This window comes from Oncorhynchus mykiss, chromosome 10, assembly GCF_057628025.1.
Source record: "Oncorhynchus mykiss isolate SJ-2025 chromosome 10, ASM5762802v1, whole genome shotgun sequence".
In the NCBI taxonomy this organism is placed as follows: Eukaryota; Metazoa; Chordata; class Actinopteri; order Salmoniformes; family Salmonidae; genus Oncorhynchus; species Oncorhynchus mykiss.
In genome coordinates this window covers 50106336-50231109 of record NC_143031.1, presented here as the reverse complement: position 1 = coordinate 50231109, position 124774 = coordinate 50106336, and the positions used below count along the sequence as shown (strand labels likewise).

General features: G+C 42.7%; 1 protein-coding gene and 1 long non-coding RNA gene across 5 annotated transcripts; both read right to left on the bottom strand.

Moving 5' to 3' along the window:
* Positions 1–14834: 14834 nt before the first annotated feature.
* On the bottom strand, positions 14835–99878 carry LOC149980047 (uncharacterized). Its single transcript, XR_016483777.1, has 3 exons — positions 99295–99878; positions 96885–96954; positions 14835–14975 (listed from the first exon to the last, which is right to left on the bottom strand). It is a non-coding gene; the product is annotated as an uncharacterized LOC149980047 (long non-coding RNA).
* Positions 99879–100085: 207 nt separating this feature from the next.
* Positions 100086–110108, bottom strand: clk4b (CDC like kinase 4b). 4 transcript variants are annotated; one of them, XM_021618919.3, is made up of 13 exons: positions 109936–110108; positions 108657–108814; positions 107518–107746; positions 106817–106907; positions 106415–106481; positions 106208–106324; positions 104940–105106; positions 104433–104527; positions 103719–103848; positions 103560–103642; positions 101350–101429; positions 101124–101214; positions 100086–100812 (listed from the first exon to the last, which is right to left on the bottom strand). In XM_021618919.3, the coding sequence occupies exons 2-13, from the start codon at positions 108812–108814 to the stop codon at positions 100663–100665; spliced, it is 1458 nt and encodes a 485-aa protein (XP_021474594.1). In that variant the 5' UTR covers positions 109936–110108; the 3' UTR covers positions 100086–100662. The 4 variants fall into 4 exon arrangements, with proteins under 4 accessions (XP_021474594.1, XP_021474593.1, XP_090043136.1 ...); XM_021618918.3 differs by having other exon boundaries at positions 108918–110070; XM_090187010.1 differs by lacking the exon at positions 106817–106907 and having other exon boundaries at positions 108918–110078.
* Between the last annotated feature and the right edge of the window lie 14666 nt (positions 110109–124774).

The window sequence follows — 124774 nt, the reverse complement described above, 5'->3', positions numbered from 1 at the left end:
GACTTTGGAGTGGTCAACAGTAGCCCTGCCAGAGGATCTCAGGCTGCATCCTGGCTCGTAGCGAGATAAAAGATCAGAGATATAGGACGTGGCTAAACCAAGTTTAGCCTTAAACATGATTCATACAATTGTAAAATATATTCTAAATGTGACTGGCAGCCAGCCAGTGTAGAGAAGCTAAAATAGTTGTGATATGGTTACATTTTCTTGCCTGCAGCATTTTCAACTAACTGCACACGATGGCGTGATTTCTGAGACATGTAATCTATAAATAAAAGCATATATAACTTTCTCCAGATCATTGACTGAAATTAAAGACTTGACTTTATCTATATTTCTTAGATGATAATTTCAGGACAGGGCACCCTACTTTACATGCAGCTCAAGGTTTAGGTCAGTGTCAAAGAAGTCACCAAGGTTTCTGGCCATAGGCTTTACATTGGTGGACAAATGATCAAGGTTATTTACAATCTGGTTTCTAGCAAGGTGGGGGCCAAATAAAACAACCTCTGATTTCTTATCATTGAGCCAGAGAAAATAGTCATCGGGGATGTAACTGTGCGTGTCCTTATCCAATTCCGAGGTGCATATTGAAGATATTGGAAGAACTGTCCATCTACTTTTCATCGGCCAACAAGATGAGGAGGACTAACGAACAGCAAAAGCACAAGCCTATGTAAATCTACTACCCCCCATAGTACAAAAGTCGACCGATTCTATTGTGTGCGAGAAATAAATGTTCCAAACATAGTCTGGGACAGTTGTGGGATAGATCACAAATTAAGTCAAGGAACCAATATTACAATTTTTTTTATCCAAATCATCCAAAGTATCTCAGATTGATTGTGAAGCTCAACAAGGTCAATTATAGCAGTTTTTTTAAACGATGCCACAAATGCATTTGGAAACAGTACCAGGGAAACTAAACCAAAACATGCTGCGGGTGATTCCCTGATCCACCTCTACGCAGACGACACCATTCTGTATACATCTGGCCCATCATTGGACACTGTGTTAACAAACCTCCAAACGAGCTTCAATGCCATACAACACTTCTTCCGTGGCCTCCAACTGCTCTTAAACGCTAGTAAAACTAAATGCATGCTTTTCAACGAATCGCTGCCCGCACCCACCCGCCCGACTAGCATCACTACTCTGGACGGTTCTGACTTAGAATATGTGGACAACTACAATACCTAGGTGTCTGGTTAGACTGTAAACTCTCCTTCCAGACTCATATTAAACATCTCCAATCCAAAATTAAATCTAGAATCGGCTTCCTATTTTGCAACATAGCCTCCTTCACTCATGCTGCCAAACATACCCTCGTAAAACTGACTATCCTCCCGATCCTTGACTTCGGCGATATCATTTACAAAATAGCCTCCAACACTCTACTCAGCAAACTGGATGCAGTCTATCACAGTGTCATCCGTTTTGTCACCAAAGCCCCATATACCACCCACCACTGCGACCTGTATGCTCTCATTGGCTGGCCCTCGCTACATATTCGTTGCCAGACCCACTGGCTCCAGGTCATCTATAAGTCTTTGCTAGGTAAAGCTCAGCCTTATCTCAGCTCACTGATCACAATAACAACACCCACCCGCAGCACGCGCTCCAGCAGGTATATATCACTGGTCATCCCCAAAGCCAACACCTCCTTTGGCCGCCTTTCCTTCCAGTTCTCTGCTGCCAATGATAGCCCATCTGTAAATAGCCATCCAATCTACCTACCTGATCCCCATATTGTTTTTGTTTACTTTTTTGCTATTTTGCACACCAATATTTCTACTTGCACATCATCATCTGCACATGTATCACTCCAGTGTTAATTTGCTAAATTGTAATTACTCCGCTACTATGGCCTATTTATTGCCTTATCTACTTACGCCATTTGCAAACACTGTATATACAGTGGGGCAAAAAAGCATTTAGTCAGCCACCAATTGTGCAAGTTCTCCCACAGGTACACTTCAACTATGACAGACAAAATTAGCAAAAGAAATACAGAAAATAATGAATTTATTTGCAAATTATGGTGGAAAATAAGTATTTGGTCACCTACAAACAAGCAAGATTTCTGGCTCTCACAGACCTGTAACTACTTCTTTAAGAGGCTCCTCTGTCCTCCACTCGTTACCTGTATTAATGGCACCTGTTTGAACTTGTTATCAGTATAAAAGACACCTGTCCACAACCTCAAACAGTCACACTCCAAACTCCACTATGGCCAAGACCAAAGAGCTGTCAAAGGACACCAGAAACAAAATTGTAGACCTGCACCAGGCTGGGAAGACTGAATCTGCAATAGGTAAGCAGCTTGGTTTGAAGAAATCAACGGTGGGAGCAATTATTAGGAAATGGAAGACATACAAGACCACTGATAATCACCCTCGATCTGGGGCTCCACGCAAGATCTCACCCCGTGGGGTCAAAATGATCACAAGAACGGTGAGCAAAAATCCCAGAACCACAGGGGGGACATAGTGAATGAACTGCAGAGAGCTGGGACCAAAGTAACAAAGCCTACCATCAGTAACACACTACTCCGCCAGGGACTCAAATCCTGCAGTGCCAGACGTGTCCCCCTGCTTAAGCCAGTACATGTCCAGGCCCATCTGAAGTTTGCTAGAGAGCATTTGGATGATCCAGAAGAAGATTGGGAGAATGTCATATGGTCAGATGAAACCAAAATATAACTTTTTGGTAAAAACTCAACTCGTCGTGTTTGGAGGACAAAAAATGCTGAGTTGCATCCAAAGAACACCATACATACTGTGAAGCATGGGGGTGGAAACATCATGCTTTGAGGCTGTTTTTCTGCAAAGGGACCAGGACGACTGATCCGTGTAAAGAAAAGAATAAATGGGGCCATGTATCATGAGATTTTGAGTGAAAACCTCCTTACATCAGCAAGGGCATTGAAGATGAAACGTGGCTGGGTCTTTCAGCATGACAATGATCCCAAACACACCGCCCGGGCAACGAAGGAGTGGCTTCGTAAGAAGCATTTCAAGGTCCTGGAGTGGCCTAGCCAGTCTCCAGATCTCAACCCCATAGAAAATCTTCGGAGGGAGTTGAAGTCCGTGTTGCCCAGCAACAGCCCCAAAACATCACTGCTCTAGAGGAGATCTGCATGGAGGAATGGGCCAAAATACCAGCAACAGTGTGTGAAAACCTTGTGAAGACTTACAGAAAACATTTGACCTCTGTCATTGCCAACAAAGGGTATATAACAAAGTATTGAGATAAACGTTTGTTATTGACCAAATACTTATTTTCCACCATAATTTGCAAATAAATTCATTAAAATTCCTACAATGTGATTTTCTGGATTTTTTTTCTAATTTTGTCTGTCATAATTGAAATGTACCTATGATGAAAATTACAGGCCTCTCATCTTTTTAAGTGGGAGAACTTGCACAATTGGTGGCTGACTAAATACTTTTTTGCCCCACTGTATTTTTTATATTACATAAAGGGGTCCTAAATTTTAAAAACAAAATTCTAAATGATACATTGTATGACCTTCTTACAACAATTCCATATGTCATCTTAGAATTGGACCTTTAAGAATGGAGACATTTGAGTGTGTTGTTGGTGACATGCTCGCATCCCCTGATCTCTGCAAACAGTTTAAATGATTCTCTACAACCCTATGCCAGCATTTCTGGTCAGGTGGCACTTGAGGCAACTACTCTGAGACTGTCTACTCCCACTAGGCATGCACTTGTTGAATCAATGTTGTTTATATTAAATTACTTTGAACCAACGTGGAATAGATGTTGAATTGACATCTGTGCCCAGTTAGCTTCTTCCTTTTGCTCCTTTGAGCAAATATAATTTGAGTCCCTCCTTACTGTAGCTCACATGAAGACATCCTCCTGCCCCTTGGATGGGATCTCTACTAGACTGCTAAAATAGGTTATGCCTACTGTTGGCCCCAAAATTCTGTCTCTCTGACCTCTGCCTTTTTTTCCAGACTCATTTAAACTGCTCTGGTCCAACCTCTCCTTAAAAAGCTCAATCTAGACCCCTCCCCACTGAGTAATTATAGACTCTTTTTAAACTTCCTTTTTTTATCCAACATGCTTGAAAAAGTGGTTTTCAAGCAAATTTTTCAAGCAATTCGTTCACTACTATTGATCATAACACCCTTGTTGACCGGCTCAACTGGTTCAGGTCATGTATGTTAATCAGTGAGCATGGTTCAGTATTGCCCCCAGGACCTATTCACAATGGTGTCCTCCAGAGGTCAATTCTTAACCCCACCCTTTTTTCTCTGTACATGCTTCCCCTTGCTAACATTAGGGCTGTTACCGCCCCGCCGGCGGTCACGAGTCATGAAGGCAGTCAAATACCACGTGACCGCTTAGTCACGGTAATTAGGCTTCTCCAAGCTCTGATGCTGCTGATGGTCATTAGTAGCCTACCAAACCTGCGAACTGCCTGGGACTCAGCACTCTATTGTCCTTCTAATCACTCTGACATCAATGCAAATGTGATCAAAAACTAATCAAACACTCCATGAGAGCCCATGAGCTCATGTTGCGCAATATTTGCATAGGTTATACAATTGAGCGAGAAAACAGAGTGATGGCCTCTACTAAATAGAGGAGGATCTCGTCAGCTTTCTATAGGCAAGGTCTACTATATTTATTTCTCAACTTTCCTAATATTAAGTACATTGCTTCTCTTTACAACAGGAGTATAGCCTACCTGGATGGCATGAAAATGAACCACGGGAAAAGCGTCCTCCATTCGCTATTTAAGTGAATAGATTACATGTATTTTTTCCCGCTGCCCCTGTTTTGATACAGGTGCATGATAATGGTTCATTCTAAATCAAAACAAATTTCACACATTTATTGCATGCATAATTGCATTTTCCAGTCAATTTTGATGATGGGGTTTTCCGCTAACATTTGCGCTTATAGCCTACTACCACGTGCGCATTGCTGAGCTTATAATGTGAAGAAATAGCCTAATAGTTTATCAACATTTTAAGCTAAACGTTCTGATCTGTTGCGTCAGCCACATTGCGTAAAAATGTTTTTTTTATTTTTTATGCAAGTGGTTGTATTAAATAACATTTGTGCCACAAATACTAAAATGTTAGCAAATGGAAACTGCCAGGGAAATAAAATAAAATGCCTGGATTGCTGTCATACTCTAACGTCTGCTTCCAACTCACACCCTCAAACACGTAGATCCCCTGAACGCAGCTCACTCTCCAGATCCCAATCGCCTGAATTCTAATGACAAGTACACACACCTGCATGTCATTATCACACACTATTTAGTTCAGTTCTTTGCACCCCATCACTGTGAGGTATTGTTTGTTTTGTGACATGTCTTTCAGAGCTCTGGGTTTTCCTGTGAATTATAGTTTTTGCCTGTCTCACTAACGACACCTTTCTGCCTGTACTGTAGCCTATCTACCTATTGCCTGATCACCCGGACGATGTCACTAGCCTTTTCCCTGCCTGTACTGTTGCCTTTTGGACCCCCTGTGTATGACCTTCTGCCTGCCCCTGGACCCAGCTACCTGCCTCCTCCTGTGGTCCTTTGCAATAAACACCTACTGCGTCCTGCGCTTGAAACCAGCTCTCTGTCTCCCCTCGTGTTCATTACACATACCTTGTTCATAGACTGCTTACAGGTTAAGGAAACCAATGTGTAATGTCATTTTGTAATTTGGGTGAACTATACTTTTAAGCTAAACAAAAACTGACGATTTACCTACTGTTACCTCCCATGTGCTACTGTAGGTGTTCAATCACTTACCTTTTCTGAAGCACGGCTCACCAGGTTACTGCAGACCAAACATACTTTATCCTCATACACATCGACTAAAACCCAATGACCGTGGTGAAAATGGTACTTACTGGAGATCCTGAAACAGAAAACAAAAAAGGATAGAAAAATGCAGTTAGTGATGATGACCTCTGAACAGTTTTGTCCTGGTAACTTTCATGTTCTACCTTGGAGATGTGACTAACTCAGTGGGAGGTTGATTGTTTGACCATAATAGCCCCAACCGGTTGATACTGTGTGGTTTACATCTACTCTTCCATTTTAGACAAACCTTTACCAGTCGTTGTCATAACAAAAACTCAGTTCCCATGGTGCCTTGTTTGTTCGGCTGTCATTGCAATCACAAGACATGATGATTGCATAATGAGTTTGATTACAGAAGGATCTGCCCTCCTGACTTTGTTCTTTTCCCCTGTGTGTGTATCTGTCCTGCATCAGACACAAGCTTGCACGCACACTTACACACACCACAATGAGGATATCTAGGCCTGTGTAATAGCAATGTTCCCCTACTGACATGATTAATCACAGATACTGGTTGGGCAACGCAAATCCCTATGTTTTCAGCAGTGTTGTGTGTGTTCCAGCCTGCCAGCAGTCAGGACCACTAGAGCGAGGCTGCTGTTACAGCTATCTTGGGGCCGGAGGGGGGCAACCATAGAGAGAGAGGATTTCTAGATGAATAGCCTGTTTTAACATGGATATTGCCATAATGGCACAGATACACTGAGTGTACAAACCATTATGAACACCTTCTTATTATTGAGTTCCAAGCATGTTTGCCTTCAGAGCAGACTCAATTCATTGGGGCATGGACTTTACAAGGTGTCAATTGTTCCACAGGGATGCTGGCCCAGGTCGATGCCAATGCTTCCCACAGTTGTGTCAAGTTGGCTGATGTCCTTTGGGTGTTGGACCATTCTTGATTCACACGGAAAACTGTTGAGTGTGGAAAAACCCAGTAGTGTTGCAGTTCATTACACACTCAAATCAGTGCGCCTGGCACCTACTAGCATACCCTTTTCAAAGGCACTTAAATATTTTCACTTGCCCGTTCACCCTCTGAATGGCACCATACACAATCCTTGTCTCAATTTTCTCAAGGCTTGAAAATCCTTCTTTAACCGGTCTCCTCCCCTTCATCTACAGTGATTGAAGTGGATTTAACAAGTAACATCAATAAGGGATCATATCTTACGTTTGGATTCACCCGGTTAGTCTATGTCACGTGTCAAACGAAATCTACGGAGGACTGAGTGTGGATTGACGAATTAAGGTCACTAATTAGTAAGGAACTCCCCTCACCTGGTTGTCTTAATTGAAAGGAAAAAAACTAAAAATCCTCAGACACTAGGCCCTCTGTGTAATGAGATTGACACCCCTGGTCTGTCATGGAAAGAGCAGTTTTTTGTACACTCAGTGTACAGTCCTCTATCTCAATGGTGGCAACCCAACCCACCTTCCACAAGTGTGTTTTTTAACTGGTCTTTAATGACTGTGTGTTTAAACATTGGCATACGTTTCTGCTGCATAAGAGACAGAATAACGACATGTCAAACAACAATAACACTAAGCCTACATCAAAACAAGTCAAATGCAAAGCACACATGATATGGAAATAATATTAGCAAGAGCAAAAAAAAAGCATATTTTGCTTGTGGTTAAACTATTGATATGTTATTTTCTTAACATGACATCATCATGGCATGCTTTACCTGTACTTTTTTTGCTGAATAGGACATGAGTACTTTAGTCACAGCTGTAAGTAAGACTAATTGTTCCCATTGGCGTCAGCTAATGGGGATCCTAATGAATCAAATCAAAATCAAATCTGTATAATGATGCTTTTACGAGATTTGGTATCGCTAATGGAATGTGACACTGAGATACAGGCACCTCAAGGAGAGTCCAGCACAGCATTACTCCAACATGTAAACAAATAGTACATCTAAGGAGTGACTGAAGACAGACATCTCAGGGTCTTCTGTTACAGACCCTGTCATAGTTAGGATGCCAGTCCTCTCGCTGTCACGGTGAGAGGGAAATGGATCAAGAGAGAAAGGGTTCAAGAGAGAAAGGGATCCAGAACAGAGGATAAGGATCCCGGCCGGGCCAGGAGGAACCCTGCTGGGTCAAGGACTGAAGTCGAGTGGAGTCAGGTCACTAGACAGAAGGCTGCTTTTTATGGAGACGTGCGTCACTGAGCTGGGGGCGTTGTGGAGCCAGTGGAGTAATCTTATTCAACCCCCCCCCCCCCCCCCCACCGCAGCAGCCAAAGTCATCACACAGAAAACAAAGAGGCACCTATCCTCTCCATCCCCGTAACTGCATGTGTGTTCTACACTATCTAGGGAAGAACTGACAGATTGTGTACGGATGCCAGATACAAGCAGGCCAGAACCTTAGGCCAGGACGTGAGAATGTACTGATGAGATGAGATGGGACACATGGGAGACATGTTATATGCTGCTCCTCTGCAGACCACCTGGGCAGAGGCCCTCCAGAGCTATATGGGCCATGTGATTTACCTCCAACGCCACCCACCACTATACATCATGGATGAGCTTTATCTGTGGTCCACATTTGGGCGCCAGACATGGATTTCAGGCTACTGTCCGGATTACGGATCTCTGTATGTATCGGATGTGGTGTAGTCTAGATTTCTACTATCTTCTCTCTGGGACACATTCATTTCCATATCGTAGCTGAGAAGATGAGTACGCTGTAGGGGAAAGTTCAGCCATTTGCACTAAAACCTTGCTTAGTCATCGAGGGCATTTTGTATCACGGGCAAAGTGTTTTTGATTGTTTGGGAATTTTTGATTATCATAGGATAAAGTTAGTGTGCATCTTTTTCTGATCACATGGTCAAGTAAATAGTTGGAAATGGTGAATTAACCAAAATAAAAAATAGGCAAGCTTTATAAAGGCTCTGTCTTTAACACTGAAGTCACCTTGTCTACGTGCTGACTAACTCCCCCTCCCTTGTCTACATGCTAACTCCCCCTCCCTTGTCTACGTGCTGACTAACTCCCCCTCCCTTGTCTACGTGCTGACTAACTCCCCCTCCATTGTCTACGTGCTGACTAACTCCCCCTCCCTTGTCTACATGCTAACTCCCCCTCCCTTGTCTACGTGCTGACTAACTCCCCCTCCATTGTCTACGTGCTGACTAACTCCCCCTCCCTTGTCTACGTGCTGACCAACTCCCCCTCCCTTGTCTACGTGCTGACCAACTCCCCCTCCCTTGTCTACGTGCTGACTAACTCTCCCTCCCTTGTCTACGTGCTGACTAACTCCCTCTCCCTTGTCTACGTGCTGACTAACGCCCGCTCCCTTGTCTACGTGCTGACTAACGCCCGCTCCCGTGTCTACGTGCTGACTAACTCCCCCTCCCTTGTCTACGTGCTGACTAACTCCCCCTCCCTTGTCTACGTGCTGACTAACTCTCGCTCCCTTGTCTACATGCTGACTAACTCCCGCTCCCTTGTCTACATGCTGACTAACCCCCCTCCCTTGCTCAGGTCTATGGTGGGAAATTCCATGGTAACAGAACGACACTGTGACTTCTAATTTTCACCAGAAAATGTATGCCAAACAAAAACAATTGATTGCAAAGATTTAAAAACCCATGCAGAAGGACTACTTTCAAAAATGTCCAATGAAAATTCCAAGAGCAGTGCAAATGTAAAGTTTTGCAACAGAATGAAGTTTTGTAACAGTTTTCCAAAACCTCATATCTACTCTGAACAAACATTCAAAGATGTCTGCAGAAACAATCGGGTGTGAGCTATATGACACCTTGAGTTTGGAAAAAAAAGTGGGTTATTAAACTACTGTAATGAATACGATGGGAGACAGAGTGCTGGTTTCAAGCGCAGGGCACAGCAGGTGTTTAATTGTAAAGGACCACAGGAGGAAGCAGGTGGCTGGGTCCAGGGGCAGGCAGAAGGTCACACACAGGGACTCCAAAAAGGTAACGGTACAGGCAGGGAAAAGGCTAATAACGTAGTCTGGGAGATCAGACAAGAGGTTGATGACAGGAAATCTGATAAGCAAAAGTACAGGCAGGGAATAGGCAAAAAGGCGTCGTTAGTGAGGATGGCCAAAAACTACGATACACGGAAGGACTTACACGGAACTAAACAGCGGTGCGAATAGAAATGTGTATCAAAACAAACAATACCCCACAATAATGGGGTGCAAAGAACTGAAGTAAACGGTGTGTGTAAATGACATACAGGTGTGTGAACAGGTGATCAGAATTCAGGTGATTGGGATCTGGAGAGTGAGCTGCGTTTAGGGGATCTATGTGTTTCAGAGTGTGAGCTGGAATGTGGGCTGGAAAGTGAGCTGCGTTCAGGGGATCTCTGTGGTTGAGAGTGTGAGTTGGAAGCCGACGTTACAACTACAGCAAGTGAAGTGGATTAACACCTGATAACAGAATGACGGTAACAGAATGATATCATGGGTTCCTGACCTATACTACACAGAAATGCATAATTATGCATATGTGATGTAATCATTGTGTTGTATTCTCAATAGATACACAAAGGTAGAAAAATGCAATTGACCTCCTTTGCATGGTTTGGCATCATTCTAAACATAGGTTATTATTCTAATGAGCTCCCCCGCCTCAAGCGAGACCAGATTTGGTCTGAACCAATCATAGACGTCGATGTTTGACAAGTTTGGACATCCCAGTAGAACACAGTACACTATAGCACAGCACAGAACAGCGCAGTAGAGTTCAGTATAGTACCGTACAATATAGTACATTATACTCTACTCTAGTGTGCGCTACTGTACTGTACTGTACTGTACAAAACTATACTTGGTTCCGTGGTTGCCATGTCGCAGTGAGGTAGCCTAGACAGAGAGCTCTGTAAATATTGTACATATTCTATTGTTTTAAAGTGTTTTTCATTGCATTATTTTTTATAAAAATAAAAAAAAGTCAACTTGTTGTGAGAGAAACTGTAATATCTGGTGGTGACCCACGAAATTGCAGGACTGATTATAGCAAGTCAGTTTATATTTTGCTTCACTAGCTAGCTAAAATTGAATGAGGCAGCATCAACACCCGACCAACAGCATTGGCTTTTTGGCTTCCAGCTCCGGTTCCTAGATGGAAGTGGACTGCGGTGTGAGGTGATGCAGAGGCTCACCTCGTAGGGGGATTTTCAGGTCTACTGCTGAGGAGTGGTGTTCTTACTGCCGCTTTTACAGTCGCTGAAGCATCACCACGTGGGTGCTACATTTCAGTAGTGGACGATCTAGCCTGATCTACGGAGGAGAAGCTGTAAACATCGAAGACGAAAAGGTGCCTGACGAAGAGCTCCGAGGCCTGTCTGTCAGATGTCTCTACCTCCCTGCCTGGCTCTACCATCAATGCTCCCTCTGCTCAAGATAGAAAGGTACTATCTTGGATAATTTTTAATATGATTACATTTCTCAAATATATAAACTATTAGCTTTCATTTGACACCAAATGTGCTCCCATGAACTTCATATGTTGAAGGAATATACAGTATGTACATGGAAATGGCCTGATCTATTATCAACAGAAAGGTGACATCATATTGGAACTCCTTTCCATGCTTTTCTAATATTTGAACTTCCGGTCACATTGCTGGAGCCCAGGGGAGCAATTAGTGAGCCTCCCTTAACAGCCTGATGATACACTGCCGGCTAATAAATTACCTGTGAATTCTGGCCTCGGTCGTTGTGAATAGGATTATGTGGGTCCACCATGTTTCATATCCACAGACTAAACATATCCACATATGGTAAATGTCAAAGAACATTCCAAGAAAATTGAACTACACACTATTAACAAAGGATGTGATAAGAAATAACCCAATTATAGTAGTGGATATCCCTTTTTTAATGGCATACTTCCACAACAGATCTTTGCAGTCCGCCCCCAGCTAGTCCGCCCCCCAGCCAGTCCGCCCCCGCCCCCAGCTAACATAACGTTCTGATAACCATATATTTCTTAGAGCTTGGTGAGAGCTTGGGTGTCCGTCCTGAGGTCCTTTTGCATACAACTTTCCACAACTTTCTGCGGGATAGTTGCTTGACTTTGGGACATTCTCAGCACATTTAAGGAACGTTATTTACTTGGAATTTCATTACTTCAACAGAACGTTGGTTACATTTAATGTACACTTTCATTGAATTTCATACTCAGTTCGTATAGTAACTGTATCCACTGGCTTGAGGTGAGGTGATTGCCATCTAAGAGCCAGCATTGTTTTTGCGGCAGTGCTGCCTGCCAGCAGTAATAGTATGTTCTCAAATCATCTGGAATGTTCTCAAATAGTTCAGAGAACGTTCAGAATCAACGTTCTTCTGTGGGAATTTCAGTACTTTAGCATTATGTTTCCTGCAGGTTTCCTCATGTTTCTATTTAAAGTCATGTTCACAAGTTGTTCCAATAACGTTAAGAAACAATGTTCTTCTGTGGGAATTTCAGGAGTTTAGCATAATGTTACCTAAAGGTTTCCTCATGGTTGTATTTAAAGTCATGTTCTCATACTGTTCTAAGAACATTAAGACCGCTTTCCATGAAAACGTTAGTAACGTACAGTAACGTTCTAAGAATGTTGTTCAAAAACATATATTCCACTCTCAGAACGTGAAGAAAACGTTCCATAAGAACTACAAGAAAACTTTTGTAACGTTTAGAGAATGTTCAAAAAATGTAATTTAAAAACATATAACTCAGCAAGAAAGAAACGTCCTCTCAGTGTCAATTGCGTTTATTTTCAGCAAACTTAACATGTGTACATATGTGTATGAACATAAGATTCAACAACTGAGACATAAACTGAACAGGTTCCACAGACATGTGACTAACAGAAATGGAATAATGTGTCCCTGAACAAAGGGGGGGGGGGGGGGGGGGGGGGGGGGGTCAAAATCAAAAGTAACAGTCAGTATCTGGTGTGGCCACCAGCTACATTAAGTACTGCAGTGCATCTCATCCTCATGGACTGCACCATATTTAACAGTTCTTGCTGTGAGATATTACCCCACCCTTCCACCAAGGCACCTGCAAATTCCCAGACATTTATGGGGGGAATGGCCCTAGCCCTCACCCTCTGATCCAACAGGTGCCAGACGTGCTCAATGGGATTGAGAACCGGGCTCTTCGCTGTCTTGCAGGAAATCACGCACAGAACGAGCAGTATGGCTGGTGGCATTGTCATGCTGGAGGGTCATGTCAGGATGAGCCTGCAGGAAGGGTACCACATGCGGGAGGAGGATGTCTTCCCTGAAACGCACAGAGTTGAGATTGCCTGTAATGACAACAAGCTCAGTCCGATGATGCTGTGACACACCGCCTCAGTCCATGACGGGGCCTCCACCCCCAAATCGATCCCACTCCAGAGTACAGGCCTCGGTGTAATGCTCATTCCTTCGACGATAAACGCGATTCCGACCATCACCCCTGGTGATGAGCATGAACCCTGGACATCTTTCTTTTGTTGTTTTTCAGAGTCAGTAGAAAGGCCTCTTTAGTGTTCTAAGTTTTCAAAACTGTGACCTTAATTGCCTACCGTCTGTAAGCTGTTAGTGTCTTAACGACCGTTCCACGGCTGCATGCTCATTAAATGTTTATGGTTCATTGAACATGCATGGGTAACAGTGTTTAAACCCTTTACAATGAAGATCTGTGACGTTATTTGGATTTTTACGAATTATCTTTGAAAGACAGGGTCCTGAAAAAGAGACGTTTCTTTTTATGCTGAGTTTACATTCGTTCTCAGCATAAACAAAACTCTCTCTATCCTTTATTTTGCTAAGTGTGTTCAGGTGTGTTGGCCGTGCACACTAATTGGCCAATAATGAGTGTTTGTTTCCTTTGAAATGGGATCTGTTTGAATAGACTAAAATAAACAACTTTGTATGCGTAAAAAAAACATGGCATGCTGGCTGCATCCTTTAGGCGCATTGGACTAATTCCAAGAATAAATAAATGAAGATTATAGGTTTGAATCTCACTGATGCTGTCACAAAAAAAAATGCATGATTCATGCAAAAGGAAATTAATTTCATGTGTCCTATCTGTGCTTGTAATTTCTTATTGAAAAATTCAGTGAAAGTTTTAAAGAAGTCAACAAAAAAAACCCCACCTCAAAGCAACTTATAATTTCCATTCTCACAGCATTAATAAAACTTCCTAGGAAAACTTTCAAGGAACCAGAGTAAAATGTTCTCAGAACCTACAAATAAACTTTCTCAGAACAGGAGACATTTTCACTTCTGTTCTCAGAACGTTGAAATAATGTTAAGTTCTACCAGTCAGGAGACGTATGGCTTCATTCCCACAAGCAATGTGAAACCAAAAAACATACATTCCCGTCCGTAGGCATGTCTGAAAGGGTTCTGAGTATACGTAAGTCTGTGTATAATTATTCCTGAGAATGGATGGATTTCCTCAGATGAAACAGAGAGAAGTGAGGCTAGCCAGGCAGGCGATACTGGCAGGGTGAAAAGTCATTCACCCAAGGAGCCTGCAGCTGCACACTGTCAAAACTCCCCTGGCTGGCTGCAACTAGGGACTGTTGGGAGGTACTGTACAGTTCACTCAGATCTGTTGGTCTTTTTTATGCACTCTACCCCAGGGTTTCCCAACTGGCCCGTGGGTGATTTTATTTGGCCCCCCAAGTTTTCTGAGAAAAAAATTAATATAATATTACAGTATATATATATATATATATATATTATTGTTGGACATAAAAGACTAAGTCAGCTTCAAGTGATTTTAATTTCAGAAATCTGCTCCAAAGTATTCCCACACATAATAGAGAGATATATGTGATTGTATATAAATATAAGCAAGGTTTGAAATTTTTATGTTTTAGTCAAATATTAGATCTGTTCGGGGGCTCTTGCGGTCAGTTTGCAGTCTACAAATGATCTGTAATTATGTTCCAGCTCCCTGGCCATCCACTCAAGAAAAAAATTGTCCTGCGGCTGAATCTAATCGATGATCCCTGGTTTACTCCATGGCACACATCAACATACCCATTAACACACACTGCTGAGGAAGATAAGCATTGAAAACATTGAAGGAGCATAGAAAAAATAAAGAATATCACCAGGGTCGCCTTGTCTTCCCAGCCTTCCCCGTTTTCCTGGAGGCCCTAGAAGGATGACAAAGAGAGAGGAGCAGAGATGATTTATTCGTCTGTTTATTAGCTTACTAATTTAACATACAGGTTGCCTATATTTCCCATTCAATAAATTATTTGTCTTTTTCGAGTGCAACAGCTGAATTGCATTAAAATGATTTCACTTTCGTTTGAACACATCCCCTGTCTTTTGTTGTCGCCACAGTTTGGGATTACAGCTTCAATAAACAAACCTATTTCATAGTGTGTAACTTCCAGTACACAGCTTCCAGTGGGGAATGATCTGTTGACTTCTCAGATATCTGAACTAGTCAGGAAGTGACCGTGTTTGTACAAGTCCGATAAGGTTCTTCCATTACAGAGCATCATTTGTGCGTAGAGACAGGAGGAGATGGCGAACATGACCTGACAAAACTGGTGCTATGACAATGGGTCAACAGATCACTTAACTGATGAGGGAGAGAGTCTAGGAGGCTGATAGACTTGGTCAATATCAGAGACTCAGCGTGAGAAAAAATGGCCTTTCTCTTTCCCATTCCTGAAGACAGGCTCGGGAATGAGTGTGGAAGCTTCCCCTGGCGTGTTAACCCTGAAGATAAGGGAGATTAGAAAAGGGCTATTTCTGACAGCAGCGACCGTGGAACACACACACGCACGTGTCCCCTCAGCTTTCCCCTGGCTGCATCTGCAGGAAGGCCCCAGGCCGACCAACAGTGACATCACATGCAAGCGTTAACTGCCACATGGATCAGGGACTGCAGCCATCACACAGTCCACCCAGATCAAACAAGACCAACTGACCCACACTCTCCACAGATATGTTCAACATGCTTTCACCCTGACACACTGGCCCAAGAGTCATAATCAAACACATGCAACGTATGAGGGCTCAAGAACAAACGACAAGTATGGTATTAATAAGAGCATACTGTGCTAAGATCATATTATTTGACCAATTGCGGCAGCTCACATGCAGGGGGAGGATGGCTACTCTCAGATGACGTGAGCGCAGTATAATTTTTACCAATGGGACAATTCCTTGGGCAGAATGCACAACTTAGAACTGAACAAAACAGTTTGAATTAACATTAAAATATGAATGTGAATGTCCTCTTTGTTTTCTTCAACAAATTCAACATGTGCAATTTGCATGCCTATTTGAGCATTAGACAAATATATCAGCGTTCCAGGAAAAAAGGGAACAGTGTTTCCAAACTATTATTGCCAATTTGCGAGAGAACAGGCCTACATCTTTTAAAACGAGAGTCCTATTGCAGATCTATGGTGAGTAAACCCTCTACATCGCCCTCGGTCCGTCTGCTGAAAAATCACAACACCAAATCCCATGTAAACCCTATTAAAGAGAGAATATGCGGTTTGTACACTAAAACTTTGTGTGCGTGATATTGCCCCTCTTCAAAACGAATCACGATCAACATCCAGCAAGAGATCTACATTTTAAAAAATGTCAAAGAAAAGAGCGCACGGCAGGACCCCACGTGATTTAACTCGACCCATTGTCACAAAAAAAACATCATAAAGCACTTTCCCCTGATTCCACAAAATTAGAGAGCTGTATATTTAAGTACACTATAATCAGAAATTAGCTGATTATCTGTTATCACAGAATACCATGCAAATCCTGATAGTCAACAAAAAAAGATAGTGTGATTAATATTTTTTGACCTACAGAAAATAACAGTAGAATGTGTGTGCTGTACATCATTTCACAGGCTAATGAAGATTTTGCATACCTATACGATTCTCTCTCTATTTACAGTAAGATCATGAGACTGGTATGGCTATAATTGTGGTGAACACAAAGAATGTCATTTTTAAAATTAGTTTTGGTAGCTGACTCTCTCATGATCTTTAGTAGGTATGGAAGAGGTCCAGTGGAAAGGAAGGCACAAACACTATCTTAATAGGGAACTTCAATCGCCAGGTACCATAAATTGTGCCAAAGACCCACACCTCTACCAGTGTTGGATTAAAAGCCTTAGCAGTACTGGAATGCTCACATGAATAGAGGGAATTCATAATGAATTCCATGGACATTCATTTAGCAGGTGGTACATGATAACTTCTTTAATTGTTTTACACCACAAAATACCTTATACTGTGCTGAGGGTGTGAAAGGAGGAGGAAGGAGAAATAACTGAGGTCGACACCCCCATTCACTTGGCATCAAATTCATACCAGACGTGGATTATCGGTGCTTATCCACATCTTAAGATACCACAGTGTAGCTGCAGGATGGACCCAAAGTAAACCTATAGCAGAAATGGCCAACACAGGAAGGAGCTTTTTTTTCTGGTCCAAGATTGAGTGTTGTATGGATCTGGGTAAATCCACATGCACATTAACTTTGGCAGAAGAATCAACCTGGCAGAACATGCAAACAAAACAGTATATTTTGAAGCTCAATTCTATATTGCTAGATAGCCCTAGAGGTAAATATATTAAGAACGAGTCTGATACAAAAACAAAAAGCAATTGATAAGAGTACATTTTTAGGGAGCATGTATGATACAAAAATGCTGTCATAGTGCAATATTATCTACAGAGAATACTAGAGTTGTTGTTAGTTATGGTAAGGGATATGTTTTATCTTAGACAATCTCTTGGGTTTGTAGAGACAGTGAGTGAGCATCCGTTTCCAGTTATGTGTCTCTGATCCTAGTCCAACCTATAGAAACTGCACATAAAAACATGTCCTTGTGCTTGTCTCCACCCCCTCCAGGTGTTGCCCATCTTCCCCACTTATCCCCTGGGTATTTATACCTGTGTTTTCTTTCTGTCTGTGCCAGTTTGTCTTGTTTGTTCAAGTCAACCAGCAGTTTGTCTCAGCCCCTGCTTTCCCCCCAGTCTCTCTTTTTCTCATCCTCCTGGTATTTACCCTTGCCTGTCCTGATGCTCAGCCTGCCTGCTGTCCTGTGCCTTTGCACCTACTCTGGATTACTGACCTCTGCCTGACCTGGGCCTGCCTGCCGTCCTGTACCTTGGCACCACTATTCTGGATTATCGACCCCTGCCTGCCTTGACCTGTCATTTGCCCGCCCCTGTCGTTGCAATTAACATAGTTACTTCAACACATTCTGCACTTGGGTCTTACCTGAAACCTGATAGTAAACAGTAAATCACAACTACATCCTCTTCTATTGTGGCTGGGATACAAATCGAAGACGCATTTGTGTCCTCTCCCTGCCTTAAATGAGGATATGCACTCCTCATCGGACAAATGGATGACAGTTGACATTGACAACAGTGATTGGTATTACAGTTAAAGTTGAAAGTGTGTTTAGGAACAAGCGAAAATCTTAGTCACTTGAAGATTGAACTTATTCCTCCAAGACGAGCAACCTGATGTTGTTGCTATATAAACCTACGTCTAATGATTGGTCCTCTGTAGCTCAGTTGGTTCGAGCGACGGCAAGATAGAGGACCTTATTCCTGGGACCACCCGTACATGAAAATGTACGCACGCATAAATGTAAGTTGCTTTGGATAAAAGCGCTTGCTAAATGGCATTATGATTTCTATTATTATTAAGTTTGAAGATGACAGATAGGGGAACATCTAAAACCAGGAAAAGGTTTGATTTAAATGTATTACAACTGGCCCACGTGATAGAGAGGCAGCAGTAGAGTGCTGGCTTAGTTATAGGAGGCATAATAAAACACCATTAAATGGAAGAGAAAATATCCCGTTGTCCAAAATCATCACATTCTCCATTACAGTGAGAGAAACACGAACAACACGTCCAATTTCTGCTTAAAAATAGACTTTAGATCTCGACAGACCATTGTTTTCACGCTGGGCTTGTCCTGAGAAGCGATTCTTGCTCATACTAGTCGTTACTCTTTCAAAAATGTAATATGCATGATACCCATTGACTATTAAGGGATATAACTTTGTGAGCGTAGTTCAACTGTCTTACCCTATCAGATCCGAAAATATAGCTTTTTCTAATCCATTATTTGGAAACAATGTAATTGTAAACAAACACTGTATAACCTCAAAATATGGTTCAAATTATAATTGTGAGTCATAGCTCTATGTCACGCCCTGACCTTAGAGAGCTTTTTATGTCTCTATTTTGGTTTGGTCAGGGTGTGATTTCGGTGGGCATTCTATGTTCCTTTTCATATGTTTTTTGTATTTCTTTGTTTTGGCCGGGTATGGTTCTCAATCAGGGACAGCTGTCTATCATTGTCTCTGATTAGGTACCATAGGAACCATGTGGGTAGCTTTTTCCCACATGGTTTTTGTGGGTAGTTATTTTCTGTTTAGTGTTTTCTGCACCTGACAGGACTGTTTCGGGTTTTGTTTATTCTCTTTGTTATTTTGTTATAGTGTTCAGTTTCAATAAAAAAGCATGAAGACTTACCACACTGCGCTTTGGTACAATTCCTCTTCAGACGACAAAAAACGTTACATTCCAACTATACATTTGAGAGTGGTTACATTTAACCAACCGTATCTCAGAGCAAAAAAACAGTGCAGAGGTTACTGTTTTCTGTTGTTGTTTGAACTGCATATTTTCACTTTCAAGAGTGGAATTGAGACAAAAACCTATAATTTTATGCTCGTTACAATCTTTCTTTTGGGGTGAATGGTGGACAGAAATGATTTACTTCCTCAATGTCACTTTTCTGTCATCCTTAATACAGCAGAAGACAATATTGTTGAGCAGCTCCCTATGGTGTAAAAACTGTTTTAAATTGCAAATCCATCTTGTGATTATGATCTTTAGCTGATGTCACCAGAAAATACATTACACTCCCTGCCAGCCCTAATGCTCAGAAAGTTTCATATGAAGACAGCAGTGTCATACGTTTGGTCATTATTCACTACTGGAAAAAAAGCTCAAATGTTCTATGCAAATTTTATGCATTAGGCTACACATTTTCCTTCTACAACGTGATGGAAGTTGAAGTCTACACACTACAGGCAGTCTCTACCAATAGTAAGACTAATAGCTCACAGTACTTCAAAGCAAAGTTCTCCAGGTAGCTAGCATAAAGTATGGAACCATGGGTGGAATGAACAGATCCTTGCCTAAATGATACTAATCTAGTGATGACACACAGTACCAGTCAAAAGTTTGGACACACCTACTCATTCAAAGGCTTTTCTTTATCATTACTATTTTTCTACATTGTAGAATAATAGTGAAGACATCAAAACTATGAAATAGCACACATGCATTCACGTGGTAACCAAAAAAGTGTTAAACAAATAAAAATATATTTAAGATTTTTGATTCTTCAAAGTAGCCACCCTCTTGGCATTCACTCAAGCTATAAACCTGTTTTTGCTTTGTCATTATGGGTTATTGTGTGTAGATTGATGAGGGAGGAAAAACAATTTAATCAATTTTAGAAGAAGGCTGTAACATAACAAAATGTGGTCAAAGTTAAAGGGGTCTGAATCCTATCTGAATGCACTGTAAGTAATTCAATAAAATGTAATGAAACAAATGAGATGTAGTTTACAATATTACAGTTGAGCAGCATTAAGTAGTCTCACAAAGTAAGGCATATGTTTGTTGTAGTATCTGTCAGTCCGAGCAGGGGGAAGGTTCCGTTTGTGACTGGACCGGGTAGATCTGCCTCTGACATTGTTTCTCGTCTGAGGCAGCCGTTTGTTGTTATCCTGGGATTATGCGAGCTTCTGGGCAAAGGATCTGCAGACGTGGGCACGGAGGGCCTCCAAGGACTGCAAGCCCAGGTCATTGCCTGCAGAGTCATAGGAGGTGTAGATGGGGCCCTTGATGATTTTGGTTGCACATTGTTGGATCTTCTCAAGTTGTTTGTGTTGGTGGGCTGTGAGACCTGAGTGCCATATTAGAGCAGCATACTCGAGCACTGGACAGATAAAGCAGGTGTAGACTGTCAGAAGGTCTTACGGGGGAAGTTTTAAGTGGCAAAAATAGTTCATCATAAAGAGCCTTCGGTTCCCCTCTGGTGGTAATGTCGGAGATGTTTGTGTCCCATTTTATGTTGACTTGAAATGTCACACAGAGTGCTTTGGCCCTGGACAGCACCTCAAATGTGTGGCTGGAGACAGATAATGTCAGAGGTGGGTCAGGATTGTGGCTGAAACAGGAGTACATGACTTTGCACTTTGCTGGGTTGAGCTTAATCTTGTTTTGTTCTGACTAGTTGGCTAGTTGGTTGAGGTCCTGCTGTATGGTGGAAGTGTCGCATATATGTCTTGATCCAATTAGGTTCAGGTCATCCACCAAGGCCCGGGAGTTGGATAGGGTTCCTTCTGATTCACCATTGACGTGAGCCACGAACACAATTGGACCAAGCCGTGTGCCCTGGGGGAGGCCACAGGAGAGTTCTTGGGCATGGGATAGTCTCATGGTATTTTGTCACCTGGGTATGGCCGGAATGAAAGTTGCAAATCCATGGCGTGATCGCTGGTTGGACAGATAACTGAAAAAAATATGTTTCACTGCAATGGTGTCATCCACAAGATCAAAGGCCTTGCTGTAGTCTGTCAGGATCCATGTGTTGGAGGTGCATCGGGTATCTGCTGTTCTGTACAGCTGGTCTGCCATGCTTGCAAGGCAGTTGTAACATTTTCCATCACTTAATGGGTTTCAGAACTTGGCTAAACCTCTGGTCATCTAGGTTTTAAAACCTGCACTGTACTATAAGGCGAATTACCCCCACACCCTCCTCAACCTCCCCTCAAAATGTGTTTTGGATTATTTACCAGGGGAAAGATATTCCTAAATAGATTCCCTTTCATATTTGATCTGTGGCTTTTTAATCAGTAACATTTCCCTGCTAGCTTCACAGGCAAATATTCCTTTTGAGTGTCAATGTAAGTCCATACTGTACTTCTCACACAAATGAAAAAGGACTTAGATTTTTCACCCTTCATCAACAACTTGAAGGTTTAAGGTTTAAAACCGCTCTACCCACCGACAAGAGTGGTCTACATTCACTCAGCTCCTTAGCTCCATGAATGGCAGAGTGATGGCTGGAGTGTATTCTCTGGCATGATCAGACATAAAGGTTTAAAAATGAATCACAAGCATGAGGCAGGAATACAGCAGGGGTCTTCTACCTGGCAAGCACAGACACCAAAAGAGACTACAATTCAGATTTTAAGATAATGATCACATTACATTACTATGTTTTTCAAAGCATACTTTATGAGGTCTGCAAAGAGTGAATTTATTTTTGTTACAGTAAAGAAAAGGACATAAAGGTAATAATAGGATTATAGTATATGTACAGTCTGTTAGATTGGGGGGGTATGTGATGCCTAACACATTAGAAGGACCAAAATACCTATGGTATTATTAGCAGACTACATCTGGATGGTGTACAGATGAGAGGCAACAGTATCCAGAAGCAAAAACTATTCCCACATAGTGAGAGATGACGGTCTTCATCATTCACCACTGCATATTACATTTGACATCAAACCAAAGATGAAGATTTGTGTGTCTGTTGAATAAAACCAGTCAGCAGAATCAAACACTAAACCTTGGCCATAATTGAAGCCATGGGTGATGGCAGTTGTATCCATTCAGCTGATGTATTTGTGTTTTTGACTCGAACCCAACTCAAATGCCTAGGCATAATGAAGCTTTAGAGGTATGTTTATCTTTCTTTACAACATGTTCTGTTGTACTCCCTGAAACATATTTGGGAGAGACTATAAATGTGTGGCATTCTTTTCTCAAAAAGTGGCAACTTTTTCAAGATTGAAGATTCAGAAGTCACACATCAGGACGCGTCTACATGCTGTATCGCCATGAGGCTGAGAGAAAAATGTGCCATTTCATAGCTAACCTCATGCTATTATACACATTTTGCAATGAGGCTGAGCGAATTTTACATCTTTAAAGCTCATTTCCGGCTGTTCTACACACTTTGCCATGAGAGGAAATGTTGCAGTTTTACAGCTAATTTCTTGTAATTCGAAACACCTTTGTCGTGGCTTATGACATGTTCAGATTCTATCTGGGGAGGGGGAAGGGGGCCACCAGAGCCAGTTGCCTGCCCCCCCACCCGCAATGTGTGTGGTACGCCAGTGAGAAAGTCTTAATGAAGACATTGACACATATAACATCATAATCAACATTGACATTTTCAGCACTTTGTGCCGTACTTAAGACAGCACAAACTCATCTTGGGACTTCTACTATGCTAAGGCACAGAAAAATTCCTTTGCTGGTATACTGGATACACTGGATGAGAATTTGGAAATAAAATAGAAATTAGCACAAATCTCTCTTCTAAGGCTATAGGCCTGATGGGTAGAATGTGAAATCATGGTGTGATTATCTGTAGAGGAACATGGTATCCCAGTGTCAAATAGTTTAATGGCGTTCCACAGAGAGACCACTCTGTGCACCAGATGGGCTCTGTAAAGAAACCTGGAATGCATCTTGGCCTCATTCATGTGGACCAGTACAGCAAATGTTTCTTACAAAATTAAGGAGAAGCGAGGGAGAGAGAGTGAGAGAGAGCTAGTTACAGTTGAAGTAGGAAGTTTACAAACACTTAGGCTGGAGTATAACAAAACTGATATTGCAGGCAAAAACCTGAGGAAAATCAAACCAGGAAGTGGCTTCTATTTTGAAAGCTCTATGTTCCATAGCCTGCCGTTGCTCCATTTAAAGGGATATCAACCAGATTCATTTTCCGATCGCTTCCTCAAGGTGTCAACAGACTTTAGACATAGTTTCAGGCTTTTATTTTGAAAAATGAGCGAGAAAGATAACTTTGCTTCAGTGGATAGCTGGGTGTTCGCATGAGTTTTGCTTGCGCAACAGAGTGGGGCAGCCATTGTCTCTCTCTCTCCTATTGAAAAAGCGACAGTCCCGGTTGATATATTATCGATTATATATTTTAAAAACAACCTGAGAATTGATTATAAAAACGTTTGACATGTTTCTGTGGACATTACAGATACTATTTGCAATTTGCAATTTTGGATATAAAAATAATCTTTATGGAACAAAAGGAACATTTATTGTGTAACCGGGAGTCTCGTGAGTGAAAACATCCGAAGATCATCAAAGGTAAGCGATTTAATCTATTGCTTTTCTGACTTTCGTGACCAATCTACTTGGCTGCTAGGTGTTTGTAATATTTTGTCTACTGAAAGAGATGTTCTTACATAAAAGCTTGTTATGCTTTCGCCGAAAAGCTTTATTGAAATCTGACACGCCAGGTGGATTAACAACAAGCTAAACTGTGTTTTGCTATATTGCAATTGTGATATCATGAAAATTGAATATGTTTAGTAATTTAATTTGAATTTGGCGCGCTGCACTTCAGCGGGTGTTGATGAAAATGATCCCGCTACCGGGATGGGTGCGTCAAGAATTAACAAACTATAGTTTTGGCAAGTCGGTTAAGACATCTACTTTGTGCATGACACAAGTAATTTTTCCAACAATTGTTTACAGACAGATTATTTCACTTATAATTCACTGTATCACAACTCTAGTGGGTCAGAAGTTTACATACACTAAGTTGACTGTGACTTTAAACAGCTAGGAAAATTCCAGAAAATTATGTCATGGCTTTAGAAGCTTCTGATAGAATAATTTACATCATTTGAGTCATTTGGAGGTGTACCTGTGGATGTATTTCAAGGCCTACCTTCAAACTCAGTGCCTCTTTGCTTGACATCATTGGAAAATCCAAAGAAATCAGCCAAGACCTCAGAATTTTTTTTTGTAGATCTCCATAAGTCTGGTTCATCATTGAGAGCAATTTACCTATGCCTGAGGGTACCATGTTGATCTGTACAAAAAATAGTGAGCAAGTATAAACACCATGGGACCACGCAGCTGTCATACCGCTCAGGAAGGAGACGCGTTCTGTCTCCTAGAGATTAACGTACTTTGGTGCGAAAAGTGCAAATCAATCCCAGAACAACAGGTACAAAAGTACAAAAGTATCTATATCCACAGTAAAACGAGTCCTATATCGACATAACCTGAAAGGCCGCTCAGCAAGGAAGAAGCCACTACTCCAAAACCGCCATAAAAAAGCCAGACTACGGTTTGCAACTGCACATGTGGACAAAGATCATACTTTTTGGAGAAATGTCCTCCGGTCTGATGAAACAAAAATAGAACTGTTTGGCCAAAATGACCATTGTTATGTTTGGAGGAAGCCGAAGATCACCATCCCAACCGTCAAGCACGAGGGTGGCAGCATCATGTTGTGGGTGTGCTTTGCTGCAGGAGGGCCTGGTGCACTTCACAAAATATATGGAATCATGAGGGAGAAAAATTATGTGGATATATTGAAGCAACATGTCAAGACATCAGTCAGGAAGTTAAAGCTTAGTCGCAAATGGGTCTTCCAAATGGACAATGACCCCAAGCATACTTACAAAGTTGTGGCAAAATGGCTTAAGGACATCAAAGTCAAGGTATTGGAGTGGCCATCACAAAGCCCTGACCTCAATCCCATAGAAAATTTGTGGGTAGAACTGAAAAAGCGTGTGCGAGCAAGGAGGCCTACAAACCTGACTCAGTTACACCAGCTCTATCAGGAGGAATGGACCAAAATTCCCCCAACCTATTGTGGGAAGCTTGTGGAAGGCTACCCGAAAGGCTTGACCCAAGTTAAACAATTTAAAGGCAATGCTACCAAATACTAATTGAGTGTATGTAACCTTCTGACCCACTGGGAATGGGATGAAAGAAATAAAAGCTGAAATAAATCATTCTCTCTACCATTATTCTGACATTTCACATTCTTAAAATGAAGTGGTTATCCTAACTGACCTAAGACAGGGAATTTTTATTTTGATTAAATGTCAGAAATTGTGAAAAACTGAGTTTAAATGTATTTAGCTAAGGTGTATGTAAACTTCTGACTTCAACTGTATATTTTGTATTTTCTTCACTTTCAGTTATTTAGCTAGGGAATGCAGCTAGCTACTACACGCCTACTCAAACACCCGGCTCAAGCAGAGAAGGATGCTATGTTACCTAGCTGGCTATGGTTATCCAACACTGGATCTCCTCATAGTCAAGGCAAGCTTTTGGTTTAAAAACATTTACTACCACCCGGCCCGCCGGTGTAACTGCTAAACTGGTTGATAACTGTACACTACACTGCATGATTGTAGTGTGTTTACTAACATGTTAGTTCTAGTAGCTACAGTATGTTGACTAATATGGTGACAACAATGTAGGCGGTGTGTAGCGTTTAGTGGTTATGATATATTAAGGTTAGTCTTGGAAATATTTTTTCACCTGGGCACAGACAGCCGATGTGTTGTGCACTAAAGTCTACAAGCGAAGGGAAAATATAAGAGGAGTAGAGCACGTCGATGTGAGAAGGAATTATCCAATGATCAAAGGGATCATGCTGTTTGTATGTAGCTGCTATGAAAGTGAAATGTGTTTGCGTGTGATCAGGGGTGTATTCATTCCAGTGATTTTGTTGAAAAACATTTCTTAAACGGAAGTAAACGGAACGAAACGGGGATAAACATACTTGAATGTGTCTAATAGAAACTCTTGTTTGCAACTGCTAGACGAATGATTACCCTAGATCAGATCAGCTAGATGCAGGCAAGATTGTGCAAGGCGGTATTGAATGTGTCAATGTCTGTCACCTTGATTACTCAAACTTTCATTCATTGACTGGGTTGTAGCAACCTCATTATGGGTATATGGAAAATTAGAGTATCATATAGAGCCTCAACCTATCAATAAACCAATTGATGTTACGTTGAGCTGGGTGAATGGAATATGAATGACAGTCATCCAATATGCTGCAATAGAAATAAGGCCCTGCTCATAAAAACATTATCGCCCTCCCTCATCTTAAACGGACCGCCTCTGCCCTCCACTCACGGACAGGCACCTGTGTGTACAAGAAGTGTTGATGTCTGAACACGTACTTAATCTTTCGCATGTGTTTTAATGTATTATACGTAGACAACAGGAACATGGTTGCACGGAAATAGACTTCCACAGAAGACTGTGAAAGCTATGACTGTGTCAGTGTGCCTGCGTATGTGTGCGTGACTTGCATTTGCCCATATTCATTCCTGATCTGTTTTATTTCACAATGTATATACTGAATGAGCTAGAATAAACATTTAAATAGTGATCTAAGATAAAATATTTGTGAACAGGATATAGTTTGCTGATGCCCCTAAATTCCATTCTGCTAGAACAAAATGGATTCTCAGAGGCCTCTCAGATTCAGGCCGTTTTCAGGGTGCCGGTAAAGGCTGTTGCCTTAACCTTCTCAAGACCATTTACTTCAACAGTGTTTAGCTGATTCAGAAACTAGCTCAATACCTAAATGTACATCAATGTCCATTCTTATCAGTGGTCTTGTTACAACATTCAGAAGTGAGGTTAAACCCACAGTGGTCTCCGTGGTACTCCCTCAGACTAGTGACGAATGTACTGAACTCAAGGTGAGATTACTCTGGCAGTGTGATATACAGGTCACATGAATGACTGCTATGGGTCTGATACTGAGAGGAAATATCGGTGTCAGCTCCTAAAGTAGAGGGGCTGACCAGAGGAGGTCTTTCCACCCTGGTTTGAGTTTGTGAGTTGGGTGAACTTGCATAGAGCATATAGTGGACTTCCTTCATGCTAATTGGTAACAGGCATCATACAAATGTTCTTAATAATAGGTCTATTGCCAACAGGTAAAATAAAAGGAGGGTAAATCGCATTTTGAGTTTTGATTGACCAACCCAGTATCACAGAGTATTGTTTAATATACTTCTAACCGCAAGCTAGGGGAAAAACTAACTTTAAACAAAAGTACAGTATATCCTCTTTAACCACTGTTAAACCCAACCGAGGTCAGTGACGACAAGTTCCCTTAGCTTTATGCTTGACCTTGAAAATCATGCTATTAGCAAGCAGTGTTCTGGCTCAAATCAACACACAAAAGTAACAGAATGATCTGTAGCACACAAATGTTTTGACTTTTTCGTGTAACGTCTCTCGTCAGAATGAGGATCGGACCAAAGCGCAGCGTGGTAAGTGTTCATGATTTTTATTTATCAAAACACTCTAACAAAATATCAAAGTGAAAACACAAACAGTTCTGTAAGTCAAATAAACTATACAGAAAACAACTACCCTTAAAACACAGGTGGGTAAAGGCTGCCTAAGTATGATTCCCAATCAGAGACAACGACAGCTGCCTCTGATAGAGAACAACACTTGGCCAAAAACTAAGAAATAGAAAACATAGAAATAAACTGGAATGCCCACCCTAGACACACCCTGGCCTAACCAAAATAGAGAATAAAAGCCTCTCTATGGCCAGGGCGTGACATTGGGTTGTTTGTGTTGTTTGAAATTTCTGCTGTAATTTGACCATGATAACAAGTTTAGAAGCTGGCAATCTAAACTATTTTAGCTGTCAGGGATTAATTGACTGACGATCAGTGACTGGGGTGGGTGGGGAATTGATCTAAGGGCCCTGGGCCGCAAGTTTCCCATCTCTGCCCAAGAGATTTTGTGGCCCTGACAGAGACATGGATCACCCTGGAGAACACTGCTACTTCAGCTGCTCTCTCTTCATCTGACTGAGTGCTCTCTCATAGTCCGAGAGCACCTGGTCATCGCGGTGGTGGCACAGGGCTTCTCATTTCTCCAAAGTAGGAGATTTTCTATTTTCTCCCTCAATGTGACTCAAAAAGAGGAAACTAGGCATATGTTGCACATCACTACCTCACAGGAGAGGTATTTCAATGTAAACATGTATTTTTTTATCAAAATGCGCTTTTTGGCAGAATCAAATCAAATTTGATTAGTCACATGCACTGAGCCTTACAGTGAAATGCTTACATACGAGCCCCTAACCAACATTGCCGTTTCAAAAAATATGGATAAGAATAAGAGATATAAGTAACGAGTGATTAAATTAAAAATGAACAATATATACAGGGGGGTGCCGGTACAGAGTCAATGTGCGGGGGCACCAGTTAGTTGAGATACAGTTTTTAATGTCCCGTTGGTAGTTTAATCTTCCCAATAACTTGTGCATTTTATTGTCCAAAGATTGCATGTTTGCCAGAAGAATTGAGGGAAGTGGAGGTTTATTCGATTGCCTCCGACTTCTCAGAATGCAGCCCGCCCTCCGGCCTCTCTTTCTCCGCCTCCTCTCCACGCAGATCACTGGGGTTGGGGCCTGGTCCCGAGGGAGCCATATATCCTCCGCCTCTGGCACGCCAGAGTCGTGAAATTGTTGTGAAACCGTCTCAGGCTCTGCACACTCTTGGATCGCATCCTACCTGGCCTGCCGCTCCTACCAGGTGACACGGAGATGTTTTACTTTTACTACTGGTGTCCTCCAGGGCTCGGTTCTAGGCCTTCTCCTCTTCTCTTTATACACCAAGTCACTCAGCTCCGTCATGTCCTCACATGGTCTCTCCTATCATTGCAATTCGGATGATACTCGACTACTTTTCAACTTCCCCCATTCTGACACCCAGGTGGCGACACGCAACTCTGCATGCCTAGCAGATATCTCAGCTTGGATGTCGGTCCACCACCTCAAGCTCGACAAGACAGAGCTGCTCTTCCTCCCGGGGAAGGCCTGCCCGGTCCAAGACCTCTCCATCACAACTCCACAGCGTACCCCTCCCAGAGTGCAAAGAACCTTGGTGCGACCCCGGAGAACACACTGTCATTCTCTGCAAACATCAAACCAGTGACCATGGCACTTGCCTACGTAGCAGCAATAAGAACTGCCCCTCCCTACCTTCAGGCTATGCTCAAACCTTATTCCTCAACCTAAGGACTCCATTCTGCCACCTCTGGCCATCCCACCCCTACGGGAGGGCAGCTCCCGCACAGCCTAGTCAAAGCTTCCCTGTCCTGGCACCCCAATGGTGGAACCAGCTTCCCCCTGAAGCTAGGACAGCAGAGTCCTGCCCATCTTCCGAAAGCATCTTAAGCCCTACCACTTCAAAGAGTATCTTAAATAATCCCACACCACCCCCTTCTCACACTCCCACCCCCCACATGAAAATAGAAATGCCACTTAACTTTTTCCCCTTGACTTTGATGATAGCTACTTTTTTGAGGAAAAATGTACCTACAGTAACCACTTTTCTATCCAACCATTTAATGCGGATGAACTACCTGACGAATGAAAAAAGTTGACTGGGCTGACGGAAACATGGAATGCTGGTACAATTTTATACATGCCGACAAACAATTTGTCCGTTCGACATGTTGGGATTTTTTTGTCAGTAAAATGCATATGGAGGTGGAAACGCCTTTATGAGTAAATATTGATATAATAACCATCATATTGAGGTAAACTTGGAGTCACATGATGATATGTTTTTTTATTTGACCTTTATTTAACTAGGCAAGTCAGTTAAGAACAAATTCTTATTTTCAATGACGGCCTAGGAACAGCGGGTTAACTGCCTGTTCAGGGGCAGAACGACAGATTTGTACCTTGTCAGCTCGGGGGTTTGAACTTGCAACCTTCCGGTTACTAGTCCAACGCTCTAACCACTAGGCTACCCTGTTGTGTGGTCCTCCCACTATAACTCGGGAAACCATGCAGTTAGTTAGGCTACAGATGAAATACATTGTCAAGAAACTTTACAGGGTGGTGAATATGCAAGGTGGTGAGCTTGATGCTCCTTTCCAATAAATATCGAGGGTCTTATTTTGGTGACATGATGATCGATGCTTGGCTGCCGTTTGATAAATACAAATAATATAGCTCTTATCCATAATAATCTCATAATGTAGGTAGCCTACCAGCACTGAAACTGCGAGATTCTGGCTAGAGCGCACGTGAAAAAAACAGAATTTTAGGAGATCCGCATGAAAATCTGTCGCTAATTGGATTGAAACCTAGCTAGTGACTGAGATATGGGGTTGTCCCACATAGCTATCTGAAGATGGATGCACTAACTGTAATTTGCTCTGGATAAGAGCATCTGCTAAATGAGTAAAATGTCAAATGCAACATAAGGGCATTTTGTGTTTTTTTTTTCACCCAACCTAAATCCAATAACATGGTGACATTTTTTGTTGATCTCACGTTGAATTCACATTAGTTGACAATTCAACCAAATGTAAATCAAAACTAGACTTTGAACTGACATCTGAGCTCAGTGGAAAGGCTTTTGGGGCTTGAATGTAGTGATGCAAGTAACAGAATTCCTTAGAGGTTTTAACAGTTTTTTTGTATATCCTAGCGAGGTTTAGAGCGCGCAATTTGGTATGCCACTTCCATACCAGGCTGGAGTACCCCCTGTCCAGAAAACATTGGTTCATGTTCACAGCTTTATCAATAGTCCTCTGTTGAATGACACACACGTCTGAGCTTATAGAACTGGCTCTTGGGTATGCCTATTTTAAGGGCATTAGGATGAGCGCTACTTGCTAGAAGGAAAGTGTGTATCTCTTTATGATACAGAGTAGTTAGCAACCTCTATCCACATGTCCAAGAAATGGAACCGCTTATGGGTCATATTCAACAGAGGACTTCAGGTCAGTGTTCATACTGAGGAGATTTGTGTTTTGAAAACAAAAGCAGCGTTCAGTAAGGATAACACACAAAGACAGAGACAATGAATGCATTTTCCTCACAGGATCAAAATATAACATATTTTAGCAATTATATTTACTTTTGATACTTAAGTATATTTTAAGCCAAATACTTTTAGACTTTTACTCAAGTAGTATTTTACTGGGTGACTGTCACTTTTACTTGAGTCATTTTCTTTTAAAACATCTTTACTTTTACTCAATTAAGACAATTAGGTACTTTTTCCACCACTGATTCCGGGACCACAAGGATGCCTAATAACAGGAGAGATTTGGATCACAATCAGAGAAGAGAAGAGACCACACATGGTATGTAATGTCAGTCATCCACCCACCCTGGAGGAAGAGTTAAGAAATGTGTGAAATACCCTTGTGTGAATTGTTCTGGCAACCTTTTACTATTCATACAGTATCGTATCTAACTCAAGTAAAAAGTATATTTTTATGTGTAGTGATTACATAAGGCACAAATTGGGATACCTGTATCAGTGGCCAGCGTACTGTGTTTTGAGGCATGCATTTGAACATCCATAACTTTCAACACAAGAGGGAGCCTTCACTCTGTTCACGCCAAGGCAACAGACACTGGCCAGCTACTCTGTACTGCATGGCACTCACAGAGACTGTTGTTCTAAATGTGGACATTTGCATGTAATAAAATAAGCTGAAATGAAAATATATGTAATAAAAAAAACGGTGGACATTTGAGTGTTTCCGTGCTCAAACTACATACACTGGACTCCATAAACTGCGTAATTAAAGAGGACTTCTCATGTAGTTTTCAGCTTTTCACTCTCCTGGCTGACCTCTGATCTCCACACTTGAAAAAGACCAGAATCCACCCAGCACCCAGTCATGTACTGTATAGAGAATTAAACTCAAGCTTTTCAGCTGCCTGAAAAGTAAATTACATTTGCCATGGGGAAACCCCATGAAGGAGTTATCAGCCATACTATCACCACATGGGTTCTGTCTCCACCCAGAGGGAAGAACCAACACAGGTCCTGCTGTCTTCACGCAGAGGGAATACCCAACACGGGTCCTGTCTTCACCCAGACGGAACCGCCAACACAGGTCCTGTCTTCACCCAGAGGGAACACATAACACAGGTTATGTCTTCAAAAACTCAAACAGGAAGTACCAGTGACACGCTCAATACCAAAGTGATCCGATGAAGTAGATGCTAAGCTACAGCACTGTTTCGCTAGCACAAACTAGAATATGTTTTGGGACTCATCCATTAATAAGTGTATCAACGAAGTCGTTCCCCCAGTGACCATACGTACATATCCCAACCAGAAGGCATGGATTACAGGCAACATCCGCACTGAGCTAAAGGCTGCTGCTTTCAAGGAGCGGGACACTAACCTGTATGCGTATAAGAAATCCTGCTACGCCCTCCGACGAACCATCAAACAGGCACAGCGTCAACAAAGGACTAAGATCGAATCCTACTACACCGGCTTGCAAACTATCATGGATTACAAAGGGAAATCCAGCCGTGAGCTGCCCTGTGACGTGAGCTTTCCAGACAAGCTAAATGCCTTCTATGCTCACTTCGAGACAAGCAACACTGAACCATGTGTGAGAGCACCAGCTGTTCTGGATGACTGTGTGATCCTGCTCTCCATAGGCGATGTGAGTAAGACAGGTTAACATTCAAAAACCTGCAGGGCCAGACGGATTACCAGGATGCGAACTCAGACAATGCGCTGACCAGCTGGCAAAGAGTCTTCACTGACATGTTCAACCTCTCCCTTAATCAGCCTGTAATACCTACATGTTTTAAGCAAACCACCATAGTCCCTGTGCCCAAGAACGCTAAGGTAACCTGTCTAAATGACCCCGTAGCACATATATCTCTACCCATTAAATGCTTTCAAAAGCTGGTCATGGCTCACATCAACACCATCATCCCAGAAACCCTAGACCCACCTCCAATTTGCATACCGCCCCAACAGATCCACAGATGATGCAGTCTCTATTGCACTCAACACTGCCCTTTCCCACATGGACAAAAGTAACACCTATGTGAGAATACTAGTCATTGACTACAGCTCAGCGTTCCACACCATAGTGCCCTCAAAGCTCATCAATAAGCTAAGGACCCTGGGACTAAACCCCTCCCTCTGCAACTGGATCCTGGACTTCCTGGCAGGACGACCCCAGGTAGGCAACAACACATCCACCACACTGACCTTCAACACGGAGGCCACTCACTGGTGCGTGCTTAGTCCCCTCCTCTACTCCCTGTTCACCCAGGACTGCGTGGCTGCGCACGACCCCAACACCACCATTAAGTTTGCATTTGAAAACAATGGTGGTGCTGTAGGCCTGATCATCAATGACAATGAGACAGCCTATAGGGAGGAGGTCAGAGACCTGGCAGTGTTGTACCAGGACAACAACGTCTCCCTCAATGTCAGCAAGACAAATTACTGATCGTGGACTACAGGGAACGGAGGGCCGACCACACCTCCATTCACGATGGGGCTGTTGTGGAGCAGGTCGAGAGCTTCAAGTTCCTTGGTGTCCATATCACTAAGGATCTATTATGGTCCAAACACACTAACACAGTCATGAAGAGTGCACAACAACTCTTCTTCCCCCTCAGGAGGCTGAAAGATTTAGCCTAGTCCCTCAGATCCTCAAAAAGTTATACAGCATCACCATTGAGAGCATCTTGACTGGCTGCATCAGCGCTTGGTATGGCAACTGCTTGGTATCCAACCGCAAGGCGCTACAGATGGTAGTGCGTACGTCCCAGTACATCACTGGTGCAGAGCTCCCTGCCATCCAGGACCTCAATACCAGGCGGTGTCAGAGGAAGTCCCTAAAAATGGTCAGACTCACTGTTAGTCTGACAATTTCATTGTTAGTTCACACCTGTTGTTTACGAAGCATGTAACAAATACAATTAGACTTTGATTTTGTTTCACCTAGAGTGAACACCCAACACAGGTCCTGTCTTCACCTAGAGTGAACACCCAACACAGGTCCTGTCTTCACCTAGAGTGAACACCCAACACGGGGCTGTCCTTACTGACAGTCAGATATACCCCCTCACTCTGCTATTAAACACAGGCAGACAGGTAACAGTTTGTTTAGCCTACAGGTCACATTGTACCACTGAGGTAGCAACATTGATGTACATTTGACCTACAGAAAGGAGACTGCCATTAGCCTTCCAGAAAATAGGATGATTGTCCATGAAAAGTAGCATTACTTATCAAACAACTTTAGCAGTTCTGGATGTATTTTCCGAATGAAGTGCAGAACACTGTGAAAGCAATACACACAGTTACATGACAGAGTCAGTTATCAGGTTATCATTCAGATGCTCAGGGCACTCTAGGAAGCCACCTGCTTTTCAATAAAACTAATTGTAGCATTTCATCTGGTCTTATTTGCCTAACAATTTGGAGCACAAAGTGATTTAGCCTTTCTCGTGTTTGCGGAGCCCTTTGAAGTCTGTTAATGAATGAAAACTGTTGAGGAATATGAGTTGTTCACCCAAAGGGAACAAATGAGAGAGAGAGAGAAACGTAGGGAAATTACTTCCACACCTTGTTAAAACTTGTTGGGTGGCGTCAGGCCACTCTGGAGGGCAGACCCTCACTGATCTGGAGCACAAGTGTGGAAACATGAATCCCACAGGTATGTCCTTACAGACAATGGCATAATTATATTGACACTAATGCTTGTATAATGCTATCCTACCATAGTAAAATAAATATAGTTTAAAACATCTTTCATTTATTTGACAAGACTGCCAGCCTGTGCCATATAGTTTGAATCTATATACTATAGTAAGATTAATTCAAAGGACACTGTGGTATGGCCACCTATGGCCACCCACAGTCCACTGTCAGAAGAATCACCACACTGCTAGCTTGGAGACAACCTGATCTGGGTCAAATGGTTTCTGAACAGCTTCTACCACCAAGCCATAAGACTGCTGAACAGTTCAAATGACTAACCTGATTTTTTGCATTGACCCGTTTTATACTGAACAAAATTATAAATGCAACATAAATGCAACAATTTCAAAGATTTTAGTGAGTTACAGCTCATTTAAGGAAATCAGTATATTGAAATATATTCATTAGGCTCTTATCTGTGGATTTCACATGACTGGGCAGGAGCGCCTGGGAGGGTATAGGCCCACCCACTGTGGAGCCAGGCACAGCCAATCAGAAGGAGCTTTTCCCTACAAAAGGGCTGTATTACAGACATAAATATTCCTCCGTTTCATCAGCTGTCTGAGTGGCTGGTCTCAGACGATCTTGCATGTGAAGAAGATGGATGTGGAGGTCCTTAGATGGCGCGGTCGGTTGCACTTACTACCAAATTCTCTAAAACAACATTGGAGCTGGCTTATGGTAGAGAAATGAACATTCAATTATATGGCAACAGCTCTGGTGGACATTCCTGCAGTCAGCATGCCAATTGCATGCTCCCTCAAAACTTGAGACATCTGTGGCATTGTGTTGTGTGACAAAAGTGCACATTTTAGTGGCCTTTTTTAGTCCACAGCACAAGGTGCACCTGTGTAATGACCAGGCCTTTTAAGCAGCTTATTGATATGCAACACCTGTCAGGGGGATGGATTGACTTGGCAAAGGAGAGTTGCTCTATAACAGGGATGTAAACAAATGTGTGCACAAAATGTGAGAGAAATACGCTTTTGGTGTGTTAAGAACATTTCTGGGATATTTTATTTCAGCTCATGAAACATGGGACCAACACTTTACATGTTGCTTTTATATGTTTCTTCAGTATATTTGCACTGGCTCTCTTGCACCGGCTCTATGCACACTCACTGGACCCCCCCCGGACACTCACACATACTACACTGACACACGCATTATCTATCCCGATTGCCTAGTCAATTTAACCCTTACCTATATTTTATTTGATATTTTACCTTTATTTAACTAGGCAGGTCAGTTAAGAACAAATTCTTATTTTCAATGACGGCCAATGAACAAGTGGGTTAACTACCTTTTTCAGGGGCAGAGCGACAGATCTTTACCTTGTCAGCTCGGGGATTCAATCTTGCAACCTTTCGGTTAATAATCCAACACTCTAACCACTAGGCTACCCTGCCGCCCCAAGGGTAGCCTATATGTACATTTTATTACCTAAACTACCTCGTACCCCTGCACATTGACTCGGTACCGGCACTCATTGTATGTAGTCTCGTCATTGTTATTTTATTATGCTACTATTTCCTTTAAATTTTTTTGCAAATGTTCATACTTTTTAACTCTGCATTGTTGGGAAATGTCTCGTATGTAAGTATTTCATGATAAAGTCTACACCTGTTGTGTCGGCGCATGTGACAAATAAAATAGGCTTTGACTTGATCTATCGCTGAAGTCACACGCACACATTTAACAGTTCATTACCCATTCAAGAACGTCCCAGCCCAGCTTCTCCTTCACCTACATATTGTAGTCTGGAGTAACACATAAATCCTACCCTCTTCACTGTTCTAGAGAAACAGGCCTATGTTTCAGCCTAGCTGGTCTACGTCAGTCGTCGGGTCTCTCCAGTCTGACCCCCTTATTTATTATTCTGTGTCATGAGCATTCCAAATAAAAGGTCAAGGAACTGAACTGGAGGGCTGAAGCTTGGAGAGAATGGATACAGGCTCACAGTATCATGGGAATGCAGAATGTAGGCCTAGTCCAACAGATACAATTCAAAATATCATATCATCCGCCTACGATCCCTGGGGAAAGATCAAACTCATACTAAACCGACCAACACTTGAATTTCATGTTGACTATTGAAGAGTTGATGTCTTTCTCTGCAAACATCAAAGCAGTGACTCGCTCCTGCAGGTTCATGCTCTACAACATCAGTAGAGTACGACCCTACCTCACACAGGAAGCGGCGCAGGTCCTAATCCAGGCACTTGTCATCTCCCACCTTGATTACTGCAACTCACTCTTTGCTGGGCTCCCCGCTTGTGTCATCAAACCCCTGCCACTTATCCAGAACGCTGCAGCCCAACTGGTGTTCAAACTTCCCAAGTTCTCCCATGTCACCACGCTTCTCCACACGCTCCACTGGCTTCCAGTCGAAGTTAGCTTCCACTACATGACCATGGTACTTGCCTACGGAGCAGCAAGAGGAACTGCCCTGCCCTACCTTTAAGCTATGCTCAAACCCTAAACCCCAACCCGAGCACCCCTACGAGAGGGCAGCCCCGCTCAGCCTAGTCCCATCTCTGTCCTGGCACCCCAATGGTGAAACCAGCTTCCCCATGAAGCTAGGACTGCAGAGTCCCTGCCCATCTTCCAAAAACATCTGAAACCCTACCCCCCCCCCCCCCGTACTGTACTTTATTGTGGTAAAATGTACTTTCTATGACTGTGATGTGTGGATGTCCCCCCTAGCTATCTTAAGATGAATGCACTAACTGTAAGTCACTCTGAATAAGAGTGTCTGCTAAAAGACTAAAACGTAAAATGATAATTAAGCTTGGACTTAATTACACATCCTTCCCAAAAAAACACCAAGACCTCATCTCCATCTCTATACCTCTGGGGTTCAGTTCCCTGCGTCTCAGTTCCCTGCGTGTCCAGGCTAGTAATCTTAACCTAATGGGGAATAAATATAAAATAACAAACCAGTTAGCCGGTTACAACCAACTGCTGTCTCTCACTGGTGACAGGTCTGACCACAGGACAAGTCCCACAGAAACATATACAGACAGCGCATAGGAGAGAGAACAGTATCACAGCCCTGGTTCCCATTAGAGCCAGGGACAGGAGCGAGAGAGTGACGCCTGCCCCCGACAACACAGACAGACTCCATGGGAATCACTGAGCGCTCATTTCCTGAGACCGCGAAACCAAGGGCAGACAAGTGTCAGAGCAAGCAATGAAGGTCACCATGCAGGCTGTTCACAATATGTTAGCAATTATATAGGCACCATAAATCTAACAGGGAGGTACACTGAGTGTACAAAACATTAGGAACACCTGCTCTTTCCATGACATAGACCAGGTCCGGGGTATGCAAAATAAAAATGTTTTTTAATGTTTTTTAATGTTTTTTAAATATATATACATATATTATATATATATATATATATATATATATATATATATATATATATATATATATATATATATGTATATATATATATTATTATTTTTTTCTCCTTCACATTTTCAAACAGTCCATTTACATTTTCCAACGGGGCTATACATTTGGGTGTGGCTTTTTTCTCGCCTATAAAAAGTTTGGGAAACACTGACATAGACTGACCAGGTGAATCCAGGTGAAAGCTATGATCCCTTATTGATGGCACTTGTTAAATCCACTTCAATCAGTATAGGTGAAGGGAAGGAGACAGGTTAAAGAAGGATTTTTAAGCCTTGGGACAATTGAGACATGGATTGTGTTCGTGTGCCATTCAGAGGGTGAATGGTAGTAGGTGCTAGGCGCACCGGTTTTACACGGGATTATCAATAATGGTGCACCACCCAAAGGACATCTAGCCAACTTGACACAACTGTGGGAAGCATTGGAGTCAACATGGGCCAGCATCTCTGTGGAACGCTTTCGACACCTTGTAGAGTCCAAGCCCCAACGAATTAAGGATGGTCTGAGGGAAAAAAGGGGGGGGGGTGCAACTCAATTTTAGGAAGGTGTTCAGTGTAGCTTTGGCAGGCAACAACATCTCATCACTGAATCAACTTCTGTATAATCCTTCTCATGCCTACTCATCTATTCTTACCAAAGGGTCTAGACGACAGCTAATGGAAACCAAAACTTTGCTTTCTTGAACGTTTGTACGCTTTCTCCAAATTTCCCTGAACAGTGTAACTATTTACTCACCAAAGCTGTACAGAATCACGAGGAGAGAAGTGAAGACATAGCTTATCCCAAGTGCAAAATGTAATGTTTAGAGAGAGATTGATTCCAGCTCAGCCTCAGTCCCAGCTTCAGTCCCAGGAGTCTGGCCCACTGCATGGCCTAGTACTGAGGCCAGAGGGGAGCCAGACTGGGGTCTCACACACCACACATACTGACACAGCAGGCCTCCCCAGCCCCCTGGGGGCCACCCTGCGTCTACCTTCTATACCTGGCCTGGGGAATTCCTTCCTGCACCTTTACTTGGCAACGGAGCAATGTTTACGGTGAATTTACAAAAACCATAACCACAAGCCCTCCGAATAGAGCTTCCCTCTTGAACCTAACTGAAAAAGCGGAGATATTTTAATAGCATAGGCTACTGTGTGTGCTCGAGAAAATAAAAGTAAGCAGTGAGTCACAAAACAGATGTTGCATACACATGTCGGCAGCAGCAGCACTCATTTCTGTTCTGCTCCAATCCTCCCTATGGTTCTATTCCACTCAGGTCAAATCATATACAGTTTGGAGAGATTTAGCCGTTTTAGGCACTAGCTGCTCCCTTTTTGATACTGTACAGAGAAAAAAGTGGTATGTATCGTTACTATTTTATCCACACTTGGAGCTGAGCTAAACCATGGTTTACAGTACACACAGTATATAAGTCAGGCACCTGGAGATGTGCTCATTTGGAACCGCTGTGAGACATAGTCGCTTCTGTGAAGAACTTTCTCACCTCTCAGTCTCCTACCTAACACTGGCAGGTGTGCAGGGACTAGATTAAGATTTAGACTCAAATTAGGACTACCGGGGACTATTAGAATGACTGGTAATGGAAACTTTCTCGAGGTCTTGTGTCCTATGTTACGAATAAAACATGTTTTTTTTTACAATAAATAATTTACAATAAAACATGCAATTATAGGGCAGAGATTATGGCGCTAAGAAAGTGTCCATTTCTGAGCTGACCTGATGAGACATATCCTGCTTAGACGTGAGTCAAACATAATACATATAATATCATCTTACTACTCAACTAAATATATATGACAAAAATAGTTCAAATATTATTTTTACTTGAAGAGAAAAAAAAGTTCACTATTTTATTCCCTCGTGAGTCATCTATTGTTTTCCTCTAACATAAGACATAAGTAACTCATAAGTAACAAAAATCACAGCAAATAATTTATTGTGCTCATATTTTCTTTAATATGTCACATAATGTTGTTTGCCAGGAGAGAAACTTGCCAGTAGGACTATTTCATTTCAGCATTCTGGCGAGTGTAGAGAGTATAGAGATATTGTTATCCACGTCGGCACCAACGATGTTAGGATGAAACAGTCAGAGGTCACAAAGTGCAACATAGCTTCGGTGTGTAAATCAGCTAGAAAGATGTGTCGGCATCGAGTAATTGTCTCTGGCCCCCTCCCAGTTAGGGGGAGTGATGAGCTCTTCAGCAGAGTCTCACAACTCAATCGCTGGTTGAAAACTGTTTTCTGCCCCTCCCAAAAGATAGAATATGTAGATAATTGTCCCTCTTTCTGGGACTCACCCACAAACAGGACCAAGCCTGGCCTGCTGAGGAGTGACGGACTCCATCCTAGCTGGAGGGGTGCTCTCATCTTATCTACCAACATAGACAGGGCTCTAACTGCTCTAGCTCCACAATGAAATAGGGTGCAGGCCAGGCAGCAGGCTGTTAGCCAGCCTGCCAGCTTATTGGAGTCTGCCGCTAGCACAGTCAGTGTAGTCAGCTGTAACGGCCGTTGGTGGAAGAAGGTGAGGACCAAAGCGCAGCGTGGTCCTTGTTCATGTTATTTATTCAAACTGAACACTATCAAACAAAGAAAAAAATTAGAAAAAAAAACACAACCAAAACAGCTCCATCAGGTGCAAACCACACTAAACAGAAAATATAATCACCCACAACTCAAGGGTGAAAACAGGCTGCCTAAGTATGGTTCTCAATCAGAGACAACGATTTACAGCTGCCTCTGATTGAGAACCATACCAGGCCAAACACAGAAATATAGACTGCCCACCCAACTCACGCCCTGACCATACTAAAACAAAGACATCACAAAGGAACTAAGGTCAGAACGTGACATCAGCTCAGCTATCCCCATTGAGACTGTGTCTGTGCCTCGACCTGGGTTGGGCAAAACTAAACATGGCAGTGTTCGCCTTAGCAATCTCACTAGGATAAAGACCTCCTCCATTCCTGTCATTATTGAAAGAGATCGTGATACCTCACATCTCAAAATAGGGCTACTTAATGTTAGATCCCTTACTTCAAAGGCAATTATAGTCAATGAACTAATCACTGATCATAATCTTGATGTGATTGGCCTGACTGAAACATGGCTTAAGCCTGTTGAATTTACTGTGTTAAATGAGGCCTCACCTCCTGGTTACACTAGTGACCATATCCCCCGTGCATCCCGCAAAGGCGGAGGTGTTGCTAACATTTACGATAGCAAATTTCAATTTACAAAAAATAAAATTATGTTGTCGTCTTTTGAACTTCTAGTCATGAAATCTATGCAGCCTACTCAATCACTTTTTATAGCTACTGTTTACAGGCCTCCTGGGCCATATGCAGCGTTCCTCATTGAGTTCCCTGAATTCCTATCGGACCTTGTAGTCATAGCAGATAATATTATAATTTTTGGTGACTGTCATATTCATATGGAAAAGTCCACAGACCCACTCCAAAAGGCTTTCGGGGCCAGCATCGACTCAGTGGGTTTTGTCCAACATGTCTCTGGACCTACTCACTGTCACAGTCATATTCTGGACGTAGTTTTGTCCCATGGAATAAATGTTGTGGATCTTAATGTTTTTCCTCATAATCCTGGACTATCGGACCACCATTTTATTATGTTTGCAATTGCAACAAATAATCTGCTCAGACCCCAACCAAGGAGCATCAAAAGTTGTGCTATAAATTCACAGACAACACAAAGATTCCTTGATGCCCTTCCAGACTCCCTCTGCCTACCCAAGGACGCCAGAGGACAAAAATCAGTTAACCACTAACTGAGGAACTCAATTTAACCTTGCGCAATACCCTAGATGCAGTTGCAACCCTAAAAACGAAAAACATTTCTCATAAGAAACTAGCTCCCTGGTATACAGAAAATACCCGAGCTCTGAAGCAAGCTTCCAGAAAATTGGAAGGGAAATGGCACCACACCAAACTGGAAGTCTTCAGACTAGCTTGGAAAGACAGTACCGTGTAGTATCGAAGAGCCCTTACTGCTGCTCGATCATCCTATTTTTCCAACTTAATTGAGGAAAATAAGAACAATCCGAAATTTCTTTTTGATACTGTCGCAAAGCTACCTAAAAAGCAGCATTCCCCAAGTGAGCATGGCTTTCACTTCAGTAGTAATAAATTCATGAACTTCTTTGAGGAAAAGATCACGATTATTAGAAAGCAAATTACGGACTACTCTTTAAATCTGCGTATTCCTTCAAAGCTCAGTTTGCCGTGAGTCTGCACAACTCTGCCAGGACCTTGGATCAAGAGAGACACTCAAGTGTTTTAGTACTATATCTCTTGACACAATGATGAAAATAATCATGGCCTCTAAACATTAAAGCTTCATACTGGACCCTATTCCAACTAAACTACTGAAAGAGCTGCTTCCTGTGCTTGGCTCTCCTATGTTGAACATAATAAACGGCTCTCTATCCACCGGATGTGTACCAAACTCACTAAAAGTGGCAGTAATAAAGCCTCTCTTGAAAAAGCCAAACCTTGACCCAGAAAATATTTTTAAAAACTATCGGCCTGTGTCGAATCTTCCATTCCTCTCAAAAATTTTAGAAAAGGCTGTTGCGCAGCAACTCACTGCCTTCCTGAAGACAAACAATGTATACGAAATGCTTCAGTCTGGTTTTAAACCCCATCATAGAACTGAGACTGCACTTGTGAAGGTGGTAAATTAAATATAAAGGGCATCAGACCGAGGCTCTGCATCTGTCCTCGTGCTCCTAGGCCTTAGTGCTGCTTTTGATACCATCAATCACCACATTCTTTTGGAGAGATTGGAAACCAAAAATGGTCTACACGGACAAGTTCTGGCCTGGTTTAGATCTTATCTGTCGGAAAGATATCAGTTCGTCTGTGAATGGTTTGTCCTCTGACAAATCAACTGTAGATTTTGGTGTTCCTCAAGGTTCCGTTTTAGGACCACTATTGTTTTTGCTATATATTTTACCTCTTGGGGATGTCATTCGAAAACATAATGTTAACTTTCACTGCTATGCGGATGACACACAGCTGTACATTTCAATGAAACATGGTGAAGCCCCAAACTTTCTACTTTTAAACTCGGACAAAACAGAGATGCTTGTTCTAGGTCCCAAGAAACAAAGAGATATTCTGTTGAATCTGACAATTAATCTTAATGGTTGTACAGTCCTCTCAAATAAAACTGTGAAGGACCTCGGTGTTATACTGGACCCTGATCTCTCTTTTGACAAACATATCAAGACTGTTTCAAGGACAGCTTTTTTCCATCTACGTAACATTGCAAAAATCAGAAACTTTCTGTCCAAAAATGATGCAGAAAAATGAATCTATGCTTTTGTTACTTCTAGGTTAGACTACTGCAATGCTCTACTTTCCGGCTACCCGGATAAAGCACTAAATAAACTTTAGTTAGTGCTAAATACGGCTGCTAGAATCCTGACTAGAACCAAAAAATGTGATCAAATTACTCCAGTGCTAGCCTCCCTACACTGGCTTCCTGTCAAGGCAAGGGCTGATTTCAAGGTTTTACTGCTAACCTACAAAGCATTACATGGGCTTGCTCCTACCCATCTCTCTGATTTGGTCCTGCCGTACATACCTACACGTACGCGGTCACAAGACGCAGGCCTCCTAATTGTCCCTAGAATTTCTAAGCAAACAGCTGGAGGCAGGGCTTTCTCCTATAGAGCTCCATTTTTATGGAATGGTCTGCCTACCCATGTGAGAGACGCAAACTCGGGCTCAACCTTTAAGTCTTTACTGAAGACTCATCTCTTCAGTGGGTCATATGATTGAGTGCAGTCTGGCCCAGGAGTGTGAAGGTGAACGGAAAGGCTCTGGACCAACGAACCGGCCTTGCTGTCTCTGCCTGGACGGTTCCCCTCTCTCCACTGGGTTTCTCTGCCTCTAACCCTATTACAGGGGCTGAGTCACTGGCTTACTGGTGCTCTTTCATGCCGTCCCTAGGAGGGGTGCGTCACTTGAGTGGGTTGAGTCACTGATGTGATCTAACTGTCTGGGTTGGTGCCCCCCCTAGGGTTGTGCCGTGGCGGAGATCTTTGTGGGCTATACTCGGCCTTGTCTCAGGATAGTAAGTTGGTGGTTGAAGATATCCCTCTAGTAGTGTGGGGGCTGTATTTTGGCAAAGTGGGTGGGGTTATATCCTTCCTGTTTGGCCCTGTCCGGGGGTATCATCGGATGGGGCCACAGTGTCGGAGATCTTTGTGGGCTATACTCTGCCTTGTCTCAGGATAGTAAGTTGGTGGTTGAAGATATCCCTCTAGTGGTGTGGGGGCTGTATTTTGGCAAAGTGGGTGGGGTTATATCCTTCCTGTTTGGCCCTGTCCAGGGGTATCATCGGATGGGGCCACAGTGTCTCCTGACCCCTCCTGTCTCAGCCTCCAGTATTTATGCTGCAGTAGTTTCTGTGTCGGGGAGCTAGTAGTTTATGTGTAGGGTCAGTTTGTTATATCTGGGGTACTTCTCCTGTCTTATCCGGTGTCCTGTGTGAATTTAAGTATGCTCTCTCTATTTCACTCTTCCTTTCTCTCGCTCGGGGGACCTGAGCCCTAGGACCATGCCTCAGGACTACCTGGCATGATGACTCCTTGCTGTCCCCAGTCCACCTGGCCGTGCTGCTGTGACGACGACCTTTGAAGCGTGTAGAAGTTTAGAGCGTTTACTTTCATTTTCTGAAATCACAAGACGTACAGTGGTTCCTCAATTCACAGTTTTGAGTTTATGCCACAGCACATTGAGGTAGATTGGTATATCGTATGGTACATTGCAAGGGGGTAGTTAGAATGCTGATTATGCTTTTGGGCTTGGTGTAAAGCGTTGGTCCACAGGCGCTAATGTCTCTCTCCTCACTGAATGAGAATGAGAGAATGGGTGATAGAAACCAGATAAAAATGTTGTACACAGCACATCAGCCTGTATCATCACCAGGTCTCGTCTACTGACGGTCAATCATCTCTGTATCACAAACATGTACATTCTCATTCTCTTAAAGGATATAAACTTCTACAAAACACTTCTCTCACATTAACAAAGATAGCGAAATACCGATAATATGAACACATTCACATTTGCACTCGTATTCGAGGTCACAGATGGCTATTTTCCTATCTCACAATGACTCAATACCTAGCATTGCACTTGGTTAGTATTAAACACTGCAGTATTTCTGCACAGTATATCTGCTGAACTTTTACACCAGCATCACTTATTTCCCTGATACCCTTACTTGTGTAATAACACTTTTATGCACATGAAGACATCTTTGCTCACCTGAAATCACAAGACAAACACAGCCCATCAGACATGTGGATTATGGGATGTTTTTTTGTTTGTGTCTCTTAATATGCAGCTGCGTTTTAGTGCCATGTGACTACATAAATCAGCTACAGCAGCAGGACTAGTGGAGGGGAACAGGGAAGGCCATATGGCGCTGGTTGTTTGTTCCTTTTTTCTTGGACGGCAGAGAAACCATGGTTGGTGTTAATGTTCATTCTGCCTCAGGTCTCTTAACTGGACGCCAGCAGTTCCTCTGTGGTGGCTGTGGTTGAGCACAGTGCTAATGGGATGCTGACAGATGGTGAGTTTGGGAAAGAGAGAGACACAGAGAAAGAAACAGAGAGAGATTAGGGCTCCTGAATTAACCCGAAAGGATCTTAAAGGCTCTCATTGTTAATTTCCCTTCAGTGCAAGACTAATGATTTTTTATTTTTTTATTAACTAGGCAAGTCAGTTAAGAACAAATTCTTATTTTCAATGACGGCCTAGGAACAGTGGGTTAACTGCCTGTTCAGGGGCAGTACGACAGATTTGTACCTTGTCAGCTCGGGGATTCAAACTTGCAACCTTTCGGTTACTAGTCCAACACTCTAACCACGAGGCTACCCTGCCACCCCAATTGACTAATAAAGCATAGTAGTTATATGTAAGCACTGCAGGAGAAGAGATGGAAGGCCATGGGTCCACCCTGAGCATCAGCGTTGTGATCAGAATGGTACCAATATTGTATTGAGTTTATTTTGAGTTGCTCCATTCTGGGCATTCACCAACATGATGAAGTGGTGTGTTGGCACTAACTCGCCACAATCTCATGCAGCGAGCCAAATAAACAACATCACGAGGTAACGACAACAGTGGGACCACACTCCAGCTACACAGCCAACCCAAACCATCAGACCACTTTTCGAGAGCTCGCAACACCAATAACCAATAACACAATCCACTCCGCTGCGATCCCCAACCATTGAAACCCTATTGGACATGGATGAAATGCTTTGGCAAAATGCTTTCTGCTCTCTCTACAGACCCACTTTGCGGTAATAACTATAATAACGAACACTGCATCTGCAGTGATTACACCAAGGCAATACAATTCTCCTGCAGCTGGAGTATTGCAATTATCATAGAACATAATGATACAACATTTAATGTATCATTTCATTTAAAAAAATGTTTTTTAAAGTGAAGTACTGCATACGTAAACTCTCATAAATCATCTGAGACAGTATCCTAAACGCAGTAATCAGCCTGGTGATCAGGGAGAGCTTGTGCAGAACAGTGGTGGTGAAACCTTGTTTGTTGGGATTGTGAAGGAGATATATGGACCCCAGGCATGAAGGAGTCCTGCACTCTCTCTCCTTCTCTTACATTGTGGCCTGGGATCCAAATACAACTCAGCAAGGTGACCTTGCCAGAGACTGCCCCCCCCCCCCCCCCCCCATCTCCCTCCCTCCACATACTACAAGAGAAAGCCTCCTTGCATAATTTCCCTACTGCGGTGTGCCTCTGGGCTGTGACGGGGCCAACTCTTAACATGGTTGACCTAAACAGACCTGAGAGAGTTGATGGTAGTGAGGGACCACAAAGATACTGCACAGGAATATGGCACAGAGGTATTGTACTGTGCTGTACCACTGCATTCAAGAAAACTTATGACAAGATCCAAACAGGGACCGCTCCATCCATGCTGAAAAATGACTGGTCCCTGAGAATGATTGTCTTTGGCTTCATCATGACTTATTGGGAGTGAGACATTGTGCTTAAGGCCAATGTATGAGGATATTCTAAAATAAAATAAGCACTTCAGTTAGAAATGTACTGGAGTGGATGTGGGCGGGTCCAAAATAGGGGACGGTTGTCTAACTTTTTTTTTGTTGCTTTGGGGAGTGTTGTGTGTTATTTTTTTATTGGGAACAGGGGAGGGCAGTGTGTTTTTTCGCGGGTTTACATTCACCCTTTTGCAAGCTTATTGCAAATAAAATACAGAAATACCTTATTTGCATACAGTGCATTCGGAAAGTATTCAGACCCCTTGATTTTTTCCATATTTTGTTACATTTCAGCCTTATTTTGAAATGGATTAAATTGCGCTTAGGGTCATTGTCCTGTTGGAAAGTGAACCTTCACCCCAGCCTGAGGTCCTGAGTGCTATGGAGCAGGTTTTCATCAAGGATCTCTCTGTACTTTGCTCCGTTCATCTTTCCCTCGACCCTGACTACTCTTCCAGTCCCTGCCGCTGAAAAACATCCCCGCAGCATGATGCTGCCACCACCGTGCTTCACCGTAGGGATGGTGCCAGGTTTCTTGACACTTTGCATTCAGGCTAAAGAGTTCAATCTTGGTTTCATCAGACCAGAGAATCTTGTTTCTCATGGTCTGAGAGTCCTTTAGGTGCCTTTTGGCAAACTCCAAGCGGGCTGTCATGTGCCTTTTACTGAGTGCTGTAGAGATGGCTGTTCTTTTGAAAGGTTCTCCCATCTCCACAGAGGAACTCTGGAGCTCTGTCCGAGTGACCATCGGGTTCTTGGTCACCTCCTTGACCAAGGCCCTTCTACCTCGATTACTCATAATTTTTATTATAAAGCTTACCGGTAGTCCGGTCTCTCAAAAACATGGTGTTTGAGAGACCAGAGCCTTGTGAATAACTCACATTTGGTTTGCAATGCTGAACAAAAATGTAAACGCAACGTGCAGGAGTGCAGCCATGAGTGGGCCTTGGAGGACATAGGCCCACTCAGCCAATCAGAATGAGTTTTTCCCCACAAAAGGGCTCCTGTCGTTACACATGGTCTGCGGTTTTGAGGCCGGTTGGACATACTGCCAAATTCTCTAAAACAACATTGGAGAAAGCTTATGGTAGACAAATAAACATTCAGTTATTTTGCAACAGCTCTCGTGGACATTCCTGCAGTCAGCATGCCAATTGCACACTCCCTCAAAACTTGAGACATCTGTGGGATTGTGTTGTATGACAAAATTGCATATTTTGAGTGGCCTTTTATTGTCCCCAGCACAAGGTGCACCTGTGTAATGATCCTGCTGTTTAATCAGCTTCTTGATATGCCACACCTGTCAAGACTTCTGCGAAGTCGGCTCCCCTCCCTGTTCGGGTGTTGCTCGGCGGTCAACGTCGCTGGCCTTCTAGCCATCGCCGCTCCATTTTTCATTGTTCCATTTGTTTTGTCTTGTTCCCCGCACACCTGGTTTACATTCCCTAATCACACTGCATATATATATTCCTCTGTTCCCCCCATGTCTTTTTGTGGAATTGTTTTGTTACGTGTTTAGTGTTACGCGCCAGACTGGTTTTCCCCAGGTCACGTGTTTTGACCCGTAGTATGTTTATTGTCATACATTTGCATTATTGTGCGTGTTTCGCGCTTATTCACTTTTGCCATTCGCTGGAAGTTTTTTGACGCAGTAGCGTCTGTCTTTTGTGCTTCTGCCAAATAAAGTGCGCCTGATCACAACTCTTTGCTCTCCTGCACCTGACTTCTTACCAGTAGCGCACAGCCTTGACAACACCTGTCAGGTGGATGGATTATCTTGTCAAATGAGAAGTGCTCACTAACAGGGATGTAAACAACATTTCAGAGAAATAACCTTTTGTGCGTATGGAACATTTCTGGGATCGTTTATTTCAGCTCATGAAACATTGGACCAACACTTGCGTTTACATTTTTGTTCAGTGTAATTTAGTATCTAGTTAGCTATCTAGCTAAGTGGTTAGCTTCTTCCAAAAGCAGATAACCCCCTCCTAGATTAAGAGCCTTGCTGTCTAATATTTTTAATATAGTTACTTGTATAGCTGGGATGTCTGTCCTGCAAATACTTTAGGCCAGAGACTGTATAAAATGTCCACTACGTGCTTGTTAGCATTTCATTAGCATTCCCTATAGGATATTATATATAATTGTTAGCATTGCTAACCTTCGGATTACAGAGGCTCAGTGGGGTTTGAAAATAGCGCCCCTTGGGTTCAGTGCCGGTATTACCGAATATCCCGGTATGGCAAAATGTCGGTATGACAATCTGGATACCGCCAAAGCTTTGCGAACCCTCAAACTTCTGGCCCGTAGCCCTACATGGCGTCGACTGTGTCACAAAAGCATACGCAAGTGGCAAAGTCGATATCCACATTTATAAACACCGAGTCCCTACAGTTATTCTTATTTGTGGTTGTAAACATATTTCTTTACAGTCCAAGGGGAGGGTCATGTGAACATATTTTTTACAATGTCAATTTTTTATGACAACTGACTATTTGGTTGTATTACAGTATCAACAGAAGAGCATAGTAAAAACTACACATTTTTGATTGTTCCATGCAAAATAACTGCACACATTTAGCTCTATCATTAGAGTAATACATGCATGCTTTTCATGATCAGTAAACATCAATTGACATCAACATCAATGTAATTTCAGATATGCGAGGGTAGCCTCACAATCTCTCTCAATATTGGCCACCCTTAATTGGATATTTGAGTGATATAAAATTGAACTATTACATGACAAGTTTAGGTTAATTTCCCATCCTTTGTGGGCTCTGCCTGTTAAGCAACAGAATGGCGCATTTGCTGATGTACTGTTAGTTGATAATGTTCACTTTGCAAGCTACCGGTAGAAATTCTGTACAATTGGCGACACATAGTGGTAACTAGACCTAATGTACTTTTTCTCCAACCAACGTAGGCCTACCTAGTGAAGTTAGCTAACATCCACTTATCAACATTGTTTTTATGTGTTTAATCACAATTGCTGCTGACAGAAAAGATAAGCTACATTGACTGATGGACCACGTATATTGGCTAGCTAGCTAATAACAGATCAAGTCATTATCGTTAGCTAGTTAAGAGGCTACATTTCAGGGTATAAACTATATGGCTATATCCAAATATTGTTTGATTTGGTTGCAATATATAGTGGTGTTGACAGTACTCCAACTGAGAACTTTACCAGAATGAGGACTTGCCGATGTCAAGCTCTTCCCAAACGCCTAGCGTCTCATGAAATAAGATAAATTACACGTTGTTTGCTTAGCAGGCTAGCTAGCTAGCTACATGCCAAATGGATATGCTACCCTCATTTATCTGAAAATACATGATCAATTGATGTTTACTGGTCATGAAAAGCATGCAGTTACAAATCTATAAATCTCTGATGATAGAGCTAAATGTGTAATAATCAAAATGTGTAGTTCTGACTATGCTCTTCAAGACATGATGCTTTTTAAACCAAAAATGGCACGTAGTTGTCAATGGTTTTAGCGGAGCTGGGAGACTCCTTGCCCACCCAGCAGCCAAATTATACGACAAGGGTGCAATTGCGGCCCGCAGATTGGGGCGTTCCTGCATGTGGGCATTCCTGCATCTGCAGGAACCCCTCTTTATATTTCTATTGGGCAATTGTTAAGCTAGGACAGGCGGGTGGGGGCTCTCCAGTACAGTAGGTACCATAACGTTGAATGCCAACCGCCAATAAATCCCACAGAAGAAGAAGAAGTGAGGGCAACAATGGTAGACAGTGTCCTTCCTCCCCTGCCTGTTGGGCACTGTGCACATTTCCTTACTCCAAACTAATAGCACTTTTGACAAAAATAGCTCATTTGGTAGGACGCTTTCAATAAAACAATGAATTTGTCCACACTTTGCAGATTTCTGAATCATGAATTGACTTGCAATGGAGCAGAGTGAGGCCTGCATCCAGCAATGTCACAAGTCACATGACCTGTTTTTGCAGCTGTTACAATACAGCACTACAGGGGAGAGTTTGGGGGAGAGGGAAAACTCCACTGAACTAGTTTCAATGTACGGAATCACTTGGGAGTTTCTGTATTTTGGGTAAACTTCTCCTGTAAGTCTGAAATTCTCTACTAGTGATGATGCCTGAGGCTGTGGCATGGTACACTTAAACTAGCCATTCAAAAACCCAAATTCTTTCTCAAAGAACATGTAACCACCATTCTACATCCAAAGTGGATCAACCAATGTACCAATTGTAAGAACATAAATGTTTCAAAGGCTATTCATAACACTTAAATACATTCAATAATCAAATAAAATACACGTATGGGTTCCATAAAATTCTTGCTCCAAAAGCATTAAAAACTGCAACTTTGTATGTAGTACTATCGTTCCTAATTCCAAGACAAACTGCAAAATATATATATATGTGCCATTTGGTTTCCATTGGGCTGTCCATTATTGTTACAATGTCTGTTAGTGCGTGTGAGTACCTGTGCTGTGTGTTTTGGCTTTCGTGGCATTGTGGATTGCACAGATGATTACGGGTCTCGTCCCGTGTGTTAATCATTGTGAGCTTGTGTTATTTATTTGAGGTACTACTCGCTCTTTTGTTTGGGTTTCTACTCTGTGTTTAGTATTATGTTTGTTTGGTCTTCGACCCCGTGCCTTTACACGGCACGCCATAATTTGGGTGTCACGCCCTGACCATAGAGAGCCCTCGGGGTTCTCTATGGTGCTTTAGGTCAGGGCGTGACTCGGGGGTGTTCTAGTCGTTATTTTTCTATGTTCGTGTTTTAGTGTGGTTCCCAATTAGAGGCAGCTGATTATCGTTGTCTCTAATTGGGCATCATACTTAAGTTGTCCTTTGTTCCCACCTGTTTTGTGGGATATTGTTTTTGTTAGTGTTTTGAGCACTACGGCTTTAACGTTCGTGTTATGTTTATTGTTTTTTGGTAGTTTCACTGTGTAATAAAGTATGTGGAATTCAACTCACGCTGCGCCTTGGTCCGTTCCTGTCGATGATCGTGACATTAGGTGTAATAAAAAAAAATGATTACACATTCCTGCGCCTGTCTCCCGAATCATTCATACCAATGTGACAATGTGCACCTCTGAAAAAACACACCAACGTTCATTGTCAGGAAATAATAAACAAATAACCTTTAAAAATCACTTATAATGGCAGAGTTGTGTTTAAAGGTGTATTTTAAGCCATAACTGCTCCTAAATAGCATTTTCCGTTTGCTTAATTGGGACAGTTAAGTTCTCCTCAGATATTAAAGTGTTTAAGAATGTATTTATTTGTCAAGGACATGTACAACATACCATTGCACCAGATTTAGCTAGACTTCCAGGTGTTTGATGCCATTCCAGCCATTATTATGAGCCGTTCAACCCTCAGCAGCCTCCACTGTACCTAACCCTAACCCTTAGCTAGCATGTTCCCTAACCCTTAGCTAGCAGGTTTCCTAACCCTAACCTTAACCCTTAGCTAGCATGTTACCTATCCTTAACACCTTCTTATTTATTTAACCTTAATTTAACTAGGCAAGACAGTTAAGAACAAATTCTTATTTACAATGATGGCCAACCCTGGCCTAACCCCTACATTTTTAAACGTATATTTTTCCATATATAGACATAACCCTATGTTTGAATAAAATCAACTATATGTAGTCAACTTTGCCTGATGCTTTAAGCACTGCAATTAAAAATCAAGACTCACAAATGACTAGAGGGAGCCAGAGATCCATATAGCCTAACCAGAAGGAAAAAACCTGTTCACAACCAGACCCTCCTCCTCCCACTGCCCGCTGCTGCTGGCCTTTGCATATTCTACCATTACACTCCTGAAGATGCCAGTATTAGGCTACATCAGTCGGCAACCTTTTCCATTTGGAATGCCAAGTTATCGTACCATTTCTATTGATCTGTTTGCCAGTTAGGATTTTAATATGCACATTTTCGTGGAACAATTTAATTTAATTTATAATTATGTATTCATATCTCAAAATCAATGTCATGTGGTTAATAAAAAAGTATATCTAAATGAAAATGATTCAAATCTAAAAGTAACTTTTATTGCTATCTCAGATATGTAAAAATAGCTGTCATAAAGCCAAAAAAGAAAAACATAGCAGCCCGCAGGTAGAAACTATCCTGATAAAAATAAATATCCTATACATTACATTGTCTCTGCATGGCATGTCTGCAAGGAACTTGAAACATTGTATTATCAACTATTAACTTGGGTCTTGCCTGAAGCTTGTGCTAGCAAACATTGTATAAAATATTCTGGGCCCTCAGAGTTTCCCATGCCAGTGAGCTCCGGACAGACAGACACAGCTGTAGGCTATTTGTGCAAGGGATAAGAAGTAATCAAGTAGGCCTTTTTTATGACATTTCCACTGGATCCGATAATGAGATTTTTTTTCCCTTTCATGCTGAGTGGTTATCAAAAAGGAGAGAGCTGGAAAGATTTTTCAAATAGGCTACGTTGCGAAATATTGTCATTCTCAATGGCTGTAAAAACAGACTTTGTTCTTCTTGCTTGATGAGGTGAAGAAAAAACTATTTTGAGAAGCTCCACAGTGATGGTGAGTTAAGACCATCAGAAAAATTATCAGATCCCCCAAATGGGCACTTTTCAGGTGCGTTTCTTTACTCAAGATTGACAGCAGAGCCCCAAATGATGAATAAATTGACAACAATTAATAAATTGACAACTCGTAAATGGAATGAAATGTAGCCTAGGTTGTGCGCTCTGCAAACAATGGGTCCACTCTTGAAGACACCTGTACTATGGCAGGTAAGACTGTAATGATAATATATTGAATGCATTAATATAAATGATCATAACCAAACAAACATAGAACAGAAATGATGGTAATTAACGGTAAAGGTTCTGCTGGTGATACTGGTGTGCAATACCCACACCTCTGCAATGGATTAGTCCACTCAAACAGGCATGAATCAGACAAGTGTCTCGTGTGCCATAACATTTTTTTTTTAAATATATTTGCCAATGCTTGACTAAAAAAATGTCAGTTGACCAACAGCCTATTGACCAAACAATCGACCAGTCAACTAAATGGGGTCAGACCTAATAAATAACTTTCTTTCCAATAACACAATCATAAACATATGACCCAGCTAGTGTTTATTTCTAATTGTACCATCCCCTCTCTCACTACTGCCAACTGTTTCTTCAGGACTCTGTATCACTTGGGAGGAATCTAGCTCAGGAAAACATGCATCACTCATGTGTGGCATGGTGACATTCGTACGGTTAGCTCTGGCCTCTGTAACTTATGCATACACCTGTGGCGGCATGCTCTCCAGAACAGTGAGAATTCTTCTCGTCTCACACCCAGGCAGGTCTAGAATCAGTTTACACGTTGTAATATTGTATAACCCCCGATCTCATGGAAAATAAACTGGAAGCAGCAGAAAGGAGCAAATTGCGGTGTCATTGTTCCTCTTTGTTGTATTAGTTCAGGAATGGAATTAGGTATTGTGGTGCTCTAACCTGCTCCAGAGGCCATGGGTGAGCCACACAGGAAGGATTCTGTTTTATACTGGCTAGTTTTCGACATTAACTGCCTACTTTATTTCCAATAGTTTATCCCTGTTAAAAAAAAGCCCTGCGGTGATGTTCTAATCATCTGGCCAGCTAGAAGTTATGCTAAAACAAGCTACAGTAAATAGGACTCTTAGGCCAACAACTCCATGTCATTTCAATAACTTAGCTTCTCAAAGATGCCCTCTGGTGGTCAAGCTAGTAGTCATGGCAACAATGGCTGACAGTAAAATACTATGACATCATGCATTCCAACATGCCATACCATTCCGCAGCTGCAGTAGGATGCAACTTTTAAAGAAAGAAGCACGGTAGCAGTACTGTCTTTCTGTCTAGCCCCTGATCCACTGATCCAGGACAGGCAGAGAGATACCAGGAGTGATTTAATACTGCAGTGGGCTATTCTGGGTGTTTCTTGGTAGTCTTAACAAATGTACTTTGAAACAAAAATATAAACCTCACACACATGGTTATGGGCTTAAAAAAAGAAGTTGCCGTACCATGTCAGATAGTTGAAATGTATTTGATTTTAAGTTTGCATACATTACAGAAGACTGAAATATAACAAAACTGACATAGAAACACCGAACTTTCAGCAGATAAAAAAAAATAAAAAAAATTCATTAATTTTGAAATGTTAAAAAAAGATTAATAACATTTGACCCTGCTGGTCATCTATGAACATTTTAACATCTTGGCCATGTTCTGTTATAATCTCCACCTGGCACAGCCAGAATAGGACTGGCCACCCCTCATAGCATGGTTCCTCTCTAGGTTTCTTCCTAGGTTCTGGCCTTTCTAGGGAGTTTTTCCTAGCCACCGAGCTTCTACATCTGCATTGCTTGCTGTTTGGGGTTTTAGGCTGGGTTTCTGTACAGCACTTTGTGACATCAGCTGATGTAAGAAGGGCTTTATAAATACATTTGATTGATTAATAACATGCCACCCATGAGGCCACTAGAGGGCGATTGGGTCAGTTGACTGCAAGGTAGAGCTAAACCCACTGACAACATGATGAGAAACAGCTTAAGACCACACTACAAGTAGTAGTGGATGAGTATCATGTAAACGTATTAGCTCCATGAGATCCACTAGCAGAAATAACAGTGAGATAAGGACATTGAGATAAGACCTTCAACAGGAATCAAACTGGTAAAAGGAGTCTGTTGTTCAAAAGGTTTGTCACATACTTTCTGATTTTCACTTTCAATCTAACTTTTAGATATGTGTCTCCCTTTGTCGCTTTGACTTCTAACCTCTCACAAAACGGTCTGACCTCGAGGCTGGCACGTCAGTGTGAGCCCAGTCTGGAGAGCAGCTATGGTAGATAACCCGGGGGTCAGCCCCAGCTGTGGGAAGGAGAGGGGGAGGAGGAGGAGAGGGGGAGACAGGGGGAGTGGGGGTGGTGGTGACAGCTGTGGCGCTGAGAGATAAATGGCATGCTGTCCCAGGCTGAGCAACACGTGCTAATCCAAATACCCAACAGGTCACACATACTCCCCCACGTAGTCCACCACACAAACTCACACAGACTGTAAACCCATACACCCACAGACGGACACACTGAAAAACACACGGGTATACAGTACAAACACATCTATGCTATCAGCATCCAAATCCTCACAACTCCACTGTGGTGATTAAACAGCCATTCTCTAAATCCCAGTAGTTCATTAAACTATTTAGAGGAAAAACACGAATCAGAGGCAGGTCATAAATTCAATATAATTGCCCAAAAGCCATGTTGCCTTTACTTAAGCTGACCTGACCTGCCAATGACCCTGCTTGGTGTTCATCCAAACTGACAGGGAGGGGCCTGGTCAGTTGACATAAACATTTGATCTGGTGGGTCTGGTTAGACCACAGAGATACAGGTAACTGCCAAAATAAAGGAAACACCAACGTAAAGTGCCTTAATAGGGTTTTGGGCCACCATGAGCCAGAACAGCTTCCATGCAACTTGGCATAGATTCTACAAGTGCCTAGAACTCTATCGGGGAGATGCAACACCACCCTTCCACAAGAAATTGCACAATTTGGTGTTCTGTTGATGGTGGTGGAAAACACTGTCTCAGGCGCCATTCTAGAATCTCCCATAAGTGTTCAATTGGGTTGAGATCTGATGACTGCGACGGCCATGGCATATTGTTTACATCGTTTTCATGCTCGTCTAACCATTCAGTGACCACTCGTGCCCTCTGGATGGGAGTATTGTTATCCTACGGGGCATTGCCATGGTAGCCAAAATAATGGCATGCCCAACACTTTATACATAACCGCATGATGGGATGTTAATTGCTTAGTTAACTCAGGAACCACACCTGTGTTGAAGCACCTGCTTTCAATTTAGAGTACTTTGTCATTTACTCAAGTGTTTCCACTATTTTGGCAGTTACCTGTAAATAGAGGACTCTATATGAATATAACCCATTTTAGCATAGACATTGCCATTGAGGGCATCCACCATTTTAAAGTAGTCAACTGGATGGGGATTCCTATGGGTTGGGAGTGATCAGTCAATGAATGATCAGAGCATTGTCTAATATCTTCTTCTTTTAATTGGGTTGCTTATGGTTTTAAGCTATATAACCGCCATCTTATGGCCACAATATATTAATGACACACATTATTGGTTTGGGACTGCTGCCCTGCAGGTGGTAGTAAATCATCTAAATAAGCGCTATGCTTTTTTTCAAACACGAAAGAAGAAGATCATGTACTACTTTGAAATGAGGCCTCAATTGCGCTGCTCGTGCTGTCACAGATGCCATAATGGTACAGATACAAAGATCCCACTGGGCACACCACATCATTTCAATTATGGATATTTGGATAATATTAGTTTGAGATTTTGATCAATGAGATTTCAACCTTTATTCACCCGCTCAAAAAGACAGCCAGAAGTTTGTTGAATTCCCAGTGTGTTATCACTGTGCTTTCAAACATCGAAAAGCACAACCAAGTTCCAATGGAAAAACAATGTCTGATGTTTGGTTTATTTGTCATCTAAATGTGTTACCACTGCGCTTTCAACCACTTATAAGCACAACAAAGTTCAAATGGATATACAATGACAGATATTTTGCATTTATACAACAACTTAATGTGTTATCACTTTGCGCATTCAAAGGTCGCAGATCTGTGTAGATCTTCAGAATTGGCGTAATAATCTGCGCAGAATTTCGAAAGTCACTGATTACTTGCACCATGTACTTTTAATGCAATCCCAACTGCAATCCAGGTCATTTGGTTGTGCTATTAGTTGAAGCACAGCGATAACACATTAAGTTGTTGTATATATGCAGAATATCTGACATTGTATTTTCATTTGAACTTTGTGGTGCTTTTAAATGGTTGAAAGCGCAGTGATAACACATTTAGATGACCACTAAAACAAAAATCAGACATGGCTTCATGAGGTAGGCAACTGGAATGCATTTCAATTAACAGGTGTGCCCTGTTAAAAGTTCATTTGTGGCATTTATTTTCTTCTTAACACATTTGAGACAATCAGTTGTGTTGTGACAAGGTAGGGGTGGTATACAGATACAGATAGCCCTATTTGGTAAAAGACCAAGTCCATATTATGGCAAGAACAGATCAAATAAGTAAAGAGAAGCAACAGTCCATCATTACTTTAAAACATGATCAGTCACTGCAGAAGATTTCAAGAACTTTGACATTTTCTTCAAGAGCAGTCGCAAAAACCATCAAGCGCTATGATCAAACAGGCTCTCAACAGGGAAGGAAGACCCCGAGTTACCTCTGCTGCAGAGGATAAGTTCATTGTGCGTGAATCATTCCTTCGTGGTCGAATTGCTGCAAAGAAACACTACTAAAGGACACCAATAATAAGAAGAGACTTGCTTGGGCCAAGAAACACGAGCAATGGACATTAGAACGGTGGATATCTGTCCTTTTGTCTGATGAGTCCAAATTTGAGATTTTTAGTTCCAACCGTCGTGTCTTTGTGAGACGCAGAGTAGGTGAACGGATGATCTCTGCATGTTTGGTTCCCATTGTGAAGCATGGAGTTAGAGGTGTGATGGTGTGGGGGTGCTTTGCTGGTGACATTGTCTGTGATTTATATTGAATTTAAGTCACACTTAACCAGCATGGCTAACACAGCATTCTGCAGTGATACTCCATCCCATCTGGTTTGCGCTTATTGGGACTATTATTTGTTTTTCAACAAGACAATGACCCAAAACACACCTCCAAGCTTTGCAAAAGCTATTTTACCAAGGAGAGGGATGAAGTGCTGTATCAGATGACCTGGCCTCCACAATTAGCCAATTGAGATGGTTTGGGATGAGTTGGACCACAGAGTGAAGGAAAAGGAGCCAACAAGTGCTCAGCATATGTGGGAACTCCTTCAAGACTGTCGGAAAAGCATTCCTCATGAAGCTGGTTGAGAAAATGCCAAGAGTGTGCAAAGTTGTCATCAATACAAAGGGTGGCTACTTAGAAGAATATAAAATATATTTATATATTTACACTTTTTTGGTTATGACATGATTCCATATGTGTTATTTCATAGTGTTGATGTCTTCACTACTATTCTACAATATAGAGAAAAAAAAAAGAAAAACCCTGGAATGAGTAGGTGTGTCCAAACTTTTGACTGGTAATGTATTGTCTGTTTTAAGTAGAACCCTGGGATCAATTGAAACAATAACTGTTGATTACTTTGTAAACGCTATATACGCCTAAAAAGTATAATTGATGATATACAGTATGACTTATAAAGTATTGTTACATTTAATTTGCTCTGTTAAATGTCTCTCAATAATCATTCTCACTATAGAACATTGGTAGTAGTCAGTGACAAATATAAAAGCTGGGCTTGGTTTAAACCCTGGATGGGAAACCAAGTGAATAGCTGTATAACTCTCAATTGTTTTTTTGGTGTATATAACATAGAAGAACTGAGGTTGTTTCAAAGGTACAAATTCAACATATTTTATACAAGGTTTGTCTATGTTGAAAATTGGTTACAATGTTGACACAATCATGTGGTTGAAATCATGTGGAAGCTTGGCCCCGGTGATGTACTGGGATATACAAACTACCCTCGGTAGTGCCTTGCGGTCGATGGCCGAGCTGTTGCCATACCAGGCAGTGATGCAACCAGTCAGGATGTTCTTGATGGTGCAGCTGTAAAACATTTTGAAGATCTGAGGACACATGCCAAATCTTTTCAGTCTCCTGAGGGGGAATAGGTTTTGTCGTGCCCTCTTCGCGACCATCTTGGTGTGCTTGGACCATGATATTTTGCTGGTGATGTGGATGCCAAGGAACTTGAAGCTCTCAACCTGCTCCACTACAGCCCCGTCGATGAGAATGGAGGCGTGTTCAGTCCTCCTTTTCCTGTAGTCCACAATCACCTCCTTTGTTTTGAACACATTGAGGGAGAGGTTGTTGTTCTTGCACCACACAGTCAGGTCTCTGATCTCCTCCCTATAGGCTGTCTCATCGTTGTGTAATCAGCAAACTTAATGATGGTGTTGGAGTCGTGCCTGGCCATGCAGTCATGAGTGAACAGGGAGTACAGGAGGGGACTGAGCACGCACCCCTGAGGGGCCCCCTGCGTTGAGGATCAGCGTGGCGGATGTGTTGTTACCTACCCTTACCACCTGGGTGTGGCTCGTCAGGAAGTCCAGTATTCAGTTGCAGAGGGAGGTGTTTAGTCTCTTAACTTAGTGATGAGCTTTGAACGCTGGGCTGTAGTCAATGAACAGCTTTCTCACATAGGTGTTCACTTTGTCCAGGTCGGAAAGGGCAGTGTGGAGTGCAATAGAGATTGCATCATCTGTGGATCTGTTGGTGCGGTATGCAAATTGGAGTGGGTCTAGGGTTTCTGGGATAATGGTGCTGATGTGAGCCATGACAAGCCTTTCAAAGCATTTCATGGCTACAGACGTGAGTACTACGGGTCGGTAGTCATTTAGGCAAGTTACCTTCGTGTTCTTGGGCACAGGGACTATGGTGGTCTGCTTGAAACATGTTGGTATTACAGACTCGGACAGGGAGAGGTTGAAAATGTCACTGAAGACATTTGCCAGTCGGTCAGCACATGCTCACAGGACACGTCCTGGTAATCCGTCTGGTCCTGCGGCCTTGTGAATGTGGACCTGTTTAAATGTCTTAGTCACATCGGCTGCGGAGAGTGTGATCACACAGTCATCCGGAACAGCTGATGCTCTCATGCATGTTTCAGTGTTACTTGCCTTGAAGCGAGCATATAAGTAATTTAGCTCGTCTGGTAGGCTCGTGTCACTGGGCAGCTCTCGGCAGTGCTTCCCTTTGTAGTCTGTAATATTTTGCAGGCCCTGCAACATCCAACGAGCATCGGAGCCGGTGTTGTACGATTTGATATTAGTCCTGCATTGAAGCTTTGCCTGTTTGATGGTTTGTCGGAGGGCATAGCGTGATTTCTTATAAGCTTCCAGGTTAGAGTTCCGCTCCTTGAAGCGGCAGCTCTACCCTTTAGCTCAGTGCGAATGTTGCCTGTAATCCATGGCTTCTGGTTGGGGTATGTACGTACAGTCACTGTGGGGACGACGTCCTCAATGCACTTATTGATAAAGCCAATGACTGATGTGGTGTACTCCTCAATGCCATTGGAAGAATACCGGAACATATTCCAGTCTGTAAAACAGTCCTGCAGTTTAGCATCTGCATCATATGACCACTTTTTTATAGACTGAGTCACTGGTGCTTCCTGCTTAAGTTTTTGATTGTAAGCAGGAATCAGTGATAATAGAATTATGGTCAGATGTGCCAAATATAGGGCGAAGGAGTGCTTTGTACGCATCTCTGTGTGTGGAGTAAAGGTGGTCTAGAATTTTTTCCCCTCTGGTTGCACATTTAATATGCTGGTAGAAATTAGTTAAAACTGATTTAAGTTTCCCTGCATTAAAATCCCTGGTCACTAGGAGCGCTGCCTCTGCATTAACATTTTCCTGTTTGATTTTGGCGGTATACAACTCATTGAGTGTGGTTTTAGTCTCAGCACAGTGCCAGTTTGTGGTGGTAAATAGACAGCTATGAAAAATGAAGATGAAAACTCTCTCGGTAGATAGTACAGCGTATCATGAGATAGTCTACCTCAGGCGAGCAAAACCTTGAGACTTCCTTAGATATCGTGCACCAGCTGTTGTTTACATAAATGCATAGGCCCCCTCCCTGTGTCTTACCAGAGGCTGCTGTTCTGTCCTTGGTGAAACATAAGGTATTACAGTTTTTAATGTCCCGTTGGTAGGATAAACGTGCTTTCAGTTCGTACCATTTATTTTCCAGTGATTGAACACTAGCTAGCAGGACGGAAGGCATAGGCAGATTAGCCACTCATTGCCTGATCCTTTCCTTCTCCAGCGAATAACGGGGATCTGGGCCTGGTCGGGTGTCTGTAGTATATCCCTCCCGTTTTACTCATTGAAGAAGGAGGCTTTGTTCAGTTTGAGGTGAGCAATCGCAGTTCTGATGTCCAGAAGCTCTTTTCGGTCATAAGAGACGGTAGCAGCAACATTATGTACAAAACAAGTTACGAACAACGCAAAAAAACTAACAAAATAGCATGGTTGGTTAAGAGCTGATAAGACGGCAGCCCTCCCCTCCTCCGGCACCATTTTACTTCAGATCCTGACTGTGGTGAGAAAGCCCATGGTGTCACTGGCCATTAGCAAGGCCAGAGATAACAAGGTCATTTCATATGCATCAGTCTACACACACGTAGACTGACCTGCTGGTTTGGGTGTTTGGACAGCGTCACAAGTAACACACTGGGGATGCCTGTCGGTCCCTGTCAGGCCACGGGTCCCGCCATGTCAACATTGTCACCAGTAATACAGTACATACACTGATAAAGAGAGTGGCTTGTGTATCTCAAGAATGCGAAACATTTGCACCAATATTTGACATTTGGGTCAGGGCTCAGTTGGTATGAGTTTTGCATATCTGCAATGTGACCGTAAATGTAATACGTTCGGTGATAAAAATCTAATTCATCCACAACATTGACCCATGAGATTTCACATAAAAGGGCTTTAATATTGTTATACTTGCTTGAACCAGCAAGGAGAGTGGGAGGGAAAGTAGTTAGAAAATCAAAGCCACACTCAACCAAAGATGAAAATGTTATTAATCTCAATGCGACAACAGAGTTTGTACACAATCTACCAGGTATTAGAATCCCCACTAAGGATAAAGTAACCATAATCTGCTGCACTTTATTTTCTACTGGATATCAAACCACATGTTTTTCTCTGGGGAGGTCGGCAAAAGTAAACAGCAGTTAAAAACTTCCTGGTGGAGCACTCAGTGTTAACATTGTCTGCGTGTGAGGAGCCTCTTCAATGAAGTTGGGAGAGCGGGAAGGGTATTAGAGCCCAACTATCTCCCCAACCAATCACAGAACTCCACTGCAGTACACACAATTAGCAGATTGTCATCAGAAAAGGATCACAGCACGCAAACTCTCCTAAATAGTTGGGCTTTTCAAAAAAAAAAGGCTTTGGCAGTTTCTGCAAGAAAACAACAAATACGTCCACTATCAGGAGCCATGATTCTTTACTGAGACATTTATTGACAAGCATTGTAGATCACAGCATTGCCAACTAACATAAAATTGACTGAAGAAAAGCATGAGACTCAGATTTTGCACTTAAAATATATGCCAAACAAAAACCTTTGCTTTTCATCAGTCAATTTTATGTTAGTTGGCAATGCAAACCATACAAACCAATTACATTTTCTATAGGATTGAGGTCAGGGCTTTGTGATGGACACTCCAATACCTTGACTTTGTTGTCCTTAAGCCATTTTGCCACAACTTTGTAAGTATGCTTGGGGTCAATGTCCATTTGGAAGACCCATTTGCGACCAAGCTTTAACTTCCTAACTGATGTCTTGACATGTTGCTTCAATATAGCCACAATTTTCCTCCCTCATGATGCCATCTATTCTGTGAAGTGCACCAGTCCCTCCTACAGCAAAGCACCCCCAAAACATGATGCTGCCACCCCCGTGCTTCACGGTTGGGATGGTGTTCTTCGGGTTGCAAGCTTTCCCCTTTTTCCTCCAAACATAACGATGGCCTTTATGGCCAAACAGCTGTTTTTGTTTCATCAGACCAGAGGACATTTCTCCAAAAAGTACGATCTTTGTCCCCATGTGCAGTTGCAAACCGTAGTCTGGCATTTTTATGGCGGTTTTGGAGCAGTGGCTTCTTCCTTGCTGAGCGGCCTTTCAGGTTATGTCGATATAGGACTTGTTTTACTGTGGATATAGATACTTTTGTACCTGTTTCTTCCAGCATCTTCACAAGGTCCTTTGCTGTTGTTCTGGGATTGATTTGCACTTTTCACACCAAAGTACGTTCATCTCTAGGGGACAGAACGTGTCTCCTTCCTGAGCGGTATGCATGGTCCCATGGTGTTTATACTTGCGTACTATTGTTTGTACAAATGAACGTGGTACCTTTAGGCGTTTGGAAATTGCTCGCAAGGATGAACCAGACTTGTGGAGGTCTACAATTTGTTTTCTGTGGTCTTGGCTGATTTCTTTTGATCTTCCCATGATGTCAAGTAAATAGGCACTGAGTTTGATGGTAGGCCTTGAAATACATCCACAGGTACACCTACAATTGACTCAAATGATGTCAATTAGCCTATCAGAAGCTTCTAAAGTCATTACAACATTTTCTGGAATTTTCCAAGCTGTTTAAAGGCACAGTCAACTTAGTGTATTGTAAACTTCTGACCCACTGGAATGAATTATAAGTGAAATAATCTGTCTGTAAACAATTGTTGGAAAAATGACTTGTGTCATGCACAAAGTAGATGTCCTAACCGACTTGCCACAACTATAGTTTGTTAACATGAAATTTGTGGAGTGGTTGAAAAACAAGATTTAATGACTCCATCCTAAGTATGTAAACTTCCAACTTCAACTGTATATAATTTTTTATAACATGTTTTTTTATTATTTTCCCCTAGCTCTACCACCCCTCCCCCAATTGGAGTAAACTAATGGACAACAGCACTTAGGCTTCTACTTCCAGCTTATACATACTTTACATTTGTTATCTTTTGTTTGTTTTTAGTCCCATCATTCAGCTAAACTTATCCCCTCCTATCTATCTCTGACCACCATCCAGTTTTTATTTCTATTTACCATATATTTTTCAACTGTGCTGTGATGTTTCACAAAAGTTCTGAACCTTTCTACTCTCATAGTTTCTACAGATTGTAAATTAACAATAAACAATTTTGGTAAGAGTATTATTATATTATTGATCGATGTCCTATGACGTTTTAAATCACCCAGCAGTTCTATTTGCAGCGTTAGCTCCAGGTAAATGTTGCAATTCTTCAGCCATTCCTGAACCTGCGACCAAAAACAAACTACGTTTTTAATCCAGCGTCATTTTGTGTATCAGTTCATAAACCATGTGCCATGGAATTAGTACATCGAAAATCTCTTCCCTACTATTTTGCAATCTATATGGCACAGAAGTTAAATGTTTGGTCCTTAAACGAAATACTTATTTTCCACCATAATTTGCAAAAAAATTCATTACAAATCCTACAATGTGATTTTCTGGATTTTTTTTCTCATTTTGTCTGTCATAGTTGAAGTGTACCTATGACGAAAATTACAGGCCTCTCTCATCTTTTTAAGTGGGAGAACTTTTACAATTGGTGGCTGACTAAATACTTTTTTGCCCCACTGTAAGTGTTGATATTACTTGGCAGGGGTCTTTACTTCAACATTATTGTTTTAATGTATTTCTAGTACCTTGAGACTTTTTATGGTAGATACTTTCTAAGACTAGAATAAAAGCCTTTGCTTATTCCTAATTCTTAGCATGGAAAATGGTTGCTCTTTCCATGACATACACTGAGTGTACAAAACATTATGAACACCTTCGAAATATTGAGTTGCACCACCTTTTGCTTTCAGAACAGCCTCAATTTGTTGGGTACGGACTCTACAATGTGTCGAAAGCATTCCACAGGGATGCTGGCCCATGTTGACTTCAATGCTGCTCACAGTTGTATCAAGTAGACTGGATGTCCTTTGGTTGGTAGACCATTCTTGATACACACGTAAAACTGAGAAACCCAGCAGCGTTCCAGTTCTTGACACTCAAACCAGTGCGCCTGGCACCTACTGCCATACCCTATTCAAAGGCCCTTAAATCTTTTGTCTTGCCCATTCACTCTCTGAACGGCACACATACACAATCCATGTCTCAATTTTCTCAAGGCTTAAAAATCATTCTTAAACCTGTCTTATACCCTTAATCTACGCTGAGTGAAGTGGATTCAACTTGACACAACTGGAGTCAACATGGGCCAGCATCCCTGTGGAACGCTTTCGACACCTTGTAGATTAAGTGTCCTGGCGAATTGAGGCTGTTTTGAGGGCCCAAATGGGGTGCAACTCAATATTAGGAAGGTGTTCCTAATCTTTTGTACACTCAGGTGTACGCCTTAATTTAAAAAAAAAAACTATATAGACGCTTAGCTTTCATTTGACACCAAATTTGACATGCTCCTATGAACTTCACGTTGGTGCTCCAGGATCCTTTTACATGGAAATGACCAACAATAAAAAACGAACACCCTTGCTTTCCTTGCACTACATTGCACTTGTCATTTCTTCCTAGCACCGACTTTTACTGCTAGCTGCTTTATTGAATTCTTTAGAGTCTAAGACGTTGGGGGTGTTACGGTGCGTGAATGAGGACCCAAAAGCGAATTAACTTAAACAGAGCTTCTTTAATTACCAAACATAGGTAGGCTCAGACGGACCGGCAGATTCCGACAGGACAAGACAAGGTTACAGCAAACATGACGACAGTCTGGTTCAGGCATGAAACACAACAAACAAGAATCCGACAAGGACAGGAGCAGGAACAGAGAGAGATATAGGGACCTAATCAGAGGGAAAAAGGGAACAGGTGGGAAAAGGGGTGACGAGGTGGTTAGGAGGAGACAAGGCACAGCTGGGGGAAAGAGGGGGAGAAAAGGTAACCTAACAACGACCAGCAGAGGGAGACAGGATGAAGGGAAAGGACAGAGACAAGACACAACATGACAGTACCCCCCCACTCACCGAGCGCCTCCTGGCGCACTCGAGGAGGAAACCTGGCGGCAACGGAGGAAATCCTCGATCAGCGCACGGTCCAGCACGTCCCGAGAGGGAACCCAACTCCTCTCCTCAGGACCGTACCCCTCCCAATCTACGAGGTACTGGTGACCACGGCCCCGAGGACGCATGTCCAAAATTCTACGGACCCTGTAGATGGGTGCGCCCTCGACAAGGATGGGGGGGGTGGGGGAAGACGAGCGGGGGCGCGAAGGACGGGCTTGATGCAGGAGACATGGAAGACCGGGTGGACGCGACGAAGGTATCGCGGAAGAAGAAGTCGAACTGCGACAGGATTAATGACCCGAGAAATACGGAACGGACCAATGAACCGCGGGGTCAACTTGCGAGAAGCCGTCTTAAGGGGAAGGTTCTGAGTGGAGAGCCAAACTCTCTGACCGCGACAATATCTAGGACTCTTAGTTCTACGCTTATTAGCAGCCCTCACAGTCTGCGTCCTATAACGGCAAAGTGCAGACCTGACCCTCTTCCAGGTGCGCTCGCAACGTTGGACAAAAGCCTGAGCGGAGGGGACGCTGGACTCGGCGAACTGAGATGAGAACAGCGGAGGCTGGTACCCGAGGCTACTCTGAAAAGGAGATAGCCCGGTCGCAGACGAAGGAAGCGAGTTGTGGGCGTATTCTGCCCAGGGGAGCTGTTCTGACCAAGACGCAGGGTTGCGAAAAGAAAGACTGCGTAAGATGCGACCAATAGTCTGATTGGCCCGTTCTGCTTGACCGTTAGACTGGGGGTGAAAGCCGGAAGAGAGACTGACGGAAGCCCCAATCAAACGGCAAAACTCCCTCCAAAATTGAGACGTGAATTGCGGACCTCTGTCCGAAACGACGTCTGACGGAAGGCCATGAATTCTGAAAACATTCTCGATGATGATTTGTGCCGTCTCTTTAGCAGAAGGAAGCTTAGCAAGGGGAATGAAATGAGCCGCCTTAGAGAACCTATCGACAACCGTAAGAATAACAGTCTTCCCCGCTGACGAAGGCAGTCCGGTGACAAAATCTAAGGCGATGTGAGACCACGGTCGAGAGGGAATAGGAAGCGGCCTGAGACGGCCGGCAGGAGGAGAGTTACCGGACTTAGTCTGCGCGCAGACCGAACAAGCAGCCACGAAACGACGCGTGTCATGCTCCCGGGTGGGCCACCAAAAACGCTGGCGAATGGAAGCAAGCGTACCCCGAACGCCAGGGTGGCCGGCTAACTTGGCAGAGTGAGCCCACTGAAGAACGGCCAGACGAGTAGGAACGGGAACGAAAAGAAGGTTCCTAGGACAAGCGCGCGGCGACGGAGTGTGAGTGAGCGCTTGCTTTACCTGCCTCTCAATTCCCCAGACAGTCAACCCGACAACACGCCCCTCAGGGAGAATCCCCTCGGGGTCAGTGGAGGCTACTGAAGAACTGAAGAGACGAGACAAAGCATCAGGCTTGGTGTTCTTAGAGCCCGGACGATAAGAAATCACGAACTCGAAACGAGCGAAAAACAGCGCCCAACGCGCCTGACGCGCATTAAGTCGTTTGGCAGAACGGATGTACTCAAGGTTCCTATGGTCAGTCCAAACGACAAAAGGAACGGTCGCCCCCTCCAACCACTGTCGCCATTCGCCTAGGGCTAACCGGATGGCGAGCAGTTTGCGGTTACCCACATCATAGTTACGTTCCGACGGCGACAGGCGATGAGAAAAATACGCGCATGGGTGGACCTTGTCGTCAGAGAGGGAGCGCTGAGAAAGAATGGCTCCCACGCCCACCTCTGACGCGTCAACCTCGACAACGAACTGTCTAGAGACGTCAGGTGTAACAAGGATAGGAGCGGATGTAAAACGATTCTTGAGGAGATCAAAAGCTCCCTGGGCGGAAACGGACCACTTAAAGCACGTCTTGACAGAAGTAAGGGCTGTGAGAGGAGCTGCCACCTGACCGAAATTACGGATGAAACGACGATAGAAGTTCGCGAAGCCGAGAAAGCGCTGCAGCTCGACGCGTGACTTAGGGACGGGCCAATCAATGACAGCTTGGACCTTAGCGGGATCCATCTTAATGCCTTCAGCGGAAATAACAGAACCGAGAAATGTGACGGAGGAGGCATGAAAAGTGCACTTCTCAGCCTTCACAAAAAGACAATTCTCTAAAAGGCGCTGGAGGACACGTCGAACGTGCTGAACATGAATCTGGAGTGACGGTGAAAAAATCAGGATATCGTCAAGGTAAACGAAAACAAAGATGTTCAGCATGTCTCTCAGGACATCATTGACTAATGCCTGAAAGACAGCTGGAGCGTTAGCGAGGCCGAAAGGAAGAACCCGGTATTCAAAGTGCCCTAACGGAGTGTTAAACGCCGTCTTCCACTCGTCCCCCTCCCTGATGCGCACGAGATGGTAAGCATTACGAAGGTCCAACTTAGTGAAAAACCTGGCTCCCTGCAGGATCTCGAAGGCTGAAGACATAAGAGGAAGCGGATAACGATTCTTCACTGTTATGTCATTCAGCCCTCGATAATCTATGCAGGGGCGCAGAGACCCGTCCTTCTTCTTGACAAAAAAAACCCCCGCTCCGGCGGGAGAGGAGGAGGGGACTATGGTACCGGCGTCAAGAGCTACAGACAAATAATCTTCGAGAGCCTTACGTTCGGGAGCCGACAGAGAGTATAGTCTACCCCGGGGGGGGGTGGTTCCCGGAAGGAGATCAATACTACAATCATACGACCGGTGTGGAGGAAGAGAGGTGGCCCTGGACCGACTGAACACCGTGCGCAGATCGTGATATTCCTCCGGCACCCCTGTCAAATCACCAGGCTCCTCCTGTGAAGAAGAGACAGAGGAAACAGGAGGGATAGCAGACATTAAACATTTCACATGACAAGAGACGTTCCAGGAGAGGATAGAATTACTAGACCAATTAATGGAAGGATTATGACAAACTAGCCAGGGATGGCCCAAAACAACAGGTGTAAAAGGTGAACGAAAAATTAAAAAAGAAATGGTTTCACTATGATTACCAGAAACAGTGAGGGTTAAAGGTAGCGTCTCACGCTGAATCCTGGGGAGAGGACTACCATCCAGGGCGAACAAGGCCGTGGGCTCCTTTAACTGTCTGAGAGGAATGTCATGTTCCCGAGCCCAGGTCTCGTCCATAAAACAGCCCTCCGCCCCAGAGTCTATTAAGGCACTGCAGGAAGCTGACGAACCGGTCCAGCGTAGATGGACCGACAAGGTAGTGCAGGATCTTGAAGGAGAGACAGGAGTAGTAGCGCTCACCAGTAGCCCTCCGCTTACTGATGAGCTCTGGCCTTTTACTGGACATGAAGTGACAAAATGACCAGCGGAACCGCAATAGAGACAGAGGCGGTTGGTGATTCTCCGTTCCCTCTCCTTAGTCGAGATGCGGATACCTCCCAGCTGCATGGGCTCAGCACCCGAGCCGGCAGAGGAAGATGGTAGTGATGCGGAGAGGGGGGCAACGGAGAACGCGAGCTCCTTTCCACGAGCTCGGTGACGAAGATCAACCCGTCGCTCAATGCGAATAGCGAGTTCAATCAAGGAATCCACGCTGGAAGGAACCTCCCGGGAGAGAATCTCATCCTTTACCTCTGCGCGGAGACCCTCCAGAAAACGAGCGAGCAAAGCCGGCTCGTTCCAGCCACTGGAGGCAGCAAGAGTGCGAAACTCAATAGAGTAGTCTGTTATGGATCGATTACCTTGACATAGGGAAGACAGGGCCCTGGAAGCCTCCTCCCCAAAAACAGATCGATCAAAAACCCGTATCATCTCCTCCTTAAAGTCCTGATACTGGTTAGTACACTCAGCCCTTGCCTCCCAGATTGCCGTGCCCCACTCACGAGCCCGTCCAATAAGGAGAGATATGACGTAGGCGACACGAGCAGTGCTCCTGGAGAAAGTGTAGGGCTGGAGAGAAAACACAATATCACACTGGGTGAGGAACGAGCGGCATTCAGTGGGCTCCCCAGAGTAACACGGCGGGTTATTGATTCTGTGCTCCGGAGATTCGAAAGCCCTGGAAGTGGCCGGTGGATCGAGGCGGAGATGGTGAACCTGTTCTGTGAGGTTGGAGACTTGGGTGGCCAGGGTCTCAACGGCATGTCGAGCAGCAGACAATTCCTGCTCGTGTCTGCCTAGCATCGCTCCCTGGATCCCGACGGCTGAGTGGAGAGGATCCGAAGTCGCTGGGTCCATTCTTGGTCGGATTCTTCTGTTACGGTGCGTGAATGAGGACCCAAAAGCGAATTAACTTAAACAGAGCTTCTTTAATTACCAAACATAGGTAGGCTCAGACGGACCGGCAGATTCCGACAGGACAAGACAAGGTTACAGCAAACATGACGACAGTCTGGTTCAGGCATGAAACACAACAAACAAGAATCCGACAAGGACAGGAGCAGGAACAGAGAGAGATATAGGGACCTAATCAGAGGGAAAAAGGGAACAGGTGGGAAAAGGGGTGACGAGGTTGTTAGGAGGAGACAAGGCACAGCTGGGGGAAAGAGGGGGAGAAAAGGTAACCTAACAACGACCAGCAGAGGGAGACAGGATGAAGGGAAAGGACAGAGACAAGACACAACATGACAGTACATGACAGGGGGAGGTGAGCTAGGCTGACATATGGAATTGTTTTAAGATGGTCATACTACGGATCACTTAGCTATTTGATTTTGAACTTTAGAAACCTTTTAGGCATAATTATTTGATGAAATATAGATTTTGGCATTTACTACTAAAGGCCATTAAATAACACTTAATGTCAAAAAGGACAGTCAAAAAATACATCATAAAGAAACAAGGTTGTGCAGTGTTACATATTGCAGCTTTAAGTGGTTAAAACTTGAAATTCCGTTACCAAATAAAAACATTTGACACATATTTAACCCCTTTTTTGGGTAGGCACAAAACGACCTTCATACTTCCATTTAAAACCGGTTCCGGTTATATTCAGACGAGTCTCGTGACACTTGTCGGGGTAATAGAACAAAACAGAGAACATCATCATGTTCGTGAGAATCTCCCCTTTCCACAGTGGGGTCCCCCTAGTTTGTATCCCCAACGGTTCGGACACTACCAAACAGAAGTTGGCACATCGGCAGTACTGACGTCAGACAAGTCTCCTGACACTTGCGGGGGTTGTAGAACACCATCGTGTTCATGAGTCTCCCCTTTCCATAGAGTGGTCCTAATAGTTTTAGGTCAAACCGTTCTGACGCCAAAGACGTTTTCATGAGAAGATGGATTTTCGGAACATCTCATGGTCTGACATACACCACTCTAGCTCTGCCAGCTTCACAGCAGATGCGGAAGTACGACAAAGGCGGATGCAGGGGATTGAGACTGATACGTCTAGCTTAAACTGACGGATTGTGATTGTGATTTTTTTGGGGTGTATAATTTAGATTGACGCACCGGTGCATCAATCGACTCTAAGGGGTTAACTTTTATATGTGGTTGGAACTTGTCCCATCTAGTAACTTTAAGATAAATACACTAACTGCAAGTCCCTCTGGATAAGAGTGACTTACAGTTAAATGACTAAAATGTCAAATATTTTACAGAGTTGCATAATATAGTCTACAGTCCAAGTACATTTTTATAAACAACGTCAACGATCTACTAGCCATGCAAAATATAATTTAGATTTTTCTAATTTAATCCAAATACTGTTACTGTGCATATTGTAGACACTCTGAATAACTTTTAGCTTTTATAATAAAAGTTTACATTTTATTTAATTTTGCTATAAACAAAATCATATCAACAACGTGAGATTTGGCAACGGAACACTATGAAACAGATGAACAAAGTAAACAGTGAGAGGCGCTAAATAAACCTGTCTGTGTATTGGAGCGTTCCAGACTAAGAGACAACACAAACCTTTACACTTCCACAACAAACACAATAATAAACCCAGTCAACTCCCCAGCCAGACAGGAAACAGCAGTCCACTGTCTACAGGCCTCCAGCCCGGCTAGAGAAATGCATCTCAGAGGTAATATCAGGGGACACGCAGAACTTGATGTTAAACTGTGAAGAAACATGGCATGCAGCCACACAGATGAAGGAAAACAAAAAACCCAGGACGCTCTGGCTGACTGGAGGCATTTGAGAGATTTGCAATTAAGATTAGAGCTGGCGGCGCTAAAACCGATCAGGCTACTCTTACACACAGCAGCATGCTCATGCAACCTGGCAGCATGCCGGCGAGCATTTGCAATCAACCCCCCTTTCAGAGATCTTCTAGATCCAGGGACCCTTCTTTGAAACTCTGGCCTAGGCGAAGGGTTTTATGAGATGGGACGGTGTATCATGGGTAAATAAATAGCTTAGAAGTCAAAGGTTATGTAACATAAAGAAAAAGGAGAGGTCTAAAAGTGAGGTGTTCCTTTTGCTGCTAATGAGCCTATGGACACGATTGAGTGACATCCCCACCCATTCAAATCCACCCATCAGAGAGTAGAGGACTGTCACCCTAAATGACCTTTCAAATCTGTTTGAACAACTTGTTGTTGAGAGGGAGGTCTACAGTATCTGTGCTGATGGACAAGAACAAGACAAGATGATTTTCTAAAGGGACTAGACATAATAGATATACATCTGGCATGCACAGACAAACACAAACACATAGAGACAAACACACACAGACTCACATGCACTCATGTGTTCATGTATGAACACACGCAGACACACACTTTCTCGAGGTTTTCAAGTGTTTTTTTTTTCTTCTTCTTAATGGGGGTTCTCAAGCTTCTGAATCTGGCAGGTCACATTGAGATTGATTTTATAATTTAAAAGGTAGACTCAGCGAGGTGACGTTGCCGTGAGCCGCACTGCAGATATTGGGCGTGTTTGAGTGGTAAAGGCTAAAGCAACGACTGTAGATGAAAGCCGAGGAGTGAAGTCCGGGGAGGTGCATCTGCGACAGCCAAAAGTCGGACCACAGATGTGGTTTTCCAACAGCAAGACTCAGATCAACATGGCGGCTGAAAGTAGTAGCTACGGGACCAAAACAGCTGAGAAATTTAGCCTCACGCCTCAACGCTCTGTGCTGTTGTGGAAAGTGACCCACTACTACTTTACGCATCTATTCTACATCATCTCGCTGTCTACCTTGAAACCTAGCCTATGACCTGACCCATCACCATATGCATTACTGCCCCACAGTGACAAGATGTGACATTCCCAAAAACTATACAACATATAAATGGCTCCCAACAAGGAGCGGCTTTTTTATGTATTTTAACACATCCTGTGGCCCTTTTGGGTACTTCCGATTATCACAGGTGCCTGTAATTATCGCTGGCCCTCTGTGTGGTCTAATTACATGTAAAATATATAAAATAACAAAATAAGATTATAAAAATACAAAAAATGTAATGATGAAGCTGTAAAACATTATCCTAAATATAAACCATCAATATGAGTTGGGTTTTTTTCTAACTTTATTTATTTTACTATATCAAGTATCCTATTTCTTTGTTGTAAATGTTTTTGCGCCAAACTGGTGGCAGTTGTGAAAAAAGTCAATAGTTGGAAAAGTTGCAGAGTTCATTGAAAATAATGTAATTGTTGATTAGATGGGTTTTTTTTATTAATTAGGCTATTTTCTCTTGAACCATATGGTCTAGCCACTGGAAACTCGTGGACAATACGGACACAGATATATATATATATTTTTTAAATACTATATTTTAATTAAAAAAATTTAAAGTTATTCAAGTATACATTACCAAAGTTACCATAACGTGCCATAGATTACCTGTTAATTACTGCCATTTCTTTAAGATTCCGGTAACTTTAAAGTACCGGTAGCCCCCACGCATAGAGTACATTCTGTCCCTAACACTAAATCTAAAACTAAATAATATACAGTGCCTTGCGAAAGTATTCGGCCCCCTTGAACTTTGCGACCTTTTGCCACATTTCAGGCTTCAAACATAAAGATATAAAACTGTATTTTTTTGTGAAGAATCAACAACAAGTGGGACACAATCATGAAGTGGAACGACATTTATTGGATATTTCAAACATTTTTTACAAAAACTGAAAAATTGGGCATGCAAAATTATTCAGCCCCTTTACTTTCAGTGCAGCAAACTCTCTCCAGAAGTTCAGTGAGGATCTCTGAATGATCCAATGTTGACCTAAATGACTAATGATGATAAATACAAACCACCTGTGTGTAATCAAGTCTCCATATAAATGCACCTGCACTGTGATAGTCTCAGAGGTCCGTTAAAAGCGCAGAGAGCATCATGAAGAACAAGGAACACACCAGGCAGGTCCGAGATACTGTTGTGAAGAAGTTTAAAGCCGGATTTGGATACAAAAAGATGTCCCAAGCTTTAAACATCCCAAGGAGCACTGTGCAAGTGATAATATTGAAATGGAAGGAGTATCAGACCACTGCAAATCTACCAAGACCTGGCCGTCCCTCTAAACTTTCAGCTCATACAAGGAGAAGACTGATCAGAGATGCAGCCAAGAGGCCCATGATCACTCTGGATGAACTGCAGAGATCTACAGCTGAGGTGGGAGACTCTGTCCATAGGACAACAATCAGTCGTATATTGCACAAATCTGGCCTTTATGGATGAGTGGCAAGAAGAAAGCCATTTCTTAAAGATATCCATAAAAAGTGTCGTTTAAAGTTTGCCACAAGCCACCTGGGAGACACACCAAACATGTGGAAGAAGGTGCTCTGGTCAGATGAAACCAAAATTGAACTTTTTGGCAACAATGCAAAACGTTATGTTTGGCGTAAAAGCAACACAGTTGAACACACCATCCCCACTGTCAAACATGGTGGTGGCAGCATCATGGTTTGGGCCTGCTTTTCTTCAGGAGGGACAGGGAAGATGGTTAAAATTGATGGGAAGATGGATGGAGCCAAATACAGGACCATTCTGGAAGAAAACCTGATGGAGTCTGCAAAAGACCTGAGACTGGGACGGAGATTTGTCTTCCAACAAGACAATGATCCAAAACATAAAGCAAAATCTACAATGGAATGGTTCAAAGATAAACATATCCAGGTGTTAGAATGGCAAAGTCAAAGTCCAGACCTGAATCCAATCGAGAATCTGTGGAAAGAACTGAAAACTGCTGTTCACAAATGCTCTCCATCCAACCTCACTGAGCTCGAGCTGTTTTGCAAGGAGGAATGGGAAAAAATGTCAGTCTCTCGATGTGGAAAACTGATAGAGACATACCCCAAGCGACTTACAGCTGTAATCGCAGCAAAAGGTGGCGCTACAAAGTATTGACTTAAGGGGGCTGAATAATTTTGCACGCCCAATTTTTCAGTTTTTGATTTGTTAAAAAAAATTGAAATATCCAATAAATGTCGTTCCACTTCATGATTGTGTCCCACTTGTTGTTGATTCTTCACAAAAAAATACAGTTTTATATCTTTATGTTTGAAGCCTGAAATGTGGCAAAAGGTTGCAAAGTTCAAGGGGGCAGAATACTTTCGCAAGGCACTATACTATAGAGCACAATATAAATGTTTTGATACAATTGTAACTATATAAAAACTAGTAATGTGGATCTAAAAACTAACTGGAACTAAACAGAATTTCAAACTCATATAAAAACACAAAACAGGTACAGTACAGTAGAGCTACAGTATAATGAAAATACATACCACGCTGCATCTTGGTCCACTCCTTATAACAATCGTGACAGTTTAACACATTTTGACAGCAACAGGCCTGCAAAGTCCACTCCGAAGCCAATACTTTTGGGGGGACCAAATACATGTAGATATAATTTGATATTTAGCAAGCACAGAGCAATGAAAGCAATGAAAGCAATGTCGAGACACAATCAAAAGAAGCGTGTACCACACATCAAAATGAAACATGGATTTAAAGGACAAGGACTTTGGTACCACAAAATATGACTTTAGTCTATTTCAACACCACCAGAAGGTATAGTGAAACTCCAACGGGACAGAGCAGCTTAGTGGAAGGGTAAAAACCATCCACCCAAAACAAATGAGAGGGCATATCGGGATTTGAGGGTTTTATACCTAGGGACACCCAGGGAGAGGGGGGCATTTCCCTCAATCTACCAAACAACTAACCATTCAAACAATCACCTAGGATTCTGGACAATTAAACTTAACATTCCATAATCATTTCCATACCCCTTCCGTCTCAGGGAGTAAAAGGCCTCACGTTGTATTCAATGAAATTGTGAAATGTTGAAGAGAAAGGAGAGAGATTTTACAGCAGTGCAGAAAGCTAGCCAAATGCCCTCCCACAGACCATGCACAGATGCTTTCAATAAGGGACCAAGCTTTCATTGTTTCTTTTACCCATATTTTGAGGCAAATATGTACAGACTGGTTATTTCAATAAACCCCCTGACTCAAGACTCAATTTCCTTTTTGAACAAGAGAGGTTTGTACAATGTGCAGGCATATTTTTCTACACAGATATTCAACATGTACAATTGCATTTTTGAGGCCCAAAAGAAATCATGCCTACTATCTTTGTGTAAGGATTACCTTGTCAAGTAAGCTGTTTAACAGTTTTTTTACTCACCTCTTTAGTTATCTATATATAGGTTGTCATTCCAATTCAGGGAGTTTTCTTTGAGGTTGTATCATGCATGTGTGCACGCAAAAATATACAGAGTCAGACATACGGTGAACTCCAAAAGTATTGGGACAGTGACACATTTGTTGATGTTTTTGGCTCTGTACTCCAGCACCTTTTGTTGCAACCACTATGAAGTTAAGGGCTGGGTGGGACTAAAGCTTAACAGGGTGTGAACGATGCTGAATGCGTGTTGACAAAGTAGCGCTCTCCAGTATGAGTACCAAAACATTCAAGGGCCATGTCCTCAAAACTGAGGTTACAAGTTTATAAACTTTCAAAGCAGTATGATATACCATTTTGTAGCTCTGAGTCTCTACTGTTATTCAATGTAAAAAATACCACTTAAAATTTTGCTACATAAGACCAAATCAAGCTGGTCGGTTACAAGTGTGGGAAAAAAATCAAGGGATCTGAATACTTTCCTAACGCACTGTAAAATATTTTGCCCCAATATTTTTGGTTGCCTAAAATGGGGGGAAAATTTACAAAAAGTACAGTAATTTCTAAATGGTTCCCCCGATATGGATGAAAATACCCTCACATTAAAGCTGACAGTCTGCACTTTAATAAGGATTGGACCCTCCCCAATTTTCGCCTAAAATTACATACCCAAATCTAACTGCCTATAGCTCAGGACTTGAAACAAGGATATTATTGATACCATTTGAAAGGAAACGTTTTGAAGTTTGTGGAAATGTGAAATGAATGTAGGAGAATATAACACATTGGATCTGGTAAAAGATAATACAAAGGAAAAAACATGCGTTTTTTTATAATTTTATTTGTACCATCATCTTTGAAATGCAATAGAAAGGCCATAATTCCAGCCCAGGCTCAATTTAGATTTTGGTCACTAGATGGCAGCAGTGTATGTGCAAAGTTTTAGACTGATCCAATGAACCATTGCATTTCTGTTTCTCATGTTTCACATTTCTGCCCAAATGTGCCTAAATGGTTTATTAATAACTGTTCAAGTTCATAATTGTGCACTCTCCTCAAACAATAGCATCATATTATTTCACTGTAATAGCTACTGTAAATTGGACAGTGCAATTAGATTAACAAGAATTTAAGCTTTCTGCCAATATCAGATATGTCTATGTCCTGGGAAATGTTCTTGTTACTTACAACCTCATGCTAATCGCATTAGCCTACGTTAGCTCAACCGTCCCGCGGGGGACACACCAATCCTGTAGTGGTAAACTAGATTCATTTAGGCAATAACTAGATAATACACAACAGATTATGTATCAATTAAGTCAATTGCAAATGTAAAGTCAGGTCATCATCAATCCTTTTCCCTCACAAAGGTATGGCAGTAAGAGTAAGATAGCTTTGGCACTAGTGGTCAAGAGGCGCTTGCCTGTTTACTGCGTCAGCCCCCCAAGCACTTGTGTTTTGAAATACTCCCATGTCTCTTTGAGAGAGCACAATAGCCACATTTGGACAGAGACTAGCTAATCCCACAGTTCCATGAGTGAAAAAATACCATGGTGAAGAGTGAAGGACCACCTCCACCGTTAACTGGAGTTAAGGACGCTTTGTGGTGCTGGAAGAAAAGGGTTTATCATAAAGCATAACATTGTTCTTTGCACCACAAGGAATTAGCATGTTGTTGTAAAGGAAGGAAAGGCTAGGATTTGTGGTATAAAAGACAGCGTTTGTAGCCCTCCATCCTTTAAAGTGCAGGGCACTGAGAAAGGGGCACTGGTTTCTTACCTTGCGTCTGTTCAGATTTAACAAATACACAAGCACCACCTGTCAATGAAAATCGAACCAATTGAAATTTGAGTGTGCAGCTAGCGTAGACAAGGCTTTGTTGCCTTTGGTAGTTCATGTTCACTCGCCAACTCCATGCTGTTTCCCCCTTAAGTGTTTTCATGTTTAGAGCCCGGTACACAAAACCTGAGGCCAACCTAGGCAGGACAAAATAGACCCTTTTGTTATTCCTAAGAATACAGTCTTCCGGTGCCTTAAGCATTTGGGTTTACTTCTTAATTGGGAGGCCAATGCTCTTCAAACTAACGTAGATACATGTTCCTGAGGTTGCACAAGCATTCATCTGTTCAGTTCCTGAACTTTGAGATGAGGGGTTGTACTAAAGGCCTTCTACCTTCAGTCAGGTCCCACTCACATGAAAACATTCCATCTCTGAATGTTGGCAATACCAATGAATTCATCTTGCCCTGTGTAGCAGATGCTGTACAGTGGAAAACTGGACATATTTTGGCAGTCACAACAGGAGACCAATCAACTAAAGGTGAGCTATGTTTCTGTGAAATCATATAGAGACACATATAATGCTTCCAACCAATGAGTAGCAATAAAGAGACACGTCCTTCCAAAGATTCTGTAGTATACCTGTCATTCCTGTTTCAAGCAAAACACTACGTTCCGGAAAATAAGATGAGAATGAAAAAAAAGTGTACTTATTAATACAAGGCTAAGCATACCGTCTTCTCCGATTTCATTCGATAGACGGTTATAAATCTTAATGTTCCATAGCCAAGCTGGCTCAAAAAAGTAATGCCGTCAAAATCAAACCACATTTGACTTTGTATAACTTCCACATGTGAGAGGTTCTTGCTGTATAAAACTGATGAAAAGTACTCAGCTTGTGACCTTGACCACCGTGTCAGTCAGCTCAGAAATGTCACTGTTCCACTATTCTCAAAACATGATGAGCAGTGAGTGGCGGGGTAGGACTGTTGGAGTGAATAATGGCATACAGTATACTACCACAGAGACAGAAATGTTGAAAGGAAGCCAACAAGTGGAGCAGTAACATTGCTGTAGTGAGAACCAGAGACATATATTTTGAAAATAAATACATGGCTCTGGTGAGAACCAACTCTTCCAGGATACATCACTATGCTCTTGCCAACACCGCACTCTGAAGCCATCCATACACATCACTACAAACAAGCTTACTTCCCACCCCAGAGGGTGAGGCTACAGTTGATCCCAGGTCTCAGGACTAGAGACAACACTACCGTGCCATCCACCTTCACCACACAGACACAATATATCAAATGTCAACTCCTGCCTGGGTAACATTTCAAAATATAAATCCAGGCAGGGCTTGAGGGAGGACCAACATACAGTATCAGATTGAATTCCATTTAGGACCCAAGTGCCCCTGTACATTTCCATGCTGATTTGAAGTCATGCAGAGGCATGTGAGTAATCACATTTTAACATTTGGGATGAAGCATCAAAGTACAGGACAGGAGAATAAACTCTCATACCTTCAATACTATCAGTTTATCCTTGAGATTTTCTATAGATCTTCTTTAGGCTGTTAAGAGCAACTGCCCCTAAAAACCATCTAGTCCCTTTGAAAACGGCCCATGTAGCATCGATATGAGTCAGAAACATTTATTATAGTGTCAAAATGTATTATGTGTAAATAGGATCATTTTGGTCATAAAGTAAGTCTCGTCTAAAGCATCACAACAAGTAAATGAAGGTTGGGTTTGGATTACAATTACGTCAACAAATCATGCCCCATTTTGCCAAGCTCCACACTTCTCCAGCGTTACAGTGGCCATCGAATGCGGAGTTTCTGGGTTGGTGTGGTTACACGTGGTCTGCAGTTGTGAGGCCGGTTGGACGTTCTGACAAATTTACAAAAACTATGTTGGGGGCGGCATATGATAGAGAAATTAACATTCAATTCTCTGGCAACACCTGTGGACATTCCTGCAGTCAGCATGCCAATTGCATGCTCCCTCAAAACTTGAGACATCTGTGACATTGTGTTGTGTAGTAAAACTGCACATTTTAGAATGGCCTTTTATTGTCCCAAACACAACATGCATCTGTGTAGTTTTATCATGCTGTTTAATCAGCTTCTTGAATGCCAAAACTGTCAGGTGGATGGATTATCTTGGCAAAGGAGAAATGCTCACTAACAGGGATATAAGCAAATCTTGAACGAAATAAACTTTTTGTGCATATGGAACATTTCTGGGATCTTTATTTAATCTCATGAATCATGGTGACCAACATTTTACATGTTGTTTTTATATTTTTGTTCAGTATAGCTGGCTAACGTTAGCCTACCGCAATTCAACTCGGATTTGGCTTGGAAACACAATAGCATTTCAAAGTAAGACAAATAATTAGTAGGAAAACCTTTTGTCATGATTTTGATGTCGCCAGATTGACTTTGGATGCAGTATAACTTTAGCCAGCTAACTAAGATTGAGGGGAACAGTGGACCACTATATTTTAGCTTGCTAACATTAGCATTTGCGAGCAATTATTTTACTTTTCTAGTAACAGTAATGGCAACATTGCCATCTCTCTAAAGTAAATTTGACAACATGGCAGTTGTTTCCTACTAATTATTTGCCTACTTTAGCAATGTCATCGTATTTCCATGGTGGTACTAACTAACTCATGTCTGACTATAACAGTGTACTAACTAGCAGCAACGGCCTGAATCTAATCCAATCTGGTGCCAGTCAGTATACATCTGTGAAGCACAGAATTAGCTTCCAAACGAGATTACATTATTTCTCAATCTGTGTTTATAATTGAGGGATGATGACAATCGTTGACCCTGTTTTTCTGTTAGAGAACGTACAGTTGGGTGCCAGACTGATCCCCTGCTCATGAACGGACGACAGGACCTACCAGGAGCAAATACGGGTATCATAGCATGTCCAGCAATGTGATTACAATGGTTTAGCGATCCCCAAATATGATTTCATTCACCGTTCACTTGATTTTTTTTCACAGCATGTCAGGCAAGACCTCATAACTAAAGCGTGTCATGCGACACAAGTACCCTTGTGACACATCCTCCGTTGTTGCCAGTCTCCCTCGACTCCTATGAAAAGGGCACGCAATCATGAGGCCTCTGATACTGACCCAAGTTACTGCCCTGATGACACAGACGGCTTCATCAACAATGACAGGTAATGTGTGTTATGTGAAGAGTTATATAACTCCTTGTTATATATGGGACATCACACAGGAAGGTATATTTGCCAAGGTAGCCCCATTACCACCAGACAAAATGCTGATGCTGATAGGCATCCAAGATGTCCAACCATTGTTTTCAAGGTAATCTACTCATTTTCACATACGCCGATTCATGGACAGTCTATATCTGGGTTGCATCCAGTATATACGGACCAACGTCACATGCGCACTAGTACTCAGTGCCCACAGGGAGCAGCGACAGCGTCATCACATCATTCAAAAACATGGCAGACATTGGACAATTATTTTAATAATTTGTGGATGTTTTGTGCACAAATGTGATGACTAGAGTGTCTTATTAGGAATTTTCAAATCTGATTTCTCTATGTGGCGGTGAATGGAAAAAAAATGTTTGGGGCTGGGTCTCAGTTAAACTGCAGTACCGAAGCAAAACTGTAGGAGCAGTTGAAACTGTGCTTCTCAACCAAAACCCTGGCCCCTTGGTTCTGACAGATGGGTGTGTCTTAGTGGTGGCAGGAACACACGCAAGAAACACCCACATCAAACCACACCCCCAAGTCAACTCATGTTTGGCTTCTGTCATGGCCGCCATCATTTCTTGAGGAGCAACACAAAAAACAAGGCTGTTTTACATGCACCTTTCATATCCCGCTCGTGGGGAACCCTGTACCCATGAATAAACAGAACATTCCTCATTTGAGTTTATGGGTTGTTACAGGTTTTGGTTTTTCATTTATGTTTTGAGGTTTGACTTTAACACGTATATCACTTTAGCATGTAAGGCGCACCAATTGGTGTCACATAGTTAGTATGTGTTCCACCTGTGCTGGTTTGCCATCTCATTAGTGCTCCAGTTGTCTTGAGATAAAGGGAAGATCCTATATCTGATCTTCTGATCTTCTCTGTTTTTGTTTTGCGCCAACTTCTTGGTTTGCTTCCTGTCTTTAAGTTTGGTGATGTTTTTTCTTTTGTTTGCCTTGGGAAAATTTAGTGGACGCTCCTTGTGGGTGTCTTTTAGGTTCCAGTATTTGTCGCTAGTCAACTTTCAGTGGACACCCCCATGAGTGTTTTTCAAAACCCATCCCAAAACCCCACCTGTTTCATTTTGGTTGTTGGTCAGTGACTCTTTGTTAGTTCCCTCTTATGTTTGAGCAACATTTTTGTTTTTCTTGCTGGGGAACGCATCAAAATTGGGGCTCATCCGGGATGTTGTTTCCCTTGAGTAGGGGAGTCGCTCTGATCACCTACTCAGAAGCTCTGCTGTGCCGAGATAGTTGAGTGTTCAAAATACACTTGTGGCAGAGTTTCTGTCACTGACATCCACCCTGAGTGGTTATGAGATTGTGGGAATCATTTCTAAATTTGCATAAACACACAGGAAAATTAAAATAATGTACTGGACTTTAAGTTTGAAGAATTTGTGGAAAATCCTATATGGGAGATGCTAAATAAATGTACAAAGGTGAATCTGCCCATCATTGCAAAGCATTATGACATCAAGGTGGCATCTGGCGATCCAAAAGCAATAGTCAAAGAGTTGATTGGTACTTGCTTTGGTGGAGAAGGAAATCCTTCCTGAGGGAGAGGCTGAGGAAGGGGGTGCTGCGGGTAGTGCGGTGGAAGCTGAGGAAGGGGGTGCTGCGGGTAGTGGGGTGGAAGCTGATGAAAGGGATTTTGCGGGTAGTGGGGTGAGTCCCGTAGACGTGCGGCTGTGAGAGGTGAAATGAGGGGCAGGGTGGGAGCAAGAGACTGGAGCTCGAGCACAAGGAAAGGGAACGAGAAGTTGAGGAAAGATTGGAGCAACAGAAATTGGAGTTTGAGCACATGGAATGGGAAAGAGAATGTGCAGCCAGACTAGTGCAGGAGGAACATGTGCATGCCATTCGATTAAGAGACATGGAACTAGAAGCGCGGCAAGGGGAGATGGATCTGGAGGTACTACGAATCGGGTCCTGTACCCTTGGCGGAGTTTGAGCTTGGTCGGATTTCCGCGAGGGGAAGGTGGATGTATGTTTTGCTCTGTTTGAGTGGATTGCCACATCCCTGGAATGGCCACAAGATATTTGTTCACCGCTCCTCCAAAGTGTTCTTGAGGGAAAAGCTCAGAAGGTGTATGCCGCTTTATCACTTGACCGGAGTTCAGATTTTGACACTGTTAAAGCTGCTATCCTTACAAGTTGGTCCCAGAGGCATACAGACAACAGCTCTGTAAATTATGAAAAGACAGAATCACAAAGCCATGTTGAGTTCGCAAGGGAACAAGCATGGTTCTCAAGGGGTCAAGGGCCTTAAGGAATTAAAGACACAAACTTATCGAGCAGCTCAAGAATTGCCTTCACGAAAGGGTTGCAACCTACATTTATGAGAAAAAGGATCTCACTCTTGAGAAAGCTGCAGTTGTTGCAGATAAGTTTGTATTGACACGTAAAAATATGTTCCCAAACCAAGCACCCAGGAGTTATACTTACAAAAAAAGCAATCCAGAGAAAGTCACCTCCTACTGCGAGATTTCAGTGCATTTCGAAAGTGGCCAAAGATAAAGATCAGCACCAGCAGTTTTTTTGTAAGCGCTAGTTTGTCATTACTGCCACGAGAAAGGACACATTGTCTCTCAGTGTCCTAAGTGGAAACAGAAAGAGAGGGAGGAAAGGCGGTTTCTTCTTGTGAGAGTGCTCCGGCCCATTAATTAAGTCTCTGGTTGGGATTGGTGTATCTCCTAAATATGATTTTGGATCAGATGTGTATGAACCGTTTGTTTCAGACGGGTTTGTGTCTTGGCAGAGTCGTGATGCTGTTAATAAGCAGCCGGTTAAGATACTGTGTGACACTGGGGGAGCCCAATCCTTCGATTTGGGGTTGTTTTGCCTTGTTCTGACACTTCCGTGGGTGGTTGCAGTGTTTTGCTGCGGGGCGTGGGGATGGGTTGCATGGAAGTTCATTTGTATAATATAGTTCTTGAGTCTGATCTTATTTCTGGTTCCTTTGTCGTTTGAGCTTACCTGTTAAGGGGGTCTCATTAATTTTGGGCAATGATTTGGCTGGAGGGAAGGTCGTGCCAAATCCTGTCATTTGTAAGGAACCCAGAGTAGAGGAACCTGATGGGGTATCAGAGTGTTCCCAGCGTTTGCCATTACACGTGCTGTCTAAGAAAGTCCCACCATGGACGATCTGTCTGAGACGTTTATGGGTGAACCCTAACCCTTGACCTCTCCTTTGAAAACCCCAAAGGTGAGGCGAGTTTGTTGGACCGCTGAAGGAAGAGAGGGTCCCTCCATGTGACATTTCAATGTCTAGAAAGCAGCTGATTGCGGAACAGAGTAAATATGTTTCCCTCACCCCTCTTTTTGCTGAGATACGTTTGTGTGGGTTACTTTGACGGAGATGGTGTTCTAATGATAAAATGGCATTCTCGCACCCCTTCTGGGCAAGACGATTGGCCCAGTGTATGTCAAATTGTCATTCCAGTTACGCTTCGACAAGAGATAGAGGTTGGCTCACGATGGAAGTATGACAGGCCATCTTGGGGTCAACAAGACGTATGACTGTATCTTGCGTAACTTATTCTGGCCTGGTCTGAAACAGGATGTTATGGCTTACTGTAAATCCTGTTGCGTTTGCCAGCAGACGTGTAAACCAAACTGTACCGGTTGCACCTAACCTTTCAGCAGGGTTCTGGTGCTTTGTGTTGGTCCTTTGCACAAAGCAGAGTGGTAAACTGTTTTTCTTGACCATTATGTGTGCTGCCACTTGTTTCCCTGAGGCCATTCCAATGAAGAAAATTCTGGCTCCCAGTATTGCTAAAGCCCTGGTGAAATTATTTCCAACGTTTGGACTTCCGCAGATAGTGCAGGTGCAGTCGGATCAAGGTTCAAATTTAATGTCAAAGGTCTTGCAGGAAGTGCTACAGCAATTGGGTGTTACCCATTGCCCCTCTAGTGTCTACCTCTCAGAGTCTCAAGGTGCTCTTCAGAGATTTCATCAGACTTTGAAGTCTATGTTGAGAGTTTACTGCTTTGAGTTTGAGAAAGAATTGGATGAAGGGGTTCCTCTTGAGCTGTTGGCAGCATGTGAGGTTGTTCCGTAATCTCTTGATTTTAGTCCAAATGAATCAAATCAAAGTTTATTTGTCACGTGCGCCGAATACAACAGGTGAAATGCTTACTTACAGGCTCTAACCAATAGTGCAAAAAAGGTATTAGGTGAACAAAAGGTATGGAAAGAAATAAAACAACAGTAAAAAGACAGGCTATATACAGTAGCGAGGCTATAAAAGTAGCGAGGCTACATACAGACACCGGTTAGTCAGGCTGATTGAGTTGGTATGTTCATGTAGATATGGTTAAAGTGACTATGCATATATGATGAACAGAGAGTAGCAGTTGCGTAAAAGAAAGGTTGGCGGGTGGTGGGTGGGACGCTATGCAGAAGGCCCGGTTAGCCAATGTGCGGGAACACTGGTTGGTCGGCCCATTTGAGGTAGTATGTACATGAATGTATAGCTAAAGTGACTATGCATATATGCTAAACAGAGTGTAGCAGCAGCGTACTATTACTCGTCTTTGGACATCATGTCAGAGGTCCTTTGAGCTTGCTGAGAGAGAGGTTGTTGCAGGGCAACACCTTAAAAAACATTTTTAAAAATCTGTTGAAGCACGTTAGTGCTTTTCAATACAGATTACATCGCACCTGTGAGTTTGCCAGTGAGAATCTGGAGAAGTTGCAAACGAAAATGAAAGTTTGGTCCAATCGGTAGGACCGAAACCGCACTTTCGACCTGGTTTTGTTGCCCGTCCTGGGGTCACTGTTGCTGACTCGCTTTTCAGGTCCTTACCCCATAATGACAAAAATTGGTAATCTGGATTACATCATCGCCACACCGGAGCGTAGGAGAAAAACCCGGCTGTGTCATGTTGAAACCATACTTGACCCGCTACGATTGGGTGGCGAACTCAGAGGAAACTGGTTGTGATGGTCTACCTGTGGCCACTGCTGTCACCATTGACTATAGTCTTTCTCAAGAGTACGAGGACAGCCCAATACACCCTGTGCCGGTTGTCCGGTAGAGTAACTCAGAGATTCTAGAAAACCTTTTGTCTTTTTGCCACACTTGTCTCCAGAAGAAAAAGGCAACATTGTTGCACTGCTTTTAGAATATCTGGGTTTATTTCTCAGATGTGACAACTCAGACAAATGTACTAGTGCATGACATTGACGTTGGGGACTCGGCCCCAATCAAACAACATGCCTATCGAGTGAATGCTGAAAAGAGAGAGAAGCTCCGCAGTGATGTAATAACTTTCCTTACGAGAGGAAAGTTCATATCGATATTGCAGGAGTTTCCACTTGAAATTCTACAGATTGACTGACCTTCATGTCTTAATGTAATGGACTGACATTTCTCTTTGCTTATTTGAGCTGTTCTTGCCATAATAAGGACTTGGTATTTTACCAAATAGGGCTATCTTCTGTATATCACCCCTACCTTGTCACAACACAACTGATTGGCTCAAACGCATTAAGAAGTAAAGAAATTCCACAAATTAACTTTTAACAAGGCATACCTGTTCATTGAAATGCATTCCAAGTGGCAACCTCATGAAGCTGGTTGAGAGAATGCCGAGAGTGTGCAAAGCTGTCATCAAGGCAAAGGGTGGCTACTTTGAAGAATCTCAAATATAAAATATATTTTGATTTGTTTAACACTTTTTTTTGGTTACTACATGATTCCATGTGTGTTATTTCATAGTTTTGATATCTTCACTATTATTCTACAATGTAGAAAATAGTAAAAATAAAGAAAAACCCTTGGATGAGTGGGTGTGTCCAAACTTTTGACTGGTACTGTACATACATTTATACATTTAAGAGGTGGCTGTTTTGTCTTGTATTTAATTGTTGACAGCCAGTAGACATCATGTTTATATTGCAGAAATCGACACGTTTAAGATGATTCTGTTGTGCAATGAAAGTTGTTTTCTGTTGGTGGTGAGCATGTAGGATATATTTGCTGTCTTAAGGGGGAAGGTGTTACAGGCATTGGTTTTTCCATTATCTTTTGACGTTGGACTTCAGCACGTACGTCACTTTAGCATGTAGGGTGCACCGATTGGTGTCACCTTGTTAGTCAGTATGTGTTCCACCTGTGTTGGCTTGCCATCTAATTAGTGGGAAGGTGTTTCACCTGTGCTAGCCCAGGTGCTATTTAAGAGTAGCTGTCCCAGTCCTCCAGTTGTCTTGAGGGGTGTAGAGGGACTCTCCCTATTTGATTTCTAGAAAAACATTCCTTTGTCAGATTTTTTGGATATGGATTTTCCTTTTGTTTAATTGTTCTTGGGCAAATTTACTGGGCACTCATGGTGGGTGTCTTTTTGGTTCCAGTTGTTGTTGCTAGTCAACTTTCAGTGGACACCCCCATGAGTGTTTCAATATTAGGAAGTTGTTCTTAATGTTTTGTACACTGTCTATACTGTGCATTCGGAAAGTATTCAGACCCCTTGACTTTTTCCACATTTCACCCTATAATGAAGCAAAAACATGCATTTACATTTCTGGAAATGTATTCAAAATAAACTAAAATATCACATTTACAAAAGTGTTCAGACAAGGGTTGCACATTTTGGGAAATATTCAGAGGTGGAAACTTTCCGTTGGAATTAACGGGAATATATGGGAAATAACGGAAATACCATTTAAATGTAGATGTTTTCTGTATTGGATATATTTATCAATACAAACATTTGAGGTTTTACCAAAAAAGCCTCAAATTTGCCCAGATGGCTACCAATTTTTCAACCCTTGTATTGGTCAGCCTGTTGCGTGCTTTGGTGTGTGTTCCCAAACAAGGACCAATTGCGCTCTGAGGTGGCTGATGTTGGTGGGATTTGGAGGAAACAGGGGAAAGAGCCTCAGATCCACAAAGTCCCTTCCACCAGGTGGCTGATGAGATATGTTGGCACGACTGCCATATTGCATCTCCATCCCGAAGCCATTGCTTGGAAGTGTACATCACCAGACTGCCAAGAACTTTGCCCTCATCCAGGCCAAGGTGGCAAGACGTGGTAGTGGTGACACCATAGGCCTTGTTGATCTCTGCACAAGACAGGATGCTCTTGCCAGCATACTTGGGGTCCAACATGTACTATGTGGCGTGTATGGGCTTCAGGCAGAAGTCTTCATGCTTTTTTATGTATTTCAGAACTGCAGTTTTCTCTACTTGGCGCAACAGTGAAGTGGGCAGGGCAGTACGGATTTCTTCTCTTACATCTGCAAGCAGAGTGAACATCAGATAGGTAGATTGGTGCTATAACTTGATGACCCTTCACATACCTAACCATTTCCTTTTCTCTCTTGTAGAGTGTATCTGTTGTTTTCAGTGCCATGATGTCCTTGAGGAACAGATTCAATGTATGAGCAGCACAGCCAATGTGTGTGATGTGAGGGTAGGACTCCTCCACTTTAGACCAAGCAGCCTTCATGTTCGCAGCATTGTCTGTCACCAGTGCAAATACCTTCTGTGGTCCAAGGTCATTGATGTCTGCCTTCAGCTCATCTGCAATGTAGAGACAGGTGTGTCTGTTGTCCCTTGTGTCTGTGCTCTTGTAGAATACTCGTTGAGGGGTGGAGATGATGTAGTTAATTATTCCTTGCCCACGAACATTCAACCACCCATCAGAGATGATTGCAATGCTTTCTATAGGATTTGCTTGACCTTCACTTTAACTCAGTTGAACTCTGCATCCAGCAAATTAGTAGATAAAGCATGTCTGGTTGTAGGGGTGTATGCTGGGCGAAGAACATTCAGAAATCTCTTCCAATACACATCGCCTATGAGCATCAGAGGTGAACCAGTTGCATACACGGCTCGAGCAAGACATTCATCAGCATTTCTCTGACTACGTTCCTCCATTGAGTTAGAAAAATCTTGTGATTCCAGGAGGACCATGAGCTGTTGCTATCGATAAGGTGTCTGATTCATCATTTTCACCTCGAATAGAAGTAGAGGGACTTTTGTCAGAGGTTGCTTGTTGTGAGCGCTGAGGAAACATTATGCACTTGGCCATATGATTCTGCATCTCTGTTGCATTCTTCACATATGATTTGGCTTAGTATTTGCAAATGTACACAGCCTTTCCTTCAACATTATCTGCAGTTGAAATGTCTCCACACATCAGAAAGTGCCCGTGGCATTTTTCTGTAAAGATTAGAAAATAAATGGTAAAAAAAAAAAAAATACAATTCCATGTACAGATAAATAGTTAATGAGTTAGTTAAACAACAACAAACAGGCGAATTAAAACTCCTTAGCAGGCTTAAGCAAGCTAAAACCCACATGGTAGCAAAAACTAACTAGCAGAAATTGTTAAGTTAGAAATGATTTAGACACACTTTGCTGTAGGCTACTATTTACTAGTTAACAAAAAATCATGTATGTCGTATAAAATATATTCACCCCACCCAGTATTGTAATCTAACTTACCTGAAAGCATGTAGTCCTTGGCTCAGACAGTTTGGTAGTGTGGGCTCAATAGCATCTCATTAGTGTGTAAGATCTTGAGAATCAGCTGCACATGTGATGGAAGAATGCACTGTGCATGCAGAGGGTTGCAATTCCATTGAATTGGGGGTAGTTTAACCAAACTATGCCACAAGACCTATAATTGCCTTATGTGTATCCCACAAAAAAAAAGGTTCACTGTTATAAGCTTACTTTTTTGATGAATTTAAACAAAATTTCAGGACTTAACTTCCCATGAAAAATTCCCGGGACAAGTTCTGGAAATTAGCCGGAAAGTTTCAGACTCTTTGCAACCCTAAATCAGACCCTTTAATCTGTACTTTGTTGAAGCTCCTTTGCCAGTGATTACAGCCTCGAGTCTTCTTGAGTATGACACTACAAGCTTGGCACACCTGTATTTGGGGAGATTCTCCCATTCTTTTCTGTAGACCCTCTCAAGCTCTGTCAGGTTGGATGGGGAGTGTTGCTGGACAGCTAGTTTCAGGGCTCTCCAGAGATGTTCGATCGGATTCAAGTCCGGGCTCTGGCTAGGCCACTCAAGGACATTAAGAGACTTGTCCCGAAGCCACTCCTGCATTGTCTTGGGGTCGCTGTCCTGTTGGAAGGTGTACCTTCGCCACCAGTCTGAGGTTCTGAGCACTCTGGAGCAGGTTTTCATCAAGGATCTCTCTGTACTTTGCTCCGTTCCTCATTCCCTCGATCCTGACTAGTCTCCCAGTCCCTGCCGCTGAAAAACATCCCCACAGCATGATGCTGCAACCCCCATGCTTCACTGTAGGGATGGGGCCAGGTTTCCTCCAGACGTGACGCTTGGCATTCAGACGTTCATTCAGAGTTCAATCTTGGTGTCATCAGACCAGAGAATCTTGTTTCTCATGGTCTGAGAGTCTTTTTGGCAAACTCCAAGCGGCTGTAATGTGCCTTTTACTGAGAAGTGGCTTCTGTCTGGCCACTCTGCCATAAAGGCCTGATTGGTGGAGTGCTGCAGAGATGGTTGTCCTTCTGGAATGTTCTCCCATCTCCACAGAGGAACTCTAGAGCTCTTTCAGAGTGACAATCGGGTTATCGGTCCACTCCCTGACTAAGACACTTCTCCCCAGATTGCTCAGTTTGGCCGGGCTGGCAGCTCTAAGAAGAGTATTGGTGGTTCCAAACTACATCCATTTAATAATGATGGAGGCCACTGTGTTCTTGGGGACCTTCAATGCTGCAGAAGTGTTTTGGTACCCTTCCCCAGATCTGTGCCTCGACACAATCCCGTCTTGGAGCTCTACGGATAATTCCCTCGACCTCATGGCTTGGTTTTTGCTCCGACATTCACTGTCAACTGTGGGACCTTGTACAGACACGCGTGTGCCTTTCCAAATCATGTCCAATCAATTGAATTTACCACAGATGGACTCCAATCAAGTTGTAGAAACATCTCAAGGATGATCAATCAAAACAGGATGCATGCACCTGAGCTCAATTTCGAGTCTCATAGCAAAGGGTCTGAATACTTAAAAAACTTAAGGTACTTAAGGTAATAATAAAACTTAAGGTAATAAGGTATTTCTGTTTTTATTTTTTATACGGTTGCAAAATGTCTAAAAACCTATTTTCGCTTTGTCATTATGGGCTATTGTGTGTGGATTGAGGACATTAAAAAAAAATGTAATCCAATTTAGAATAAGGCTGTAAAGTAACAAAATGTGGAAAAATTCAAGGGGTCTGAATACTTTCCGAATGCACTCTTTATTATGTTGACCATTAACAGGCTTAGCAAATATAACACTTTGCAAATAGATGTGCTTATATGCCTATACCTGAGCATTGTCTTCCTCTGAATAGTTTTCAATTGAATAACACTCTGTAAAATGATGACTACTTTGTTGAACTGTTTGAGAAAAGTCAAGTTGACTGATAATGTAATAGTAAACCATTTAATATTTGAAATTCCTTCTATCAACCTGGGAGTAGAAGCCACCTTCACGCATCACGCCGACAGAAACAAGCATCTTTCTGGTAAGAAGAGGGGCAGGGGATATGCCTTATGATTAACACATCTTGGTGTGATCATAACAACATACAGGAACTCAAGTCCTTCTGTTCACCTGACTTAGAATTCCTCACAATCAAATGTCAACTGCATTATCTACCAATAGAATTCTCTTCGATTATAATCACAGCCGTATATATTCCCCCCCCAAGCAGACACATCGATGGCCCTGAACAAACTTTATTTGACTCTATGTAAACTGGAAACCACATATCCTGAGGCAGCATTCATTGTAGCTCGGGATTTTAACAAGGCTAATCTGAAAGCAAGACTCCCTAAATTCTATCAGCATATCGATTGTGGAACCAGGGCTGGTAAAACCCTGGATCATTGTTATTCTAACTTCTGCAACGCATATAAGGCCCTCCCCCACCCTCCTTTTGGAAAAGACCACGACTCCATTTAGTTGCTTCCAGCCTATAGACAGAAACTAAAACAGGAAGCTCCCGCGCTCAGGTCTGTTCAACGCTGATCCGACGAATCTGATTCCACGCTTCAAGACTGCTTCGATCACGTGGATTGGGATATGTTCCGCATTGCGTCCAACAACAACATTGATGAATTCGGTGAGCGAGTTCATTAGAAAGTATATCGGCAATGTCGTACCCACAGCAACTATTAAAACATTCCCAAACCAGAAACCGTGGATTGATGGCAGCATTCGCGCAAAACTGAAAGCGTGAACGACTGCTTTTAACTAGGGCAAGGTGACCGGAAACATTACCGAATACAAACAGTGTAGCTTTTCTCTCCACAAGGCAATCAAAGCAGGGCTGGTTTGTTTACTTTAAACATATTAACCTGTAAAAGAAAAGGGTTCATATTGAAACAAAAAGGTTTGAATTCTTTGAATTAAGCTAAGCGTCAGTATAGAGCCAAAGTAGAGTCGCAATTCAACGGCTCAGACACAAGAGGTATGTGGCAGGGTCTACAGTCAATCACGGATTACAAAAAGAAAACCAGCCCGTCGCGGACCAGGATGTCTTGCTCCCAGACAGACTAAATAAATTCTTTGCTCGCTTTGAGGACAATACAGTGCCACTGACACGGCCCGCTACCAAAACCTGCAGACTCTCGTTCACTGCAGCCGACGTGAGTAAAACATTTAAACGTGTTAACCCTCGCAGGGCTGCAGGCCCAGACGGCATCCCCAGCCGCGTCCTCAGAGCATGCGCAGACCAGCTGGCTGGCGTGTTTACGGACATATTCAATCAATCCTTATCCCAGTCTGCTGTCCACACATGCTTCAAGAGAGCCACCATTGTTCCTGTTCCCAAGAAAGCTAAGGTAACTGAGCTAAACGACTACCGCCCTGTAGCACTCACTTCCATCATCATGAAGTGCTTTGAGAGACTAGTCAAGGACCATATCCCCTCCACCCTACCTGACACGCTAGACCCACTCCAATTTGCTTACCGCCACAATAGGTCCACAGACGATGCAATCGCAACCACACTGCCCTAACCCATCTGGACAAGAGGAATACCTATGTGAGAATGCTGTTCATCGACTACAGCTCAGCATTTAACACCATAGTACCCTCCAAACTTGTTATCAAGCTCGAGACCCTGGGTCTCGCCCCCGCCCTGTGCAACTGGGTACTGGACTTCCTGACGGGCCGCCCCCAGGTGGTGAGGGTAGGTAACAACATCTCCACCCCGCTGATCCTCAACACTGGGGCCCCACAAGGGTGCGTTCTGAGCCCTATCCTGTACTCCCTGTTCACCCACGACTGCGTGGCCATGCACGCCTCCAACTCAATCATTAAGTTTGCAGACGACACTACAGTGGTAGGCTTGATTATCAACAACGACGAGACGGCCTACAGGGAGGAGGTGAGGGCCCTCGGAGTGTGGTGTCAGGAAAATAACCTCACACTCAACGTCAACAAAACAAAGGAGATGATCGTGGACTTCAGGAAACAGCAGAGGGAGCACCCCCCTATCCACATCGACGGGACAGTAGTGGAAAGGGTAGTAAGTTAAGTTCCTCTGCGTACACATCACGGACAAACTGGTCCACCCACACAGACAGCTTTGTGAAGAAGGCGCATCAGCGCCTCTTCAACCTCAGGAGGCTGAAGTAATTTGGCTTGTCACCAAAAGCACTTACAAACTTTTACAGATGCACAATCGAGAGCATCCTGTCGCTGCCTGGTACGGCAACTGCTCCGTCCACAACCATAAGGCTCTCCAGAGGGTAGTGAGGTCTGCACAACGCATCACCGGGGGCAAACTACCTGCCCTCCAGGACACCTACACCACCCGATGTCACAGGAAGGCCATGAACATCACCAAGGACAACAACCACCCGAGCCACTGCCTGTTCACCCTGCTATCATCCAGAAGGCGAGGTCAGTACAGGTGCATCAAAGCAGGGACTGAAAAACAGCTTCTATCTCAAGGCCATCAGAGTGTTAAACAGCCACCACTAACATTGAGGTGCTGCTGCCAACATACTGACTCAACTCCAGCCACTTTAATAATGGAAATAGATGTAAAAGAGTTATCACTAGTCACTTTATTTATTTATTTTAAATTGTACCCCCTTTTCTCCCAAATTTCTTGGTATCCATTTGTTAGTAATTACCATCTTGTCTCATCGCTACAAGTCCCGTACGGGCTCGGGAGAGACGAAGGTCGAAAGCCATGCGTCCTCCGAAACACAACCCAACCATGCCGCACTGCTTCTTAACACAGCGCGCATCCAACCCGGAAGCCAGCCGCAACAAGATGTCGGAGGAAACACCGTGCACCTGGACACCTTGGTTAGCGCGCACCTGCCACAGGAGTTGCTGGTGCGCGATGAGACAAGGATATCCCTACCGGCCAAACCCTCCCTAACCCGGACGAGGCTAGGCCAATTGTGCGTCGCCCCACCGACCTCCCGGTCGCGGCCGGCTGTGACAGAGCCTGGGCCCGAATCCAGAGTCTCTGGTGGCACAGCTAGCGCTGCGAAGCAGTGCCCTAGACCACTGCGCCACCCGGAAGGCCTCACTTGTCACTTTAAACAATGCCACTTAATATAATGTTTACATTACTCATCTCATATGTATATACTGTACTCGATACCATCTACTGCATCTTGCCTATGCCGTTCTGTACCATCATTCGTTCATATATCTTTATGTACATATTCTTTATCCCTTTACACTGTGTATAAGGTAGTAGTTGTGGAATTGTTAGGTTAAATTACTCGTTGGTTATTACTGCATTGTCGGAACTAGAAGCACAAGCATTTCACTACACTCGCATTAATATCTGCGAACCATGTATATGTGACAAATAACATTTGATTTGATTTCATAGAGTAGGAAACATACCTGGAGGACAGGAGCACTCTTGAATGACCTCCCTGGCAGTGCGAAGTTTGGGCAGTGCTATGGTCAGTCTCTGAAAGGGGACAACAATTATACACAGTGCATAATGTTTCTTTGAATGTAGGTTAAATGTAAGATGTACAGTGGGGCAAAAAAGTATTTAGTCAGCCACCAATTGTGCAAGTTCTCCCACTTAAAAAAGATGAGAGAGGCCTGTCATTTTTATCATAGGTACACTTCACCTATAACAGACAAAATGAGAAAAGAAAATCCAGAAAATCACATTGTAGGATTTTTTATGAATTTATTTGCAAATTATGGTGGAAAATAAGTATTTGGTCAATAACAAAATTTTATCTCAATACTGTGTAATATACCCTTTGTTGGCAATGACAGAGGTCAAACGTTTTCTGTAAGTCTTCACAAGGTTTTCACACACTGTTGCTGGTATTTTGGCCCATTCCTCCATGCATATCTCCTCTAGAGCAGTGATGTTTTGGGGCTGTTGCTGGGCAACACGGACTTTCAACTCCCTCCAAAGATTTTCTATGGGGTTGAGATCTGGAGACTGGCTAGGCCACTCCAGGATCTTGAAATGCTTCTTACGAAGCCACTCCTTCGTTTCCCGGGCGGTGTGTTTGGGATCCTTGTCATGCTGAAAGACCCAGCCACGTTTCATCTTCAATGCCTTTGCTGATGGAAGGATGTTTTTTACTCAAAATCTCACAATACAATGCCCCATTCATTGTTTCCTTTACACAGATCAGTCATCCTGGTACCTTTGCAGAAAAACAGCCCCAAAGCATGATGTTTCCACCCCCATGCTTCACAGTAGGTATGGTGTTCTTTGGATGCAACTTAGCATTCTTTGTCCTCCAAACACGACGAGTTGAGTTTTTACCAAAAAGTTATATTTTGGTTTCATCTGACCATATGACATTCTCACAATCTTCTTCTGGATCATCCAAATGCTCTCTAGCAAACTTCAGGCGGGCCTGGACATGTACTGGCTTAAGCAGGGGGACACGTCTGGCACTGCAGGATTTGAGTCCCTGGCGGCGTAGTGTGTTACTGATGGTAGGCTTTGTTACTTTGGTCCCAGCTCTCTGCAGGTCATTCACTAGGTCCCCCCGTGTGGTTCTGGGATTTTTGCTCACCGTTCTTGTGATCATTTTGACCCCACGGGGTGAGATCTTGCGTGGAGCCCCAGATCAAGGGAGATTATCAGTGGTCTTGTATGTCTTCCATTTCCTAATAATTGCTCTCACAGTTAATTTCTTCAAACCAAGCTGCTTACCTATTGCAGATTCAGTCTCCCCAGCCTGGTGCAGTTCTACAATTTTGTTTCTGGTGTCCTTTGACAGCTCTTTGGTCTTGGCCATAGTGAAGTTTGGAGTGTGACTGTTTGAGGTTGTGGACAGGTGTCTTTTATACTGATAACAAGTTCAAACAGGTGCCATTAATACAGGTAACGAGTGGAGGACAGAGGAGCCTCTTAAAGAAGTTACAGGTCTGTGAGAGCCAGAAATCTTGCTTGTTTGTAGGTGAACAAATACTTATTTTCCACCATAATTTGCAAATAAATTCATTAAAAATCCTACAATTTTCTGGATTTTTTCTCTGGATTTTTTCTCTCATTTTGTCTGTCATAGTTGAAGTGTACCTATGATGAAAATTACAGGCCTCTCATCTTTTTAAGTGGGAGAACTTGCACAATTGGTGGCTGACTAAGTACTTTTTTTTGCCCCACTCACTGTAAGTAGTGGTAGAAATGTGGTAGAGTAGTGGTAGAAATGGGACAACCATTTTTGAATGGATCTCGAATTTGGAGATCAGTCTGAATGAAGGCGTCAAATTAGTAGTTAGCCTAGAGATTAGTCTTGTTACATAAAGGGCTTTCAGAGCTAATCAGTCCATTTTTAATCGTGATTAATCTAATTGTCTGAAAGCATTCAAAATACACTGAAATCATACAAATACATAATCTATACAGCTAAAAACAAATATATCTATACAATTAAAAAACAGTGTTGACTTTGAGGTTAAAGAAAGTGTGCTTCATCAATTTACCTGATTTTACTTACTGTTAATTTGGACAAAATCAAGAAGTAAATATTCTTGTAATGCTTTTTGTATAAAAAATCTTAAAATTACAGCTCAATTTGAGCAATTTCTGAATTGGCGTTTAATCGTGATTAATCAGTGCAAATCTTGCAATTAATTTGTTTTTTTTTAACAGCCCTAGTTACTTGATTATGGTGATCAGCTACCACAATGTTGATTAAAAAAAAGGCAACCTTACTGTATTCGAAAATGTGAGAAATCATCCTTCAAAATATTGCATTTGTATCAGTCTGATACGTTTAACTTTATTAACATTTTAAGTCATATTAACATTTTAAGTCATCCTCACCTCTTGCACAATTTTTTCAATGATATCCTGGAGACCAGGTACTGTTCCATTCTCATCCTGCGCGGATGCATCGGGATGGATCAGGAACATTCTCTCCATCTCCAATGTATGCACTCTGTACTCCAGGTAAGATGTCTTGAAGTTGACCAAAAAACAAAACGCCATAGAACACACCGACAGCATGATACAAAAGACAATTAACAGCCCGACTAAACAATATGAAAAGTTTGATTTGAGGCAGTTGATAGATTCCTTGGCCTTCTTATTCGCTGATTTTGCGTGGGATCCCATCCTGACGTTGGCAGCCAAAAAACTACTAGAAATAAATTGTAAGGACTTTTCCTGTGTGCAACATTTCCTGCTAGAAATAATCGATTTTTTAAAATGCCACTTTGTTACAGCATCGGCGCCATCACTAGAATGAACGTTTACATCTGAGTATAGGTGAATGGGGAGGAAAGCTGGACGCAACAGTAGCGTAGGCTGTGTAGTTGCGCTCACGCGCTCTCAGGTCGAATGATTTAGACCAGTAAGACAGAGACAGGGTGCCAAATACCATTCTTAGCACTCCCCGAAGTCCCCTCAATAAAAATAGGCTGCCTGAGAATTCACCTCTAGAATAATGGTGAATAAATGCATGAAAACCTGAATAATGAAACAAATTACTCTTATTCAAAACAAAGCAAAGTAATAACATTCATTGATTTGACATAATCCATTAAATGGTACTGTACTTTGAAAAAAATATTGAAATATAAAATGAACCATTAATGGAAAATAATGGGGGTGGATTGAAATGTCACACTCAATGTTATTTATTCAAATGTTGTATCAACAAATACATTTTAAAACTTATCAAGGAAAGTGCACTTGTCTATTTCAAATCCCATCTCTTGCATGTGTGGAACTGGAATCTAGTCATGGGATGTTGTATTGCCATCAACTGGATAAATAAGACTACTACAAGTAGACCAATAGACTGCATTCTTATCACTGTCTTACTGACCATAGTGCCTTGAAAATTACCAGAAAATATGTCTAGCAATCAATCAACTTTAAAGAGCAATCATATTTTCCCGATGACAATATTTTATGTCAAATCAATTAATCTGAAGTAAAAAAAAAAGGGGGTTAGTTCAATGTGAAGGAACACAATTTTGAGAACATAGTAAACAAATTTATTCACAAATCAAAGGGGATCAAGAGGATTCACAAGTTAAATAAATTAAATCTGAAGGAAGCAGGCAGGTAAACTCAATCGGTATGTAAACAAGGGTAATAATCTCATAGATAGCGGACTGATGCAGTCTATAGAAGTCTCCCTTGGAGTAGAGAAATGTAGAGTAGTGAGTGATGTGGTCTTCAGGGTCACTTTTTCCTCTCCTTCCTCATGGGGTGGAAGAATGGATGCCAGATGGCCTCTTCCAGGGTGAGCCTCCTGGACACGTCATACTCCATCATACTGTGGATCAGGTCAAATAGCTGTTCGTGGTCTGAGCTCCTGGAGGACATGTATTGCTAAGGGGACAAGAGAAACGGTACATATTAGAAACAGCATTTAGTTATTGTACAGTATTTCATGTGTGAAGATCAATTGAGGTTGTTCCAGCGATTGTATTGTGGAATTTCTGATTCACAAAAAGGTGCTTGCTAGTTGCTACTGAATTGATTGATTTTTATAAACTAGTAAAAAAAAATTTTTTTTAAAGAACACAGTACATACATTTTATTAAACGTGACAGGGACAGTACAATCAAGTCAGTGACTTACTTCCATTGGGGTCCCTAATGTGCATGGTGCTTATCAAACTGTAAGTGTTTGAGTTTTACCTTGAGTGGTTTGCAGTGCTTCCTCACATATCTCCCTGAGGAACTGTTTTCATCCCAGTCCAGCCGGTCATGATGCACATACCGCCGCTTCCTGGGGGACAATTTAAAAACATACATTTACACACTCTTAATTGACAACAACCATTTGTCAATTATCATGTAAATCTGCATCTTGAAATTGAGACAGGTTTATCAACCAAAAATCATTAACAAACACTAAACATACTTAGTTTTCTGTAGTAGGTGGACAGGTATGGGCCCCAGAACCCTCTCCATCATGGCCAGGTGTTCTTTGCTGTCATGCGTCTGAAATTTCACAAAGTTAAAGTCCCCCCCAAAATTGAGCCTGGTCCCAGATCTGTTTGTGCTTTTGCCTACTCCATTGTCATGCCAAAACATGGCATGACAATTCCAGGAGATGGTAAGAGTAGAAATAAGGTTGTTACGGTGACTGTGTTACCGCTACAGCAGCAGTCAAAAGTCATGACTGCAGTCAAATTCTATGTGACCGCTGAGTCAAGGTAACGAGGCTTCACCAAAACACCAAAACGCTAAACGCAAGTCGCTAATGGCCTGGTACTCAGCGCTCTATTGTTCCTCTAATCACGCTGACGTCAATGCAAATGCAATCAAAAATCTAATCAAACCCTTCATGAGAGCCCTGGCATTCACAGTTTGAGTGAATTAGGGTTGCCCGTGGCGCAGCCAGAGCCAGCTCCTCATAGCTGGCTGATGCATGGAATGAAATAAAGTGTTCCTATAATAAGCCCAAGTTGCGCAACATTTCTATAGGCCATGTAATTGTGAGAAAAGCTGATGGCCTCCATTAAAAAGTTGATCCATCAGCTTTCCATAGTCTAGGCCTACTTTATTTATTTCTCAACCTTCCTAATATTCAGCACATTGCTTTGCTTTACAACTGGAGTAGCCTACCCGGCTGGCATGAAAATGAACTGCGGGAAAAGCGTCCTCCATTCAATATTTAAGTGCATACGGATGACATGTCTTTTTTTCCCCCCGCCCCGACAGGTGCGTGACATTTGCACATTTTCAATTCAAACTAATAGTCTGAGGGGTTAGAATATTATCACCTTTGAAGGCAAGAAGCGGCGCATACATTTTTTGCACCTTTTTCAAAGCAGTCGCAGGCATCACGTAGCCTAGTTCATAGGTCTAAAATGTTTTGATAAGGTTTGTATCACAACTAAAGTGGCCGAATAACTAAAAGTAGCCTGTAGACCCCTGGAACAGGGTGGTTCTTATGAGCCCAGTCATGTGCAATCGCATGTGAAAACAGTTTTGACTAGTCACTATTTAAAAAAGAGGATCCCCGCTTTCCTCGTGCTGCAATATTTTTTGCTCAATTCTTAAAATTAAGCACATGAATCTGCTTTACAACTGGTGTAGCCAACCAGGCATATACTTTTAAATTTTTTTTATAACCGCACATAACCTACATTCGCTATTCCGAGTGCAGGCTAAGGATGACATGTTACATTTTTTGGTGGGCCATTCTAAATCCAAAATACTTCCACACATTAGTAGACTATATGTAAAAGACCGGATTAAATTGAGGATAGTCTGATGGGTGACAATATTATCAAGTGCTCATCAAATTTCGAATAAGAGACATAGGCCAATTGAGATCGCGTGTGACTATTACTGTAGGTCCTGCCTTGGGCCAATCGGTAATTTTGTAAATGAAGGATCTCTAAGGCAAGATACATCACGCACACGAGTTTCGTCAAAATCGGTCCAGTGCTGTCAGATATTGCATGTGACTAACGTTCGAACGGAAACTGATCCACAGTCCCCTCCGAGTTCATGGGGGAGAATTCACTTTGTTAAGTGCTCAACACAGAACAGCCGCATGTGCACACACCCCCGGAAATCATTTGGGAAAAATATACATTTATATTTTATTAAGCTGTGTTCAATTATATTCTTCTTACTATAAAATAATGCCAGAAGAATTAAGCAAATGTTGTCTGCTATATAAACTAGTGCAGCCCACAGCAATATGGCATAGCCAGATCAGGGCCTAATATAAGGACGACTCAGAATATGCCATTCTACTCTTCTGAAATAGGCTACATTTTCATCAAACCATAATGTTTCTTTAGACCTGCCCAAAATAAATAATGGATTTATTGTGTTGGTGTAGGCTGTATTAAGTGGTATTTATTAGTCTCCACATCAGTAGCTTGTAGGTTGTGTGTGGAAGCCCGGAGATGCTAAACATGTTTATGTTAATTAATGGTAATTTACCATCTGACTGGCAGTTATTTGCATGACAGTCACCAGCTGACAATTTCATGACCGCCACAGCCCTAAGCAGAAAGACTGGCACCCAGGCTACAAAAATGCCAGGAAGGCAATTGTATGAATAAAAATATTTTTGCTGAAAGAAACTCCCTCTACTGCTCCTGTACCTACCTGGAACAGTGTTAACCCAAGATAGTACTCTAGGAGAATGCAGCCCAGACTCCACACATCACATGACTGATTCCACCCCAGCTCTGTGAAAACAAACATTACAACAATTTAGACTTGCATTCCTCACTTTCACCAACACATTGGTTTCTCGCCACTTACCAAGGATGACCTCCGGTGCTCTGTAATGGCGGGTGGAGACCACAGAGGTGTGGTGCTCATGGTCAAAGGTGGCGTTACCAAAATCCACCACTTTCACATCTAGGTTCTTCAAAGTTCTCTCATCCCGTTTCTGCATTTGAAAACACAAGACACTTATTACACGCTGTCTGCTGCAGCAGTCCATACTGACTGAAGGGACTGGGTAGGGGTGTGCCAATCTGGACCTACTGACTGAAGGGACTGGGTAGGGGTGTGCCAATCTGGACCTACTGACTGAAGGGACTGGGTAGGGGTGTGCTGATCTGGACCTACTGACTGAAGGGACTGGGTAGGGGTGTGCCAATCTGGACCTACTGACTGAAGGGACTGGGTAGGGGTGTGCTGATCTGGACCTACTGACTGAAGGGACTGGGTAGGGGTGTGCCAATCTGGACCTACTGACTGAAGGGACTGGGTAGGGGTGTGCCAATCTGGACCTACTGACTGAAGGGACTGGGTAGGGGTGTGCCAATCTGGACCTACTGACTGAAGGGACTGGGTAGGGGTGTGCTGATCTGGCCATACTTGTATTTATAAATTGTTAAACCATTGACAGTTGGATTGGATGATACGCATGACTGGAAAAACTGAAGTGTTTTAAAATGCTTAAATAAAGGTTGTCAATATCTAAATAGCATTGGTGTGCTCTCAACTTGCAATGGTATGTCAACTTACCATTTTGGCATTGTATTCCATGTCATAGTCAGAATTGACAAAGAGAATGTTCTCTGGCTTCAGGTCAGTATGGGTCAGTTTATTTCGATGGAGAACTATAAAACAAAAATGAGTGTAGGTGTTAAGATACCTTCCTTTGTTCCTAACTTCCAATTTACATAAATAAAACTATCCACCATCTGATGGTATAGAGCACACCGTGCAAGTTAATGATTTCAAATGAAGATAATTAGTATTAGGTTATTCAAATTCCACGACACGATGTTCAACTCAATATACAGAAATAGAACTTCCCATTTCCATGTTGCTTTTTCTAAAAACATCAAGCTGTATATTGTATCTATTTACATTTAACCAGAAAAGTCCCATTGAGACAGGGAGTCTCTTTTACAAGGGAGACCTGGCCAAGAAGGCAGCAGCAGTCATCACAACAAGAGACGATTCGACCTACAGGGAAAAAAAGGTACACTCATCCTGAACAGAGTTTTGCACCAGAGTTTTACTCACAGGACACAGCTCTGAAGATCTGGTAGGCCATGTGTCTGATCTGGTCCACAGTGAAAGGCATGAAGCCGTTCTCCTTCAGAAAGTCAAAAGTGCTGAGACCCAGAAGCTCAAACACAATGCAGATGTGGCCATGGTAATCGAACCAGTCCAGCATACGCACACAGCCACTGTATGAGGGCAATAAGAAAACACATTAACACAAATATTCCCTCTTTTTTTGGGACACTGAGCAAAGTTTTGGTCTTGTGAGTGGAAACTTGAACATTGTGAGAATTTTGTGCAACTTTCGGCACACGTTTACAATGAACACAATACCCTTACAGTTTTAGACAGTGGCCAATTTGAGCATAATGTAGGCCTATCAACAAAACCAATGGAGCAAATCCCATAACATTTTCACATGGAAATAGCTTTTGATTTATATGATGTAGCTTACAGTAGCCTATATGTGCTGTTCAATGTAGGCCTACATTGCATGAGATTTTTGAAGGGCTTGACATCAATTCATGATTTTTTTACTTGGTCTGTAACATCATGGGCCAAATAGGTGACTGCATTGCATTGTGTTGTATGATGCAAAAAAAATAAAAACACTACTAAATATAATGAATTACCACACAATGAATTAGACAATGTAGGCTATCCCTCTGCCTGTTGGCTTATTTGCATATTAAGAGGCCCGTCAAAAAACAAAACTGCCCCTTTAATTAAGACGTAAGCTTTTTTTTTTTTTTACCAGACTGGCTTTTCAAAGACAGCTTGAATTGTAACCTACATATTGCACTCTTGTAGGAAGCAGTAATTCCCCATTGCGGACCTATACTTAATTATAACTGAGCTAATAACTAGCAAAGAATATCAACAAATGTGCACACGCATGGCTATGTGCTCTGATCTGAAAAGCCCATTCACTCGAGAGTGATTGAAAGACCACTCGACGGCTACCCCTCTGCCTACAACTAAATTACAAACTCAATCTTGCAAAGTTAGATTTGTTTTGGTTTGTTGCATTGAAAAAAGGGGCTGATATGTTGTTTCAATCACAGAAAAAACTATCTATATAGTGCAAACTAATACGGCGAACTCAGTGAAGTTCAATCTCTTCCGTCGCCTGGCAGTCCTGGAGGAAGTGCGCAGCCACGCGCAACTTAGAGGGAACATTGATTACCACCTGTTCGTATATCACCTCCAATCAGCTAAGCAGTTGGTCAGAGATATATAAGAATGTTGTAGGCTAAAATGTGTGTCCCTTAGTCCCGGTTGCTCACAAGGTTCTCTCGTCATCCAGGGAGTTCATCTGTTCCAGCACCTCTACCTCAGACATGGCAGCCTCCCGGTAACGATCAATGTTCTTAATGATCTTCAGTGCCACCCTTGTGTCATCACTACAAAAGCAGAGGTTGACAGAGAGAAGATAATGCCATGAGTGTAAACCCATTTGGTTGGCTTGAACAAGAAATAAAGATGTTACTTACTTCGGGTTGTCGATACATTCCACCACTTTCCCGAAAGCCCCTTCTCCTAAAGTGGATACAATCTCATCTAAAGGGGCAAAGGAGAAGCTGTTAGTACATCAGAACAGAGTATCTACAACAAGAACAGATAACTAGACTAGCAGCTGTCTACACCACAGCTACTCACTCTGGCTACATAGCATGTGTCACTTCACTCCTATTACTAGGAAACTACTACAATAATAGTTCTCTAGCCTTACTGCTAATAGACGGATAGAGAGAAAAAAAAACTTCCAAATCTCAAAGCTTTACAATATTTCTTAAAATATTCCAATGCCCCGAAGCTATACCCTACCTACACTGACATAATTAAAACATACATCAGACAAAAGGGTTACAGAAAGAAAGGTTGGTGTTCTATACATCTTGCTTTTAGTACGAGTCCATTGTGATAGATCAGGTGACCCTCCTCATCATCCTCAAAACTTCTGGATCTCTTCCTGCGGTGACTCCTCTGGAGAGAGGGGGGGGGGGGTTCATGGCCAACAGCATCACCACCATGATCATCATAAACCCGCCAGAACCAGGCCAGAATGCGCCAATCATTCATTCAGCGGGAGGAAGTTGATGAGGGGGAGGATATTCGGCCCATTCAGAAACCCAGGCCAGGCCACGGCAGCAGCAATTTCAAATGCATCCCCGAGAAACGCACAGGTGCCACCATAATGTGTGTTACAGAAGAAAAACATGGCAACATATTTTCAGACATGACTCACAATAGAAGTTCTTTCAATAAATGATAAGAGTAGTTATACAACAGAAGTGCAGCAGAACATCATCCACGGTTCAATGGCTGAGTTTTATGGAAGCATCTAATATTTGTGCCAAAATACATATCTTAATCCAAACTTTCATTCCAATCACTTAAGATTGAAATGATTGTTTAACATTCTTTTTAATAATAAAGCATAGCACTGTTTTGGAATACCAGACCAATTAGTAAAAATTATGCAAGTTCAAATAACCCCAATAACAAAATTATCAACCATAGATGATTACTGTTCTACTATGCAATCACCCAATTCCACAGACAGAAAGAGTTAGACAGGTGGAGAGTATCATACCGAGTCTGAGCGCCCCTGGCTGTGACGGCGGGAGCGGTGTCGTGTGCGACAGCTCTGGTGGCTACGGCCACTGCGTGCGGAGGATTTGCTGTAGTGGTGCCAGTCTCTGTTCCTCCGCTCCTTACACGTCTCACCCTTGGCCCCATCCCTCTCCTTGTCCCCATGGCTCTCTCGCTCCACACTGGGCTCCTGGGCTCTGCGCTCCAGCTTCTTAGAGTCAAGGTGACACCTGTAGTCAAGGTAGACTACAGTTAAATCAACCTCAACCTGGAAACTAAAAGTTCATATTCATTATCAAGTGGGAGACATTGCTTAATCACAGCAATCTTTTGATGGTTTGTATGATGGGATACAACTGCGATCATACACATGCACTGCAAGTGAAATTCTGACTGATCACCTTCATTGGCTCAACAAACGGCCACTTGCTAAGGATGGGAATAAGGGATGAATACAGAATACAACAGGGTTGTTGATAAGGTAATCTCAAGCGTGAGATATTATTCATCAGCCCTTGCAGCAGGGGTGTTATGTCTTGGCCGGTCAGGCGCCAGTAGGCAGCATCAGCCAAGTATCTAAAGACCTCCTTCCCCTCTCCGCCGACACCTATGTTATAGATCGGACTGCAGTCATGCCTTTCCAACCTCACACACACATTCCACATATATGCCTGGAATGGAGGTCATTCCCTCACCTGACAATGTTATAGTAGTAAATCCCACCTCTCAGCAAGAACACCAAGGATTTATTGGTCAATACTGTGTTTATGATTGCTGTGGAACCTGCAAACTTGTACTTGCATACTTGTTCAATGCAATAGTAAATAGACAAAATTATATATACATTTTTAGGCCTATATAAATTGTAAATAGAACAAAATGTCAGTTAATGTCCATAAATACTATCCCTGTGATTGATTGTATAACTGTTTACAATTACTAGTCAGTGGTGTTTACATTTGAATTCCCCTTGCCATAATAAAAATGTTATATGTTCTGATAGAGGTTTTATGACAGCATCTTCAAGAATGTTGGCTGAACATTTTCAACAATGCTGACCCTAAATAGAATCAATGACATTCATTATTCATCTTAACTTGAATAGTTGATGGCACATGAGCAGAGTGCTTTTTTTTATACCTTTCGTATGTTTTGTCGTGGTGGTACCGCCTCGGTCTCTTTTCCCGGTCACTGCTATGGGAACTTCGCCTCTGCCGTTTGCGAATGTCCTGCTTCTCCTCATAGCTATACTCATCAACCCAGCCATCAGGGTGTCGCATGCGCTTGGAACGCCGCATCTGCCAAACAAGGAAAGGCAGTGAGTCTATGCAATAAAAATTAAGACGTCTTAGAAAGCCTATCCTCATGCATTCCTGTACATCTTGATTGTAAAATCCATACCAGCTGCAATGAAAGGAACGCGCTGCCCCTGGCATGGCTCTGGTGAAAAGCTAGCCTGACTGTCTGCTTGTCACGTCTCATATCGTGTCAGATGTGACTGGACTGTGGACATACTTCATTTCCGACTTCAGAACAAAATGTATTAATACAGCTGAAGTAGGCTAACCCATGATTGGCTGATATACAGGACAGATGCTAGCTAAACGCTAGCTGGTATGTGTGATGCTGTTTAAATCGCTTAAAATCTACACATAAAAGTTAGCTGTGACATATCAGTAACGTAACTCGTTAACAGTGGCGGCAGGGTAGCCTAGTGGTTAGAGCGTTGGACTAGTAACGGTTCAAATCCCCGAGCTGACAAGGTACAAATCTGTCGTTCTGCCCCTGAACAGGCAGTTAACCTAGGCCGTCATTGAAAATAAGAATTTGTTCATAACTGACTTTCTTAGTTAAATAAAGGTCAAATAAAATCTTAAACACTTGGTTCGTACAACAGAATCACAAATCCCGCCTATTTCCACAATTTATTCTTCATAAAATCTGATTTTAAACCTAAGCCCACCGCTAAATGTATACCCAAGCCTAACATTAAATTAAGACAATTAATGACAACCACAATTTAGTTTTTTTACGTGGCTGTGGTAACTAAGTTAGTGGAAACCACTTCCTTGTGTTATGTTAGCTAACTAACGCTAGCTAAGTGTTAACTAGCTATGTCAACAAACCAACAAATCACTACTGCGTTAACGTTAGCACACAACAAGTGGCTAACTAACGTTAGACAACTGTTTATCGTTAAGTTTCGATATGCCAATATCAGAGTTATCTTCAGGCAAGCTGAAAATAACACGAAATAAGCTAACATGCTGCAACTTCGACAGTTCTCGGAGCGAAGAGCATTGGCTAACGTTGATTGCTCGGTAGCTAACATTAGCTTTAACGTCAAGATGGTTTATTGCGCTTTTAAGTTTAATGTAATGAGCTTATATTTCGCTGTTAAACATAAAGACACCCTCACCTCAAACAACTGGTAGTCAAGTTCTGTAATAAGACCCTGTACTTTCCAGCCAAGCTAAGGGAACGATATTTCAAGTACGGTTGCAAATTATGTCACGACCACTGACTGATAAGTACTCAAAATACTCAACAAAAATGGCGACCGTGTGGTTTGGAACAAAGCACTCTGACGTCAGCGGGATGATGGGAAATGTAGTTCATAACGCTCACTCAACGCAGGTTTACTCAATTTCCACGTTGCCAAAATGTTTGACACTGACATATCCTTATTTCCAGAGTAAATATAAAACCAGTCTCTCACCTCAACTTAAAGGATAAATACAATATTGTATCCAGTTAACCCTGACCGGACAAAACTTATAAAAGGTTACATGCATTGCCCTCTCTTCCTCAGTAGGCCTGAGGAATTTGAAAGAATCAAAAGATGTGTCCTTCCTTAAGGAACATTCAGAAAATGTTGTTGGGGTGTATACAATGGTAACATGAAAAACATTTAAGCAAAAAGGCATGAGAACCTTTGGTATTGCCTAACAGTAGATCCTCCAATGAGGAGTTATGTCATGAGAAAAAAATAGTATTTTCCAGATGGTCATTCAGTGTTGACACAAATATATTGACCTGACTAACCCAGCTGATGCCATAAATAGTTTTTGTACATGGGGGGGGGGGGGGGGGGGGGGGGGTAATAATTTGCTGGCAGGGTTTCATGTTTATGACCATCCCTTCAGCTATTATTAGCCCCTCTATTTTATGAATTTCGTTGCAGCTTTGCTTACAGGTTTGTTTTTCAACGCAGCTGGTTCAAGTGTAAGCAGAGATGTACAGTCAGGTCTATAATTATTGGTACCTTTGCTAAAAGATTAGAAAAAAATACTGTATAAAATAAATACAAAAATGTTTTATGACATTGGAGAATACATTGGGAGGGATCTTGACCATTCCTTCATTCGGGAATCTTTCCAGATACTTGATATCCTTCGTCTGCCTCTTATGGACTGCCCTCTTTAATTGAAACCACAGGTTTTCAATGGACTTCAAGTCGAGACTGAGATGGCAAAATGTTGATTTTGTGGTCTATTAACCATTTATTTGTGGATTTTGATGAAAACCCTCTAGAGTGTAAGCTGGGGAAGGGAGTTGGTTTAATATGGTCATACCAAAGATCCTTATCTGTCTGATTTACAAGTTTAAGACCACTTAAAAAGGTATCATATTTTTGGGGGGATGAAACGTTGAATTTGGTATTACTGCTATTAGCCAGTAGAAACACATTGAATAACAAATTCCCTACATGGAACAACATATAGTCCAAAAAACGATCAAAAGGAAGTTTGTTCTGAAATGTCCGTCCTATATCTGAGAGATTATTATATGTTGTTTTTACATTCATTTATCCCTTTATTTTTAGGCACTAATACATTGCCGTCGGAAAGTATTCAGACCCCTTGACTTTTTCAAATTTTGTTACATTACAGCCTTATTCTAAAATATATATTTTTTAAATGATTATCCTTAGCAACCAACCAACATATCCCATAATGACAAAGCGAAAACACAGGTTTTGAAATTTTAGCAAATGTATAAATATAGAGATTTTTTTACTTATTTACATACAGTAACGGTCAAAAGTTTTGACACACCTACCCATTAAAGGGTTTTTCTTTATTTCTACTATTTTCTACGTTGTACAAAACTAAAGACATCAAAACTAGGAAATAACATATATTGAATCATGTCGTAACCAAATGTGTTAAACAAATCAAATATATTTTATCTTTGAGATTCTTCAAAGCAACCACTTTGCTTTGAAGACATCTTTGCACACTCTTGGAATTCTCTCAACCAGCATCACCTGGAATGCTTTTCCAAAAGGAGTTCCCACATACGCTGAGCACTTGTTGGCTGCTTTTCCATCACTCTGCGGTCCAACTCATCCCAAACCATCTCAAATGGGGTTGAGGTCGGGTGATTGTGAAGGCCAGGTCATCTGATGCAGCACTCCATCACTCTCTTTCTTGGTCAAATAGCCCTTACACAGCCTGGAGGTGTGTTGAGTCATTGTCCTGTTGAAAAACAAATTATAGTCCCACGCCTACACCTCTTCATCCATGCGTCAAAGTGGGAACAACACATGCAGAGATTTTCCGTTCACCTACTCTGCGTCTCACAAAGACACAGCGGTTGGAATCCAAAATCTGAAATTGGACTCATCAGACCAAAGAACAGAATTCCACCAGTCTAATATCCATTGCTCATGTTTCTTGGTTTCTTTTTTATTATTGGTGTCATGTAGTAGTGGTTTCTTTGCAGCAACACGACTATGAAGGCCTGATTCACGTAGTCTCCTCTGAACAGTTGATGTTGAAATGTGTCTGTTACTCCGAGAAACATTTATTTGGGTTGCAATCTGAGCTGCAGTTAACTCTAATGAACTTATCCTCTGCAGCAGAGGTAACTCTGGGCCTTCCTTTCCTGTGACGGTCCTGAGAGACAGTTTTATCATAGCACTTGATGGTTTTTGCGACTGCACTTGAAGAAACATTCAAAGTACTTGACATTTTCCAGATTGTCTGACCTTCATGTTTTAAAGTAATGATGGACTGTCGTTTCTCTTGGCTTATTTCAGCTGTTCTTGACATAATATGGACTTGGTATTTTATCAAATTGGGCTATCTTCTGTTTACCACCCCTACCTTGTCACAACACAACTGATTGGCTCAAACGCATTAAGGAAAGAAAAAACTATTCTAAAAATTAACAACGCACACCTGTTAATTAAAATGCATTCCAAGTGACAATCCCATGATGTTGGATGAGAGAATGCCAAGAATGTGCAAAGCTGTCATCAAGGCAAAGGGTGGCGACTTTGAATAGTATATTTTGATTTGTTTAACACTTTTTTGGTTACTACATGACTCCATGTGTTATTTCACAGTTTTGATTTCTTCACTATTATTTTACAATGCAGAAAATAGTCAAAATAAAGAAAAACCCTGGAATGAGTAGGTGTGTCCAAACTTGTATTTAGACTCTTTGCTATGAGACTCAAAATGGAACTGTTTCCATTGATCATCCTTGATATGTTTCTACAACTTGATTGGAGTCCAACTGTGGTAAATTCAATTGATTGGACATGATTGGGAAAGGAACACTACTGTCTTGATAAGGTCCTACGGTTGACAGTGCATGACAGAGCATAAACCAAGCCATGAGATCTGGGGAAGTGTACCAAAATATTTCTGCAGCATTGAAGGTCCCAAAGAACACAGTGGCCTCCATCATTATTAAATGGAAGAAGTTTGGAACCACCAATACTCTTCCTAGAGCTGCCAGCCCGGCCAAACTGAGCAATCTGGGGAGAAGTGTCTTAGTCAGGGAGGTGACCAATAACCCGATTAGAGCTCTTTCAGAGTGACAGAGTTACTCTGTGGAGATGGGAGAACCTTCCAGAAGGGCAACCATCTCTGCAGCACTCCACCAATCAGGCCTTTATAGTATAGTTAGTAGATGGAAGCAACTCCTCAGTAAAAAGCACACGACAGCCGCTTGGAGTTTGCAAAAGGCACCTAAAGACTCTCAGACCACGAGAAACAAGATTCCCTGGTCTGATGAAACCAAGATTGAACTCTTTGGCCTGACTGCCAAGCGTCATGTCTGGAGGAAACCTGGCACCATCCCTACGGTGAAGCATGGTGGTGGCAGCATCATGCTTTTGGGATGTTTTTCATTGGCAGGGACTGGGAGACTCAGGATTGAGGTAAAGCTGAACAGAGCAAAGTACAGGGCTCTCCAACCCTTTTCCTGGAGCACTGCCCTCCTATAGTTTTTCTACTCAAAGTCCAGTTGTAAACTAACCTCATTCAGCTTATCAACCAGCTAATTACTAGAATCAGGTGCACTAGATTAGAGATGGAGCGAAAACCTACAGGACGGTAGCTCTCCAGGAACAAGGTTGGAGTGGCCTGGTTTGTACTGACCTAATTTAAGTCTGTCTGCTATTTCATGTTTGCATCAGTAGGGGGCAGAAACATTTCATTAGTCAAAGGACAATATGTGCCGCAACACAAACAACTGCTTGGAACATTTTATCCACTCTTCCCACTGAATGACTGACTTGATGAATCCACATAAAGCACATGCCTGTTTGTGTGCCACAGCCACAAATAAAAACAGGCATTTGGCTTTTCAGGTGTATTTCAACAAAGACGACCATGGATACTGTTTGTGAAAGACTGGATCAGTAAAACCCAGTCATGCCATTTTATTTGGTTTCATCTGGAATACCCTGAGTATGACACAAACAATTAGAATGTCGTAGTAATAGCTGAACTATCAGTTTAATGCATTTCAATGCAAGGTCAATCTGAACACTTACACTTCCTCACTTGGTGAGACTGACAGACTTAACTCTTGACCCCAAAGAAAGTGGAGGGGAAAAGAGCTGAAGACATGTGTACTAATGAAAATGGAAACCATTAGCAGATCTTCTTAAACCAACAATTCAATTGCATTGTCTTTTTATCTCACTCGTGATCTCCCCATCTTCTATCTCCCATGATAGGAGTAACACGATGGACAACAACTTTAAAGGAGTAGCTAGGTAGATGTTGTATGTGTACTGGTCTCATGGTACCCCTTTCACTGTGACATTCATAGACTGGCACCTGGCCACATAACTCCAGCCAAGCCACACAGATTTGATGGCATCAGTAAAGTCTACTGAGGAGGCGCCCTCCTCACGCCAAATGAAGTGGGTCTCTCTGGTCAGGATCAATATATCCCTGAGCATCTGCCAGGCCAGGATCATAAATCCAAGATGCTATGGGAGAGAGCTAGAGGAATGGAGGCTAGAGAGGGGGGGGGGGTGTTGGGAGAGAGTGAGAGGACGGCAGAGCAAGGAGAGAGAGGCTCCTCTTAGTGTATTGGACGACGGTTCAAAAGTTTAACGTGCCGGGCACCCGCTCGCGTCTTTATAACCCTTGAGTCATTGTGTGTGGGTGAGGGCGGTGCACATTGATGGCCATTAAACAAAATACGAAAGCTGGGGCGGGTGGGGTGTAGTGGGGTGGGCTGTGCATTAGGGAAATTGCCTCTGCCTGCGACGTGGCACGGTAGTGAAGTAATTACAGCTGGTAGAGAGATGCTGAGGCCATACTTTGCCTCTGCGTGTGCAGTCGTTGTGGGTTGGTCTGCCGCAGAGGGCCTCCGCCCCAGCCCACCCTCCACTGTACGTCTCCCCCAACCAAACACAGCACGGCTAAGGGGATGGGGCTGTATGGTTATTGAGGAGGTGGATGAGGAGGGATATAGAAAGAGATCAGGAGAAAGAGAGAGAGAGAGAGGAGGAGTAATGGGCGGGGATCAATGACATGGCAGTCCTAGGCAGCCTTCGGGATGTTGGGTCGGTAGGGAGTGCTATCAGTGGAAGGTAAAGGTGTTTTATATGCTAAATCAATTGGATTATTATGGGTGAACTACATGTGCTTAGAGAACTGGGCCGTTGGCTAGGCTAGGTGAGTACTAGAGCTGGACAGACACCTGCAGTATGGGTCTCACCTGCTTCAAGTCTTGGAAGTACAACAGCGCCACACAGAAAGGTGAGTGAGATGTCAACCCTTGCCTCACACACTCCTCCAATCCTACTCTCCATCAGCCACAGGTCTGGGTCATTTTAAACTGGCTTTGGCAGGTCTACTTTGTGATTGTTTCCTCGTATTAAGCAGAAAGTAAGCATGATTTACTGTGACAAAGTTACTTTACACTACAACCATTTGACATACTTCAGTACTTTTACCATTCATATTGCGTTTTCATACTATGCATCAATAAAGCTAAACTCAAGGCAAAAGTGTGAGTTATGCTGAATCTTTCTATTAATGTTTCTACTTGTTGAAAATTAAATACTTGCACTGGTGTCCTTATGTGGCCAAATGTCATTACAGTTCAGTTCATGCGTATGGCCGATGTTTCAGTGTGTACAGACCATGCTTGATCAGTTCTAATTTGATCATATCACTATGGAATGCTGGGGGTAAGAGGAAGACAACACAGCAAGGGTTAATTACATCCCCTTGGGAGAATTGGGTCATCCAGTCCTGATGTACTTCCCCCTATCAAACACTCATATGCAGATAACATGGGGCTCCCATGGGGACCAGAAAGTGATGTAGTGATGTAGTGTCTCTTGGTGTCCTTGAGAGACATCAGTGTGTGTACAATGAGGTTCAGGGGTGAGAGGGGAAGGGGGGAAGGGGGCAGGAGAGGAAGAGTACATTAAAGCTGTTTAAACCAGCCCCCTAATTTACAGAACATGATGGATGTGGGGACAGGGAGGGGAGGAGGGTACTCAAAATAATGAGTTGAGAGAGTGGAGTGTATGAGGCACCAGGGATGAGGTAGGGATGAGGCAGTCATCTGACAAAGGACTAAAAGATTGAGTATCCTTCTACTCATTTTAAGTCCCTCTGGATAAGAGTGTCTGCTAAATGACTAAATGTAAAATGTAGAGGAATTTGGAGCACATTTTTGACAGGAAAGGCTTGTTTCACCCCATAACACTGTTGCATTGCACTAAATAATCTTGGAATGAAAAACTTTCCAGAATCAAAATAAAGAATTAAAAGTCTCTGATAAAGATCACATACTGTACACCCACATTACATGTAGGGTCTGCTCAGCTCCGTTATCACAGCTTAGGTGAGGAATGCCTTGTAGTCAGAGCCACCACAGTGTCTGCCTGGACCAGGCTTTTACAGTAGAGGTGTAAGCCACTCAGATGGGCTTATTTCACATTCCTGTCCTTGTTAAGAAAAGTGCCTTGCCTGAAATGAATCACCGTCCACACTCTTTCCCAGAGAATGTGTGCAGAATTGAGAGCACCATTTTTATTGCTTCCAGAACCCCATAACTTGATTAATATGTCCGGGAAAAATGTATGAAAAAACTGGCAAGAGTTTTAATTAAATTATGAAAATCAATGAGCCCTTGTTGAACCTGAGCAGTGCTTAAAGATAAGGAATGGCCATCTGATTCTATCCGGGCTGTTGTCCAGCTAACACTCTAGCAGAGAGGACACAGTGACCGGCAGGAGCTAGAATCACATGTTCTGCACTATTACAGAAAAATGTCATGTTTAATTGTCTGGAATTAATCCCAACAACTCGCAGACGGCAAGCATAAATCACACGTACAGGAAAACCATTATTTTGAGACTGGTGTATATACAGTAGATCACTGAACATTACTACAGCATTCCCAATTGCTATTTCCAAGAGAGCCTCCTTCCTTTGTGTACATAAGGATCCTACACTGTTTTTCCCAGCACCCAGACTCTTCAAAGATGATAAAGATTTCAAAGAGAGGGGGAGGGATTGTGAAATGCATGGAGTGAAAAACAGTATTAATCTGTATCGGCATTTAGGGATTTGTCATGTTTGACTGGTGCTGTGGTATGACGGTACGACTATGAGAGGATCTCAGTGTAATGGCATTCCTCCTCCTCTTCTGAGGAGGAGTAGCGAGAAGGATCGGAGGACCAATGCGCAGCGTGGTAAGTGTCCATAACGTTTATTTAAAGACATAAACTGAACACGACAAAACAATAAATGTGAAACGAACGAAACCGAAACAGTACCGTGTGGCAACAAACACACACACGGAAAACAAACACCCACAACTCAAAAGTGAAACCCAGGCTACCTAAGTATGATTCTCAATCAGAGACAACTAACGACACCTGCCTCTGATTGAGAACCATACTAGGCTGAACTCAAAACCCCAACATAGAAAAACACACATAGACTGCCCACCCCAACTCACGCCCTGACCATACTAAATAAAGACAAAACAAAGGAAATAAAGGTCAGAACGTGACACTCAGTCTGTGAGCCTGTGGAGACGGGCAGAGAGGACATACACTGCATACACCAGTTCATGCACTGTATGAGCAATGGAGAGATGAAAATACCTGACCTGTACTATCAGAATTACTGTAATTGTAACTAGGACACTCAGGAACATTCAATGTGTTTTAGGTTATTGTCCTGCTCAAAGGTGGATTTGTCTACCAGTGTCTATTGGAAAGCAGACTGAACCAGGTTTTCCTCTAGGGTTTTTCCAGTGCTTAGCTCTATTACTTTTTTTATCCCAAAAAACTCCCTAGTCTTTGCCGATGACAAAGATACCTATAACATGATGCAGCCATCACCATCAGTGATGTGTTGTGTTGGATTTGCCCCCAAGCATAACGCTTTGTATTCAGGATATTTTTAGCAGTTTTACTTTAGTGTCTTATTGAGCATCTTTTAGAATATTTTTATTATGTACAATCTTCCTTCTTTTTTTCTATCATTTAGGTTAATATTTTGGTGTAACTACAATGTTGTTGGTCCTTCCTCAGTTTTCTCCTATTACAGCCATTAAACTCTGTAACTGTTTTAAAGTCATGGTGAAATCCCTGAGTGGTTTCCTTCCTCTCCGCCAACTGAGTTAGGAAGGACACTTGTGTCTTAGTAGTGACTGGATGTATTGATACACCATCAAAAGTGTAATTAATAACTTGCTCAACTTGAGCATGCTCACCATGCTCAAATGAATATTCTGTGTGTTTTTTTCTACACATCTACCAGTTGGTGTTCTTCATTCGCAAGGCATTGGAAAAAATCCCTGGTCTTTGTGGTTGAATCTGTGTCTGAAATTCACTGTGTGACTGAGGGAAAGATAAATGTATGTGAGGGTTACAAAGATCTAGGTAGTCATTCATTCAAAAATCATGTCCATGCTGACTTGTTAAGCACAATTTTAATCCTGAATTTATTTCTGCTTGACAAAACAAAGGGCTGAATACTTATTGAATCAATACATTTCAGCTTTCCATTTTTAATTAATCTACAAAATTGTCTAAAAACATAATTTGGGGTATTGTGTGTAGGCTAGTGACACAAAAATCACAATTGAATCCAATTTAAATTAAAAATGTGGCCAAGGGGTATGAATACTTTCTCTACATTTATGTACAGTATGTAAAAATAAACTACCCACTGGACACAACCTGGCCACAAACCATTTGTCAGCGTAATTTGTCAGCTCAATGTGATGTGGAATCTACATGGAAAAAACATTGGATTTGGAAAAAGTAATTCACGTAAACTGTTGTTTTAAGGGTGAAATTTCAACCACAGGATTATGTCATCATGGAAACCAAATTTCAACATTGACAAACTTTTGTACCTTTGAAACAACGTCAGATCTTCAACGTTATATCCACTGTGATATTTTAAGGCTCCCGAGTGGCGCAGTGCTCGAGGCATCACTACAGACCCTGGTTTGATCCCGGGCTGTATCACAACCGGTCATGATCGGGAGTCACTTAGTGTGGTGCACAATTGGCCAAGCATTGTCCGGGTTAGGGGAGGATTTGCCCTGGGTAGGCTGACATTGTACAATAAGAATTTGTTTTTAACTGTCTTGTCTAGATAATAATAAAAATGAGAAAAGAATACAATAGGCTGAGAAGTACATCCTACTGGAGAATTGATCTACAATACATGACCAAAAGTATGTGGAGTTGGTCCCCCCTTTGCTGCTATAACAGCCTTCACTCTTCTGGGAAAGCTTTCCACTAGATGTTGGAACATTGAAGCAGGGACTTGCTTCCATTCAGCCACAAGGGCATGAGTGATGTTGGGTGATTAGGCCTGGCTTGCAGTCGGCGTTCCAATTCATCCCAAAGGTGTTCAATGGAGTTGACATCAGGGCTCTGCGCAGGCCATTCAAGTTCTTCCACACCGATCTTGACAAACCATTTTTGTATGGACTTCGCATTGTGCACGGGGGCATTGATTGCTGAATCAGGAAAGGGCCTTCACCAACTATTGCCACAAAGTTGGAAGCACAGAATTGCCTACAATATCATTGTATGGTGTAGGGTTAAGGTGTCCCTTCACTGGAACTAAGGGGCCTAGCCCAAACCATGAAAAACAGCTCCATTATTTCCTTCTCCACCAAACTTCACAGAATAATCGGAATTGGGCAGCTTGTGTAAACGCGGCCTCATTGTTTCTATATAGATTACTAGAGAAAATAAATTGATGAAAATAAAAGCAGTTTTTATAATTTTGTTTACTTCAGGGGTTCCAAACCAAAGTCATGCATACATTCCAAATGAAGATGAGGTGGGGTGGGGCTGTGGCATACCTGAACAATATTAAGATGACGCCGGAGAGGATGGCTGCTGTTTCATGGTCTCTTAACCAACTGTGCTATTTTGTTAATTTTTTTCATAATTTTTCATTATTTTGTACATAATGTTGCTGCCACCATCTCTTATGACTGAAAAGAGATTCTGGAAATCAGAACAGCGATTACTCACCTTGAACTGGATGAAGAATTTCTCTTTAATGATTGGGACGAGAGGGATTTACTCCAGACACCCGAACAGGCCCTCATCCCCGTCATTCGCAGGAGAAGAAGAGATCTTGTGAGGATCCGCCGACGAGTGGTTAATCTGCCTTTGCCATCCATACTATTGGCCAATGTACAATCGCTGGATAATAAATTGGACGAACTAAAAGCACGTGTATCCTACCAATGGGACATTAAAAACTGTAATCTTATGTTTCACCGAGTCGTGGCTGAACGACGACATGAATAATGTACAGCTGGCGGGTTATACACTCTATCGGCAGGATAGAACAGCAGCCTCTGGTAAGACAAAGGGTGGCGGTCTATGTATATTTGTAAACAACAGCTGGTGCAGAATATCTACCTCTACCTGAGGTAGAGTATCTAATGAAAAGCTGTAGACAACATTATCTACCTAGAGCGTTTTCATATGTAATTTTTCGTAGCTGTCTACATACCCCCACTAGACTGCACTCAATGAGGTGTATACCACCATAAGCAAACAGGAAAATGCTCATCCAGAGGTGGCGCACCTAGTGGCAGGGAACTATAATGCAGGGAAACGTAAATCTGTTTTACCAAATTTCTACCAGCATGTTAAATGCGCAACCAGAAGGGAAAAAAACTCTAAACCACCTTTACACCACACACAGAGAGGCGTACAAAGCTCTCCCTCGATTTGGCAAATCTGACCAAAATTCTAAAGCAGGATAAACCAGTGACTCGGTCAATAAATACGTGGTCAGATGATGCAGATGCTAAGCTACAGTACTGTTTTGCTAGCACAGACTGGAAAATGTTCTGGGATTCTACCGATGGCATTGAGGAATACACCACATCAGTCAATGGCTTCATCAATAAGTCCATCGACGACGTCGTCCCCACAGTGACTGTACGTACATACACCAACCAGAAGACATGGATTACAGGCAGCATCCGCACTGAGCTAAAAGGTAGATCTGCCACTTTCAAGGAGCGGGACTCTAACCCGGAAGCTTATAGGAAATCCCGCTACGCACTCCGACGAACCATCAAACAGTCAAAGCATCAATACAGGACTAAGATCGAATTGTACTACACCGGCTCCGACGCTCGTCGGATGTGGCACGGCTTGTAAACTATTACAGACCTGCAAAGGGAAGCACATCTGAGAATTGCCCAGTGACACGAGCCTACCAGACAAGCTAAATTACTTCTATGCTTGCTTCGAGGCAAGTAACACTGAAACATGCATGAATGAGAGCATCAGCTGTTTTGGATGAACAGGTCAACAAGGCTGCAGAGCCAGATGGATTACTAGGACGTCTACTCCGAGTATGCACTGACCAACTGGCAAGTGTCTTCAGTGACAATTTTTAACCTCTCCTTGTCTGAGTCTGTAATACCAACATGTTTCAAGCCGACCACCATAGTCCCTGTGCCCAAGAACACTAAGGTAACCTGCCTAAATGACTACTGTCCTGTAGCACTCACGTCTGTAGCCATGAAATGCTTTGAAAGGCTAGTCATGGCTCACATCAACACCATTATCCCAGAAACCCTAGACCCACTCCAATTTGCAAACTGCCCCAACAGATTCACAGATGATGCCATCTCTATAGCACTCCACACTGCCCTTTCACACCTGAACAAAAGGAACACCTATGTGAGAATGCTATTCATTGACTACAGCTTAGCGATCAACAACATAGTGCCCTCAAAGCTCATTACTAAGCTAAGGACCCTGGGACTAGACACCTCAGTCTGCAACTGGATCCTGGACTTCCTGACAGGCCTCCCCCAGGTGGTAAGGGTAGGTAACAACACATCCGCCCCGCTGATCCTCAACACGGGTGCCCTTCATGGGTCCGTGCTTAGACCCCTCCTGTACTCCCTGTTCACTCATGACTGCACGGCCAGGCACGACTGCAACGCCATCATTAAGTTTGCCGATGACACAACAGTGGTTGGCGGATCGCCAACAACAACGAGACAGCATGTAGGGAAGAGGTCAGAGACCTGGCCATGTGGTGCCAGGACAACAACCTCTCCCTCAACATGATCAAGACTAAGGAGATTTTTATCGACGTGGCTGGAGTGGAGCAGGTTGAGAGCTTCAAGTTCCTTGGTTTCCACATCACCAACAAACTTACATGGTCCAAGCACACCAAGACAGTTATGAAGAGGGCACAACAAAACTTATTCCCCCTCAGTAGTCTGAAAAGATTTGGCATGGGTCCTCAGGTCCTCAAAAGGTTCTACAGCTGCATTACTGCCTGGTATGGCACCGGCTCGGGCCTCCAACCGCAAGGCACTACCGAGGGTAGTGCAAACGGCCCAGTACATCACTGGGGCCAAGCTTCCTGCCATCCAGGACCTCTATACCAGGCAGTGTCAGAGGAAGGCCCTAAAAATGGTCAAGACTCCAGCCACCCTAGTCATAGACTGTTCTCTCTGCTACCACACGGCAAGCAGTACCTGAGCCCCAAGTCTAGGTCCAAGACTCTTCTAAACAGCTTCTAACCCCAAGCCATAAGACTGCTGAACAGCTAATCAAATGGTTACACAGACTATTTGCATTGCCCCCACCCCTCTTTTACACTGCTGATACTCTCTGTTATTATCTATGCATAAGTCACCTGAATAACTCTACCCACATTTATACACTGCTCAAAAAAAGAACACATCCTAGATCTGAATGAATGAAATATTCTTATTAAGTACTTTTTTCTTTACATAGTTGAATGTGCTGACAACAAAATCACACAAAAATTATCAATGGAAATCAAATGTATCAACCCATGGAGGTCTGGATTTGGAGTCACACTCAAAATTAAAGTGGAAAACAACACTACAGGCTGATCCAACTTTGATGTAATGTCCGTAAAACAAGTCAAAATGAGGCTCAGTAGTGTGTGTGGCCTCCACGTGCCTGTATGTCCTCCCTACAACGCCTGGGCATGCTCCTGATGAGGTGGCTGATGGTCTCCTGAGGGATCTCCTCCCAGACCTGGACTAAAGCATCCGCCAACTCCTGGACAGTCTGTGGTGCAACGTGGCATTGGTGGATGGAGCGAGACATGATGTCCCAGATGTGCTCAGTTGGATTCAGGTCTGGGGAACGGGCGGGCCAGTCCATAGCATCAATGCCTTCCTCTTGCAGGAACTGCTGACACACTCCAGCCACATGAGGTCTAGCATTGTCTTGCATTAGGAGGAACCCAGGGCCAACCGCACCAGCATATGGTCTCACAAGGGGTCTGAGGATCTCATCTCGGTACCTAATGGCAGTCAGGCTACCTCTGGCGAGCATGGTGGGCTGTGCGGCCCCCCAAAGAAATGCCACCCCACACCATGACTGACCCACCGCCAAACCGGTCATGCTGGAGGATGTTGCAGGCAGCAGAACGTTCTCCACTGCGTCTCCAGATTCTGTCACGTCTGTCACATGTGCTCAGTGTGAACCTGCTTTCATCTGTGAAGAGCACAGGGCGCCAGTGGCGAATATGCTAATCTTGGTGTTCTCTGGCAAATGCCAAACGTCCTGCACGGTGTTGGGCTGTAACCACAACCCCCACCGGTGGACGTCGGGCCCTCATACCACCCTCATGGCGTCTGTTTCTGACCGTTTGAGCAGACACATGCACATTTGTGGCCTGCTGGAGGTCATTTTACAGGGCTCTGGCAGTGCTCCTCCTGCTCCTCCTTGCACAAAGGCGGAGGTAGCTGTCCTGCTGCTGGGTTGTTGCCCTCCTACGGCCTCCTCCACATCTCCTGATGTACTGGCCTGTCTCCTGGTAGCGCCTCCATGCTCTGGACACTACGCTGACAGACACAGCAAACCTTCTTGCCACAGCTCGCATTGATGTGCCATCATGGATGGGCTGCACTACCTGAGCCACTTGTGTGGGTTGTAGACTCCGTCTCATGCTGCCACTAGAGTGAAAGCACCGCCAGCATTCAAAAGTGACCAAAACATCAGCCAGGAAGCATAGGAACTGAGAAGTGGTCTGTGGTCACCACCTGCAGAACCACTCCTTTATTGGGGGTGTCTTGCTAATTCCCTATCATTTCCACCTGTTGTCTATTCCATTTGCACAACAGCATGTGAAATGTATTGTCAATCAGTGTTGCTTCCTAAGTGGACAGTTTGATTTCACAGAAGTGTGATTGACTTGGAGTTACATTGTGTTGTTTAAGTGTTCCCTTTATTTTTTTGAGCAGTGTATATCACCTCAATTACCTCGACTAACATTTTTGTAGGTATTATTTTTTTAAACTGCATTGTTGGTTTAAGGGAATGTAAGTAAGCATTTTACTGTAAGGTCTACAGCTGTTGTATTCAGCATATGTGACAAATAATATATGATTTCATTTTGATTTGTACAAGGAAATCAGAGAAGACTAAACGTCCAATCAATCCCAAATAAGACTGAGAGTGGACATTTGCCCATCCATAG

What these genes read in the sequence shown, in the direction of transcription:
- clk4b (XM_021618918.3), bottom strand. Translation starts at nt 108,998, where the DNA reads ATGAGACGTGACAAGCAGACAGTCAGGCTAGCTTTTCACCAGAGCCAT. An exon ending in AGCACCGGAGGTCATCCTTG is followed by an intron (nt 103,643 to 103,718) that starts GTAAGTGGCGAG and finishes TTGTTTTCACAG; the next exon opens with AGCTGGGGTGGAATCAGTCA. An exon ending in AGCACTGCAAACCACTCAAG is followed by an intron (nt 100,813 to 101,123) that starts GTAAAACTCAAA and finishes TTGTCCCCTTAG; the next exon opens with CAATACATGTCCTCCAGGAG.